The sequence below is a fragment of the Micromys minutus genome, assembly GCF_963924665.1.
Source record: "Micromys minutus genome assembly, chromosome: 23".
Taxonomy (NCBI): Eukaryota; Metazoa; Chordata; class Mammalia; order Rodentia; family Muridae; genus Micromys; species Micromys minutus.
Window position 1 is genome coordinate 11125026 of NC_137958.1, and position 144179 is coordinate 11269204.

Below are 144179 nucleotides of genomic sequence, written 5' to 3' on the forward strand. Positions count from 1 at the left end.
AAGTGTGTGGGTGTGTGTGTGAATGTATGTATGTGTGTGTGTGTGTGTGTGTGTGTGTGTGTGTGTGTGTGTAGAAATAGAGGTTGTCATATCTGGTGGCAAATAGCTTTACCTGATGGGCTACCTGGAACCTGTGTCTTTTGTTGAGACCACAATTTCTCTCCCTCCATCTGTTCTTCCTTTGACAGGGTCTTTCTGTGTAGCCTAGGCTGATCTGAAACTTCCCAAACTTTTTATTGAGATTCTAGACACATGCTTGCATACCCAGGTGACAGGACTGTTACCATGGAGATTAGGAGTGGGAAGAGGAGTTGGCCTTCCTTGTTTTATTGACTTGCTCTCCCCACACAGCTCCCTGCTGCCGGGCTATTGTTAAGGTAGTCACAACCATCCTCCTCGGAGTGTGGATTTAAAAGAAGTCATGTAGTTGGATGACAGGGGTTGGAGAAGGTGGGAAGAAGAAGTGTTTCTAGAGAAAGTGTGATCTGGGTCTCGAATCATAAGTTGAATTGGCTAAAGCCCATATGGAGAGAGCACAGCCAGGCTGGAGGTTCTGTACTAGAAGAGTGAGGATGGCCCTGAACTTCAGATCCTCCCTTCTCTGTCCTCCAAACACTGGGATTGCAGGCTTTCACCACAGTGCTAGGGATTGAACTCAGGGATTCCTGCACACTAGGTAAGCATGTACCAACTGAACCCCAAGAAAAAAAGTGCAAAAGAATAAAATATTAATAACATGCTACAAAAATAAATCTCAAAAACACTGTACCCTGTTGAGAGAAGTCGTACACAAAAGGTTATATAATTCCATTTGTATCAATACCCGAGATAGATAAATCCAAAGAAACAGAGAGTATGTTAATTGCCAAGGACTTTTTGGAAAGAGGTGCTAAGAACAGAGGGAGTGCAGCTTCCTACTCAAAAGAGAAGCTAGATAGGTTCTGGAAACAGTGTTACCAATGGGTGTGATGACTTGAATAGGTTTGGCCCCCATAGGCACTTGTGTTTGAGTACTTGGAGTGGCACTATTAGGAGGTGTGGCCTTATTGGAGTAGGTGTGGCCTTTTTGGAGGAAGTGTGTCATTGTAGGGAAGTCTTTACCATCTCCTATGCTCAAGCTACACTCAGAGTCCTTGGCTGCATTCGGATCAAGATGTAGAACTCTCGGCTCCTCCAGCACCATGTCTACCTGCAAGCTTCCATGCTTCCTGCCATGATGATAATGGACCGAACCTCTGAAATTTTAAGCCAGACCCAATTAAATCTTTTCCTGTATAAGACAGAACCTCGGCTGGCCATGGTGTCTCTTCGCAGCAATAAAACCCAAACTAAGAAATTGGTATCAGGAATTGGGTATTGCTGTGAGGCCTGACTATGCTTTTGTTTGAAGGAATATAAATTCTGGGATTGGGATTAGAGAAACAGTAGGGATTAGTGAGTCACACAAATAGAAACAAGGAAGAAGGTGGTGTTGAAGGTGATTTGAACTGTGGGGGCCTGGATCAAGAGGTTTCAGAGAAGAATTTTAGTGTTGGCTAGAGATCATCCTTATGAAATTTAGTGAAGAATGTGGTTGCTTTTTGTTCTTGTCCAAAAATTGTGCCTGAGGCTAAATGGAAGAGTTTTGAATTAATTACATTTGCAGAGAAGATTTAAAAACAGCCTAGTGTGGACTGTGTCATGTGTTACTAGTGACCATGCCAATGATGAGCTATAGCGAAAAGGAGCAAGCTGAGCAAGGGGATTGCAAAAGTGGACAGTTTGAGGAGAAAGGGGCGCCAGGAAGACCTGAGCGAAATCCTGTGTTCAAGGAGATAAACGGATTAAAGGTCAGATGTAAAACACAATAAAGGAAGTGGTGACCTCAGAGGAAGACTCCACCCAGCTAAACTTCCTATTTGTGAAAAGGAATTAAAGAAAAGCTTAGGTCCAGATGTGGTGGTGCTCACCTTTAATTCCAGCACTCAAGAGGCTGATTCTGGCAGAGCTGTGAGTTCAAGGACAGCCTGATCTGTAGATCCAGCTCCAGAACAACCAAACTTAGGCAATGAAGGAAACCACTGAAGACAGAGGCTGGTAAGATGTGATAGAATGAGGAAGCCAAGATCCAGCCCCAGAAGCAGCAGAGCTTGTGAGCTTCAGCCACACGATCCTGGCTGAAGAATCAAGGCTAGAAGAAAGGAGTTATGGAATCTCCTCTGTGACTAAGGAACATCTCTGAGGCCAGGTATATGTCAGGGCGGTCCCTACATGAAAGCCTAGGTGAGACCATTGTGTGAAGCTGTGAAGATAAAGCTAGATTGCCTCGAAGACCCTAAGAAGTTGGAGAAGCCACAGCCGTGGGATACCTGCCAAGGGAAGCTGCTAATGGAGCAGAACCAGCCTAAAAGAAAGAAGTGTGCTGCAGTCAACAAAGCAGAGAAGGGGGTGGGGATGTAAAGGTGTTTTGACACCAGACATGGAGATGCAGGGTTTGGAGTTTGCCCGGATGGTTTCAGTCTTGGTTTGGTCCAGCATTTCCTCACTGTGCTCCTTTCCCTGCGTTTTGGAATGGTAATGTATGTCCTGTGCCATTATATGTTGGAAGTATGTGATCTGCTTTTGATTTTGATTTTATAGGGGATTACAGTTAAGAGATTGCACGAATCTCAGAAGAGACTTTGTACTTGGGAGTTTTAAACATTGTTGAGATTAATAGACTATGGAGACTTGAAATTGGACTATTTTGCATTATGTTATGGCTACAAGCCCATGGGTGCCAGGGAGTGGAATGTGGTGGTTGGAGTAGGAATGGCCCTATAGACGTATGTGCATGATGCTTGGCCATAGGGGGTGGCCCTATTAGGAGGCGTGGCCTTGTTGGAGGTGTGTCACTGTGGAGGCGGCTTTGAGGTCTGCTGTGTTCTAGCTATGCTTAGTGTGGTATACAGTCTCCTGCTGCCTGTAGATCAAGATGTAGAACTTTCAGCTCCTTCTCCGGCTCCATGTCTGCCTGCATGCCGCCATGTTTCCTAACACGATGATAACGGACTGAACCTTAGAAACTGTAAGCCAGCCTCAGTGAAATGTTTACCTGTTTCGTGTTATTTTATAAGCATGCTCCCACCTTTGCTCAGGACCACAGCCCGTACTCCCAGCCCCACTCCCGGCTTGGCAAACGCCATCAGCGAGGCTACTATCTCCACCCACCTATGCTTCAAGGAATGAAAAACACTCAGACAGCTTTATTATCTTAGAACTTGCCAGATAGCACAACTGCTGGGCACAGAATCTCCTACCCTAAATGTATCAATTAACCTGTATCAGCCAGCTTATATCAACTGTCTCCACTGGTGGTCCAGGCCACTGGTTCTCGATACCCCAAGACCTTACGTGGTTGTAGCATGCTTCTCATTCTAAAACCTGGCCGAAAAGACCCTTCTCTCTCCTCCTAGGATCTGGAAGTCCCACCTTTACCCTGTGCCCAGCAATTAGCTCCTGTCTTCTTTATTAATCAAATCAAGAATCAATTAGGGAACCAGATTTTAGTATCAGCTCCCCTCCCCCCATTTGCCTTTATAAGAGTTGCCCTGGTCACAGTGACAATTTGCAGCAATAGAAACCCTAATAAAGACAGATGTCTTCATGCAGATCTGGTGCTTTTCCCTCTGACTTCTCCGGAGTAGATATTTAATAAGAGGTAGCCAGGGCCAAGTTCCTGTCACAAGTAATTGGTTTACTGGCCACTCCCACCCTCGGCTGTCTGACTCCAGCACTCCTTGGAGTGGAAATGAATCCTGCAGAACTCAAAGCTTTTGATCTGAACTAGTATCAGTGTCTTGCTCTAGATAATGCTTCACTGTCAACTGGAAAGTAATCCTCTCTCCAGCACGGAGCGGAGCGTTGGAGGTGCAGAGCCCAGCCTATCACCTCAACAATTTTCAACTCTGCTCCGAAACAACATCCGAGGCACAGAAGAGTTACAGAGGGAGCACAAGAACTTACGTACCCGTATTCAGACTTACTGACTTTACCGTCTCACCGTATTTGCACACACAGCATTTTTTAACTATAAGTCAAAGAGAGCATGCTTCTTTCTCTCATCCTCAGCTGCTGTTCCTGAGATGGAAGATGTTCTCCATGTTAGCAGAGTGGGGAACGTAACGTCAGGACAGTGATCAGTACAGCCAGCTGATATTGCCACTCAGTAACATATGGAGCAGTTTCTCCACACCCCTGTCCCAGCCAGGATCCGCTTCAGGGTCGTGGATTGTATTTGGTTATGTCATGTGTATCCCTTAATCCCGAACATTGTTACTGTAGCCCATGGTGTTTCATGACATCAGCATCAGTAAAGACAAGATTTTGTAGACTGCTCCTCACTTTGGAGTGGTCTGATGCTAATGTTTAGGTACATTTGGACCAGGAATGCCACACACATGAGTTTTGCTTCCTTTGTAGCACATTGCATATTTCAATAGCCTTTGTATTTTGTCCAATAAATTAAAGATCTATTTATTTATTTAACCCATGGGCTCATGTATCCTGGGCTGGTCTTGAAGTCACTCTGTAGCTGGAGGTGAGGTGTTTGCTATCTTTGCCAGGTTTTATTCAGTGCTGAAGATCATCCCCAGGGCTTCCTGTAAGCTAGGCACACATATGTAAACTGATAAACGTTATATGGTACAGGGCAAGACATAGAACCAGGGGCATCATTGTCACCTCATTACCTCTGGGAGACTCTGTCCATAAGGATGGCCACTCGAATTCTTTTTACACAATGTATTCACTTTTTGTGATCATAAAAATCAGCAAGCTTGTTCTGATTTCAGTATCTATAGGAACCCTGAAAAAATATTTAAAGTGTGATTTCATGGGGAGATGTTTACGAAGTGTAACCGAAATATACTTTAGTTCACATACAGAGTAACTCACCTTTGTGAGCAGAATTCTGGAAGAGGCATTGCACTTGGCTTTTACTCTGGGGTGATGGTCACTTAGCCTTGAGGTTTATGGGGTTGTTCTTCCTTCGGAATTTCAGAGTCTTAGCATACATCACCCCCTTTGTAAGATATTCCTGGCAAATCTGGAACTCTTATAATGACGGTGTTTGCTTAGGCAATGTTCCTTAAAACATCTAGATCTGATAAGAGATTTTGGTATTCGGGAATTGACTCGATAGGCCTTTTGTGTAACAATCAATAAAGAGAGTCTGTGAAGCTGCCAACCTCAGTTCTTGAGAGACTGGTCCCAGGGCTGCTGAGAAGCCTAAATTCATCCTGCGGTGTTTCTTTCTTCGATCAATTGTCTCACATACCCCAGAACACCAACACGCCCTTTCTTGTTAGAGCCGGCCAGTTCCTATAAAAGGGCACATTGTGGAAGTGTTCTGCCTGCCTCTGCCTTCCACATGCTCCAGTTCTCTGGGCTGGAACAACTGCCTTCTATATGTATTTACCTGCTTTGCAATACTCTTCTGTGCATAAATCTGACAGATCTTTAGAGCTAATTGATATATTTCCAGTGGTTCTTTACAGGGTGTAGGTAGGATGGGAGCTTTCTCATGCCTTTTAGGTTTTGGCTAAATATGGGCATGGAGGGCAAAGATGTCCACTTGGCTGGGGTGTGCCTGCTGTGTGGACTGAATCCAGGTGTGCTGAAAAGCAAAGACTTTCTGAGGAGAGTGGGTACCGGGGCCTGGCATCACCTGCCAACCTCAGATCCTGCCGGGTTTGCTTCATTTCCTTTCCTTTCCATCTCTCCTCCACAGGTGAAAATTCTAGTCAGATCCCTGTGTGTGTGTGTGTGTGTGTGTGTGTGTGTGTGTGTGTGTGTGTGTGAATTTATGTGCACATGCATGAGCACATGTGTAAATGCATACACTGTTCTTTTGGAGTGAATTCTGAGAACAACACAACTTGTTGACTGGAGTAGAAAAGACTGATTGTCCACTGCAGGATCTCTGGCCTCCAAAGGGCTTCTGGTTGTTCTCTCAGACGTTAGCTCACTTTGAGAACTATTAACTGAGCGGTGATCACAACACACTCAGGGCTAAGCTCTTAAAGGTGGACCCACTGGTGCATGGAAAACAAACAAAACAAAAGAAACTGAACAGAAAGCCTTTTCATCTGTAGAAGTGCTTTCTGTAACAACCCTTATAACTAATGTTTAGTATATTCTTTAAAACAATAATTCACTATCAAAATTTTCTAAGATTTGATCAGGGTCTAATATGGTGTAAATATGGCTTATAACAAAATGATAGACTTATAAGTTCAAAGCTAAATTTTTCAAGAGTAAGAGGGAAGACTTTGAAAGTCTCAGCAAAGGGCTTTTAGATTGCACTGAGGCTGGAATTATTAGCACAGAAGCTTGGACAATGCATACAGTATTGGCTCAATTCACAACTTTTAGCCTGAGACTCTTAGGAAAGACTCTGTGGTCAGCTGGTTGATACAGAAGTGGAGCATGCCAGCACCGGAAAGGTAGCAGACATGCTTGCCTGGCTGGCTATCAGCCCTTGGTTTTAAACCCTTGACATTCCTTCCTAAGATGCTGTGGTGCTTCTCAAGCCTGTTTTTATCCTTATGGCCAGACCATATCTTATGTCTGCATCTCAGACACTTGTGCAAGTCTGAAGTGGAAACTTAAGGGCTCTTTGGAGAGTCGGTTGAATGGTGTTTTGCTGGGCAAACACGGGAAGGAATGCTTAGCTGAAGTGGGCACAGGTGTAAGACTAAGGATGACTCATGAAGGAACATTTTGCTGAAGCAGACACAGGAGAGGGAATGTTCTGCTAAAACAAGAACACGAAAGGACACGTGATCTCGCCTTTTCCAGCTGAAACCATGGAGGCTGTTCCAGAGAATAAAAATAAGGTTGCTGTTGTGCCGGAAACCCTTAAGAAAAAGCGAAGGAATTTCGCAGAGTTGAAGGTGAAGCCCGAGGAAGAAGTTTGCCCTGAAGATACTGCAGAAGGCAAGGAGGAAGGCGAGGAGGAAGGCGAGGAGGAAGGCGAGGAGGAAGCTCATCTATGAGAAGGCAAAGCACTATCACAAGGAGAACAGGCAGATGCACCGGACTGAGATTCAGATGCTAGGATGGCAAGGAAGGCTGGAAACTTCTATGTGCCTGGAGAACGGAAATTGGCTGTTGTCATCAGAATCCGGGTATCAGTGGAGAAGCCCAAAGGTGCACAAGGTGTTTCAGCTTCTTTGTCTTCGACAGATCTTCAACGGCACATTTGTTAAGCTCAACCTTTGTTAATCCTCAGTTAACATGCTGAGGATTGTGGAACCAAACATTGCGTGGGGGTACCCCAACCTGAAGTCAGTAAATGAGCTCATTTCCAAGCGAGGCTATGGCAAAATTAATAAAAAGCAGATCACCTTGACAGATAATTCCTCGATTGCTCGATCTCTTGGTAAATTTGGCATCATCTGCACGGAGGATCTAATTCCTGAGATCTCTACAGTTGGGAAACGCTTCAAGGAAGCAAATAACTTCCTGTGGCCCTTCAAATTATCTTCCCCATGAGGTGGAATGAAGAAAAAGACAACTCACTTTGTAGAAGGTGGAGATGCTGGCAACAGGGAAGAGCAGATAGACAGGCTTATTAGACTAAGGTGTCGCCCATGGATTTTTATAATCTGGTCAGTTAATAAACAATCATAGCTTGGCAAAAAAAAAAAAAAAAAAAAAAAAAAAAAAAGAAGAAGAAGAAAGAAAGAAAGAAAGAAAAGAGAGAAAGGACACATGATGAAGGACTCTTTGCTAACAACACACATGTATTGGTCTGTCTTACACTCAGTAGTTGAGCTGCATTTGTCGGGACTCTATAGAGAGACAGACAGCAAAACCTCCTGGTGCTGTGCTACAGCTTCTCGTCATTTCTAAGGACTCAGATTGATTGACAGAGTGATGTCAGCTGAGACAGACAAACAGGCTGAAGCAAGACCCATGGAGAACACATGATGTTTGGAGGGTATAAAGAGGACATTTGTGACAGACTGTGACAGAGGCTGAGCTAGGTTTGTTGAAGAGCTAGCCGTGCATTTTTGTGTCTTTGCTGATCCTTGCTTCACTGAGAGGAACAGCCCAGAACTTCTGGCGTTCCTCTGCTGACTTGAGTGAAAGAGGCCTGGCGCTCTCTGCCGATTCGTGTTTGCTGTCCCAACACTCCCGAACTGGACTGCTGGTTACTCCATGAAGTGTCTATGAGTGGATTGAGCCACTGCTGCTGACCTGTGAACTGAACTGCTGATTTTCAAACAACACAGAACCATTTCTAAACAGGTCCACTTCCCCCCATATCCTTTCTTTCCCACTACCTCTGGTGGATGGAGGGATAAAGGGAGGTGAAAGTCTTTAAGAGCCATCATTAAAAATAGGTTTTGGAAAAAAATGAAAGTTATGAAAGTAAGCGTGGAATTTGCTCGCTCCATAGACATCAGAGACATCAGCCCCTTCCTTGTCCCAACTGTGGTTCACAGCTTTCTGAAACTTATCTTCCTACCTGCTGTTCATTTTAAAACATAGCCTGGCTATCTAACAAGCATTTCTACTCCATCCCCTTGCCGATGGTGAGTGCTCTTGAGACGCAAGGGTTAGACACTTACCTAGTGCTTAGTCCAGAAGATGCATCCACGGAGGGCCGTCCTCCCGCCCAGCCTGGCTGAGCTTCATCGGGGCTTGAGAGACCGTGCACACTCCGTGAGAGGACAGCTTTGGCCGGCATTCTGCTTCTCCCTCACTGCCACTATGATCTTGGGTAAGGGAGAAACTTCTGTGCCTCACTCTTCTCACCTGTGAAATGGGCTGCACAGGCATCCATGTACACAACATGTTCCAGTTTTATCCCGATAACTAAATGAGTTCATCTGTAAAGAAAAAAAAAAATCCAGCCTGTATTTAATCAGAAAGATTAAACACCATGTATTTTCTGGGAATTGAACTCAGGACCTCTGGAAGAGCAGTCAGTGCTTTTAGCCACGGAGCCACCTCTCTAGCCTAAGAGCACATTCTCAAAGTGGCTGCTATAAGAATACTGAAAGCTATTCCCATTGGCTCTAAGGTTTGCCGCAGTGGATTTTGGAAACTGGCTCTTGATGAAGTGACAGTGTCCAGCACAGGTCACTGGGGGAATTCCCTCCCTTATAATGCACCAAACATGAGATTAGCACGAGGCCAGCAAGCATGTCTTCCGTATGCAGTTTTACTTGTTTGAAGAGAAACCTTCCTGAACAGCAACAACGATGGAAGCAATTAGCTGGGACTCTGGGCTGGGCTGGGCGCTGCCTTCATCATGTGACAGTTTACTTATACTTTTCTGTGCAACCTGTATCACTGGCAACAAATTCACCATCGAACTGAAGCAGTGTGCCTATTCAATATTTTAATTTCTGGGAGATGTTTGTATAAACTAAGAGTTAATGGCAGGAACCAACGTTTAAAAATTCAACAATTTGGACTTATTTTGCTCACCATCTTTTGATCAGAGAGCACGTATGAAGTCAGGGCTATATATTTGACTAGTCAAGACAATTGCCTTTTCAAAATTCAAAGTTTTATTTGCTCTCTGAATGTGTGTCACCATTCGTGATGGTCATCATTGTATCTGGTTCCTGTTTAGGGGGATTGTATGGGTTGAACATTTACATCTGGGTCTTTAAGGCAGCGATGGTGGTGGTGGTGTTGGTGGTGGTGGTGGTGGTGTGTGTGTGTGTGTGTGTGTGTGTGTGTGTGTGTGTATGGTAATGATGGGGGTGTTGGTGGTGTTGGTGGTGTGTGTGTGTGTGTGTGTGGTGATGGTGGGGGTGTTGGTGGTATTGGTGGTGTGTGTGTGTGTGTGTGTGTGTGGTGATGGTGGGGGTGTTGGTGGTGTTGGTGGTGTGTGTGTGTGTGTGTGTGTGTGTGTGTGTGGTGATGGTGGGGGTGTTGGTGGTGTTGGTGGTGTGTGTGTGTGTGTGTGTGTGTGTGTGTGTGTGGTGATGGTGGGGGTGTTGGTGGTGTTGGTGGTGTGTGTGTGTGTGTGTGTGTGTGTGGTGATGGTGGGGGTGTTGGTGGTGTTGGTTGGTGGTGGTGGTGTGTGTGTGTGTGTGTGTGTGTGTGTGGTGATGGTGGGGGTGTTGGTGGTGTTGGTGGGGTGTGTGTGGGGGGATAATGGGGGTGGAGGTGGATGTGTGTATATGTTATAGGAACTTAGTCCACCAAAGTCACAGGTGGAAATGTACAGCCCCAGCAACACAATTTTTGAGGAATGTACAAAAACATCAAATCAAAACTCTATCCTTATGAAGCTGAGATTCTAAGTTTTGTAACTTTAGCAATCACTGCTTTTCTCCATAGTCTGTGTTCGAGCACGCCTTCCTGGGATCATCTGAGGCTGGCCTACACTGGTTCACAGAAAAGCCATGGAGCGAGTGAGTGTGGGGCATCAGTGGAGCTGTGTGTTGGTGCCATCTCGTGGGCTCTGACTCATGAGGGCCAGGGTCACTTACCCAGCTCTGGCTCTGGGATTTGCTGGAACCTGTGCACACACCCCAGCTGTGCACACACCCCAGCTGTGCACACACCCCAGCTGTGCACACACCCCAGCTTTTCTTTTATGTTCCCTGTGATGTTCAGCCACGAATCACTGCTGTAATCCCTGTGATTACTATGTAATTGGTGATCCCGACAAGCCCATGCTAGTAAGAGCTTTGGTTGTGCAAGGTTCATGTGATGCTGTCTGTTTGTGACAGGTGTCACCTGAGTCTGTCTGTCCATCTGGAGTCCTGACTGTGGAGCACTAGATGTCATCAGCAAAGGCCAAGCAGGGTGGACAGAAGCTCCTCAGCTGGTCTGTGTGTTTCAGGGTCTGAAAATTATCTGAAATTATTTGGAAAAGTTATTTTATTCGATTTAAAATAAGTTATTGATCTTAGAAGAGGCTGGAAATGATATGTTGGCTGCGTCCATCTTATCGAGCTGCTGGCTCTCCCTGATTTTAATGTTTTGTGTTTATTTTAAATGTTTTGTGTTTTTAAAAGTCAGAATCTTGCTCTGTGCCTAGAACTTATTGTGAGGTCCAGGCTGGACTTGAACCCATGGCAAATTCACCTGCCTTAGCCTTTTAGTTTGAATTATACTTCCAGGCCCAGTTTGATGTCGATTTTTCTTTTCTTTTCTCTCTCTCTTTTTTTTTTTCCTTCTGGACAGAGACTCACTCCATAGCCCAGACTGTAACCACAAACCGTAGCCTTCTGAGTTTTAGGATTACAGATATGAGGCCGGACCCAAAGATATTTTTCTAAAATCAAACTTAGTCTTTATGTTGAGTTCCAGACCAGCCAGGATTACTAGTCAGACTCTGTCTGAAATAAATAAAACTCATCATCATCATCAACACCAACAATAAAAACAAAAAACCCTAAAAATCGTGAGTAACCCATGAAGTCCAGAGTGAACTCGTGCTGCTGGCATGGGCAGGGCCATGTCAAGAACTCCGATGCCTCACCCTATGGGAGCGACAAAGCCTTCCCTGGGTGAGGCTTAGGCAGATGGCAAGCCTTCCTCTGGTCTGTACAAGTTGAGGACAGATGGTCCTTCAGCTGAAACCAATGTATGCATAAACCATCAGTCACAGTTCACTTCTCTCTTCTCTACAGAAACTTCCCACTGAGGAAAGGCAAACCTTGTCCTATACATAACATGTGAATGTCCTGATGCCCTCTACCAGAGCCAGACCCCTCTCCCTACCTGCCTTCTCTCTGTGTGCCTGTTGTCTTTTAAATGTCTGTCCCTTCGCCTCCTTCCTGCACTGCCTCGGTCAGGTTCCCAGAGCCAACCCCTGCAGGAATTGGCAAGCAGTAAATTGTATTTATAGTTGTGTGTGAACTGGCAAATGGTCCTCTATTACTGACGTTTATGTACTGTATGCAACTGACCCCGCATACCTGTGCCAGCAGCAGAGGAGTGTGCTTCCTTGGGAATGTCATGGCAACTACTGAATCTTTTTCTTTTTAAGATTTATTTATTTATTTTAAACATATTTTACTGTCCTCAGACAACTAGAAGAGGGCATAGGATCCCATTACATATGGTTGTGAGCTACCATGTGGGTGCTGGGATTTGAACTCAGGACCTCTGGAAGATCAGTCAGTGCTCTTAACCACTGAGCCATCTCTCCAGCCCAATTATGATTCTTTTATTATGCTGAGTGAGGGCCTTGCCCATGCTGACTTTATCACTCGGTTACATCCTCAGTCCGGCTCCATCGTAAAATGGGGCTACCTTATATGTGCAGTCTGCCATTGACCCAACGTCACTGAGCTCAGCAAGGATCACTAACGTCAGAAAGCACGCCTGCACACTATGCCAAGTTCTCTCCAAACGATTGAAAGAGGAAAGGATTGAAGGAGCTGTAGCAGCCATCCTGAAGCCATGAGGGCACAGGGGTTTGTGGTCAGTGATAGAACACAAGGTCCTGGATTCAATCCCCTGCACTGAAAAAAAAAAAGAAAGAAGAAAAGAAAAGAAGGTAATGAGTAAGCAAGACTTTATCTGTCATCACGGAGCTAAAATCATCTTGAAGCCTGTCCTGTGGGAATCCACAGTTCCCTGCAGAGGTGTTCTACTTGAGAGCATGAGCAGTATGGACAAACGGACCGGACCAAGGCAAGACAGGCAACCGTGCCACACAGACCTTAACGCCGAAGTTGTGTTCTATACAATGTCTGTGTCACACAGGAGTTTTAACTGTTTGAGTGCTTCTCGGCAATTAAGCAGAAGCCTTTCTTTGCAGGCTGCGTCACTACGCAGCTGGCTGGACTTGGTTTATGGCTGCTGTGGCGAAGGAGGAGCCTAGAAGACTAAACTAAACTCCCTCTTGCACGTACAGGAAGTAGAGCAAAGACAGGTTGTAACGCTTTCCCTTCCCTTACGTCCAGAGAAGCTGTGGCAGTTGAAAATGGCTAAGCAAGAGAGGAGAGAAGCCTGGGAACCAATTCCAGTGGAGAAAACGTGAGTGGTGGAAGTTTTATGTTTTCAAGTTCCACTCACCAACTTTCCCAGGTCACTCCGCAGCTGAAGCTAGCCCACGTCCTATGGACATGTAGGCTCAAAACATGCTAAAGAGGTACCTAGAAGCCTGGAGGGCTTAGCTAATAAGCTTCCCTTCCCAGACATTTCTTCCTGCAAAACGTATTTAATCTCTGGCCCACCCTGAGAAAGGGGTATGATTTTATGCACCTATTTTCTGCCACTACAATAAACTGTTTAGAACTATGGGCTGTCTCTTCTCACCAAAATCCTCCATGAATTTTGCCATGAAGAAGGCCCTCGCCTACAGAACCACAGCCTAATCTCTGTGCTTCCAGATACAATGGCCACCAAGCGTGCTAAGGACAATCATCCCCTTGAGACAAGCCAGAGATCCCCTTTCTCCCAGCCCTAGGCTAGACACTGTCCCCAGCCTGTGGGACCCTGACTCCATTCTCTGCTTTTCCTCGACTCTCAGAAGTGCCTGGATGTCCAAGAGTCTGAGAAGCCCATGGCTCTGACCTTGTTGAAGGCCTGTGGACCCCAGCTCTGGGTTTCCCATCCTTGGAGCAATGTCTTGGAGCTTCCTTAAAACCCAGCCCCCCCAGGTAAACCCCTTCCCACAGTTCACCTTCTGCCTCCCCAACCTACTGCGCCCTGTGGAGGAGCAGACTCGGGCCTACAACCCTACATGGACCCACTGGAGCAATGGTGGCTGGAATGTTTGTGGGTTAACCAGTTACATCCCAATAAATTTGAGATCCACCCCTGTTGGTGTGACATTGTTGTACACAGTGTAAAGATTATCTTTGTATTATTCCAATGCTGACTTCTTTACTCCCATAACTGGTTGCCGTCCAGACATGGCACTGTAATGCTTATTCTAAGAGTCTCCTGTCTCGGTGTTGTGTAAACTATCTCTGATTCAGTAATGCTTATTCTAAGAGTCTCCTGTCTCAGTGTTGTGTAAACTATCTCTGGTTCATCAATAAAACGCAGATCAGCCAGTGACTGGGTAGAGAAGAGAATAAGGCTAGACTTCCAATCCTAGCCAGGGAGGTAAAATCGAGAGAGGAAGAGATGATTTGCCACAAGAGGAAGGACCAGGAGCCACCACAAGGACGCACATGGATCATAGAGAGCCAGAGCAACGCTAACATGCAAGTATTTTGGGGATTTTGGCTAGGAGATAGCCAGATTCGTTTAGAGAATTAGGATAGGTTAATATCTGCTCAGTTGTTGTGCCTGAAAGTTTATTAAATAAATCTAATAGTTTCTGTCTCAATTATTTGGGAGTTAACCAGGTTAGAGAAAAAAATTGTCACTTGTAAATTTGCACTAACACACCTCACAGGAGTGATATATCCTGATGCTGTAAAACACCTATGACCTGGGAGGTCACAGGACCTAGAGGAGAAGGTTCTATTGATAGTTTGCTAAATGAACATGTGGGCAAACCACTTTTTTTTTTTTTTAAGATTTATGTGAATACACAGTAACTGTCTTCAACACACCAGAAAAGGGCATCGGATCCCATTACAGATGGTTGTGAGCCACCATGTGGCTGCTGGGATTTGAACTCAGGACCTCTGGAAGATCACTCAGTGCTCTTAACCATTGAGCCATCTCTCCAGCCCAGGCAAACCACTTTCTAAGCACTTATGTTTCTATCGGTGGACTAGTGCTACTCTTAGCATGGGTCAGAGAAGCTTCTTGCAGAGGGCAACGGTTAGTGTAGAATGTCACAGCTTTCAAATGTCACAACTGCCAGAGTGCTGAGAATAAGTGACAGTTCAGTCCTTGCCCCTCAGCAGGACATCTGTGTCACCCCCTTCCAAGACTCAGGGAACACTACAGAAAAAGGGGTGGAAAGACTGTAAGAGCCAGAGGGTGCAGAGGGGGTGCTATGCAACACTGGATTGGCCACCACAAAAGCAGACACGCGCAGCTGTGTCTGCCTGAACAACATCAGGAAGCATGGCGGGAGGGGGGCGGGGGCGGGGAGAGATGGGATAAAGGGAACTGGAGTGGGAGAGGAGGAAGAGGGGGTGATGATGAATGTGATCGCAGTCTACACACATACTCAATTATCAAAAATAAATAAAAAAGAAAATAGATGCCCCTGAAGCAGCACAAGTGGACTCGGGACCGTGTGGGGACTGCTCCACTTAAGTTCCCTTAGGTAGGGATTTTGCACTCAATAGCAAGCTCTTTCACATAGACACTCGGAACCAGAGTGGCGGGCCGTAGGGTACAGAAGGCAGGCAAGAGAATAAAGGAAGAGGGGAATGCGCTGCAAGGAGGAGGGCTGAGGGAGGGATGGCTGAGGGAGACATGTACCTGACATCGAGGATTCTGATGAGCCAAGGACGATGACACAGGACAAGAAAAGGCAAAAAACACCTTGAAAGCCAGCCCTGCTATCATGGTGGCCTGGGTTCCCTGCCCTTGCTGCCTTCCTGGTGGCTTCAAATGTCACACCGAGATAGCAGCAGCTTGATTTGGGGAGTAGCGGAGTCCTTGACCCCTTGATCAAACTAGAGCATCCTCAGACGCTGAGCAAGACGCTGCAGCAGTGGACAAGAGTGTGGGGACGGACTCGAGTAGTGTGGGACAAGTCACCCTGGCAGGGATGTCAGGGCTGGACAGAGGCTGACCATCATCCACCCAGAAGGACAACAGTGACACCCGCCATGAGGGCTGCTTTTCTTGAGCCAGACAGAAACGCAAGTGTGAGGTGTGAGACACGACTGGTGTTACAGAAGAGGAGACTTGTTCACAGAGAGAGGTTTTTACCCAGTACCACACTCAATGCTGGGACAGGGCTTTGAACCCCTGCCATCTGCCTCCAGAACTTGCTTTTGATCTCTCTTACCATATAGAGGCCTTGTGGCTTGGGTGTTAGCACACCTGGTGAAGCTGTTCCTCTCCTTTATCTCTTTTGTTGTTGGTAACTATTCAGTTCTACCGAGGACAAGATAGAGGCTTTTGGTCTTGAGTTCTTTTATTCCAGCATGTTCTCATGCATACTAGGCAAGGCTAGCTACATCTCCAGATATTAAGTCTTTTTAAGGAATTTCCCCACTTTGGTTTTAACCACACCAGTGATGAGTTTTAGCCAAATGGGGAGCCCATAGCCCTTGCTGGTGGCACTGAATGAACTGAGTGATTTCACAAACAAGCATCGAGTTAACAAGAACCCCCAAAACACAGTGACCGGCGTCCATTCTGACAAAGGCACAGGCACAAGTTAAAGTTTCCCAGGACTTTTTGTTGTTAAAAGATGACGTCGCAGGTTTTGGCACCAATATTAGAAAAAGGATGAAGGAGGGGGTATGGCTACTGGAAGTGCGGGAAGGCCTGGGGGTGAGGGAGATGCCTCTGTGGGATCCATATTGGGAATCTCTTCCCCCTGAGGGACCAGCCACATGATGGTATAGTGCAGAATAGAGTTTATTCAGGTCATGGGGGAGTTAAGAGGGTAGTAGAGGCAGAGAGAGAGAGAGAGAGAGAGAGAGAGAGAGAGAGAGAGAGAGAGAGAGAGAGAGGAGTAGAGGCCGGCCATGAGCACATGGAGAAAAAGGGGGGAAGGGAAGGGGAAGAGGAGGGTAAGGGCAGGAGAGCAAGAGAGAGAGAGAGAGAGAGCAAGAATTCGAGAGAACAAGAGAACAAGAGCAAGAGAGAGAGGAGGGGGCAAGCAGCCCCTTTTATAGTGTCAGGTCACTGGGGTGGAGCATACCTGGGAATTGCCAGGTAACTGAGGGGTGGGGGTATATCTAGCTGTTGCTAGGTAACTGAGGGGTGGGGTTTACAGAATCCCAACACTTTTCACCTCTATTCATGCTGTCTGTTAATTTGCATGCAAACAATCCTGGCACCTCTTTGTGAGTCTTGAACAGATTGTAATGTGCACCAAGCTGATCCAGTGATTCCAGAGAGCAGACCAACAGGAAGAGGAAGGAAAATGGTTAGAACAGTGTCAATGGACTGTGTCAAAAGGAAGGTAAAAGCCTCTCCAGTATCACACTGATCTTTCAGGCCAGCAGTTCAGAGTGTGTTCAAGTTAAGGAAAAGGGCCACATTCTTCATTAACTGTCAGTAGAGAGCACATTCTTAATGAGTTAATGCTGGCTGGAGACCACGCATTCAGCTGATTCACGCTGTTTACTGATGTCAACTGATTCATGCTGTTTAATGATGTTCAAAATTGATCCAGGTTCTCAGCCCGAGTCCTTTCATCAAGTGTGCAAGCCATTGGCAGGATATACAAGGCCCCAGAAAGGAAGACCGGAAAAGGATCATAAAGGAAGCAGACGTGGCTGGCAGGAACCCACTGGAACCTATGAAAGAAACACTGGGTGTCTGTGGGGTTGCACCGTGGGCCACAGCTGTCAGATGGGACCTGGTGAAACATAGCATGTGGCAAAGAAGCAGAGCTTCTGAGAAGGAATTAAGGGCAGGCCAATGTGGCAGAGAAAAGCAGGAATGGTAGAGAGTCAGCCAGACTTGGCACCAGGAGGGTACCGCAGGCACCAGAAAGGCATTCCTGCTTGAATAGAGGCCACTATGCTGCACCACCCCTCAACCCTAGGGCTCAGCCGGCATCCTGAGAGGATGCTGCTGCTGTTACAGCATCTCATGCTGTTCAAAGGCTTACTCAACTCTTAAATTATATATATTTATATAATTATATATAACTCATACCCACACACAAATAACACACACACACACACACACACACACACACACACACACACACACACACACATTAGTGCTGGAGAGATGGCTCAGCTGTTAAGAGCACCGGCTGCTCTTCCAGAGGTCCTGAGTAGCAATCACATGGTGACTCATGACTATCTATATTGGGATCTAATGCCCTCTTCAGACATGCAAGTGTATATGCAGATAAAAGCACTCATATACATTAAATAAATAAAATATTTTTAAAAAAAGAAATAAAAAATGCTTTATTAGACATGTCCTTTGGAAAGATGGCTTCTGGAAGAGACACTTGTAGATAAGCAATGTAGATGCTATGAAGGAAGAGGAGACAAGTTTTAAGACTCTGACTGGCTACCCCTACACACATACACACACACACACACACACACACACACACACAGAAAGAGACAGAAACACACACACATATGCTCACACACAGATACATACACACACACAGATACAGACATAAATATAGACACACATACATTTTATAATTACTAATATCTCTCTGCTTCTCTTTATTCTATTGACATAGCATATTTTCTCTTGAGCTCTGGTGGTGAAGGTCAGAGTGAGCAGGTGTGGTCATACTGGACAATTGGTCACTATGTTACTTTCAATTCTGACAATGTAGACATTGTTGCCATCAATGATCCCTTGAATTGTAACTGGCATTACATTTTTATGAAGACAGTCTGAAGAGACATTTGCATTTCTCAATCTACCAGAATATTGAAACAATGGACCCCAAAAGAAAGGGGAACTTTTCCAGGAGTCTCAGTTGGGAGAAAGATCTGCATCAGCCAGTGTGGTGTGTGTGTGTGTGTGTGTGTGTGTGTGTGTGTGTGTGTGTGTGTGCACATGTGCGCGTGCATGCGTGCGCACTTCTCTACCAAAAGAAAATTTCACATAGTTTTAACAACTTGTCAGACCACTGCCAAGAGCCATCTAGGAGAATCTAAAAACTAGCTGATGATATTTCTGAGATGGTTCTGCCAAGAACTGTCAATCTATAATGGATTTACTTTTCTAGGCAAGACCGAGAAGGTTTCATCGGAGGAAAGATTCCTTCTATTAATATGCTTCTCTTGTTATTATTAAATATATAACAACATACCTACAAATGTATACTATATTGTAGTGATGGTATATAGACAAATAGATTGTGATTCTAGGATTCCTAATTTGATTCAAATAATTTTAAGAAGAATGTTTTTAGGTACGGTCTTATTTGTTAGAAAGATGTAATAAAGTTAGACTCAAGAGTAGAATGTGCCCACTCCTTATAATAGTAAGAAAAGGCTGAATAATAAAAAAATACAGTGAGCTTTCATAGTTACCCTAAAAAGAGAAATAGACTTGGGACAAATTTGTATTCAAGGAAAAACATTTAGGTCCAAGAAAAAAGACACAAGTGTACACTATGATAAGGCAAGGCCATGTAAAGATTGTTGCTTTGAACTTATAATAAACTTATAGAATGAAATGCTATTTTATATAATTATATAAATTATATATATATATATATATATATATAATTAATATCAACATCCTTCTGTAACTCCTATTCCATGTAACATTTTATTTCTGAGGTAATTTTATAAAGAACTATTTGTCTAAGAAGGAATAAAAAGACCAGAGAAAATAAATAAATCCATCCATCCATCCATCCATCCAAATGTTTATGTCTGTTTGTCTATATGTTTGTGAATAGGTTATATGTGTATGCATGCAAGCATTCATGAGTACTCGTGAAGTTGATTGTGATAGAGTGTTGGGCCTGGCTAGAGTGTGGGTTTATGAATGTTTAACTGTATATGTATCTGTACATATTTGACTGTATAAAGCATCCTAATTAATTTCCTTTCCTTCCTCTCTGGTTTGCAAAGAGTTCACCAACTTAGCCAGAGAGGCTTCTGGATGATTCACCAGAGAAAGCATCAGCAATAAATCCTTTTACTTAATCCCCCACTGCTTTACTTTGAGTCGCTAAACTGCAGTTTCTGGTCTCAGAAGAACTCAGGCAGGACAGCTACTACTGCAAAGTAACTTAGACTTAAGACAGATAAACTGTTTCATTCTGGAAAAGGCAACCCTTAGTATCTCACAAGACCTAGTCTTGCCCCCTCCAATGCTCTTCCTCCTCAGCTTTTCTCAAGAGAGAACCAAGAAAGAAGAACAGGGAGGCCTGGCCCCCAGCAGACCACCTTCTATGACCATGGGTGTGACTACACCCTGACCAGTACTGCTCAGCTACAAAAATCCTGGTCTCCCTTCAGAATCAGAGATAGATAGCCTTGAGGGACTTGCTGGATCTGTTTGTCCCTCCTCCCCATGCGGCCACACTAATATTTGCTTATTTTTATTCTTTCCACTTTTAATTAGACTCTTTTTATTGGCTTATTGAAGGTGGTTATCTGCACCTGATTTGGTGATCACTGCTGACCCTGACCCTGGTAGAGAGAAGGGGACTTACCCAGCCATCGCCAGCCTCTCAGGTTAATTTAGTTATGGTCTCTTTTAGGGTTCTGTCTATCTTTTCTACCTGTCCTGAACTCTGAGTTCCATATCACAATAAAGTTTCCAGTCAACCTCCAGAATAATGGCTAGTCCCAGACTTCCCTGGAACACAAGTGCTGGTCCATTGTATGACCCTTTCGTCTGGGGAAACCCGCAGCTTGGCAGTGTGTCCTCTAAGAGCTTCTTTGTCATTTCGGATGTAGTTTCATGTTTGGTGGGGATAGCCTCAGCCCAACCTGAGTAAATAAGTAAGTATTTATATCTAAATTTTCCTGGTTTCACCTCAGTGAAGTCAATCTTCCAGTGGGCTCTGGGTCCTTTTCTATGGAGCCCTCTGTCAGAGTTCTTTTTATTGGTCACTGTGTTAGTGCACTGACAGGTCTTATAGTCTTTGACAATTTTAATGATTTTGGAGATGGCATCTCTTATCCTGACATTCGTCTGCCTGATTGGGTCTTGCATCCTTTGGATATGCCATGTGGGAGGAACTATGAATCTTTTCCAGCATGTGAGTACTCAGCTCTTTAGGAAGAATGAATTTTCTGCCCATCATTTTCTATCATTATTGAGGCGCTGGGCCAAGGCAATGGATGATGGGTATCTTTTTAGGCCCTTTTAATGGTTTTAGAAGGGTGAGAATCCATTCTTTGTTTTTGATAGTCTTTCCTTTAGCTGTCAAGAGGCCACTCCTCTGTAGATGGCCCCATGGATATGGGCTATAGCGAATGTGTATACTCTTAGTCTCTGCCCTTGCTTCTACTGCCCTTGTATACCTGTATTCTTCTTGGATGATGCTGCTGGCATTGGTGAATCATGTCACCTCAGCATCCATCAAGGGGGATCCGGAAGATCTGGTCCCATGGATGTGGACCAGAATGTCAGTGGGTCAGGCAGCAGGGTACTGGGCTCAGGGAAGTTGGTGCCTGGAAGGTTATCCTACGGGGGATTTAAGAGGAGAAACTGGTGATGAGTCATTCTCGTACTGGTGAACCAATGATGGGGGGAGTTGTTGAAGTATTCCTTCCATAGCATGAGGTGTGGTGGTGGTCAGACTTTGGCTCAATGACAATTTGTCAGCATTCTTGACCAGGAGTGTTGTCAGCATTCTTGACTTGGAGCGATGCTACACAAACAAGGGGCCAGCCTATGGCTACTCGGTCTAATTTCTTTGAGAGGTAGACCACCGGTGGATGATGCTCATGAGTCTGAGTAAATATCCCTTTCGCAATCCCAAGATCTCTTGTCCATGGAGAAATGGAAGGGCTTAGTCACTTCTGGCAACCTCAAAGCTGGTGTAGAAATTAAGGATTCCCTCCCTTTCTGGCCTTGAAGAGCCACCTCTGACCTTTTCTTAATATGTTGGCAGAGTTGGGCCTTCTTAGGGGAGGTGTGATAGCCCAATTTCCCCAGGGTCTCCAAAGAGGTCCTGGGTCTCTTCTAGGCATTTTTGTCTGGTTTTTGCTGCCACCAGGAAGTCATTTACAAACTCCAAGAGTCAGGTTAGGATGCTGAGTTCTGGGAGTCTTCACGAAGGGCCTCATCAAAGATGGTAGGTGAGTTTTTAAATCCTTAGGGCAGATGGGTCTATGTCAGCTGTCATTTCTGTTGTCCCTGAAGCCCAAGACCTTTGTGAAGAGACTTTATCTTCAGGTTTTAGCAAGACAGAATGTTGAGCTCTACTATTAGCAAGGAAGCTAGTGGGCTTCCTCTCCATATTTAGGGTTTTCTAAGTGGGGCACTCTTTATCTTTGGGGTTCCCTTCACCTCCTTTTCTGGAAGCCGTCTGTTTCAGGTGTCTCCTATAGTCCTCCAGTTCATCCGTGGCTGCCAACATGAGTCTTGCCAAATCATGAGTCTGTAGCTTTCACTCTTCTTTTACCCCCTTTCTCTGTCGCTATCATGAAATCTCTCAACCCTCTGGAGTTTTCTTTTAAAATCTGGTGCTGCCTAATTTATAAAGGCTAAAGCTACTGCTGCTTTCACTACTGGTGATTCAGAGTTCATGGGGTTGTATCTCTATAACTGCTGGGGACAGCATACCATCACAGGGACTGCAGCAGAGGCCGGGATGGAGACATCTCAGAAGCCTGAGGCAGTTCCTTGTTTTTTTTTTTTTTTTTAAAAAAAAAAGGATGGCATCTGAAATAAGAGACTGCCTGTAGTAGGCTGGGATGGAGATATCTCAGAATCCTGCAGCAGCTCTTTGTATAAAAAACAATTGTCCCCATTTCTCCTAACCTTAGCCCTGGACAATGAATGTATAGATTTCATTTGTGCGTGACTACTTTTCAGTTGGTCTTGGTGTGCATAATTCTATTATATCTGACTTTTCCTATTTTTTTTTCTCCTGCTCTGGTGAATTCTGTGAAACTAGATGTTCCTTGATGTAATGGTTCTTAAACAATTAAAAATTGAGGGGCACAGCACAGCACAGTCCTAGTGTCCCAGGCGCATGCTGTGTGTTCTCATCTTGGAAACAATGTAATAATTGCACAATAGTAGTTCCAGATTAATGCTTGACTTGCAAAGAAAGTTTAAAGAAATTATTAGAAAATTAATTAGAGCCAACATTGGCACCCCAAGAAAGGAAAAAGTTATTGAAGTTATGAAATAAGTTTTACATAACATTTGAGAATAGTTCCTGGATAAAAAAGTATAGAATACATGAAATGATATACTAGTAAAACTAAGTCAAAATACTGGGACTCTTAGGAGAGCCATTGTGTGCAATGTAAGAACAGAAAGCTGGAGGAACTGCTGAGTTAAGGGTTAACTTGACTCTTTCTGGCCACTGCCTGGCAGATTTGCCCATGTAATTTATCATTAGAGCTTCACAGGAAAATGCAAAACTCTGAGCTCAGAGCTCTGAAGTGTAACAAGTCAAAAGGTAAAGTTTAAATAATGATGAGTTTGCAATTATTATTATTATATTGGCCACAGGCCTGGGAATAGGGGAAGCTGGAGAACAATTATAATTCTTAATTCTTTGTGGAATATGGTTATTCTTTTGAATTTGATTTGGCAATGTTTATAAAGTGTTTTAGTTTTTACAGATTTATTTATTTTGTGTATATGAGTAGACTGTAGCTGTTTTCAGACACACCAGAAGAGGGCATCAGATCTCATTACAGATGGTTGTGAGCCACCATGTGGTTGCTGGGAATTGAACTCAGGACCTCTGGAAGAGCAGTCGGCGCTCTTAACCACTGAGCCATCTCTCCAGCCCATGCAGTGTCTTTTTTTCTACCTGCTTTTGGAATATAAATAAAAGACTGGGGCAAGAGAAAGGCTAGAGATCGAGTGTGAGAGCATGTGTGTGTGTGTGTGTGTGAGGGGGGAGAGAGAGCACATGAGAAGAGCATGTGAAGGGTGAAGAGTGAGTGAAGAGAGAATGTGAGGTGTGTATGGAGAGTGTGTGTGAGAGTGACAGGGGGATGAGTGTGGGAGTTTGAGAACAGCACAAAGGAGCAAAGCAGAATGTGCAAGAGAATGCAGAGTGTGCGGGGGGGGGGGGAGGGGATGGGGGAAAGGGGGGGGGAGAGAAACTTGAAGCCTTGAAAAATTGCCTGTCAGTTTGTACCCAAAAAGTAGTCTGTGTTTATTATACACCTTCCAGACGTCCCTGCTTCCAGTTGAGAACTCCGATCCTGTGTGGAGGCTGGACCCGGATACATAACCCTCTCTAAGACTGTAGGGCCCTATTGTCTCCCGGACGAACACAAACACCAGTAAATACCCCGGCCAAATTAGTGGGCTTCCTGTAGCCTCCTTAGACCTGCCAAGAGAGCTTGTTGGTAGACCGAGTCTCTCCTTCCCATTAGTGGTGATGAAGTCCCAATCCAGATGTCGTAAGAGATTCTCAGGACTTGCCTTTGGTGGCTCAGAATCCCTGTGGCAGGTCTGGCCCCTGCCTGTACTGGCTGCAGAGGCTGCTTTTCTGAGAAGAAGGATAAGGTGGGAGACAAAAAAATGACACCCCCCTCCGTTCCTTCCTGGAGAGATGGTGTTTTATCTTTTTTTTTTTTTTTTAAATCAAAGTCTTTCTAAATCACAAATGGACTGTCTAAGATCTTCTATTTTGCTCCAGGAGTTTTTTCTTGGAGCACTAAATATTTTAACAAATGAACCTCTTTGGTCCTAGTTTTTGAACCTGCAGAGGCCCTGGATTTGGGAGGCACAGGGTTTGCCCGCTGGAGATGGATAGGCAGAGCCGGGTCTGGGCTCCATTGGCTCGGGCTCACTTAGGTACCCCGTGGCTGCCATCAGCTGCGCCTCCAGCTGACCAGAGACATCTTGGTCCTTGCTTGGGGTGCCGTGGCAGGGGATGACTGCAGTGACTGAGAAATAATTCTAGAGGAGTGGAAGGTGCTGGTTTCACATTAAACTCCGTCAAAGTTGCCCGGTAACAGGAAACGCAAGAGTAGACAGTTCCAGCAGAAACAACAACGAACAGAAAAAGGTTCATCCTCTTCTCTCTGTCCGAAGAAAATGAAAATAGCCAGCCAGACAGCAGCTCCGCACAGCTCACGCCCAACCCCGATAGAGATGCCAAGGTCTCCTGATGGGGACATGGAATGTCTTCCAGCCCTGTGTGGCTGTGATTTTGCAGCATTTCTGCCTCATCACTTTGATGCATCAGGACTGGAGGGTTGAGTTTCAAACAAGCATTTATAGAGGCAAGTAAACAAACGAGGGGGTAGTCAGCCTGGCACACATCTGATGGGGGGGCTACTACGGAATTTGCTGCCCTTTAAAATGATTGGCTGGTGCTGGAAGCCAAACCATAAACTTCCACAAGTAAATATCTTTAGGTACAACTGTAACTTCTGCTTTCCTCCTGCTTTCTTCCTGCGTAATCTGGAGACTAGCGCTAGGTGCAGGCTTGTTGGTTAACTCAAGTTCAACCTTAGGTCAGGTTCTCTAAGATGGAGCCGGAACCCAAGATGGAATTGGTCTGGTCTCTCAGTAATAGCTGGTGATGTTGTTTTCAATGACTACCCTTGTTTCTGCCCGTTTTACTGGGCTTGGGGACCCCAGCACAGTCCTGATGCTCCTCACCTCTCTGGGCCCTACAACCCCTTTCCAGGCTGCAGGCACCAAACTCTATTCTCTCCACTGGCTGTCACATGCTTCTCTCTTTGCCCCAAGCAGTCACAAGCAAGAATCCCAAAGCTCTCACTGGTCAAAAGCTCTGCCAACGAATGCCACACAAGAATGTGGAGGTCAGAGGACAATTTTTGGAAGTCAGTTTAGTGTTTCCATGTAGGGGCGGTTCTGATGCTAAGGCTTTGTTCCCTAATTGGATCTTGATCTGTCAGTAAAGAAGCCACGGGCCAATTGCTGGGCAGAAGGACTAGGCAGGCTGCTTGGTCCCTGGGGGAAAAGAGATGCAAGGAAGGAGAGGTTCACCAAACTTTGGAGAGAAATGAACCAAACAGCCATTGAGGTTTTGGGAGGACGGGGTGGGCCCTGCGGCCGCCCCTATAGGCCGGTTGTCAGGGGTGTTTAGTAGGAGCTAGATGTATCTTAGCAACTAAAGTTTAGGGCAGACGGGAGGGTCAGAGATAAGAATATCAAGGGCACAGGTGGGAGATAGTATTGCCCAGCAATTATGTCCAAAGTAAAGCTGAAAAGGAACAACTACGTGTCTTTTATCTGTGGATTCAAGCTGGGTGGAGGCGGGTAGTGCGGCCCATTTCCCAGAATTCCGGCGGGGCAGCAAAAGCTACACTCGACATTTCCGCTATATAGGTCTTGAGGATCAAGCTCAGAGTGTGGGATCTGGCATCAAGCCTGTCCCACCAACCCCACCAACTATCTATCTATCTATCTATCTATCTATCTATCTATCTATCTATCTATCTATTTGCATTTTATCATTATTTTATGTGCATGGAGATTTTGCCTATGTGTATGTTTGTGCACTATGTGTGTGCCCAGTATCTGTGGATATCAGAAAAGGGACACAGATCCCTCAGAACTAAATTAACAGATGGCTGTGAGCTGCATGTGGGTGATGAGACTTGAACCCAGGTCTTCTGGAAGACCAACCACTGCCTTTAACGGCTGAGCCATCTCTCCAGCCCTCGTTGGCTATACTTTAAATGGATCCAAAGCAACATTATCCAGGAAATCAGGAATTTGATATGCTAGTTATGCTTTTCCTAATGTATTATAAAACATTTTGGTCTGCGTGCCTTCGAAGGCCTCCTGCAGTGCCTGTGGTAGATGCGCTCACCCAGACTGCTGGGCAGAAGCTCGATCCTGGGTCTCATGGCACTTCCCACAGAGCTGTTGGCTAGTGTAGGATTCAGAGAACTGAATAAACTGTTTGTTTTTGAAAAGTTTACACAGAGAGAGTCTATTATAGAGCAAGATATAACTGAATGGCATGAATGTTAAATGACAGAGATATAAATCCAATTAGTAAACATGTGTGCTGGCCCCTCTTCTTCAATAAGCATGGTTGTTCTTCTGCTTCCAACATTAGTACTTAGAAATTTTGGATTAAAGATTTTTAAAAAGATTTATTTATTATATATAAGTACACTGTTGCTGTCTTCAGACCCACCAGAAGAGGAGATGATTGTGAGCCACCATGTGGTTGCTGGGAATTGAACTCAGGACCTCTGAAAGAGCAGTCAGTTCTCTTAATCACTGAGCCATTTCACCCGCCCCAAGATTTTTTTTTTTTTTTTTTTTTTTATGGGCTGGAGAGATGACCCAGTGGTTAAGAGCACTGACTGCTCTTTCAGAGGTCCTGAGTTCAATTCCCAGCAACCACATGGTGGCTCACAACCATCTGTAATTAGATCTGATGCCCTTCTCTGGTGTGTCCAAAGACAGCTACAGTGTACTCACATACATAAAATAAATAAATCTTTAAAAAAAATAAAAGACAGTATATAATCATTGCCCAAAAGACCACTAAGGAGCCTATTCTGATGAAATTGTGCTAGGGACTTTATTCAAGCTTGAGCTTGGGCCACCCCACCATTCCTGATGCAGCAGGATGGGAGGGTGATGCTCAAAGCCCTGGGAGGGACAAGGTTTTATAGGTAATGGCAAGAGAGAGGGTGTCCAGCCTGGTAAGCATCAAATTGAATGACTATTGTAAGCCGACAGGTGGGTGCTTTGAAGTAAAACAATGAACAACCACAAACAGATTGAAAGTTCATCTGGAACTACCGGACTAATCCTGATTGGCTGTTGCAAAAGAGGAGCTAGGGAGTAACTGTGGGGTATGGCCAGAGATAAGCTATGTAGTTTGTCTTGGAACTTGGGTGTAGCTTGAGATTAGCTACAAGTCAGGCCCCTTTTCTTTTAAAAATGGAGGCCAGTCCCAAGATGGAGTAGGTTTGGCCTCTCACATGCGGAGGCAGAACAAATGAACTGGAATTAGAAACGTGTAACTTTGACACCATTCCCATTTCCCATGATACATCTCTTCAGATAAAACTGAACCTTTAAAACAAATGTGTCTGGGAATGCAGGCAATGTAGCGATTGTGAAGCCCACCAGAAACAATGTTGCCAGTTAAACTTGTTCCTTATTCCTGACTGACACTTGTTCGCTCAGTTTGCTATGTGAGAGTACAAGAAAGGTTTCAAAACAAACCCCAGCAAGTACGGCCTGAAGGAAATGGAATTTCACAGTCCCCTGGAAGCTTCCCTAGAACTTGAGGAGTTAAAGTTGCAGTGGGCAGTGTGGCAGGGAGGGGTGGGAATGGGAGCTGGGCAGGAAGGAACATTATGGTGGGGAACTTCTGCTGTAGAAAATGGACTTGATGACATGTGACATAAAACTGGGGATATGAAGGCAAAAGGAAGAGACAAATTGGAAACAGTTCATGTTCATCCCTCACTTTTCTGGAACAAAACAAGCCTTTTAGCAGCACTTAAGCAGAGATGGTTACAGTGAGTTACAGCCAAGCTTTTACTCACTGGGTTGTGTTCAAAGTCAGAAATGGGCTGGTTTAGACAGATGTGTAAGATGATGTTGGTGGCGGTGATGATCGGTTGATTATGATGATAATGATGGTCATGGTGGTGACGTTGATGAAATAGTCAGGTATCTGAAGCAGAGAGCAACTTCCAAAACCCAACTCTAGTAAATCAGCTCAGTTGGAAGCCATGGCTTCAGTGGTGGCTACAGATCAGAAAGCAGGAGTGGGGCACTATGGGACAGGCAGGACCATTCATCAGGAATGTAAGGTACTAGGACAACGCTGAGAAGCCAGACCCTGGGTTAGCTAGATCTAGGTGGGGGTTGGAGGGGGTTAGCTAGATCTTGGCTCTTTGCTCCCTGTCTGTCACAAATATGAGAGGCTATTTCGTGACAGGTCTATACAGTGGGATGGAACACTATGTAGTCCTTACAAGATTGAGTCAGGTCATTATACTGTAGTTAGTCTGGCCAGCAGAAAGGCACCAGCCTCTGCCAAGTGTGAGGGCTTCACCGAAGGGCTTCTTACAATACAGTGAAGAAAGCTACCATAGATGTCCAACACCGGAAGATCCAAACTGACTGGCTTCCACAAGGCTGCAATGGGCTTCTTTTTGACTGCCCCACCTTCTACGGAATCATATCCTATCTTTGACCATGTGAGAGTGGACAGGAAACACCAGAGGCCTGCCAGCCACCCTGTGGCGATGAGGGAAGTGGAGATGGGAGGGTAGAGAGGACCAGCCTGGTGTGATAGCCTACCACAGCTGAGGCTATGGTGACATACTGCTGCTGAGGGCCATCTCTGGGTCTGTGGTCATGCAGTGGTGGGCTCTGTGTCAATATTTGTGTCATATTGCCACCAAAGGCCATGCTGACATCTCTGGTCTGCTGCCTGGACCATGCTGATGTCCAAGGATTGTGCAGAATTGTCCCTGCTCCTCACCAACTAGAACACTCAAGAGAGTGGGCTCACCCCTCATCTACCTTGAGGTGTCGTGGGTGAGGGAGAGACCCTGCCAACACCACCTGCTGGGCCATGAGAGCCCAAGAGCTGGTCCTGCCCCTCACTGTCTGCAGCACTCTGGAGAGCAGCCCTGCAGCTTGCCTGGGCAGCACAGCAGAGCTGATCCTGGTGGTGTGAGAGCTTCCAGGCTTGCCCTGAGGGCATGAGAGAGCAGGAGAGTCAGCCCTGCTCCTCGCTGGTTGAGGCATTGGGTGAAACATCTGGGGCAGTGTTGGAGAGCTCCCCCTAGTGGTGTGGGTAAGGGAGAGCAGGTGGGTTGACCAACTCAGCTACCACCCAGGCTCAGATCCAGGGCTTTGAGTTGGCCCAGCCCAGCATCTACTCCATCTATAAACTGCTGGATAATGTAAATGGCCCTGCCCTGCAGAACCAAAGCTGCAGGATCTCTGTGACACAGGGCAACAAGAAGATACCTAAGAGAAGTCCTGGTGAGGCCCCAGTATTGATAGAGTAGCAGAAGCCAGAGCCCTTGAACCAGACTCATTGTAATGGACATTTGCAAGTGAAGCTATTTTGACAAAGGGTAACTGTGTGTTACACAGTTACATACTACAGCAGCTTCCGTGATGAGGTTTTATTTTGTTTTATTTTATTTTTAATTTTCTTTGCAGGGGGTAGGTGGGGTGAGGTTGCCAAGGCAGAAGGTGGATATGAAGGAATGGGGAGATGAATAGAATTGGGGTGCATGATCAGAAATTCACAAAGAATCAATAAAAAATGTACATAATTGCCAGAGAAAATGCAGGACAGGCAGTTAAATGCAAATTTCGGATAAAAGATAAAATGCTTTGTTAGGGTAAAAATGCCTTAAATATTGCATGAAATTAAACCACAAACTATCCGTCATTGTTCCAGATGCACATTGAACTGTCTTGGTTTTGGTTTTGCTCAGTGATGCAACTTAAGCATAAGGGTTTGGGGGGGCAGTGGTTGAATTTGATGGGCACGTGCCACATGGAGACATCACAGTGAACCCCCTTTACTTGATACAATTAATGGGCGCTGGTTGAAAATCTTCTCACAACAGCCATGAACACCGTCTTGCTATGGTCATCCCACTTCTAAGAGCTTCCTGGGGAGAAGAGGAAACATTCCTAGCAGACCCCCACACAAATGTTCACAGCAAGCCTAGAGGCTCTCTGCTCCTCAGCCTAACTGGGGAGCTTCAGGCCAATGAGAGACTTTGTTGCCAAAATCCCTTCCGGTGGGAAAGGTCTTTAACAATGCTTACCCCGCCTCCTAAGGTCCAGACACTTAGGATTTACAGGGAGAGGGAAAGAGTTTGCACGTGAGGTTTACTTACAGAGCAGTGTGTGAGGGCAGAACAGGTGACTTAGTTACTCTGGAAAGTCTCTGCCCAGCCGAGATGATGGCTTCCTCATAGATGCCTAAGTGGAACTCCCTCCCCTCTCCTTTCTACCTAGTCCTCTAGCCCCTTCCTCTCTTTCCCTACCCCTACCTTTTCTCTCCTCCCAGAGACCTGCAATTTAGGGAAGATTTGCATCCACCTGGTTGGGAGGAATGGTTCTCAGAGGAGGTAGACAGGCTTACCAAGGTCAACACTTGAGATGGTCCTCTGGTCTCCACCCACCCACCCACCCACCCATGCACACATGTACACCAGCACAATCATAAGCATTCATTTCCCATTACACACTCCAAAAACAGGAGAGAATCAACAAATGGATACAAAGACAGTGCTACCCAAGCATAGGGACGCTACTTGGCAACCAAACTGCTGGCTGCTGCTGCTCATCACTGCTGTGAATCTCAGAAGTGTTACACGGGGGCGGGGCAGACAGAAAAATATGGCTTCTCAATCAGCAGCCAGTCTACCTACATGGGGTGAGGCAGTTTGGGGAACACTGGCAAAGGGGTGAAAATACTTTCTGAAGTGAAGGCACTGAACTTTTGGGCTATGTTTGTCAGAACCCACTAGAAAGAGGTGCTGCTGACTGCATGTGAATTAAATGCTGCACCAATAGCAATTCAAGAGAGAAAGCATGTGTACGCTGGTAGCAGTGATCTCACAGCCTGGGTTTGGGCCACAGTGGCCCATTCTTGTTTGGTGTGGAGCTGGCTCTCACCAAGGCTGTTTATTTTTATTCTCTTATGGTGCTAGCATTTGGGTTATTTCTTCTAATAAAGATGTTTCTTTTCCCCATCCCCATCATGTTTGTCTAAGGCCAAGAAGCCCAGAAAATCTGACTGACAGGTATTCCCTAAGAACGAGGGAAGGCCCACTTTCAGTGAGGACTCTTTTCAGCCATCAGATTATCAATTGTCCTATCTGTGCCACACTTCATGCCAGACTGTGGTCAGAGGTAATGGGGATGCTGAGGCTGATCCCCGAGCATTGAGGGGTGGGGATAGATCAGATATTCCATAAATGCTCAAGGGAATGTCACCGCCATGATCGAAAAGACATGACATGTGCAAGGAGACCTGGACTGTCTCTCTTGGTCTCTTGCCCACTGAGAAGGCCACTCCTACTCAAACAAGGCCACACTTTCTAATAGTGCCATGCCCCATGGGCCAAACATTTAAACACATGAGTCTGTGGGGCCAAACTTACTCAAACTCTCAGTTACTAATATGGGAAGTTCTTCAAGATGTTTTGTAAATAGAATACAAATAGATTCCTCATAATAATACCATTCCTCATTGTCGTTATCAGGATGTGCATAAAGCAACACTGGAGCGATGTGCATATGGTGGTTTGAATGAGAATGCCCCGCCCCCACGTCCCCTGTTCAGTGTTGTAATGCTCAGTTTCTAGTTAGTGGAATTGTTTGAAAATTTAGGATTAAGAGGTATGGTAAAGATATCCATTAACTCTCATGGCCATCCAACCATTCCCCCTGGGGAGGTATGAGGACCCAGGATAGGGAAGGCACCCAAGAACCAATGAAGGTGTCCTTAGTCTGTGTCTACCCCACGGCAGGGCACGGCTGCAGGGGAGGCAAACGTGGAAAGTGCTTGGCTGTGGTTTTCCATGCAGCACTCAGCGCACGTGCTTCAGGGAAACACCTGCGACGAGGCTGGGGCAATGGGTTCTGACTCTTGGACATCCAGGTACTACTGGAAGTCACAGAAGAGCCGAGAATGGAGCGGATGTGGGGGTACAGGCTAGGGATAGCATCTAGCCCCAGGCTGGGGGGTTTGGGGAAAGGCAGCTTGTCCCAGGGGTGATTGTCTTTAGCTAGGTGGAGGCAGGCTGGAAGTGCAGAGATTTAGTTGTGGCTCTGTAGGTGAAGACCTTCTGCGTGTTCCTCATGGTAGTGGCAGATGAAAGACACAGTCCATGTTTATTAGTGGGTGGAGCTTGGGGGCTCTTATGGCAGAATAGGAGGAAGGATTGCAGTCCCTGAAGGAGACAGGAACTCCATAAGACAAACTGAGTCAAGCAACCTGGACCACTGGGGCTCTCTGTGACTGGACCAATCAACGAACATACTTGGGCTGGCCTAGGCCTCCCCACACATATGTAGCAGATGTGCAGCTTGGTCTTCATGTGGGTCCCAAACAACTGGGATGTGGGCCGTCTCCAAAGCTGTTGTCTGTCCACGGAACATGTTCTTCTGCTGGGCTGCCTTGTCTGACCTCAGTGGGAGAAGCAGCGCCTCCTAGCCTTACAGAGATTTGAAAGGGGTACCCAGGGGGTCCCACATGCTCAGAGAAAGGGAGAGGGGATGAGTGATTGTGGGAGGGGGCGACTGTGTGAAGTGAATAAAATAATGTAATGATAAGCACAATATTAAGAGGTATGATATGGCCATGAGCTTTTCTACTCCTCTTTGTTCCCAGAATAATGACTCTGAGACTTATTTATGAATAAATGCCTTGGCCATAGGTTTGGATTGTTCCCTAACTAGCTCATAACTTATATACTCTAGTCTGTCTGCTGTATGGTTGATGACCTCTCTTCAGTTTCATCCATCTCCTTGGAGTCTGGGGCAAAATTTCCTGTGTCTAACTCTCCAATCCCAGCCTACTGGATTTCCCATCTAGTTCCTGCCTCAGTTAATAGGCCATCCGCTTTTCATTGACAGGTGGTGCTTCCACAGTATGGCCTTGTTGAAGGAAACGTGTCTGGGAGGTGGGCTGTGAGGTGTCAAAAGCCCAGGTTGGCTCAGTGTCTCTACTTAAGGATCAGGATGGACGCAGCTCACAGCTACCTCCAGCAGCCCCGCCCCCTGCCTGCGGCACGTTCCCTGCCACAGTCAAGTATAGATCCTCTGAAACAGTAAGTCCCCAACTAAATACTTTCTTCTAAGAGTTGCCTGGGTCAAGGTCCTTCACGGTAATAGAACAGTGATCGAGACCAGTATTAGGCCGGTTAGGCTGGCTGGGCATTGTGGGTAGCGCTTGCCTGAGTCCCAACCGCTTGGGAGGTAGAAGTGGCAGGATTTCAGGTCCAAAGCCAGAACAAAAATGAAACACTGAAGACAGTGCCATCCAGGAGATAGGAGACATCACTTTCCTGCAAGTTTTTACCAGTTTCTCTAAGAAGACCCAGTGCTATGCTCCTCAATAACGGAACTTGGAGCATACATTTCTGTGCTATAAGCACCTTACAGTCTTACAATCATGGCCGTGGAGGTTATTGGCTCTATGGATGAGACTTAAAGGTTAGCACCTTCTGTCTTATCCAGCTGGTAAAAGACAAAACAAAATTGACTCACCTCAAAGCCAGTCTTCAAAGGTTGTCTGTTTACAAGCTTGGAGTCGGTAAGTGGTCCAGCACTGGCTGGTAGCTTACTATTCTAAAGCTCCACAAGTAGACTCGGCTGGAGGGCAAGTGCCTCTCTAGTCCTAGGATTACAAACAAGCACCACTATGCCCAGGTGGGTGATTATTACAATCCAGCATACTTGAGACTAACAGGACCATCTGTGTGTATCTTTAGAGCCTTAAAGATGCTGAGTTCAAATGCGACCTAAGGGAGCCTGTAATCAATCGTTAGTCAGAATGTACCTCCCTTTTCCTACACTGAAACTTAGTCACCAATGCGACAGTAACAAGCTGGTCCCTTAGGTGACTAAGTCATTAGGCTGGACCACTTGATGGACTGGGAACCCTTAGAAAGGCCTTGAGAGAACAGGTTCACTCTCACGTAAGGACACAGCCTTTCTCATTTGCCGTTTCTCCCTCTACCACACTGAGGATGTAACGAGCCACCTCTGAAGGACAGGCTTTGGACTTGTAGAATATGGAGCTCGTGAGGAACCAACTTTTGTCCTCTATAAACATCTCAGGCAACAGGAATGGCTAAGCATTCCACTATAGGCAGGTCTCATTTGGGGCCCTAGGGCTCATGGGGCAGAATTCTACGACTCTATTCTGTTGGAACACGCAGACCAAAGCAGGAACAATTGTTGTTCTACTTACCAAGAATCATTCTAAACATCAAACATAAAAACAAATCCCGAGAATGGGTTGCTTTCACATGCTGAGGCCTCTGAAGTTAGATGGGAATCACACTGTTTAAAAGGATCAGAACATGGATCCTTGGGGGACTGAATACTTGGCACGTGTGCATAAACATTTGGAGTACCCGTCTTTTTCAATAGGTAAGCCACTTGTTCTTGGCTTGCTATATGCGTGTCTGTGCACAGCTGTGTGTGGTGACCAAAGTTGGTGTTGGGTGTCTTCCCCTGTTGTTTCTCCATCCTGAGATTTTGACAGGGTTTCTGGAAATGGCTGGTCAGCAGGTTCTGGGCATCTACCTGTCTCTAACTTTTCAGTGCTGGGGAAACAGATCCCCACTGCTGTGCCTAAGTGCTGAGTACCAGCTAAGGTCCTCACATATGCGTATGCAGTAATGCTTTATCCACTCAGCTGGCCCCTCAGCACCTTCCATGTTCGTTTTATTTTCCCCCATATAAAAAGCCCAGGCCTGGGACTGGAGAGATGGCTCAGAGGTTAGGAGGACTGCTGTTTCAGAGGACTAGAGTTTAAATCCTAGCACCTCTAAACGGTGGATTACAACAATGGGTAACCTCAGCTCCACAGTATTTGACCTCCATAGTCACCAGGCATACACGTGGTGCACAGACACACATGCAGAGTTGGGGGATGCAGTTCAGTGACAAAGAATTGCCTATAATACACAAGACACTGCCTGGGTTTGATCTCCAGCAGCCACTGTTCACATCCCTATTTAAAGCTGTGGACAGTGAATTGGAATAGAATGTGAAAATTACTTTATCCACTACACTGTACTTTTTAGTTCTACTCACAATTACAGAACAAAAGATTTTCCTTGCTTATTGACTTTTTTGGCTGTTTTTTATTTAGCTAGATGTTTATAAAAGTTAAAACTTTAAAATCCCATAAATTACTGAAAACTTATGTTCCATATATATATAAATTCATTCAAGATAATCTCAGAAGCCAGTTAGAGATGGAGTATGGGTCAGGTATAACTCGCCTTGCTTAGGTGAGGCCCCAGTGTGATTCCCAGCACCGTAAGAACATTACTTTAAAAGATCTTTCTCTTGGAGGGTCCCACACAGAGCTGCTGCTCTCCTATTCACTCTGTGCTGTCCACACTGGCCTGGATTTATGGTGCTCTGGCTGCTCAGCTTCCCAGACCGCAGGCATGAACGGCATGCCTGGGTAAAAACATTCTTTCTGTATTTAAACCTGATCTTTATACAGTCAGAAGCTCGGCCGGTGGTGGCTTCAGTGGAATTTTTCCCAGGGTAAATTTCTGGGATTGAAACTGTTCCAGTTCTTCCTTCGTCAGCTGATCCCTGGGTGTGAACAGTGTGTTATCCGTGGCACTGGAGGCTGGGACAGAGGTAGGTACGCTACCACCTCCAAACACGTCAGTGGAAGGTTTGGCAAATACAGACTGAGAATGTGGGCTAGGACTGCCAAAACCAGCCACAGAACTGCCACTTCCAAAGGCAGGGGCTGCCGCAGGGCCAAAGGGACTCACTGCCGTGGGAGCTGGAAATCCTGAAAACCCAGGTGATCCAAAGCTGGAAGTTTCGGGGCTCTTGAATGAAAATGACGAAGCAGATGTAGCTTCAGGTTTCCCAAGTCCGAAGGCTGGAGTGGAGGAAGAGATGGCAGAGCCAGCAGAGGGCCCAGCCCCAAAGGCTGGGTGACTTCCAAACACTGATGTGCTTCCAGAAGGAGCAGCGGCAAGTCCAGGGCTTGTTTTAAAACTGAAGTTCTGAACAGTATTGCTGCTGCTGTTGTTCACTGGAAAACCACAAACATAGAGCACAGTCAGAAAATGTAGCCACGCCACTCCTTTCTCTTATTTCAGCCATGTGTAAATATTGAAGGGTTTAGGGGACACCTGAAACAAAGTTCAAACCAGCCCTCCAGGCCCCACTGCCCTGTCATGACTGCTACCATGACTCACTGCGCCCATGAGCAGTCAGAGTGGGGTGTGCACTGCGGCCTTATGTGCTGGTGCTGACAAAGGTCTCAAAGGTACGGTGCCACAGTGGTGTGTGCCAGTCATTTCCTGAGAGCCTTGCTGTGAAGGCCAAGCTTGCCCTGGACTTTTGATTCTTTACTTCAGCCTTTGAAGGCTAGAATTACATGTCTTTCATCATGCCTAGTTTCCTGAGGATGAGAGACATTCCTAAGAGGTTCTTCTGGAGCTGGGCATGGTGGTTCCCAACTGTAATCCCACTGCATGGCAGAGGCAGAAGGATCAAAAGTCCTGGTTCACACAGTGAGTTCCAGGCCAGGGCAGTAATACTGTCTCAGAGACAGAAGGACTGGAAGCTGAGCCACAGCACCCTCCCCTCCCCCTCCACCAGCCTGCCTTTCCAAAGCACCATGGAGCTAAGTTCTTTCAGGCTCCATAATGGAGGAGTTTGTGAGAATTATTTAAAATGGTGTCTCGGGCTTTCTAAAGTTGAAATCTACAGAATCCCACTTTTCTGATCCACACTCTTGTCTCTTACCTGGTGACCCAAACGTCCCTGCTTGCGTACTTCCAAATCCAAACGCAGGTGCTGCTTGGCTGACCCCATCCTTTACATCAGAGAGCTTAAAAAACCAAACAAACACAATACTTCATGAATGATTATCATAGACTGTTGCTATACAATAAAAAATTTAAATGTATTATTTAAATATGCACTTTTAACATACAAAATGTCCATAATGTGATCATGAAAAGGAAAGGATATAATACTTCTTAAAGTATAAAACCAACGAATAGGAACATCTATATAAAACTCACTAGAAATGAACAATGGTTATCTCTGGCTGGGGAACAACTTTGATTTTCCACTTATTAAATTCAATTTGTTAAATTGAAGTTGTTAGAATTCAACTTGTTAAAAACATCAGAAAAGCATTTTTTTATCAAGATACATTGCATCCATATATAAAAGCTTCAAAAATAAGTGAAATTGCATTCTAAAATAACAGACACATCAGTGATTATAAAGTTAAACGTACATTTGTTAGTCACTCCAGATACAGGTGAAGAGACTGTCAGAGTATGCCCGTCTACCTACTCAAATGCATCAATTCAAGTGTAGTCACAGTTTATAAAAAGCTTACGACTCAAACCCGTCAGACTGTCCTACTCTGCTGACTGACGCCCTTTCAAGGAACCTTTCACCAGCTCCTTCCCTCCAAGACATTATTCTTTCTTTCTTCTCTTCCTTTTCTTTTTCTTTCTTTCCTCTCTGCGAGACACTATGTACCCTTGGCTGTACAGGAACTTGCTACATAGACTAGGCTGCCACTACCTAAGTGCTGGGACTACAGTCGCCTCCCACTGCAACCAGCTTGAAACCCTTCAGGCTGAGCGTTCTTTCCTTGGGCGTATCTTAGACAATTTTATCTAGTTCACATAGAGCTAGTTTTTAACCTTCCTAATGCTGTGACCCTTTAATACAATTTCCTCATGTTGCAGTGACACCCCCCCAACATAAAATTATTTTAGTTGTTATTTCAAAAGTGTAATTTTGCTATTGTTGTGAATTGTAACATAAATATCTGTTATATAGATATGTGGCCCGTGAAAGGGTTATCATTCTTAGGTTGAGCAGAGATGATTTGTTTTGACATATTTCAGTGACTCCTAACACACTTATAACCACCACAAACAAATTTCTACTACCCTTAAGAGTACCTGAGTTTGTAATATTTTCCAACTAGTCCCACCCTAGTTAAAACCTTATGTTAAAAGTCTTAAAATTTATTTACTTATTTAGAAACAATGTCTAAGCATCCCAGGCTGTCTTGGATTCCAGTATGTAGATCAGGTCATTCCAAACTCAGATCTGTTTGTCTGTCTCCCCAGTGCTGGAACTGAAGGAGTCTACCATGTCTAACAAAAAATTGGTTTTAAGAAGCACAACTGTCCCTACTTTTCTGAGAAACAGGAATAAGTTCTTCAGCTATAGATGAGCACTTGGTGCATGAGCACTCGGTGATAGGATGAGTAACCATGTGGTGAGGGTGTGGGAGCACAGGGTGAGGTGGGGGTGTGAGCACAGGGTGAGGTGGGGGTGGCTGTGTGGGCACAGGGTGAGGTAGGTGTGTGGGCACAGGGTGAGGTAGGTGTGTGGGCACAGGGTGAGGTGGGGGTGTGAGCACAGGGTGAGGTGGGGGTGGCTGTGTGGGCACAGGGTGAGGAAGAGAGCCATAATCTTTTACAGAGCCTTTGCTTTGCCCTTCAAATTCAAAACGAAACATCCTCTACGAAAAAGCAGTAGAGGGGCTAGAAAGATGGTTCACGGGTTAAGAACACTGACTGTTCTTCAAGAGGACCTGATTTTGATCCCCCGCAGCCCATGGCAGTTCTTAACTGTAACTCAGATTCCAGGGGACTGGACACCCTCCTCTGACCTCTACTACAGCAGGGACATACTCATGTACAGACATACATGCAAGCATACTTCTCATACGCATAGAATAATGAAAAATGAAAAAATAAAAGCACTCATTTCATCCTGGCACTCAAGGTGGGCACAGGGGTCTCTGAGTTCCAGGCTGGTCAAGGCCATTTCAGACGAGACCGTGTCTCAAGAAACACACAAAAAGCAATAAAAAGCTAGGCATGGCAGAGCATGTCTATAATCCAGCATGGAGGAGGCTGAGACAGACGGCTGTGAGTTCAAGAGCAACCTAGGCTACACAACAAGTTGCAGGACATCCTGGTCTACTCACCTGGTCCTAAAAACCAGCACAAAACAAAACAGAATAGATAGGACACTTCTTTGAAGAAAAACCTCCAGTACTCACCAGAGTTCCTTTGGTTGACATATTTAGATTTTTCAGTTCATTTATCCTATTCCTCCACTGACTTACTAGCTGTTGAACAGAGTTCAGCTGGAGAGAGAAAACAAAAAAGTAACTCAGGATCGACTGTTTAAGCCCTGCTCCTCTTTGCCAGAGATACCCCAGCTCTAGCTGCCTCTCTCTGTTCTCACTTCCTGTATCTCGAGGCTGATCACTGAGAAGTGCAGAGCTGTATTATTCAAACAGGAGGGAAATCTGTGTAGCTGGAGCACACAGTGCTGACTGTAGACAACACAAATTATTTCCTTCAGGCACCCAGCCTACACCCTCTCAGTCAGACTGGTTTCTTCTGGAGTCTGATCTGTGAGTGTTAATCTGTTGGGTAGAACTGCTGTTTATATGACTCTACTTTCCTGGTCTTCATTGTAGATCAGCACCAACGGAAGCAGTAATGTCTTTCAGATGACAGATGGTCTGAGTTGTAGGACTGGTTGATGGGTAACTTATAATAATAAAAACAATATCCCTTATCACCATAGTACATCATTATTAATTTAGACAACAAAACAATTTTAGAAAGGCATTGCACTGACCTACAAAAAATTAACAGTTCTCACTGTGGTGGTTTGAATATGTTTGGCCCAGAGGGAGTGGTACTGTTAGGAGGCGTGGCCTTGTTGAAGGAAGCGTATCACCAACCAATAGCCTCTCATAGGCTCTCTTCATGATGCCAAACCTCAAATCCTTTGCGTGACCTCTTCAGGCCTGGGCCTTCAACTGACACTGAGGCTGTACCTTCACCAATGGCTTTCCATGGCCTCTCACAGTGCCGAGCCTCACAGTGCTCTTTATGACCCCTTCATGCCTCCAAAACCAGTACCACAAGGGTGACTCTTACATACTAGCAAGTCTAGCTGCAGCACAAGGTACAACCTTGGCTACGTCTAGAACACAGTTTCTTTGTGATCTTGGAAAACGCTTTCCAGATTTCACCTCAGTGGTGCTGGTCTCTTCTTAAGCACTGCTAATTTCTTACCTCCAGCTGACCAAGCATCAATTGTCCCAGTAGTCCCTTCTACTCTTTATTTTAGAGCCAGAGCCACATGACCAAATTCTGCTGCTTGCTGGGGCTCTATTATGCCCCCTTGTTCTACTACATTATTATCAGCCTTTTGTTTTCAACTCCTTCAGTGCCTAGTGTTGGCTGTCCTGAAACTTCTGTAGATTGACCTAGAACTCAGAGATCTGCATGGCTCCATCTCCTTAATGCTGGGATTAAAGGTGAGTACCACCATCCCTGGCCTTCAACTTTTCTTTACCTGGAATTTGCTCTGTACCAAGCTGGCCCTGAATTCAGAGATCTGTCTGCCTCCGTTTCCTGAATTAAAGGCATGCACCACCATGTCTGGACCTAAGCTTTTCATTATTGATTTTAATCAACTTGAAAACCAAGAATAGCCATCATGACCCATCCCTTACCAATTTGACACATAATGGTATCTCCTTATGTCCAAATGAAAACAATAACCAGGTCATAGTAATACCTAACATGATATATTATGAAATGCATAAGCTTAGCCTCAAGGTCACTACTCCCTCAATTCCACTACTCTCCTTGAACACAGGCTTTAGCTTCATCCCACTTCCTGGTGACCCTTTATTCTTTGAACCATACATTTTCTATTTTTCCTAAGCTAGCTACACTTGATCAAAACACTCTTGACATTAAACCAGAGGACCAAGTCTATGCTGGGCTTTTTAAAAACTTCCTTTGTCAATGCAATTAATATAAATCTCTTTACCTTAGCCTCAAGCAGACTCTTGGGACAAGGGAAAAAGCAGCAACATTCTTCACCAAAACATTAGAACAACAATCTCCTGAGTTGAAACCACACTTAGCATTAATGTTTTCCACATTCCTACTAGGTGGCTCATTAAGCCCCCACTTAAAGCATTCCACGGCTTTCCAAATCAAAGTACCCAAATCCACATTCCTCCAAAGAAAAACATGGTTGGGCCTATTACAGCAATACCCTAGTCCTGGTACCGACTCCTGCTTTAGTTAGAATCTCCATTGCTATGAAGAGATGCCATGACCAAGACAACTCTATAGGCAAACATTTAATTGGGGCTATCATCATTCCAAGAAGCATGGCAGCAGACAGGCAGACATGGTGCTGGAAGAGGAGCTATGAGTTCTACATCTTGGTCTAAAGGCACCCAGGAGAGGACTCCCTTCTGCAGGAAGCTAGGAAGAAGCTCTTTTCCATACTAGGTGGAGCCTGATAATAGGAGACTTTCAAAGCCCAGCCCCTCAATGACACACTTTTCCTTCAACAAGGCCACACCTAACAGTGCCACACCCTATGTGTCAAGCATATTCAAACCACCACTCTCACCAAACATGCCAAAACACAAGCAAGCCAGTACAAACACAGAAAGCAGTTTGTTGGCAGTCAATTGCTACTGAGGTAGAGGAACAGAAAACAAACTTACATAGCTCTGTAAGTTATTGCTGGTTAAGAAGTTATGGTATTCAAGCCTCAACTCTTCTGGTGAAATGTCTGTGAAACCTGAAGTGAGGAATCAGTTGGAATTTAAACAGTAAGTACTGTTGATTCTGGTAGTAAAGCTAGAGTTTGAGACAAAATGTAATAATGCCAATTATCAGAAAAATTTGAAGGTCACAGGAAAAAAAAATCAAAGCCTACACACTAACGTTTAAATTATTAAATTGGAAGAAAATACAATTATTTCATCCTTGAATGAAGAATTCTGTAAAGATAAAGAGTGAAACACAAGAGTGGACTACAAACACATTCAAACCAATGCCGTCACATCTGTAATAAACAAATTGAAAAGGCAAACGAGAAGCCAGGGAAACCACAACTGCATAAGTAACATTTTTAATACAGAAGCACTGTTCCTAAGTCAGTACAGTCAAAGACAGGAAGTTCAAGCTCACTACAATTTCAAAAGTGAGTAAATAAAAGAAAACTTAAAAATTCAACTCAGTGCTCTCCTCACAGACTGGAGGACACTGAGAACAGGAGCTCACTGTCACTCAGGTGTGGGGACTGTTCTGCACACACTAAGGAATTTCCTGGGCAAACTGTCCATAAACAAGCACAAGTGCTAAATGCTCAGACTCTGACCTACATTTCTAGGATTTAACTTCAGACAGTTGTATTATGAAAAAGGATGCTTAGTCTAGTACTTTCATTGATGAATTAAATGCAGAACTCTGGGGCTTAGGAATGCAGCTCTGTGGTAGAATGTTTGCCTGGCAGGCATGGGGTCTGGGACCCCGATGAAAAAAAAGCAAGCATGCAGAACAGAACTACATGACCACTTTAAATGGATATGAACATATACATTCATAAATAATGTGGTGCATGGATGCTATGTCTGCATGAATGCATGTGCACTACATGTGTGCCTAGTGTCAGGTCGATCCCCTGGAACTGGAGTTAGTCAGTCTGAGCTGCCATGGAGAAGCTAAAATTGATTACAGGTCCTCTCCAAGAGCAGCTGTATCCTTAAAATGCATATATTTTAAAGGAAATACCAAAACTGTTTCAGCTTATCTATACCACCAAGTCTATACCAATGGCTGTACTTTTAGCACTGAGGACACTAAGAAAGGCAATGTTCTTATTTTCAACACAGATGTCCTTGGAACCTGTGTACCATTTAGTTTACTCCAGTGCAGAAAGCATGTGCAATTCATACTGGGTTTGTTTGTTTTTCTGTATCTAAAATATTTGCTCCCTGTGGTTCAAAACAGAACTTAACTTTGACCAAGTCTGTGCCCCCTGCCAACAGCTCCACCTTGGTCGTCAGCAATCACTGCCTAACTCGTCTCTCTGCCTCCTGTCTTGTCCCCACTCCCAAATGCTCCTTCTCTCTCCTTCCTGCTGCATCAGATTACCTTCTGCTGAAGCTCTTCAATAGCTGCACATGCAATGTAACTAGACCCGGTGTCAGACACTTTGGCTGCTGCTTGGGCTTTATGCTGTGTCATTTGTTTTTTTTTTTTTTCTTCTGTCATTTGAGCTCACTGCTCTCATTCCAAGACCTCCGCACTAGCTATCATATTGCTAGGAATGCCTTCCCCAAGCTTCTAATAACGGGTACCTTCTCTTCATTCAAGGCTTAGCTCTTGACAGGGTTTCATGCAAATGTAACAACTATTCGTCAAAAACTCTGTTCTCAATCTCTTTTCTTTCAAGCTGTAACCAACTAGTTTTTTATCTGAATCACAGAATACAGAAACTACAATACAGAATTATTTGAGTAGCTATTTCAGAGGTTCTAAATAGATGGCATGTAATGACTAATCCTGGTTGTCAATGACACTCTTGGGAAGAACCTCAGTTGAGGAACCACCTGTTAGACTGGCCTGTGAGCATGTCTGTGGGATATTCTCTTAATTACTAATTGATGCATGAGGGCTGAGGACCCAGCTCACCGTGGTTAAAACCATCCCTAGGCAGTTGGACTGGGCTGTGTGAGAAAGCTAGCTGAACACGCCTAGGGAAGCAAGCCAGTGTGCAGTGCTTCTCCGTTCTGCTTCAAGCTCTTCTTCTTGCCTTTGGTTCCTATAGGGGCTTCCCTCAATGATGGGCCGTTAGCCTGTAAGCCAAATAAAGCCTTTCTTCCCCAAGTTGCTTCTGGGTCATGGTGTTTATCCAAGCAGCAGAAAAGCAAACTAGGACATGGCACAAAAAAAAAATATTCTAGCTACAAAGTTTGCTCTTATTTATTTATTTATTTATTTTGGTTTTTTGTTTTGAGACAGGGTTTCCATGTGTAGCCCAGGCTTTCCTAGAACTAGGTCTGTAGTCCAGGCTTTCCTGGAACTCACAGATAGCCACCTACCTTTACCTCCTAAGTGCTGGAATTAAAGTTGTACTCCAACACCACACAGAAAAGTTAGGTCTTTATAATGAAAATGTATTCACATACATTTTCCAAAACAAAAGACAGATTAGTGAGGTGGACAGCACCCCTATGTGCATAGAGCTCATTAACATTTGGCTTCACAGCTAGGTTAGTTTTTTTTTTTTGGAAAATATCATCTTTAAGTATATGTCCGTGTGTCTGATCTGGAGTACTGGCACGCTAAGTGCAGATGTCTGTAGAGGTCAGAATGCAGCGCTGGCCCCGCTGGCACTAGCTGCAGCAGTGAGACAGCAACATGAGTGCTGGACACTGACCTCACCTGCTCTGCAACAGCTCTGGCTACTAGTTCCTGTGTGCGCTTCTCTGTGTGCTTTTGCATTCACCCTCTATAATGTGCCTGTTGTATACAAACTACACCAAAGCCATGTCACTGGGAAGACAAGTCTCAACGGCTTCTGAGATAAATGTGGCATTTTTTCTTTGACAATGCATCAATACTAGAAAAGTAGAGTGGAAGGTTTTTATTTCGCTCATTTTTCAAGGCAGGGTCTCACTCTGTAGACCAGGCTGGTCTTTAACTACAGAGATCAGCCCACCTCTGCCTTCTGGGTGCTAGGATTAAAGGTCTGTGCCATTGTGCCCAGACAAGGCGAGTTTTTAAAGGCCAGTTATAAAGCAGATGGAAAAGCCATTAAACTTTTTGTGTAGTTATATTACAATTGTTCGTTTACTTTGGACTTAGAATGGGTTTCAGCCAGCATGATTCTGTAACAAGACACTTTGGTCTTGAACACTAGTTAACATGCCTACAGAACTTCCATACATGACACAGGGCCCTCTAGAACGCACAAGCAAAACCACAAACTAAGTTGTCACATAGTAATGCAGTCACTAGTCTTATTAGAAGAGATTTTTAAAGACAGAAACTATTGTCCTCATGTGACAGAAAAGTTTTCTGTGATTCTAACTTTTTCTAGGAAATTTTAGTTTTATTATTGGAAGTAACCCTGTCATTTTCCGCCACTCTTGCTTCTTGAGGTGACAGGTTTATCTCACTATTCAGAAAATATCTGCCAAAGCCAAGTGTGAATAACCACAGCTGTTCCAGTACAATGTGTCTGTGACAAAACTCCCTCAGAGTTAGGGCCATACATGAATATAAGGCAGAAGCACAGGGTATATATACTTCCCACTTTAAGATTTTTTAAATGAATATTCAATGGCTAAGACATTTTAAAAATCAGTGATTTTTATTTCATTAAGAACAGGGATAACTTTACTTCCTCAGGTTAGAATGACACTCCAATTCTTCTTTCCATGACTATTACAGTCTCCCAGCAGCTGTGACTCTACCTCTGTTATGTTAAGTCCACCAGTTTTACTCAACAACACTTTCATATCATACTACACATTTCAACACTCGAAGTGGCCATTAGTGTCTTAGTGTTACTAAGAAAACTTTTATGAATGTATCCAGTTCCTAGCAATATCTCGGGGATAGGCTGCTAGATTTAACTCATGACAACAACAAAAGCAAAACCTAAGAAACAAAAACCAGATGTCTATGTAAATTAAAATTTCAAATATAAAACAAATTTAAGTATGTCCCAGATATTATACAGGATACATATATTGAAAATATTTCCTTATCTAAAATTTAAATTTAACTAAATGTCCTCTATTTTACATGTTAACCTATGCAAAGCTCTTTATATTTCATATTTTGAGAGCCAAAGATGTAAGACATTATAGGCTTTAGGTCCACTTATGAATTAAGATTTAATATTTAGCAGTACTTAATTACTAACATTTACACCAATCTAGGGCTTACTAAGTTTAGTATCTGCTTACAGAAATTACCACTATCTTAAATGATCTGTTTTCATGGTTTCTTGTTTTCTTTCCTTCCGAACACAAGGTTCTGGGAATAACCCCAACCACTCAGAGTTTACTTAAATGCAGATCAGGGAGCAGGACAAATCAAAGCCATTTTTACCTGACTAAGAGAGTGACGGTGGTGAGCCGGAGTCGAGGGGTGAGGCCCAGCGACGCTCCTGGAATTCTGACCCTGACTTCAGGGCTCTGCTTGGCTATGCCTGTTGTCTCAACAGGAGAGACTTGGGCTCTCCATGAGAGGCTTGGAAAAACTTGGTAGCCATAGGGATATGGGAAAAAAAACATGGAAAGAAAGGAATCCTCTAAAGAAATGCTCTCCCTGTGGCTTCTTGAGAGTCTCAACAGGCTTTATGAAGAGGCAGTATTTTGGGGAGGGGAAGGCAACATAAGCGAGGACTGTAATGGTGGGCTGCGTGGGACCCTACTGTGAATGAGGTAACTAACAAGGGTGGCCTGAGGTTTTACAAAGGGGACAATAAAGCAGAGCCTCTCCTTAGGTTGACTGAATTAGAAATGTGGTAGGCCTGATTTTTCTATTCTTTCCTGGAAATAATACAACTTAAAAGAATTATATTATTGGTTCTCAGTCTCTGAATCATGAAGTTTAGCTAGAATACTTGGATACTTTAAAAAATACTAGCTAAGCCTAAGTTTGGAATAAATTTATTTAGCATCGCCTAGTTCTAGATAGTAGAAATTTTATATTTTAAAAGCACAAGTACTAGGCTGTGTCCATAGCTTAGTGGCAGGGCTTTTGCTTAGCATGTATGCAGGTCTGGGTTTGATCCTCACCAAAAACCAACCAACCAACAATTCAGCCATGTTTCCCAGTTACCTGAAATGTTGGGTTTCTTTCTCACTGGTGAGTAAACAGAAAACATCCACTGCCCTGACGACTCCCAAACCTCTATATCCTTAACAATTCCTTCCCTGGAAAAGAAAGGAAAGAAATAAAAATGAGAAAAATGAATATTTTTACTTGCTTGTCAAAATGTTACTTATGAAGTTGAATGACTGAAACTTTAAATTCTAATAAATACATAAATTTACATATTTTTCATTTTCTTTCTTTTTAAAAAATTATTATTATTATTATTATTATTTGAGATGGGGTTTCTTTCTGTGGCCATGGCTGTCTTGGAACTCACTCTGTAGAGCAGTCTGGCCTCAAACTCAAGAGATCCACCTGCCTCTGCTTCCTGAGTGCCAGGATTAAAGGCGTGCACCACCACCATCTTATTTTCTGAAGACTTTTCTACCTCAGAGGTTTACAGGGCTGAGTTACAGCCTGAGCACAGTGGTCCACAGCCGTAACAGCAGCACCTAGGTGGCTGAGAATTTTGAGGCCAGGCAGGGTAACAGAATGAGTTTAAGGTCAATCTGGGCTGCACATCAATAACTTGTTTCCAAAACAACAAACACCTTGTATTTTATAGTTACAAATAATATAAAATAATTAATAGTGTTATCTTTCTAATTCAGAGAAAAACTAATCGATATACTAAAGAATTATTGAAAATATATTTTTTAAATAACTAAATACAATGCACAGTATTTTTAACTGGAAACAATAAAAAGTACTACTATTAGTTATAGAGAATCATTAAAATTTAAGAGTGGGTTAAAGGACTTCAGATATAGTTTACTTAAAATTTCTACTCTGTGATACAGGCAACAGGTCCATGTACTTAAGACATATATTTTTAAATAATTTATTTTTAGTTTTATGTGCCTTGGTGTTTTATCTGGATGTACATCTGTGCAAGGGTGTTGAACCCCTTGGAACCAGAGTTACAAATGGTTGTGAGCTGCTGTGTAGGTGCTGGGAATTGAACCCAGGTTCCCTGGAAGAATAGCCAGCGTTTTAACTGCTAAGCCACCTCTCCAGCCTTCAGGTCTGTGCATTTAACAGCTAATCTGAACAAGTTATAGATACATTTGGCTCTAAATTAATGTTTCTTTCATATCAAATGTGACCATTAACTAGTAAAGTGATAGGTATCACAAAGAGTATGTTATTCCACTTAGAATCACAATAGAACTTTGCCTTGTTACACACACACACACACACACACACACACACACACACCAATTGATGCTTGCCCAATACAGTTGAAGATTTAGGTTCAGTCCTCAGCATTTCAGAAACACACAGCTGGTAAAGCGACACACACCTTTAGTCCCAGCACTCTGGAGGCAGAGGCAGTGAGACCTGAGTCACAAGCCAGCCTGGGCTACATAGGGAGACCCTGCCTTAAAATAAAACAAAGCCCACCTGCCTCCTCAAAAAAAAATGCCCCAAACAAACCAAAAAACCCACTCTTTATGGAACTTCAAATAGGGTAACTGAAATAAAGGTTTTACAAAGAAAAACGTGTGATATTATCAGTAACCTTGAGGATAGCGGTTGTTCTGAGTTATCCAATACTGTCACGAGTGCAGAGCACACTGACCGTTTAAGCGTGACTAACCTTTGAAATGTTAGTAGGAAGTGGACCAGGGCAGGCAGTCCTAAGAACACACACTGTTAAGTGACGTGGCCTGAGATGCTCACAGTGTGAACAGGCTGGCTAAGCCACAAGACCATGGGCGACTTCTTTTTCTTGTTTGCTTATTCTGATTTTCAAAACCATTCTTTTTAAAAAAGAAAACCCTGTAAGTGCTTCTGGAAAAACCAAGGAATTAGGTGGTGATTTTCTACAACACTTTAACTCACAGGAGTTTCTTTTCATCTTTTTGCTCATCAGAGAGAGGTGAAGCAAACGGGTTTTGAGATGACGAGAAACCTCTGCTGGTGGAAGCGCCAGAATCAAAAGAGCCGAATGGTGGTTTGTCCTGATCTCTGCTGCCACCCCATGGTGTGGCCTTGGAGAAGCTGGACGGCTGAATGACACTGGAGTACCTCTGGCTGCTGGCATTCCACCCTCGACGGTTATTCCCTAAAATAAGAAAACAACCAGAAAATTGGTAACTTTTTCAAATCCTGAAAATCTCTATTACATTTTACCTTATTATGTCTTGAAATTATACAAAGGCCAATAAAGTGCTATTTTCTATGTTTTAAATGGCAATCCCTTTCTGATTTACAGTTTGTTATATGTTATAACAAATTACATGTTCTATTTACATTAAAAAAATGAGATCAAGGCCAGACATGTTGGTGTACAAATTTAATCACATCCCTGTGGAGGGAGAGACAGGCAGATCTCTACGTTCCAGATCAGCCAGGGCTACATAGTAAGACCCCATCTCAAAAGCAAATAAAAACCCCAAAACACAAACAGACAAAAAGCCACAACAAAACGAGATCCTAGAAATATAAAGATATATTGCTGAGTTCAGTGTCAAGCCTATTAAATTGACCATGGGGGAATTAATATTCTAAACATCTCTAAGAGCTCTGGGGTGAGCCTGGCATGCTCAAGGCCTGTTTGACCTAGCACTGGATGTATGTGTGCGCTTCTGCACAGGGCCATAGAGAGACAAAGAATGAGAGACGATGAGTGAAAGAGAACAACGAATAAACTGGGGTTACATTTTACTTTCTGTCCTTAAATAGGTATTTACAAAGTGATTGCCTCAGTCTTTACTCCGTGGACCAATGTCCACACACCTATCCTTCATATGGAGAGTACAAAGCTTACTAATAGGTGGATTAAGTACAGTGTAGATTTCTTCGTTTTTCTAAAGATTTCATTCATTTCATGTAAGTGAGTACACTGCTGCTGTCTTCAGACAACACTAGAAGAGGGCATCAGATTTCGTAACAAATGATTGTGAACCACCATGTGGTTGCTGAGAATTGAACTCAGGTCCTCTGGAAGAACAGTCAGTGCTCTTTAACTGCTGAGCCATCTCTCCAGCCTAGTGTAGATTTCTAACAACTCATAAATATAGAAAAAAGTTAGCCAATTGGACTTGTTTCTGGTTTTGACATTGTTTTTAATCTTATCGCTTCCTAGTTGACCCTATGATAATTTATCTTAGGATTTAGAAAATATGTTATCTAACACATACTAGAAACACTGATAGGTATAACCATAGTCTAAACTACTCAATAAATCCAAAGAGAAAGAAGACAGCCAAACAGCATCTCTGAAGCAGGAATTAGTAGCATTTTGTTTTGAAGTTCCAAACCCTCTGTTGGGGGATTACACAGCATAGAAATAAAACTTCCTTTATGCTGCACTAAGTGGCCTAATTTTGGCTTTAAAATTCCAAAGCATTCTTTTTCTTTCTTTTCATCCTGAAGTTTTATTTATATTTTTTTACCTAATTAGGTAGCTACCTAACATTTACTTGCAAATTAGTACGTTTAAAGTAGGTTTCCAGAGGCCAAACGACAAACATTACTCTCAGCAGTCCCTGGGAGTACACCAGTATCCACTGGAACCAGAGTCCTAACTTGGAGTTCATCACTACTGATTGTAAATGATACAATCTGTCTCCTCCCGAAAAGAGTTGAAACATGAAACCACCATGCAACCAGTAGCTGGAGGAGCCTTAAAGAAAGGGGAAAGAGACACACCCACTGATAAATCGTCAAGAACTAGGTTCCAATTCGACAAGAACTGGGCAATGGTGGCACATGATTTTAATTCAGCACTCAGGAGGCAGAGGCAAGTAGATCTCTGTGAGTTCAAGGACAGCCTGGGCTGTTACTGAGAAACCCCATCTCTAAAAACCTAAAAACCAAAAACAAACCAAGAAACACAAATAAAAAATTAGGTTCCAAAATTAAGAGAATCAAACGGATTTATCTGACTTTTAAAACCTTGTGCTGTGCTGGTTTAATGTCTGGCCCCTGAGTACCCTTTCCACAAAACCTGTAAGGTTCTTGGCCCAGTGTCCGAAGCTACCAACTGAAGCCCAAATTTTAAGAGCTTGTGATCAAGGACAAGGAAGGGGAGAGAGTTGGGTAAAGGTCTGAATGGACCCGTGCGAATTCTCCCAACCACTGCCATTCACCAATAAAGGAGGTTTTGATAGTTACTTGTTATTTAAAAACACAGTGTTTGGCAGTAGCACCCAGGCCCAAACACCCGTCCACCTCTGACCACGTCGCCCATCTACTGGGCCAACGCAAGCCAGGGCAGGGGTCGGGGTCAAGGTGTGCGTCTGCATCACGTGACCCTGGCTCAGGGCACCGGGACCATTACCAGAGGGCGGCTGCTGCTGTGGCGGCGGCTGCCGGGCTCCGGCCGCACCTCGGGCGCCAGGATGCTCGTTCCAGCAGCGGTCTCCGAAGCGGCACCGGCCTTGAAGGAAAAACTGGCAAACGGTCATCGTAGCGCCGTCCCAGCTCGTTCGTACCCGCCGTCAGCGGCGAGGGCCCAGGCTCCAGCGACCGAGGCCCGGGCAGTGTGACGTCATCGCCCCGCGCCCAGAGGTTCTGTGACCGGCCTGTGCCACCGCAGAGGCGCGGGCTTTAGCCAATGGCGTTTGAGAAGAGCAGAGAGGTCCTGAGAAAGCGGGGTGTTGAAAAGGAACGCGGGCGTTGGATCCCGGAACCCGGCCCTAGTCCAGAGAGTACCAGAAATAGCAGACAACCGGCAGCCTTCCAGTTGGCTGTAGATTGCGAGATTCATTTAATCGTTCTTTACGTTCACTTAGAAAACAAAAAAAGGTAAAAACAGGCTCGAAAAAAAGAAAAGAAAATAGCCTGGCCGGTTATCAAGAGGGAAGACTTACAGAAAGCCAGCTATAACCAGGAAACAGGACTCAATGCAGCCGAAAAGCATCTATTAGTTCCTTAGTTGATACTGTCTTACAATTTCACGTAAATGTTGCCTTTTGAAATTTTATCAGGAAGAATGAAAAAAGGTAAAAAACGACACAGCAGCAGCCTGCTTTTCCCCAAGATAAGGGCTTTCTGAAAATATTCGATATACTGTTTTGTTTTTGGGGGTTTTTGTTTGTTTGTTTTTTGAGATACAGTCTTACTATATAGCCCTGGCTGGTCTCGAACCCACAGAAATTCTTTCTGCTTCCCAAGTGCTAGGATCAAAACCACACACCTTAACACATTCATGTATTAATTTTACAGTTATCATAAAGACCCTGTATCAGTATAAAACAAGTACACTACGTAAAACCTGAAATGAAAACGCTCTTGGAAATTAAAATTGGATAATGAGGACAAACTAAGACACTCTCGGGACTCCTCAGACTCAAAGTGTACTTTGAATACCATTTTAATTTTGGTTATTCCAGAAGATGGAGAGATCAAAAGCAAAATTCTAATTAGTAAGCCTAACACTTGTGATGGTTAGTGTTGTCAACTTGACTACTTTTAGAATCACCATAGACACGTATATCTGGACTTTGAGGTGTTACTTATAATAATCCCCATAGATACGCACCTCTGAGCATGTCTATGAAGATGCTTCCAGAAAGGTTGAGCTGGAAAGATGCTGTACCCTGAATGTGGGCTGCACCCTCAAAGGAGTGTGCACGCACTGAATAAAATGGCAAATTCGAGTTGAGCATCCATTGCTGTTGCTAGACTGCAATTGCAGTGTGAGCAGCTGTTTCATGCTCCAATTGAAATCCCTTCCAAGCTGTGATGTGGACTATACCCTTCATCCGTGAGCCAGAATCAACGCGTACTTCCTGAGGTTGCTTTTGTCAGGTTTTGTCACAGTAATAGGAGGTGTACAAACACATTCTAGATAGCTCTGCATGTAGGTGTAACCCAGCCTGGTCTCAAAGTTAGTCATCCTCCTGCCTCAGTTTACCAAAGTGTGAACTGCCACTATTTTTAATCCTTATACTCCCCACCAGAAATTGAGTTATATTAAAAAGGAGTAAAACTAGTAAGATGAGAGTGAAACTTTCTCTGGAGGAAAATTAAGGTATTCCAAAAGATCAATCAGGGCTGAATGCTGCAACTCACAAAATGCCCTTTCATATCACCAGTTTACTAAAGTTTAATGAGAACTGGTTTGGTGCCATACTGGATGGAGTTAAGTTGGATTTTTCCTAATGTAAACAAGTCAAACAAAGAATGTATACTAGTTGAATAACTATTAAATGGCACATTTTTGCTATTGGTATATTAAGAGACTTCATGACTCAAAAGTTTTCATGAGACTATAATGAAGAGTTTTAAAAACTAGATCACAAAGCCACAATTACTGTTTATAATATGTAACAATCTTTTGGCTACTAAATGTTCATACTCAAAATCGTGATTCTCAAGAGTAAAAAACATGTACTATCAAAATAGACCACTTTAAAGGACGGAACACTGACAAACCCGGTATCTACTGAAATGAAAGCAGAGTACATTATAGGAACTTTTTGAAGAAGAAATGAAATGTACTTTGTATACAAAGTAATTTACTTTGAATAGTTCACTTTTACCCATTAACCTTTAGAATTGTGAGAGTAGGTCTGGGGTTAGAGGAATACACATTCTTATTAGGAACATGATACACGCTATTAGGGATAAAGGAACTTTATTGATTAGCAGCCTAAAAAGAACAGCTGATATATATACAATATTTTAACAGTGCTGTGTATTCTATGGGGTAACTGCTCTATCAGTTTAACTATATTATCATGTGATAAATGAGTATTTTGTCACCAGAAAATTTATCCGCATTGTTTTTTGTGTTTGCCTGCATGTATGCATGTCCTTCACTGTATGGGTCTGATATGCAAGGCAGCTAGAGAGAGGACACTGAATCCCCTGAAACTGGAATTGATGATTGTGAGCCACTGAGTGGATGCAAAGGACCACACCTAGGTCCTTCTGCAAAAACAAATGCCACCTCTCCAGCTTCAACTAGCCACATTTAAAAATGTCAAAGTTCAACATTCTATATAAAAATATTTGCAACAGTCTGATTATGCTGTGAACCCCCAAGATTGTGTTATTTACTGGAAAAAACAAAACAAAACACTTACTAGTTGTGGTGTATTTCAGTCCTTAGCACATATCTCTAATTCCTCTGGCTGGAATATAGACATACCCTTAGTACACAGCTTTAATCCCAAATAATGAAGGTAAAACTAGTTTGTAGAAGGAAGCTGCTATGTTTGAAAGTGGTGTCTAATTGAGTAGCAGACAAAGTGATGGGTTAGAGAGAGAGATTCGACAGAAGAGGATACGTCCAACTCTCACAAGAGGAGGAACAGGAAGCTACATAAGAGGAAGCAGAACAGTTTTACCGGGAGAGTTGGAAAGAACAAGCCAGAGAATGAGAAGCAGCTAGATGATTAGAACAGATTGCCAGACTTAGTATGAGGCCAAGCAAAGCAATTATTTGAGGCAGAGAAGCCAAATTCAATCAGCTTGGAGAGGAGTTTGAGCCAGAACAGCTGAGTTGAACCAACTAGTATACAGAAAGAGCTAGAAAGAATGAGTTTATTCAGCAGTAAATCTCAGAGGCTGAAAATGTTCTGGGTCTAGATTAGATTGTATGGAGGCTGGAAGCTTCCAGGACTAAGCCTACACTAGCACACAGAGGAGTACTGCCTCCGAGATGACAATTACATCAAGCAAATAAAAGATTTTACAGTCTAGAGGTGGAGGCTGCCTAAGGCTGGAGTTTATAAGCATGTACCGGGCTAAATAGTGTTTCTCACAAAATTTCTATCTAGAACTCCAGAATGCATTTTCACTTATGAACAGGATCTTTGCAGATTTAAGACAAAGTACTAGAATCCTTCTGATATGGTGGTGCATACCTTTAGTCCCAGCATTTAGAAAGCAGAGGTAGGTGGATATCTTAAATTCCAGGCCAGATGGGGATGGCTCCAAGGTTAAGGACACTAGCTGTTCTTCTTAAGGACCTGGGTTTATTTTCCAGTACCCATGTAGTGCTTCACAACCAGATTGAAGGGATCTGACCCCATTTTCTGACTTCTGTGGGCACCAGGCACACAGATAGTATACATTCATTCATATAAGTAAAAAAGATTAACGGTCCAAATCTGTGTTTACAAAAGAATTGTGAAGATAGTAACACATATGAAAAAATGGCCAAGAAAAGACCAAGGTGTAAGACTGCAATGTAGCTCTAGGTATAAGCTAAGAAGGAAATGCCAAGGACTACTGGCAACCAGCAGCAGGGGTGGGAATGGGGTATGTGATGGTTTTGCCCAATCCTCTGAAAGCCAGATTTGATTGTTATCCATTAAAAAAGCTAACACATGGGAAACGCAGGAAGCCATTAAAATGGTACAGTTTAAATGGGTGAATTGTATGCCTATGGATTATATCTCAAAACAGTTGTCTATACATAAGAATTTGACAGATAAACTTGTCATTTTTCAACTTCACTTTTAATTTAAACATTTATGAGTCTGTTATAACCTCTATAAAGAAAATTTTAAATGAAAATTTTAACAAATTTTAAAAATTATTGAACACACTTAAGACAATAACAAAGCAAATCTATTTAAGTTAAAAATATTTAATATCAGATAAAAACATCGATTGACAGTTTAACATGGCACATTTCATACATAGTCAAGGGGTAAAATATTACTGGGAAAAATTAATAGGCCATTTGTAATTTGTTGTCCACATAAAAGCAATGAATAGTGATATATTTAATACCAATTATTTAATGCCAATTATACAAAACATTTAGAGAATACTCACTTATCTCTACCATGTTCTGCTAGGAGAAAAGAAAACTGTATCTTTTAAAATTCATATGATACTGGGCTACAATTATCAGTGCTTTTCTAGTAATCTAGAAATTTCTTCAAACAGCTTTTCTTCTATTGGTTAACCATTCTCACTGATTGGCTCTCACAGTACAGAATGAGGACATAGAACACTTTTTACACTGCTGAGAAAAACCATATAAATTAACGATGGCTGCTAAGCTTTTTGGAACTAAGATGTGTAGGTTGACGTCAAGGCGATACATGATTGGACAGTATAAAGTTGGGAGGGGACAAAGTTTTTGTAAGGCAAGAGGGAGGAAGGAAAGGGAAGGAGGAAAATCAACATGGAAGACAAAGATGACCCATCTCTGTCCGTGTGGCTCTGAGTAGCCATCGGTAGTTAAGTATACTTTCTAAGGGATGGATTTCTATAGGTCAATTTATCTTATCTAAGTGGGAAGTTTATATCTTTGTCAACTGGTTGCAAGCTTATTGTGTGGATTGTGGATTGAGAATTTAACATATAAATCTGATTGATTGATTAATTATTGATTATTGAGTCTTGATTTTACTGGGCTGTGGGGAATTTGAGCCAAGTTTCTTGCGGGCAGGGAGGGAGATGGGAGAGGGCAACCCATGGACAGAGTGGCAGAGAAGCATCTGGGGTGCAGAGATCCGGCTCTGTGGCCCGAGGAGTGAGAAGTGTGGAAACTGGTAGATGCTTTCTTTAATATTTACCACAACAATTTCACTTAATTGGACTGAATATATTTTGTGAGTAATTGGGTACAGTGTTAAGTCCCAAATATCAGTGAAGTTTTGTGAGAAAATATGTATGTTTGAACTGTTCTGTTTACTTTAAAATGGAATAATTTGGCACTAAATGAAATAAATGAAAACAAGCAAAATACATAACACTATTATAGTTACTCTATCAGAGATTACCATCTCAGATTGTAATTCATACTACTACTTGGTTCTTGACCAAACATAAATAAAAAGACCTAACTACACAGCACTGACACAATTATCAAAATAGAATCTAGAGCTAAGTGGAGGCTACTTCTCTGATGAGCATGCCCCACTCTGCTACTATCAGTTACATATTTGCAATTCCTGTTTTCAAGAAGTGCTTGTAACTTTTCATGTTTTCTGGTTGATAGGTTCTTGGTTATATGGCCAACTGAAATACCATCTTTGAATTAAGTAAGAAGGTCCAGATAATATGAACTGGTATCTTATTGGAATCTTACTTTATCAAAATACCAGATCAGAACTTCATAACCGAACTCTTGGAATAAACTACTGGCGGCCATATCTCTAAGTTTCAGATCCATCAGAGTCCATCTACTGTTCATGTTTCGAGGGTCTCTTCATTTGCTCCACAAGTATCAACAACACAAATTAGACAACTTGTGACTGGGAAAGCACGGACTTTGGAGTTGGCGATCCACTTGTCTGTTTCAGTATTATATTCAAGAATGTGCCCTAATCTGCCTACACCCTGAAAACCTGCCAGGACGTAGATTACAGAGCCAACTGCTGCACACTTGACTGTCACACCCCTCCATGGCATCGGCGACACCATCTTCCATTCATTTAACTTGATATCGTAGTATTCCACATTGTCCAGACCACCTTTTAAAAGAACAAAATATGAGAACTGTATCAATTATTCTTGTATCTTTTCATAGTTTTTAAAAATTTTATATTTTTTCAAAATAAAATTGTTAAACACGTGGGATATAAGAACTTTATAATCATTACCCACATATCTACTATCTAAATACTTATTTTTAAACATAAAAGAAATTGAGAAATTTTTAGATATTTTTTCTTTCTACAAAGTTAAGAAAAACAACAAAAAATAAACCCCACACATTTCCTACAAATGTTCTATCCTGGAAGAGAAAATTAATTAAGTACCAGTGATTTGCTTTGCTTATAAAATATTTCAAGTATTTTTCTTTCTATCTTTTAGCAATTTATGGAAAATACCAGTGGATAAGAATATCAGAAAAAAAGTTATTGTTTTACTTAAAACTTTAAAAGCTTGAAAAAACAAAGTACTATTTCTATATTCAATTCCTATTTCTCATTATTTAAACTAATTATTTAAGATCATTATTAGCATTACATGAGAAAAATGAAAAGGTCAATCTTAAAGAGTAAAGATACTTCCAAGCAGTATTTAAAGTGTTGAAAGCTAAGATATTTTAACACTTAAATATCTCAACTGCCCAGTATTTCTCAGGCAGATGTGATAGCACAAGCTTGTCTGAAGTAGTCACAATCACAGTTGACATTTCCTAAAGTTTGTTAGTGCTGTGTGGACTCAATTTTAAGAAATGTTCTGGTAATTTAAAAACTTATCAGCAAACCCAGAGGAACTGAAAAGTTAACATCATGTACCTAAACCATTCTGACCACCGACAGCAAATATCTTGTCCTTCACAAACACCAGCCCATGATTCTTCCTGGGCTCAATCATTGAACACAGCTCAGTCCATCTGGAAAAACAACCAGGTTTTAGTGTGCTCATTTACAAGAAATGAAAGTCTTCATCCTAACAGGACAGTTTTGCTATCCCAAAGAAACACTCATTTACTACCATGTTTCATACATCTACCCATGTAGGTTGAATCAGGGCACCACATGATTGGACAGTGGAGAGTGGGCTGGGAAAGAGTCTGGAGGAGTAGAGAAGGAGGGAGGTAGAGATTCAGAAGGAAGCACGATGAAAGCAGATGTGGATGTTTCTCTCAGCATATCTCTAGATTGATAAGGTTGTTATGATTATTTCTAAGGGTTTCTATGGGTCTATTTATCTCATCCAGATGGGCAGCTTATACGTTTGTCCACTGGTTTTAAGTTTATCATGCAGATGGTTTATGGATTGAGAATTTAACATATAAACCTGTTTGATAAGTTAATGATTGTGGGAGTCATGTTTTTACCAGGCAGTAGAGGAAAGTGAGTAAAAACAAAATGCGGAGGCAGCCGTAGGCCACCCGGGACGGAAGCAGCAGGGGTGGGTGAAGTGAACTGTGCCTGAGCTCTTAGAGGCAGCATGGAGCCGCTAAGATAGAGATACCCCGAAGTGCCATGTGGCCCTATGGGAGCTGGCACTAGAGTGGAATAAAAGGTTATCACTTTTTTATATTTACCACAACATACACACTTGTATATACATACACGTATACAAAAAAAAATCAACGGATTTTAGATAACAGTTTTATAGGTAAGGTAAATTGGTGACTTTAATAGGATATAAAAATAGGAGGAAATGACATGTCTTTTGAATAAATCCACTTTCCACAGTTTCCAATAATTCTTGAAATGGCAACAGAGTGAAGAGGAAGAATGTAAAGCATCAATCACATCCTTTTCCCTCTTCTGAGACAGGGCCTCGCTGTAACTAGACAACTAGAACTTGTCATGTGGACGCCACTGGCCTTGATTTGTGATGATCCTCCTACCTCTGCCTCTCAAGTGACAGGATTACATAATATACCCATAGAATGAATACATACAGGTTTTGAGTATTGTTTTTTAAATAGCCACTACTATAGAAGCCACTAGGGCCCTGTTTTTCAAGAAACACATTTATATGTGTTGTTATCCAGGTAAAATGACAATCTTGGAGCCTAGAAATAGGAGCAGTAAGTACGGGTTCCTTCACTGCTTCTATACAGTAAGCTGCCACTGCATAATACAAAAATATTTGGCTTGGAAAATTCTGTTTACATTCTTTTCTAAATATGTCAATAATATAAAGTCCATGTTTTCATGTACATACATCCCGAAATCTGACAGTTTAAAAGTGGATAAAATTCATGTTTCAATGTATATACATTCTGAAATCTGACCACTTAAAAGTGGCCTGGTGTCACTTGCTCTTCCTACTGCCTGCCAATCTCTATGCAGGACTCTCAGGTACCTCTCCAGCACCATGTCTGCTTGTATGCCACCATTCTTCCTGCCATGATGATAATGGACTAATCCTCTGAACCTAAAGCCCAACCCCAGTTAAATAAATATTTCCTTGTAAGAGCTGCCATGGTCATGGAATCTCTTCACAGCAATAGAAATCCTATGAAGACATTTCAAAATCTTGTTTTTTAGAATTGAAAGCAATAGTGAGGAGGAGGAAGAGAAGGGGGAGACCACAGTTTCCCAATTAAAATGCTAGTGCTTATTTTGAGCACAGGACTTATTGGGAGATATGATTCCCAAGACACAACTAGGGGAATATAATGACAAGAACCAGTTTGTAATATTGCTCATTAAGGACAAAATTATTTAATTCTAAGTTTTCTCTCCTCTCCTATATTTCTTGGTCTCACAAACACTATTTTATGAGTCTAATGGACCAACTGAGTGTATCTCATTCATATTTAGTGCACAAGCAGGGCCAGAAAGAGATGGGCTCCCATGTGTGACAAGGTCAAGTTATTTCCTAAGACTTCAGGCTGGTCAAGTGTATGGATATTCTGAAAGCGAGAATTACCTTTCTGTGGGGTTCCTTCTACCTTTGTGCACCTTCATCTAGTGAGCTTATGGAATATAATAGCACTGACAGAATCATTTTAAATAGATACATACGTTTCTGTGGCAGGATCATACACTTCACAGGAACTAAGCACTCTCCCAGAAACATTGTTTCCTAAGCTTCCACCACAAACATAGATGAGGCCATTGGCCTCCACCATGCCATGGCTGCAGCGCTGAGTTAGCATGCTGGGCTTCGTGTGCCAACTCTCAGTTCTTGTATCATAGCACTCAAACAAATACAGGGCCGAGTTTCCTGTAAAAGAAAAGGACTCAAAGTAAGGGGCTGAGGCATGAGGACTGTGAGAATGAGTCCAGTCTGGGGTACATAGTGGGACCCTGTTTCAAGAGCCACCCTTGAAAAGAAAGGGTCCTTCCTGCCACTCATCAAACTTCGTTTGGAGTGTTCTGAACTGAAATCACTATAGAGCTAAATGAAAAGAGGGAAGAAATGATGTTTGTAAAGATCATTTTTCTACTTACCACACTAGCTTTTTTTTTTTTTTTAAGCTAGTAATCTTGGAAGGCATTATGAAAGGATCTTTTGGGCAAATTTATTTTATACCCTGTATTATGATTGCAACTGTTATATTAACAAGACAATGTGCAGATGAGCCCTACAGTCATCTTGGTCCTTACTTGAATAAAACATCAAAGTATCAAGGTGTATTTCTGTCTGCTACACTAATTATGCATTTGAAGAACAAACACATATTAACTATATTTTGCAACGTGTGTAAACTGTAGGAGCTTGGTGAACATTTACAAACAATCCCATTGAAGAGTAATTATCTCTTTTCTTTTTGAGGCAGGGTCCCACTGTGTAACTGTGGCTGTCCTGGACCTTAATATGCAGGTGCCAACTTTCAGTCCTTGTATCATAGCACTCAAATAGAGGGCTGAATTCAGCCTGGAATTTACAGAAATATGTCTGCCTCTGCCTCAAGGCTGGGATGGAAGATGTATTTCACTATGCACAGTTATTAACCCAGAAAATATATAATAATTCTTGGGTTTTCTTTTGCTATTGTTGTTTCTGGTTTTTGACACAGTTTCTCTGTGTAGCACTGGCTGTCCTGGATCTCACTCTGTACATCAGGCTTGAACTCAGAGATCGGCCTGCTTCTGCCGCCCACGTGCTAGGACTCACTGTGTGTGCCATCATGCCTGGCTCAGAAATTTCTTCTTTGGTTTGATTCTTACTTAGAGAAAGACTTAAACTGACTTTATGTTAGCTTACTACTATAGGACAGGAAGTGAAGCCTGGAAGTAAGCTGCTGCCTGTCTTCCTAAAGGAGAAGTAAAAATTCCTTATCTCCCTTGTTTTGATATAATGGCAAATGATTAAAAACATGATATATGGGTCTTCCTAAATATTTAATAAAATTCCATGGATTTTAAAGATTGTCTAGAAGATTCAAGTTTATTTATCTGACTTCCAAATCCATAACAAAAATTTCTAACTTAGTTCTCTTGTAAGGCAAAATGGAAAAAATGTTAATTTAAAATAATGTTAGTGATTTTTCTTTATCTAGTTTTACATAGTTTTCACTTACAAATCAGAACTTATTGTACAAAGTTCACTTCATTTTTTTACATGACAAAATGGAGTATATGGTAACTATACTTCAAACCTAAGACCCTGAAACATCAAAGCATCCCATTTTGTTACATTTTAAATCCATGTATTAGCAATGGTAGGCTGAATGAGAGCCCAGAAGTAACTCCACTGCCAGCTCCTCATTGTGAAGCTGAAGGCAGCTTGGATGGATGGCTTTCTCTTTTCTGCCTGTTTGCTTCTTTGATCCTCTTTCATTGAGTTCATATGAAAGTACCACAGACAGGTTTCTGCACCTGGTGCTCAGCTACAGTTGAGAGAGGTTAAACATAATTATACCTCAGCGTGACTGCAGTTTCCTTCTAGAAAACTGCATTATTTCAGACCCAGGTTATACCTCGTTGGGCAACAGCTACAGTTACTCAGACCATAGACTACAGATGCATGAGACAACAATAACTCTGTTCAAAAGATCCTTTGTCTGGAAGAGCCTTTCCCAAGCAGTGAGATGTGAGGAAAAGGTGGGGCCCGAATCATTCTCACCTAAAACAGTACCAGCCTATGGAGCTCTCAATACACTAATATGCATTCACTTCGATATTTTATACTTTAAAAAATGCAGGATATGATTTTTACATATAAGAAGGATTGAGCAGAAAACACAGGCTTTATATACTTGGGGACCACAAATACACACAAAATTTACATCTGAGAAAATTAGTACAACAAAGGAGCTAAAATACTTGTATTTCCAATGCAAGATCCTTAATTTGAAATTAGAAATTCCAGGCTCAAATATGATATACAAGTAACTAGTAAATATGGTATGGTAAATAGGAATAGCCCCCACAAATTTATGTATTTGAATATGTGGGCATAGGAAATGGTACTACCAGGAGGTCTGGCCTCGTTGGAGGAAGTGTGTTACTGTGGGAGTGTGCTTTAAAGTCTCCTATGTCAAAGCTACACCCGATGTGACAGTCTCCTGCTGCCTGAGGATCATGATGTAGAACTCTCAGCACCATGTCTGCCTGCACACCTCCATGCTTCCTGCCATGATGACAATGGACTAAACCTCGGAAACTGTAAGCCAGCCAATTAAATGTTTCTTTTAAAAGAAAAAAAAAACCGATGTAACACTTTCACCTAATCATTTCAAACTGAGAGGTGAAGATCATGGAGAATAACAAGGAAAAGAAGCATTAGTCATGACTAGCGATAACTTTCAGCAAGCTGGTTTGTTGAGAAAAAGGACTTCACTATATAGCCCTGACTGGCTTGGAACTTGCTCTGTAGACCAGGCTGGCTTCAGACTCAGAGATCCGCCTACTTCTGCCTCCCACGTGCTGAGGCTAAAGATGTGCATCATCATGCCTGGCTGCTACTTTTAAACATTTCCAATTTTGAAAATTTAGTGAAAAATAATATTTAGCAGATATTACAAATATACTATGTTAAGGGGCTGGAGAAATGGTTTAACAGCTATGAGCACATTCTACTGTTGCAGAAGACCTGGATTCAGTTCCCAGCACCCACATGGCAGTTCATAACCATCTGTAATTCTAGTACTAGGAGATCTGACACCATCTCTGGCCTCTGCAGGTACTAGGCATGCATATGGTACACCTACATATAGGCAAAACACTCACACACACAATAAAGTAATAAATAAATCTAAAGAGAAAACAAAACAACAAACTCAAAAAAATACCAAACCAAAATATCCTGTTTTAGGTTAAAAACCTAACTCAGTAAGTGTTAAAGAAATGAAGTTATCAAGAACAGTTGCTTCTATTGGCTTTAGGTGTATTTGAAATATACTATATATTATAAGGATGCTTTTAAAACTAGTAAAAGATTGTCTTTTTTAACGTTACATTTAGAAAAATCCTGTTTTTTCTTATCCTTATTTCATATGTAGCAGGAGATAAGAACTTAGAGAACAACAACAAAAAATGTACAACAGATAAGTACATGTTTCTAAGTAAAAATTCTCGGGGCTAATATAAGCTACAAAGGAAAGTAAACACTTAATCCCATGCCTTAGTTTTACTTGGTCTCCATACTTTTTTGTTTACTTTCTTTTAAAGTTCACTATGTAATAAAGAAATTACTTGAAAAGAGGAAAGCATAAAAAACTATTATATGCTAGTCTATTAATCTTTAAACTCTATTAACCCTAGGCTGTACCTAGGGAGAAAAATACTGAGTCTAAAAAATTATTAAACAGGCATTTATACTTATACCCACACCCCACATTGATTTGATAAAAACAAAATTTGAGGCAGGGACCAGGGGTGCATCTTAGTTGGTAGAGTACTTGTTTACTAGGCACAAAGTCCTAGGTTTGACACACAGTGCAAAGCAGTGATTATGGGAGCACAGTGATTATAGTCACAGCACTGTGGAGACCAGATGTTCAAGATCAGCCATAGGTACAATGTGAGTGGGAAGATAGCCTGGGCTACATGAGATCCAATCTCTAAAGCCAGCCAGCCAGCCAGCCAGCCAGCCAGCCAGCCAGCCAGCCAGCCAGCCAGCCAGCTCCTTTTGTTTTTTCTTTTTCTTTTTTAAAGCAAATGAAAACCAACGTCCTTGAACTGGGAGTATTGTGGCTCATAGTCATGACTGTAGCACTCAGAAGGCTGAGGCAGGCAAATGTTGAGTTCAAGACCACCCTGGTCTATGAAGTAAGACTCCAACTTAAAAAAAAGTAGAAAGAAGAGAAAAAGAGCATTTGTTCCTTTATTATCATCATTCTCTATGTATTATATCCTGACTGTAGTTCCCCCTTCTTCTCCTTCCCCCAGTGGTGGTCTGAATAAGTTTGGCCTCCACAGATACATGTGTTTGAATGCTTGGCCTTAGGGAATGGCACTATTAGAAGGTGTGGCCTTGTAGGAGAAACTGTGTCACTGTGGAGGTGGGCTTTGAGGTATTAAATACTCAAGCACAGTCTCCTACTTGCTGCCTACAGATTAAGATGTAGAACTCTTTGGGGCTGGAGAGATGGCTCAACAGTTAAGAGCACTGACTGCTGCTCTTTCAGAGGTTGTGAGTTCAATTCTTGGCAACCACATGGTGGTTCAAAACCATCCGTAACAAGATATGATTGAAGAGAATGACAGTGTACTCCCATATAGAAAATAAAACAATAAATCTTTTAAAAAATTTAGAAAGTATATTTTTTAAAATAAGGATGTAGAACTCTCAGCTCCTTCTCCAGCACCATGTCTGCCTGCATGCCGCCATGCTTCTCACCATGACAATAATAATGGATTAAACCTCTGAACCTGTAAGTCAGCCTCAATTAAATGTTGTCCTTTGTAAGAGTTGCCTTGATTATGGTGTCTGCTCACAGCAAGCGAAACCCTAACTAAGACACCCTCCAAATAACATGTTTTAATGGGTCAGTGAATAAATAAAACTCTAAAACCTTCAAAGGAAATAACATTACCTACTCAAAAACAAGTAATCTACAAGGAAAATTCAAGCACTGTCAACCAGTAGTTTACCAAAGGTAAGTAGTCTAGAAAGATGACATTACAATTTCTTGTTATTTTAGGAATATACGTGTCTGGGCATGTGAATAGACATGCAGATGTCCAGAGGCAGTGACTGCCTTTCAGAGCTGGAGTTACGGGTGGCTGTAAGGCCATCTGATAGTCTGCAGCAGTATATGCTCTTAATCACTGAGTCATCTCCCCAGCCCCAATGCCATAATTCTTGTCAATTAATACCTTGAAGGACAAAGGTAAGCTTGCTTATTAGGAAACAGGTTCTAAAATGTTAACAGATATACGCTTAAATTAATGAAATATCAGGACAAAATTTCCCAATTTTTGAAAACTATGAATGCCAAGAAACTTGGATTAAAATACTTGTGTTAAACAAAAATATTAATAGGGTCTTACCGACTTCTGAACCTCCAGATGTATAAATCTTGCCCTCTGCAGCGCAGGCAGCAAGGCTGTCTCGAGGTGTTGGAGGGCCCAGTTTGGAATACCAGCTATCCTTTACAACATTGTAGCAATCCATTCGTTTTATGGGGAAAAGCTGAGAACCTCCCAAAATGTATACTACATTGTCCCAAAATACACATGCTGCGTCTCTTCGCTTTTCAAAGGGGCAGCGAATGTCTGTCCAGCTGTAATCCTGGAAGGAAGGGCAGGAAGCTTTCAGAAACAGAAACCATTCATGACAAAGCACAGATAAAGATATTACATAGAGAATGGATATTTGCTTACTAGACTGAACACATAAAATGTTTGATTCAAGACTATCACCCAGTTTCAACTGAGTGATTTCTTCAGAATGTTGTTTAGCTATGGTGGAAATAACATGGCTAGATGTCCCATGGCTTTGAAATAAACATATCTGGATAGACTACTACTACCCTGTCTTCTCTGTCATTGAAGCTTGAAAATAATAACTCTAAAATAAATAAAATCATTGTTATTTTTAAAGTACTTATTTTTATTATTTTAATTATGTGTTTGGGTCTGCATGTGGTTATGTGCATGTGAGTGCAGACTAAACAATATTATGTGCTTTAAGTAGCTGTTTTCTGCAATGATTACAAGTACCAACCAGTTCCTTAAAGTCTGCTTCCTATATTTTCTTTCGCTTCCTTCCTTCTTTCCTTCATTCCTTCCTTCCTTCCTTCCTTCCTTCCTTCATTCATTCATTCACTTTCTTTTTTCCCCAAGATAGGATTTCTCTGTGTAGCCCTGACTTTCCTAGAACCAAGCGGACCTTGAACTCAGAGAAGCACCTGCCTCACATGCATCACCACTGCTCAACAAGATGCCTTTATTTATTTGTTTCATTTTGTATGTGCTTTTAGCTGGTTATTATGTCTAATTATAACAAGAGCAATCAGCTTGAAACATATTTAATCATATATAAAACAAATTTACCCACCAATTAGTAGGCTAGACATAAACAATAATTGTTGAATGGAAATTTAACTTACACTCAAAGCTCCATGATTTCAAAACAATTGAACCAATATCAAATAAGATGTAGGAAGAACAAGAATGAGAGATGCTAACAAGTTACTTAGGTGTAATAAGTAACCATCTATTTACAGTGGAACTACATGTTATGATTTTTACGTGAGAAAAGATTGAAGGTTGTGTCCTGAATAAAATCTGTATCATTTTTACTCTAAATTCTCAATTTCATTGTAATAAAATCTTACTGGAAGATGATGGCATGTTCCAGTGTGTACTGGATAAATCTGCTTTCACTCAACTGGCAGCTGCAAAACAAACTAGACCTAAACACCTCATGTGTCTATTTGTCCCTTTATTAGCTCGGTTCCTGGCCCAGGTACCTAAGTGATCTCTAGCCAATACTCACCCTTTCTTATCTAGTGATAGTGTTGCAGGCTGTTTAGTTTTTCCTTTTTAGCATGTATCAAATGTTGAAAACAATGCGTTTCATTGTGTCATTTTCTCATGTGCCTATGAATGTCCCCCATTACTCTTCTTTTTCCACTTCCTTTGGGTCCTTTTCTCTTCCAATTTCATGTCATTAAAAAGAGAGGAGTCTATACATGAGAAAACACACGGTACTTGTCTAAGTCTGGTTTATCATTTTCTCTGTTTTGTGGCATCCAAGGATGCTTCGATCCACCTACCATGTATATGCATGGAAAGTCCTTAAAGAGTTACCATACTGAAACTGTGTTCCTACTGCTTTCCAAAAATCGCTGAAAATGATCAGGATCGGGCAGCAGATCCAGTGATTCCCAGTCTCACTGAGTAAGGCACTTTGTGTGAATGTTACTGTTGAGGTCCACATAAGAATATCAAATCAGGGCTGGAGAGATGGCTCACTGGATAAAAGCACTGACTGCTCTTCTAGAGGTCCTGAGATTTGAACTCAGCACTGACTGCTCTTCTAGAGGTCCTGAGATTTGAACTCAGCACTGACTGCTCTTCTAGAGGTCCTGAGATTTGAACTCAGGACCTCATGGTGGCTCACAACCATGTGTAATGAGATCTGATGCCCTCTTCTGGTGTGTCTGAAGACAGCTACATTGTACTTATATATAATAAGTAAGTCTTTTAAAAAAAGAATATCAAATTGGTATTTATATCTTGTAAGCATCTGTTGTGTCAGCTGTTCATTAGATTAGAATACATCCTAAGAATGTCTATTCTCTTCTGAACTCCTAGGAAAGCATTTGCAGAAACTTTAAACTCTTTAATGGTACACTTAAAAAAAGAAAAAAAAGGAAAACAGAACATTAATTACTCAGGACTTTGGCCTTCAATCTTTGTCCCCTTGGATGACTCAGTGGCACACCCACTGGTCTGCAAGCACAATTACAAGATAGACATAACCTCATTTTGAAGATTAAGTCTCATCCAATGGACACTGAAAGCCTAGGGATAAATACTTCCACTTACACACCTGAGAAAAACTACATACTACAGGATAAAGGTAAGTATCATATATTCTACAGGGAGTATTCTTTAAAGGTAATCTACACGATTCGCGTCTATTGTACAAATCCACCACAGAGCAGAGAAATACAACTTACTGAACAACATTAACTCAGCCACAGGCCTCACCACTCTTCACATAACTTACTGAAAGCTATGTGGGAAACACGCTGTAGCTTTAAGGTATCACTATCCTATGAGCTTCAATTCAATTCAAGCTGAAAAGATTGGTCACTCGTTCTTTTAATGATCTCCAACACCTGCTATTCTTCACATTGAAAATAGTCACCCAGGGGCCGGGGAAATTGGCATTAGTGGTTAAGAGCACACACTTCTCAAATTAGCTTCCCAGCACTAATGCTGGGTGGCTCACAGCTGCTTATAACTTCAGATGCAGGGTATCTGTCATGGCTGTTCTTGGTTATCAACTTGACTACATTTGGGAGTATAAAACCGAGTGGCTGGGCACACCCATGAGGAATTTTTTCTTAAATAATATGAAGTAGGAAAACCCACTTTTAATCCAGATCTTATGATGTTGGAAGATCCATCTTTTATCTGGGCCACACCTTCTTCAGGCAGCCTATAAAAAGGACATGGAACAAGGACACTTGGTCTCCTTGCCTTCTTGCTGGCTTTTCCATTCTTTTGCTGGCTGTAGAACCTACTTTTTCAGGATTCTGGTACATATTGAAGACCAGCTGAGATATCCAGCCTCATGGACTGAAAAACTCCTAGATTCTTGGATCTTCCATTGTTAAACAGTCACTGTTGGACTGTTGGGATAGCTGGAGTGCAGCTTATAAACCATTCTAATATATTAATATACCCCCTTCTCTCCCTCCCTCAACCCCCATCCTCTCAGTTCTGTTCTTCTAGAGCAGCAGTTCTCAACCTATGGGCCAATACTTCTTTTGGGGTGTCTGTCAAATGGCCCTTTCATAGGGGTCACCTAAGACCATCAGAAAACACAGGTATTTATATTATAATTTATAACAGAAAAATTATAGTTATGAAGTAGCAATGAAAAATTATTTTCATGGTTGGGGGTCACCACAACATAAGAAACTGTGAATAAAGGGTTGCAGCATTAGGAAGGTTGAGAACCATTGCTTTAGAGAACCCTGAACAATACAGCTTTTGGTATCAGGAGTGGGGCAACCTTAAAACAGTATCTGATACCACCTTTTGACCACCATGAGCAACTAGACTCGTGAACCCTTACTCCCACACAGACAAATGCTCATACTTATAATTAAAAATAAATCTTAATACGTTTTGTGGGGTCTTCCTACATTCCAAATTTAAGACTGAAAATAACTTTAGAGGTAGAAACATAATTCAGAGATAAAGGTGTCAAAGTGAATGGCCTACAGAACTATCATTTATGCTATTTCTCAAACATCCAATTTTTTTTTCTAGTTTTGAATTAAGATCTTGCAATGTTGTAGAGTCACACTCAAACTCTTGATCTCAAGTGATTCTGCACCTCAGCCTCCTGAGCAATGGACCCACAGGCACATACTATTATACCCAGCTCTCATCCTCATTAACATATTTTAGGAGAGTTAATTTTAAACTGAATTGTTATTGTACATGCCAGACACTATGTTTAATAACTATAGCTACATATAATATTGTAATGGTTTCCATTGTTTGGAAAGAAATTGAAATGTCCTTTTTAAGCATTTCTTCTACAAGTGCAAAAATATTCATCTCAGCTACCATTTTGTGCCTTACAATTCAGCCATTTTAAAAAGACCCGTTTCAATGTCCTTGGCTAAGCTCATGTATATAAGTGGAGAAATGGTAGAAATGATCTTTATTTTTTTAAAAATATGCACACGGTTCAGCATCCTTGGGAAGTCGGTCACATTCCTATAATCTGCCACCCCAAGTAGTGTACCGAGAAAGTGATCTAATGATCACTCTTGATAAATGGAGATAATACAGTTGAAAAAAAATGTTTTGGGCTTGTCAGCTTATAAAAATGTATGTTGGGCATACCTTAGCAAAGGAACCAATTCTAACTTAGGCCATGCAGGGGAAAGGAGAGTTATTTACAGTTCTCTCAAAGTTAGAGGAACATGTAGCTTTCATGTAATCAATAAGATGAACAAATGCACTAAAGTCACACTTAGGGGGGGTGACTATGGTCCCAAAAAATAATTCAGTGTATTTAATGAGTATTTCATTGCAAAGTTATGTGCTTAGGTGCTAAGAAAACAGAAAAACTAGAAAGGGAGTGAACAGCATGTGTAAGTTTTCACACACCATCTACATATGTGTACACAACTGAAGCATCATGCATGTATAAGCATGACATCCTTCCTTCCTTGGTCCCAGTCAGCCTTTCTTGTTACAGACTACAGCTTTTTAATAGCAAACCTCCTTTCCTTTGGCAGGCTTTACTGATTTCCTTCTTCTGACTCATGACCATGCAGAAGTCCAGATGGAAAACCGAGCACTCATTCTACCCTGTGTAACTGTCCAGCTGCAGGGAACAGAACTGCACCCATTTGTTTATGGCTACACTGTTTATGGCTATTTACTTTCTATAGCAACACAACTGAGTAGCTGGGGCAACAAAGAGAACAATCTACAAAGATGAAATTAATTTTCTATGGTCTTTTTATAGAAGACTGCTAAGCCCCTGTCCTACAGCATGCTGGTGTATGCAGGACATATTAATGCTTCAGCTCTTCTTATATGGCAGACATAAGATATATCTAAATGTTTCCTTTAAACTCCAGAGCATGAGAACCCTCTAACATGGAACAAGTTATGGTAGTATGGCCCAGCAGATGCTTCCTTCGAATGGCTTCAGAAATGTCCCAATATGACCACAGTGCACAGCCAGAATTCTGCAGCACATTAAAGCCAACTACCTTTAAGCAGGTATCAGTTTTCTGGTTCTACAATTTGTTCAAACAGAGAATAAACGTTTGACACCAGGTAACCAACCCTATCATTAACCCATACCTAATAGTTGTATGATCTAACCACAAAACAAAGACGGTACCAAACAATTATGTTGTATTTATGGAGGTTTCAAGTATATAAGCTATCCAAACAGGCTAAGCACAAACCTTACCCAGCAGCCCTTTGTCTGATGTATTACTTCTTCCATCAACTAGAACCATATACGGAGGTATTCCCTATCAGCTAATAGACTTGACTTTGCCAAGGGTGAGAAGCTAAAGCGGTATACAGCCCTTCTAGAAATTGTCCAAGTTTTCTTATTTGTTAGAATTTTAAAATAGTTTTAGTGTTCTTTGACCTTTAAAAAGAGTGTGGCTGGGTGTGGTGACTCATACCTTTGATCCCAACCCACTGGAGGCAGGATGATCTCTGTGAGTTTGAGGCCAGTCTGGTCTAGAGTGAGGTCCATGAGAGCCAAAGCTACAGGCAAAAACCCTGACTTCAAAACCAAAACTGTGTATGTGTATGTACACACGTGTATTATAATATACTTATGTGGTGAGTTCATGTGTTACCCGTGTGTCATGACTGTGGAGGGTGGCAGACAACCTTGGGCTGTCATTTTTAGGAACACCATCCACCTGCTTTGAGACAGGGTTTCTCACGGTCTGAAGTGCATCACTTAGGCTGGCTATCCTCCTGTCTAAGTCTCCACAACACCGAGATTATAAATGTATACTACCATTTTTGTGAAGGACTGGGGTGTTAAGTGCTCACAACAACATGTTAGTGATTGAACCATTCACCCATTTTAGGTATTGGGGGAGAGAGGTCAAAGATCAAGGGTTTTTTGTTTCCTTGTTTTGTTTCTGTCATTTTTGGGTTTGTTTGTTTGTTTGTTTGAAATCAATTTTGGGGCATTGTTAATGATTTACTATGATGAACAGAAACTCAAAAATAAAAACAAACAAACCCCCCCCCCAAAAAAATAAAGACTCCAAAACTGCTGACAAAGACAGGTGGTGCTCACATAAAATATTATCAGAATATTCACAACTACAAAAGCAGTCCCTTGTGTACAAAATTGCATCGATGTCTTCCCATTCCAGTCAACGTGATGCATGCCCAAAAAGTGTGAGCACTACTGAGAGGCTGCCTAAGCCAGTAGTCATAGTTATGACTACTTAAGGCCAATGTGGCTGATTGGTGCTGACCTATGAGCAACAGTGACCAATTCTAAATTCTCATTTGTTACCAGAATTTGAGAGAACCAGTTGGATACCCAATAATATTGGAATCCGTCCACTCACAAAGAGACAATGCTTGCCTTCTGGTAATTGGTACTTAGTACAGATTTGAACTGTCGTTTCTGTCTGATTTCTTCATGCTTTTATAAATACCTTGACTATCAACACTACATTATTTTATGTATGTCTTAGAGAACATATTTTCCATAGGAAAAAAGTATCAGACAAGTATCCTAATGTCAACAAGATGCTTTGGTCTCAAGTACTAATCATCAATTTAAAGGCTTAAATTGATTAAATTTAAGCAATTAAAAAGGGCTTAAAAATAGAGATATCATGTTATGCTTGGACTGAGGATGAGTCATGGATACCATCTTTCAAGTTTTAGGTGTGATCTTTTAGGACTTTGGTACATTCTCTGCCCCAGCGATGCATGTAGTAACAGAAAAACATGACATTTTCCCACATCATACCCCTATACAGGACTAAGACACAAGAAAATATATGAGTGGGCTCTCTCAAGGCTATAACTAAATATCTACATAGTTTAAAAATTGTGTCCCTAGACCTGTAACTTACACTATGTTCCTCCAATTGGCATTAAGTGTACTGGAAAACAAACTAAAAATGTTTGTTGTTTCTAGATAGTTGGATAAGGGTATTTATCTTTGTTTCTTTGTGACTATATTTTAAAAGATTTTCTAGAATGACAACATGTCATTATGATGACAATGTTTATATAATTAGAATTATTCAAGAAAAAATATATCTAGTCTAAGAAGCTGATTTTTCCTGAGATAATCATCTTATGAACGCAAGGACATCAGAGTGAGTGAACTCTGTTGTCTTCTGCAGTGGTTCTTTGTAAAGCACTCCAGAGCAGTTATAGGGACATTTGAAATCCAGTTCTCAACTTCCTTCCCCTATAAAACAACAATAACTAGGCAACCAATTACTACTTACTATGTGGAAGATGTTAGTGTCTATGTGTTCAGTCCCTTCAAAATGAAAATTGGAATCAACTCAGTTACCTTTGGGTTAAAGTATCTACAGGACTGTGGTTGGGAGCCTCCAAACAGAGCTATGCGGTAATCATGCTTCTTTCTTCTAGGCCGTGTGCCACCTGCAAGTTCTTCTCGATCCTCAGGAGACAGTAGATGGTACCTCATTCCACCTGTACAAAAATACATAGTTACTTTTCAAGTAAAGGAATGCCGTCCCCTTCTTTTCCCCCTGCCCTGTAATTTAAAATTATTTTTTGATCTCAATAGTAGTGTTCTAGGAAGAAAAGGGAAAGAGGCGGGATAAATGTCTAAGAATCCTCATCTTAATAAATTTATGACCCTCAGCAATCAAAATTACTGTGTTACCCACCTACTACATACCAATGAATTCTCTGGTTCTTAATAGTAGTTGTCAAAATAATAATTACTGAAATCTAGATCTCTTAAACTCAGTGATTTTAATTTTTTTTTCATGAAATAAGAGTCACTATATAACCGAGGAAGCTGTCGTTTAACTAGCAAGCCTCGACTCAGTCCCTCAATTCTGAGATTACAAGCGTAAGCCACTATCATCAGCTCTGCTTTAAGTGCACATTATTAGAATCACATAAGAAATCTCTATTTATACCTGGTTCATATCACAGACCAATTAAAATTTCTAGTGGAGGCACTGGGTATTTGCTGTGTTAAAGGGAGCCATCTTTCCATTCAAATGAGGTATAAATAAGAGCATCTTCAGAACCTGGACCTCTGTTAGAAATGCTGTCTTCCACAGCCTAAAACTAACACGTGCTTAACAAAATCCTAAGTTAATGCAGATGTGCAGAATACTTTGAGGACTATCTTAGATGAAATACAACAAGGACTAACAACTGTTGTGGATCTTTCCTACTGTGGTCAAAAGTCACATAATCAAGAACTGCTTAAGCAGTGGGGGGAAAATGCATTACCTATCAATACAGGGAAAACTGTATCATCTACCTCATATATTCTTCTCAACACAACCTGAAATGAATTAAAAAAAAAAACTCATAAAAGCAGCAAAGGAAAAGTGGTAAGTTATGAAAACATATAAAACAAAATTACAAATCTATCCTATTAGTAAGACTGAGTTCAGCAACTTTACAAAAGAACAGGCTAAGTGCCTAGATACTGATTGCTAAAAACAATTCTTCAACATATAAGATGCCTGACCACTCTTTACTACTTTTATTCATCAGATTTGCTGAGTGTAAACAACTGAACATAGGGCTATAGATCCCCAAATTAAGGTGTCAGCCCCCTCCACACACACTTCTGTTTGCTGGACTTGTAAGGACTTGCTCTTAACCAACTCACTGGCAAAACTACATACTCAAGAAGAGCTAATAATAAAATAGGCAAGAACACTCAAAGAAAATACAGACAACACAGGCAACACAGGTATGTTCAAAGGCATTAAAATGACTACACAAGACAATCATGTACTGCTTTCATTAAGTAAGAAGTCAAAGTACATATAGACTCACAAAAATTAAAAATAGCTGGAATATAAGGCTTAAAAAAAAGAAGAAGTAAGGTTAAACTCTCAGAAGGGGACCAAAATATAGAACAACTAGGAAAGACAAAGAAAGATGAGATAGATATTCAATAGCTAAAGAACCACAGTTTTAGTAATAAAGAACTTAGAAGTCAAAGGCTGAAAAAGAAAAAAAAATGCTCAACCAGATTTTAAAAAGTATATACGTATATTACTGTAAAATTTCAAAATACCAAGAGTAAATAAAATATACCAATCTAACACAATTAAAAGAAAAACAAAACAAACAAAAAACTCAAGAAACCAAGTAGCACTAGGATTCTCAAAAGGACACTACTACAGCCTGCAGACAATGGAGCAGTGTCTTCAGAAGTCTAATCAAACCACAAGACTGTTCTGAGCATGTGTGGTTTAACTAGCCTCAATGTTTTATAGTGACATAAACATGTGACTTATCAAATTTCCAAATACTTAATCATTTTCAGGAACCCTTTAGAAGATGTGCTCTATCATCAAAAGAACTAAGAAAGGGGGAGTCAAGATAGGCACACCAGTAAGCCCAGTGCTCAGGGAAGGCAGGAGGATCTGGAGTTTCAGGCTAGCCTGGACTTCACACTGAGAAAGCTTGTCTCAAACAACAAAACAGAGAAAGAGGAAAACCTTCTACTCAGACGAGAACAGGTTTGTAAGATATTCCAGGAAAGGAAAGTCCCAGGACAAGAACTGTACATCAGGCTCGGCCTAGAGGACAAGCAACACCAGAAGGAAGAGGCAGAAAGAACACACTGGAGGGGATGCTTTAAAGAAATAAAAGCAATGCATTAACTGTGGCATTTTATGAAAGCATATATGGCTTCTAGATTAAAAAAAAGAAGACATGAACATATTATTGGCTCCAGGCAAATAAAGAAAACCAGTTTAAGAAAAAGAAATGTCAAGATGTGAGGGTACCAGGTTAACTAAGACAAACACTGAACAAAGTACAGGAAAGCTACTGTGTACAAATTTACAAATTAAGACTAATCTTCACTCTGTTTCACTGTAAGAAAAGGGCTGAGGCTAACCCTTCCCAGGGACTAAAATCCCTAAGGGATTACACAATAAGAAGACAAAATTTTGAATGTTTTTCCAGGCTAGTGAGTCTGAACCACTGGAATGGGTTTTTAGTCCATGGAAAATAGCCATGTGATCTATACAAAAATGGGTATGACAGAAACTTACTTATCACCATCTTAAGGCATTCAGGATTATCTTGAATAAGTGGTTCAGCTTGTACCGTTTTACTTAGAAAATTCTTCGATATTAGCGGAAACCTGACTTTGGCAAGGATATCGACCATAAATGGCTGGCGGTTAGGCTCATCATATTTTAGCCACCTCACTGCAGCGTCATAAACCTAAAGGGGACAAAGAAAACCATAAAGGTCTGAGGTGGAGGCAACATTCCATACATCTATTTTCATGTTCACACTGAAAAGGGACAATTACTTATTTTCAGAATTTGGTCCAAATACTGTTGGCATTCCTCAGTACCTTAGTATATCAAACACTTTATACGCTGCTTTGGGTTTGCTATAACTGCCTACCAACACATACAGTGATGGGAAGAATCTTAAAATTGTGATTTTAAAAAAAGATTTATAGGGTTGGAGAGATGGTTCAGCTGTTAAGAGCACATATTACTCTTCCGGGCCTGAGTCTGGTTCCTGGTGCCTATGTCCCACAAGTCTCAATGGTCTCTAACTCTAGCCCTAGAGGATCCAATGCTTCTGACTTCTAAGGACACTTGTACACAAGTGCACATATCTACACACATATACATGTAATTAAAATAATAAGATTAAATTCTTAGAAAGATTTATTCTTATTTATGTCTATGTATGTATGTGTCTCCATGTATTTGTTGGTGGGTACCTACAGAGGCCAGAAGAGGCCATATCATATTGTAGCTGGGATTACAGGCAGTTGTGACCCATGTGACACAGCTGATTGGAACTGAACTCAGGTCCCTGGCAGAGCAGCAAGAGCTTTAACCACTGAGCCAGCCATCACTCCAGTGACAACATTTATGTGTGGGTGTTTTTAAAACAACAAGCCATTGCTTCCTCTTCAAAGCATACACATGACATTTAAAGAAGTCTACTGGCTAGTGATAGTCCCAACACATGCTCAGGACCAGGGACACAGGCTTCCCAAGATGGCTTCCATTCCAGGAGACTTATCTTAACCTTGTACCTCTACACTGTGAACCAACAAACTTACCTGCTTTAGAAAATGTAAGATACACAATTCTATAGTGACATAGGATATGTATAATAATTGCTATATCATCCATTTAGCTGCACTGAACAAGTTCCAGCTCATTAATTTATAAATCATAAAACAGCATCAACAACTTACTTCATATACATACTTATCTACTATACTATATGTACCCAGACTACTCATTAAACATGTTTGAGCTTATTAATAAATTATGGGAAATAAAATTTTAAAGAAAGGTTTTTTTATTTTATAATAGGTTTAGATTGGTTTTTGGTCTTTTAGTTAAGATCAAGTACAGAACAGATTTAAATTTAGTATTCTCTGTACTCAGTCACTATGGAATGAAGCATCTACATAACCAAAAAGTTAATACTCCTAAATGAATACCATAGTATTTTTATAGTTCTTTGGTGTTTATCTAGCATTATTTTCCTTCCTGTTACCCCATAAAAAAGACTACATTATATTCAGTTAAGAAGTCATCTACAGAATGTTTTTAGAATGTGGCAGCTTCTCAGCCTTTCCTTCTTTCTGACAACCTTAACAGTTCTGAATTCTGGTCAGGTAAATTGTCCAATTTCAGGTGACTTGATGCCTTGTCCATTAACCTAGTATTATGTTTCTGGGGAGGGCGACCACAGTGATTGGCTAGGGTTTCTAGTGCTGTGATAAGACACGTGACAAAAAGCAACTTGAGGAGAAAAGGGTTTAACTCTTTCTCTCAGGTCACACTCTATCACTAAGGGAAGTCAGAGTAGGAATTCAAGGCAGGAACCTGGAAGCAGGAACTGAAGCAGAGGCCATGAAGTACTCTGCTTGCTGGCCTGCTTAATATATACCAGGACCACCCGCCCACAAGTTGTGCTTGGGCTGGACCTTCCAAATCAGTCATTAAACAAAACAAATGGCCCAAAGACTTGCCTACTGGCCAGTCTTATAGAAACATTTTCTCAAATAAAATTCCCTCTTTCCAGATATGTCTAGGTTTGTGTCAAGTTGACAAAACTTAAGCAGAACAGTGATGCTTTGTTGTTTTATTCCATCCAGTGGGCACGCACTCACTATGACCTCACTGATGACCAACAGCAGACCCTGTCAGGTTTTCAGTATAAAACTTGTGCTTCATCTGCATACAAGCCAGTTAACTGAAGAGAGAACTGATATTTTTATCTTTGTTTTGTTTCCTTTAACACAGAGTCACATTACATTGTAACTCGTTTTAACATCTTGGGCTCAAGTAACTCTTCTTCTTTAGGTAACTGAACATTAGGTACACTCCTGTGCCTGACATACAGAACTGAGCTTCTTTTTTCTAATTATGTGATCAAGTTTTCCAACTGGAAAATCTATGTCATAAACAGGATAGAGCAAGATAACACGGGTTAAAGAAAAATAGCAACTCAAAACCTGAGATCTGATCTCAGTATACTCATTTTCTACCGAAGCTGTAACAAGTCACTATAGACTTAATGACCTAAAATAGACAAGGATGTGAAGCTAAATATAAGACTGAATGAGTCTATATATTAAAGTTACACAACCTGCTCCTAAATATTTTTGGCCAATTACATACCTCACACTTAAACTGATGGTTCTAAAGAGAATGTAAATCAAGAGATACTGGGCTAAAAAATCAAGGTGCCAGAAGGTCTATCTGGAGGCTACATAGTACAAATTACTTAGATTTCAAGTCTCTTATGACCTATCTACACGTGGGGTCTACTACCCCTCTCACCCTCATCCTCATCAACATGTAAGCTAACATAAATTCAGGAAATCTTTTGAGGGAGGCTAACATGGCACCCAGTAAGTTTCATCTCTACCATGTAATCTGTCTTTCCAATAGTCTTGACTCTTCCAATAAAAAAGGCTTTGTGATGATATATTTATTATAAAGAACACATTCTCTCTAATTTCAAGACTTTTTGTCATATATTACAATATCAGGCACAAGGAACTGATAAGAAACTTACTAAGAAAGATCTAAGAAAACAATTCAGTCACCTGGTCCTCCGCTCTCACAGTCAGGGTGTCCTGGCTGAGAAGATGTGTCACTCGCTTGACATCAAGTTGTAGAAATTCATCCGTTTTGTAAACTTCAGTGAAATGCTGATAAATAAAGTCGTCAGCTGTTGATTTCAGTTCAGGACAGTCCAGACACTCTGCAAGCACACTTATACCTAAACACAGAGAAAAGAAAAGACACTGCTTTCAGATAAAACATATTCCCAGAACAAGAAGATAATGCTGGAAAAAATCTCAAACTGAGGCCAGTCTGAACTACAGAGTAACACCCTGATTTTAAAAATCAAAACAGTACTATGCGCTTTATGGGGTGCAGGGGAGGAGAGAAAGGAAGGCTTAGTGAAAACCTAAATGGATCTCAAAAACTTTTTGTTCCAGTAATTTGTCTATTTTTGTGGCAACTTGGTGTTGTCTTATGTTTGATAAAAAGAGTATCAGTTTTTTTCCAAACTCTTCTTAGGTATTGTTAAACATCTTTCACAAATAAATTTAAAACTCAACTATCACGTTTTACTTAAAAATGAGATGCTAGATGACGAGAGGGGTCCCAACATGAAGAAGAGGAAAAGAAAAAAGAGGAAGAGAAAGAAGAAGAGGAGGAGGAGGAAGAAGAGGAGGAAGAAGAAGAAGAGGAAGAAGAAGAAGGTGGTGGTGATGATGATGACGACAAATGTTAGAACGAAAGCAAAAAGTGGAAGACACTTGTTAACTGCTGGTGAAAGTATATACTAGAAGCACAACTGTGAAAATCAGTGTGATAATTGCTCAAAAAGCTACAAACATGTACTATCTGATCCATCTATATCACTCAGACATATACCCAAAAACTTATCTTACTCTAGAAATATATCTTACTCTAGAAATACCCTAGTGATCCATGTTCTCTTCTGCTCTTTTTACAACAGCCAGAAAATTGAAACAGCCCAGATGTCCATCAACTGATGAATGGATAATGAAAAGAACTTAGTGCATTTACATAATGAAATATTATTCAGCTAATAAGAAAACAAACTATAAACCTTGAGGGTTAATGGGTAGGGCTAGAAACAACCATTCTGAGTTAGGTAAGTCACACCCAGACAAATGTTGAATGTGTTCTCTCATTTATAGATATTAGTTTGAAATCTTCATATTCTTGTGTTTCACTTAGAATACCCATAGAATTCAGAACAGTAGCAAAGGACCATGGGATTAGACAGCTTTCAAAGGAGGGGAGACAGAACGAAAGAGTGAATTTTAAGTGTAGCACTTGTGACTTGTAGTGCTCCACAGTTGATGACTTCAGGCAGGGGTGTGGACCAGGCACAACTCAGTTCTATTTAAGGGGCAGATGCTGAGAGTTTGACCATGCTCCAGTGAGTATACAGATAACAGAAGTTAAACTTTTTCCAAGGGGGAATGTCACAATCTTTGGGGGAGATGGGACACGAAAGGACTAGGAAGTTAGTGTGATTGGGGTACATAATGTAAAATTGCCAAATAATCAATAAAAATGTTTTAAAATTTTAAAAAAGTGAGATGCTTTTTTTTAGGATTGCACTAAACTCTTGGATTGTTTTGGGGGACAGATGACTTCTGCAACATAGGTGAAAAGTTCCATGTGACAACTTGACATTGGGCTGGAGACAGCTCATAAGGTAAAGGTGCTTGCCTCAGAGTCTGATATCCCTGATACCCACAAGCTGTCTCCTGATGATGTGCACACTAATCCACAACACATCCATTAACAAAGGAACCTGACAGTTCAATTTTACCCCCAGCAAATTATTTATGACATTCAGCTTTTCTTACAATCTCCAATATAAATATATTTTTCTCCCTTATAAGCATATATGCACACACACATAAACTTTAAAAAAAGAAATGCTTGTACTTATATTAAATATTGGGAACTTTCCCTATCTCTTTGCACAGAATGCTTATGTCAAGAAAGACTAAAAGCAAATTTCTTTCTAAAAAAAAAAAAAATCCTTTAGTTACATTCCAGAGCGTCTGATTTACTGTGTTATTATGCTTTTCAATAAGCCTGTAAGTTAATTTTTAATAGTTCTTTAATTTTCTTTTATTCAGTTAACTTTCCAAGTGCTGAAAACGGTGCTGGAAAAAAAAAAAAAAAAAAAAAAAAAAAAAAAAAACCAAAACAAAACCAAAGAAACCCAGATACCCCTTTGAAGCCATTTCCTGTCTTCCTGTGCTGCTGTTAGGGGTCGGGCCCTGTGCACTTTTTGTTTTAGGAGCCTAATGTTTTCTGTTGCTAATGATCAGTCTACATAAACACTTAACTGGATTCACTCCTCTGAACACAGTAGAAACATTCTGTGATACCTATGGAAAGGTTTTTTGTTAGTCAATTTTACTTTTTCTAAGCCTGATTTTTTTCTTTGAGGTACCTGGGCAATTATGAGTTATCTATCATAGCCTCTCAAATTCCGTTTCTGCTTAGAACAACAAAAGTCATCTTATTTTACTAGGCACTTTAGCCTATGCCTTTAATCCCAGCCCTCAGTGGCTGTGGGCAGGGGCAGGTAAATTCGAGACTAGCGCTGGTTACATATTGAGTCCCAGCCAGCCAAGGACACAGACTCTGTCAGTTTATTTTGCAATCATTAAAAAACCTAACCAGGATATTCGAATTGATGAATCTGGTACTCTTATGACATAATCATCCCTGGATAGTTGGAAATCAAATTTGTAAACATAGAAGTTAATTATGTGGGACACTTCATATCCAACCATACTGGGACAGAATACTTTGGTTTTTGTAACCTAACACATCACTTATCTCTAAAACCATACATTTTAATGAGAAATACACATACCAATCCTATCACCAATCACAATTCAGCACACTCCTGCCGTCCAGCATGATCGTTATCTGGCTCCAAAACATTTTCATCACCTCAGATCCAAGCTCTCAATTTTTAGAGATCATGGCTCACAAGGCAGACTGTGTACCCAGTCTTGAGTTTGTTGGTTTTCTTGCTTCTCTTGCCTGCTCCCTGGCTCCTGTCTCACACCAGTGCCCTGCTTCTCCTTTAACAGCTCTTTCATCCTTCAGTAATGGGTTTCTTTTATTTACAGTATTGTATCATGAGACAGTTTCCCAATTGATCTTTAGTTTGATTTTAGGGGAATTCTACTATACTGTTCAAATTTGATTAAATGTCAAGACTGAAAAAGCATGGGGCTCATGCCCCTTCAAATATCTTTTCTATTTTTAGTTTTATTCCTATTTCTTACATTAAATTTTCTCTCAGGAGCTATTCATTTTGACTACTAAATGTTATTTTCTGTCTCTCAAACTACCAGGCTTCCTTGAACTTTGTATGATTTTTTTTTTTTTTTTTTTTTTTGGTTATTTAGAGACCAGGACTCACTATACAGCCTTGGCTAACCTGTATCAGATATATAAACCAAGCTGGTCTTGAATCTGCCTCTGCTCTCTCAGTAAGGGATTACAGACATGTCTGACTAAATTTTGCCCAATTCAATCAGTTTACATGGTTTCCCTTAGCACTGTGGAAGTTAGATTGTGTTCTCTAACTGGCTGGCACACATGCTCAGATCCACAGAGAAAGAGACAGATGCAGGTCTTCTCATCCCACCTCTACCAACTTACTGAGGACTCATACTGTAACCCAGGCTGGCCTTGAACTAGGCCATCCTCCCAACTCAATCATCATGCCTACTTGAAGTCTCTGTCTTTGTCACAGGCTTAGCCCAGAATCAGGCTCTTTTCTAGGTCACTGGAATATTCTTTCTCTCTTAGCTTTGTTAACAGTGATGACATCTTAGCAGCAGAATGCTTACCTAGCTAGTATGCACAAGGCCCTGGGTTTAATCTTAAGTACCACAAAACCACACAAAATGGTAGCAGGAAATAGGCAAATGCCAGTATGCTCCCTTTAGAAGCACATGACACATATTTAGCAAAAACTCACCTTTGGTTCTATATACTGTATTTCGTACCACTATCTCTACTGACTTTTTAAAAACAGATATTTTGTTTATAGTTGATTCATACCAATAAATTTCCAGTGCTAACAAGTTACTCCAAAAAATTTTTTGGAAAATTTTATTTATCTTTTTATGTATTTGTACGTCTGCTTGAACATACATGTATGTGTAACTCTGAGTATGTGTGAAGGGTACCCTGAAACTAGAGTTATAGACATGCTGAGTGCTGGGAACCAAACCAGAGTCCTCTGCAACAGCAGGAAATACTCTTAAAACTGATGAGACAGCTCTTCAGCTTCCTCAGCCCCAAGCTAGTTTAAAGTGAATCCCTTCTGTAAACACAAGGTGTCAGATTACTTACTTATACAAGCAGAATAACTTTAAACATTAGGAATAAAAGCTAGAACAGGGGCTGTAAACTAGAGTAGAGAATGGGATCTCAGGCAGAGCGTGCCCAATACGCAGGTGAGCAGCAGGCATGTGTTCCATGCAGACTATGGCTAACACAGAAACGCCAGCATTATGCTCATCTCTAGGTACTTCATCAACTACAGCTCCTTTTTTGGATACTGCACCAGTCTCATTTTTATTCCTTTAGGTTGACATTTATTCTTTTCTGCGACTATCCTGTTTCCTTTTTGACTGCCTTCCACATTCCCCCACCCCCACCCTGCTCACAATGTGCATGCTGTAACAGGCAAAGTCCCCTGAGGACACAAAGTGTAGAAGTGGGACAGAAGAGCTCCAAGCTTCTCAAGAAGGCTGCTCGCTGCCCAGCGTTCACCTTCCTGTCGCATCCCCCATGTTTCCCTTGAGTCAAAACTCAGTGTTGACTCAGTTCCAGGCCCCTCTATTTCCTCAATTCTACTTTGTTCTGTCCTGGATCTCCAGCCTGCTCTTTTCCTGAAGCCCTCAAATTACAGTAGAGTAGGAAATGCAGTCTCAGAGAATGAGTGTTCACTGGCACTAAGGATCATCTCACAGTAAAATGCACTCTAAACTTAGAAAACTCTGAATTACTTTCTCTGCTTCTTTCAAGGACAACTATTTACTGGAGGCCATAGCTTCAAATGAGGAGCTGAAGCAGCTCTTCAATTAGCACTTCAGTTTATGATTTCTGTTTCCTAGTGCAAAACATTGACAACAGAAAGACAGCATGGTGCTCCAAGCAAGCAACAGATGACTACAGCCTTGGGTAAGGGAAATTAGAAACAATCTTCTCGGGATTCTATGAGACATGCTCATGTTTTTCATATGATGCTACCACAAACAGATGGCATTCTTGTTCCCTGTCTTTAGTTAAGTGAAAACTCATTATAAAAGCCATATTAATTTTAGAAAATAGTGATACTATACTAATTGAACTTATTGCTGTCTCTTTATAAGTTCCTTTTAAATTTTGTTTAAAATTTAAATATGTTTCATTGGACAGTATTTTTAAAGTTAAATGAAGAGTCTTAGCAATATTTTTTTTATTTAAATACACAATGTGAGTTTAAAAAAAAAAAAGCCAGGAATCTTACCAAGACAATTTGAAGCATCAACTTGTTCTTTCAAAAAATCAACACACATTTTCTTCACAGGTTCAATCTGGTACTGATTTGCTGCGTCTAACAAAGACTGGACATTGTTGCTATTCACAGAAATTCTGTAAGTTAAAGGGAATGTTAATTTCACACACTTTAATTGCTTAAATGATATTACTGTGAAGTATACTCTCCTATAACATTACGATCCCTCTAACTCCTCCATTACATTTTTTTTTTTTTTTTTGTTCTAAGAAATCAGGAGCAAACCAGTTTCTTACAATGTTTTTCTGTGTCAGACCCCAATTTTACTCCCTGCAAAAGAATGATTCTTTTTAACTCACCTAGCAGTATAAGCAAATTCCACCAGCTGTTCAATAATATCAGGTTCAGCATCTTTGAGTTCTACTTCAAAGGACTTAGATTCAAGCATGTTAGCTGAAAGACCAGAAGAGACAGGAATGTTACCAGCACCACCACAGGTTTACCTGAGGAACCAGCAACTACAGGCTATAGCATATACAGTGAACACTAGGACAGTTATCTCTGAAGGGAAATAAATGCCAAACCTCTTCATGTTAGTAGCACCCTTTGACTTAATCCAAGAGCTTCCTCAAGTGTAAACGAGAAAGACATAAAATTAGATTTTTTTTCCTTCCAAGTCCTAAAATAAATCAGCCTCACTCTTCTCTAACATCCCTCCAAATTCTCAGAGTTAGGTAGCACATCAAAGACAAAACTTGAGGCACACACATTATTTGACGAGATGGGTGTCATGACGCACACCTGCAATCTTAGCACCTGGAAGGCAGAGGTAAGGGACCTACTGAAGCTCCAAGCCCTGCCTTGGCCACACAGCAAGTTCCTGTCTCGAATCAACAAAACAAACCTCGTAAGATAATACTGAAGAGTGCAATCAGGTTCTAAGTCTCAGCTCTTTGCACTACAGTGTGTCTCATGTCCTCTGTCCTCCACTTGAGGCTAATAGAGGAAGGAACACTTACTGTGTGACCGACATCACAACTGACCACTCTTTCTCTTTACCGCCTGAAGCCTTAAGTTCTAAAGAGCTTTAAAATCTAGAAAAAAATTGTTTACTTAGATGTTACCAAATTCTCATAGAAATAATGAAAATACTCACTTGTGAACATTAAGTTGAAAAAGTGACTGGCTGCAGCCAGGACAACACGGTGAGCAGGTATCTTCCTTTCCTGAACCATGAGGATCACATCACATAATGTTCTCTAGTAAAAAGGAAAAAAGCATATAAAAACGAGCTCACTGGTTGTAGCTCAGCAATATTAAGTATAACAAAGTAGGAACCTACCAAATGCTGTAATGCATTATTCTCTACTTACATCCTTTCCACACACTTTAGAATACATTTGCCAGACTTAAAGAGTATCTGTTGATAGTATCAAAATCTAGCAATATACTTCCTAATAGTCAGGAGAAACATAGGTTAGTGCATTAAAAACACTATATATAGTGTTTTTATATCTCCTGATATATGAAGGAAATTCCAAACAGTCAAGACTACAGGGAGGGACCCTATCTTGAAAACCAAACAAAAAAAGCAAGTCTGCAGAGCCACATGTGATGATGGTGCACAGCTGCTGAGGGCTGGGGATAATCACTTTGAGGCCAGTCTGGGCTGTATAAGGACATCCTATCTCAATTTGTCAAAAGAAAAGAAAATCCTTCAGGGAACCCAAAACTTTTTCCTGTCATAAATTCTAAGGCCTTTATTGTTAGCTTTCAATAGGGAGTAACATGATAGAATAGCATATGCAAATTATAATCTTTCAAACACTGCAGTCTATCTATATTTGATGTTTCTAATTTATCAATGCTTGGTAAAATCCAGAGTATATGGCACATTACCCCAAAAAGTGGCTGTCGTAGCCATAATTAGAACCAGAAAGGGTTCAGAACACACAGAATAAATGAACTGACTCTTCAACAACCTTTCCTTAAATAGCTTGCCTCACAAACACCCTTCTGATAGAAGCTGGACAGCAGCCATTTCTAAACTAATTTCTGACCAAGACAACAAACAGCACTGACACTCTAGGTGGAGGAAGAGAAGATAGGAATACAATAACTTAATCTTCAAGATGGGGGGAGGGAGTACTGAAAATACATCAAGGGTTAATACCTTACGAATGACTTTAAAGAAAAAAAGATGTCTTTGGGAGCACATCAAAAAATACATTGACAATGAACTTAAGGTATTTATAGAGCTCAATGAAAATTTGGTGCCTACCATTTGCAACCATATTCTAACCACTGGGAGTTAACATATTTTGTTCTTTTTTTTTTAACATTTAAACTTTATGTGTATGGGTGTTTTGATTGTAACCACATGGCACCTGAGGGGGTCAGATGAGGATGTCAATCCCCAGGGATTGGGATGGTTTTAAAATGCCATGTGGGTGATGGGAATTGAACCTGAGTCCTTTGCTGAGCCATCTTTCTAGCCCCATACTGAGTGGTTGTAAATCTTGTTGTAAATCAGTAATATTTTAGTAGTTTAGCAGATACCACTTTTGCAAATTTTGAGTGTTTTCCTAAATGAGTATTGTACTAATACAGTTTTTGAGAACTTGACATTTCCTACTTTTTAGTTAGCTATTTTGTGCTTATGTGAGTACACATACATGCAGGTATGTGGGCCCATGCCTGTGCATATAGTGGCCAAAGAAAATACCAATTGTATCCCTCCTCCCCTCTCCACCTACCTCCACTCACTGACAGACTCTCTCAGTAAGCTTGCTGCTTTGGTGAGGCTGGCTAACCAGAGAGCTCTCGGGACCTGATTCTCTCCACCCTGTTAGGTTACAAACATATGTGGCTGTGTGTGGCATTTCTGTGGGCACTGGGAATCTGAATCCAGCTCCTCTGGCTTTCACAGCAAGTGCTCTTACTCATTAAAGCCACTCCACCAAACTTACTTTATTTTGTTAATGAAAATCCAAGTAAGATGAAGGAGCCACCCAAAGCAGACTAAAAGAGAAACAAAACTTCAAATTTACAGTTTATTTCAACATTTGTTAAGTCTTGTGGGCCAGTACTTAGAATCTTAGGCAGACTGATAGCTCCTAAAGCTATTGTCTCCATAAACTGCCGTATGCCATACCAAAATGTGCAAAATAGTGTAGAGAATCTCTTATGTACTGACTGTGTGGACACATCACTTGTCAATTAAAAAAAGCCCTATGGCCTATAGGAAGGGCTAGAATAGAAGGTGGGCCATCTGGTAGGCAAAAAGGATTCCTGGAGAGAGATGGGTAAGAAATTCACCCAGGAACATGGGGGACAGGAGCCTGGGGGCTGGGCAAAGACAACCAGCCATGTGGCAGAACTTAGCTTAGAATGAATGGAATATTAGCTTAGAATGAACAAAATATTAAGTTATGATCTAATCAGGGAACCAGCCAAAGCATAAGGCCAAGGTGTTTATAAATATATTTTGACTCTCACAGTTGTTATTGGGGGATGGGTGAGGGCAGGGCTTGGTGCCATTATCTTACTGTAAGAACTCAAAAACTTTTTACAGATGACTCGCAAAATGGAAGCCATGTGATCCAAGCTTCAGCAAGCCAAAGGTGAACCCAAATTCAGTACAGTTAGGGTAGCTGGGCTAGGAGGACAGGGAGAGAGAGAGCCTGAGGGTTCAGTCCTCCAGTGAACACAAACTAGAAACAGAAGTTCAAAGAACAGCTCTCAGTTAAACACAAGAGCATAGGGCTGAACTGGAGCCACCCTCCCAGAGTGGGGATAAGTCACAGGAGGTACTTGTGAGCATATGCTGCACATACAAGAGCCCAGGACTACAGCGGCATAAAGATAAAACTTCCAGTTTTTCTGTGACTCACCCTTCCCTATAAACCATAACCAGAGGGCCAAGAACCACTGCAGTGTCCCAAGCTAAGCAATTAAGGAAGACAAAGAACACACAAAAAGAATCCAAAGAAACCAAAATTTCAAAGAAGGTAAAAAATTGTTTTAAGGCTAAAAAGGAAAAACTGGATTTAAATTTCACATATACATATAAATAATTCAAAATTGATAACTATAAAGATAAAAGGAACAATGACAGAGGTTGTCTAATTTATTGGATCTTTTTTAAATGGTTCAAAGATGCAAATAAAAGAGAAACAGACACATCTAAACTGGAATTGGCATATTACTGATTATGACTATTAATTAATCACATTAATAATTCTCATTTTCACTTCTCAGAGATAAAGCCTTTAGACAAAAATTTTGAAAATGTTATAAATCAGACTAAGAAAAATGCTAAATTATCAGCAATGAAGCAAAATGGGAAAAGTAAAATTTGGTAACTAGATTTAACTTTTTTTTAAAATTTATAATCAGACTGCTAAGATATCAGAGACAAAACATAGGGAGAGAAAAAAAATTAAGAAGCTGAAAAATTAGATGCTATATTGGAGATCACAGTACAGAGAGGTTGAAGAATTCTTTGAATCAAAATAAGGAACGTTCAGAGAAATCCAATCTAGAATTTACAATAACATCAAAAGAGACAGTTCCAGATGAGTAAATGCTACAAAAGTTTAAAGAATTAAAATGGCAGCCCATAAAAAGACAATATATTGAGGTCAGAATCTAGATTCTACTTATGGGAACAATGCCATACAATAGATTATGTTTCATTTTATGGAATTTAGACAATTAAGACATACACGGGTTGAAACATCCTACTATCAATGCACATTCAGAATCCCAATAGGTTTCTGCCTTGAATTTTGAAAAAGAGGATTCTGAGATTGCACATTTAGTAGAAATTACAACAACTACAGAAACACCTGCACAAATTGAGACTGACAACGTTCCAGCATACATCTCTAATAAAACCAAACAGTTTTTTACATATTACAACTTGAAGCATGTTGTGAATATACCACACAGTCCTACAGGACAAGCACTTGTAGAAAGATCAATCATGTTTTGAAGGAAATACATTTACAGATAAAAGCTAATGCTGCTTCCTTCGGCTTATACATCCATATCCATTGGAATACAACTTTAGATATCAAAGCATGAAACCTGTTACAGATACAATTTATGATCCTACATGTCAAGCAATTATGGAGAGGTCTAAAAAAATGGAGATACTCATAGAGCAGGATGATAAAAGTCTTCCAGAGATAAATGATGTATTGACTTTGAATTTTTTAATAGTCAATGAAATAGGTAGCAAATATGTTAAAAAGCTCTGAACTTTAGAAAGGCCTGCTGAATTTGATCAGCCTACTGGAGTCCTAATTGCAGAACAGAAAAAAAATAAGTATGTTACATTGGGGAGGAGATTTTGCATTTGTTTCAACAAGAAAAGCAAAGCTATGCTTTTTATCCTGTGGTGGTTTGAATATGCTTGATCCAGGGAGTGGCACTATTTGGAGGTGTGACCTTGTTGGAAGAAGTGAGGGCTTTAGCTTTAAAACCCTATCCCAGCAGCCTGAAGGCCAGTCTTCTCCAGTTTGCCTTTGGAACAAAATGTAGAACTCTCAGCTCCTCCTGCACCACACCTGCCTGAACATTACCAGGGTCCCACCTTCATTCTGGACTGAACCTCTGAACCTGTAAGCCAGCCCCAATTAAATGTTGTCCTTATAAGAGTTGCCTTGGTCATGGTGTCTATTCACAGCAGTAAAACCCTAAAATACAAATTGTTAAAAATCAAATTTGACAGAGAGACACACCCTGAAAATCTTGGCTGCAGACAGGAAGAAAGAAATCAGCAAAACCAACAAGGCATGTAATTTAAAATGCTGATCCCTCTGCATGGGAACAGCTCTGAACCTGGCCGAGACCTAAATGTTCATATGTTGCCTTAAATCTTACTGGCTACAGCATCTTCACCACTTATTATTACATGCTATCCTTTCATGTGTATGTGCCTTGAAAAAAAAGCAGAACCAGTGGCTGATCCCTCCTTGACTTACACTGACTTGCTGATGGCTTCTGGGTTACAAGATTAACTGGGTGCATCCATTTGGTAAATTTCTAATATTCTGCACAAGGAAAAAATGAACATATGCTAGAGAAACAGCAGTGTACACAGACAGAAATCTCTGCTTTAAGAGATAAATGGCTCCCCTGGAGGGATAATTCCTCAGCTGGGTTTAGTCTGACACCCTAAAAACCAAAGATTAGAGGTGGGGTGGGGATGCACACAACCCGTTACAGCCAAAGATGAGGTTTTCTTTTGCTTTGAAAATTATCTGTGCTGAGCATGTGTGGCAGCACACATTTTTAATCCCACAGGCAGGGGATCTTTGTGTTTGAGGTCAGCCTGGTTTACAAATCAATAAAGACAGCCAGGGAGGGCTACACAGAGAAACAGAGAAACCTTGTCTTGAAAAACAAAAAATTATCTGTTCTATCAAGCAATGTTTTACATTTTATTTTGTATTTATCCTCTCATATTGTGCAAATTTAGGGTGTGATGAATTTGAAATGCCCCCTTTTCTTTTGAATGAAGTGAAAACCAAAATACATTCTCTTTCAATTCCCTCAGACCTTTTACCTCTGCTCCCAATATCACATACACTCATGCACAAAGAGAAAGAGAGAAAACATTCCAGTAGTTTCATAGTTTCTTTTTAAAGCTGCCAAATCTATTTTCAAAGGGTCTTAATCTCATTTGGGAAGAGGAAGGGACCAGTGATGGATGGAGGGAGGCAAAGGGGGATAATGTATAGGGACAGGAGTAGGTGAATGCAACCAAAGAACATCATATTCATGGAGAAGAATGTAGGAATAAAATCCACTATTTTATACAGTATAACTAATGTTGATTTCCTAGAAGAAACAAAGATCTAATTTCATAGAATTTTGTCTTGCTTTTTAGATAGTCTCTCTACCTAGCCCTGGCTCTCTAGGAGAGGAAGCATACAACATGTAAAAATCAGTTGACTAAGTTGACCTGGAACTCAGAGATTTGCTTGCCTCTAGCTCCAGAATGCTGGGATTAAAGAAAGGTGTGTGCCACCACAACCAGGTCATATAACTTACATGGAATGGTTCTCTGTTGCCAGAATTAATAGCATTAGGTTGTAGGACAGTGAGGCAGACTACTTTTAGCCAAGTTTACAATTAAATTGAAGCAGAAAGATTTGCAATTTGGCCAGAAAAACCTGTGTAAAGTTGGGGACCAAGAAGACATGGTTTCTGAAATGTCAGAGCTACTGTTAAGATGCAACTAAGAACCTAACATCAGGTCAACAGGAAAGATGCCTTGAGACCTTCAAGAACTGGCCAAACTCCGGCCCACTCCAGGCTCAAAGATACGGATTATTAAATGCACTTGAATGACTTCTTAAAAGAGAACCTCCAAAACACTCTGCTCCCAAAGGGCTGCCTAAGAAGTTGGTTTCCCCGAGCTTCATTTCACCGTGCTCAATCACTCCAAAATTATGGCAGCTTTAGTCTACAGATGTCTGGTTACTGCTACAAGCTGCAGCTGGTGGAAGAACCTAGTGCTGTGGTGGTGCTGGTTTTACATGCATCCACAACAGATCTGTGGAACCCATGAGGACAATAATGCAAAGATTAAGGTTTGGTGGATTAGTCTGGCAGGTCTCCTCTCTATCTCCATGCTGCTCTTACCAAGACTTAATCCCTGGCAGAGCAACACTTGGGCTCCTTTTACTCTCTAAGTAAGGGCTCTATTACTTATTAAGTCCCCATAGATCCTCCATCCATCCCCAGTGAACTGTTCCCTGCACTCAGTGTAAGTGTTTCTGCTCCGATGGAAGGGTATCCTGAGACAAGGGGGACTGGGAACCACACACTGCTCTGAGATGGGACAGTATCCCAGTGGAAGGGCATGCTGAGACATGGGAGCTCAGGAACCAAACAACTCTGAGAGGAAGCCTCCTCAGCAGAGGTGTTGCAGCTCCCAGGAGAGGGGATCCCCAGCTGAGCTCAGGAGTCTTGACCCTACTTCTCTTTGCTACTTCTCCTCTTCATTGCTTCTTCTTGGCTTCTTCCTACAAGAGAGTCATACCAGGCAGGAAACCGCATGAAAGAGATTTATTGAAGGGTCCAGGTTGTGGAGGGATGAACCCAGGGATGGCTGCCCTCTGCTCCCAGGAGTAAACAGCTGGAAATTGGACAAAGGGGCAGTGGTTATATAGGATTTCTGAGGGGTGGAGCTTCTCAGGGCAGAGATTTCCAGAATGAAGATTGGTAGGATTTCAAGTTGTGAACTTGTGGGGATTGGTGAAGTTTTTTGGGAAGCTTGGGGATCAGAGGGTTTTTATGCTCAGTGATTTTTTTTCACCCCCCTTTCCCCTGCATCAGGCCTTGGTCATTCCTGGCTACAGCTGGCTTCTGCAGAGGCGCCATCTCTGGTGGGGACACTGTGGGCTAAGGAGGAGGGCTGGAAACCTGCCACTGTGGACAACTCCTGTGAGACAGATCCTGCAGTGGTGTTTCACAAAAGCTGAAGCAGGAAAGGTATCACCACTGTGGACAGCTACTCATGCTGGAAGTAGGCAGAGGCAATAAAGGCAGCACACCACCGTGGGCAGTTCCTGCAGCTCCTGTGAAGGCTGAAGGCTGAGATGTGGTATTCTGGACAGCTCCTGTGGGACACTGTACTGCTGTAGCATAGGTTGGGACAGCAAGAAGGGACCAGCCACACTTTGATGGCTTTCGTGGTGTGTCACTCAGTCCCAGCATTAAGCCTCACCCATGCCACCTGCACCAGTACCTCCATCCCCTTGGGATGACCATTATAGTATTGGTCCCTTCCTGCCATCCATCCAGAGATCTCACCTCTAAGCACGTACATAGCCACCTTGCTCCCAATAATTCTCAATAGCCAGGGAGTTAGAAACACCCCAGCCTCCCCACTCACAAATCAACACCAAGTATTTTAGGGTGCTGAGCAGCCTTGTAATTCCTACCTAATCTGAAACCTGCCATAATGGAACAGAAATAACTCCCACTCAATACAACTGGACCAAAAGTATCAAACATATAATCAACAACCCAACTCCAGATGCCCAAGATCATCAATCCTACAGTAATATTCCCAAAAGAGAACAGCCCAAATGAATCTCACTGAAAAGAATAAGTATAAACATGACCTATGAGCGTAACAGGGAAAACAACTGAATGAACTTAAAGAGGACAGGAATAAACTTCTCATTTAGCCTGAAGCAATACAAACTGACTGAAATAATGACATAAATATAAATATAATTGAGATTAAACTTATAATGTGAATATAAATATATTGGGACATATAAATATAGTTGGGATATAAAAGTGAATTCAACAAAGAATCTGAAATACTGAAGAAAACCAAGACTGAAGATGGAAAAAAAAAAATTCAACAGCCTGTCAGAAAATTCAGTGAAAAGCCATACCAAACTGTAGCTCACATAGATGGCAGGCTGACTGGACATGAACACAAGGTGGACTATACCCACTAAACTAAGGAAAATAAGTAAAAAACCAAAACAACAACAAAACCCCTCAAGAAATAAATATGAAGAAACTTTGGGACATCATGAAAGATTAAATATATGAATCATGGACACAGACAAATGAGAACAACTCCAGATCACAGATGCAGAACAGATAAAGACACAAGAGCTACAGCCTACCCCAGCTTCCTGTTCTCCTTTCCTTCCTCAGTATAGCTGAAACTATAATTGGCCATGCCTGCTCCCTGTGGCCACACCTTTCCTACCATGATGGACTCTATTCCTCTGGAACCATAGGCTTAAGTAAACCATTTCTTCAAATTGCTTTTATCAGGGTATTTAAAGTCTGCTTCAACAACAGGAAACTGATGGCCATACTACAAATTTGCCAAGAACCTGTAGCTAGAAAAAAAATCTACTACTATTCTTTTGTTTAACTGATATGTCTAACTGCCTCCTAAATACTTGTCTCTAACCCACAGACTAGTCCAGCTTACCCCTCCTCAGAGAAGCTTCTTTTGGCAGTGGGTGGAAGTTAATACAGAAAACCGAAAACAACCAAAGTTTATTTCATGCAGAGATGACGTCACTGTGGAGTACTCATCCCCAAATGGAACCCCCAACCCCCTACCCACCCCCACACAGTGTCCTCTCAATACAGCAGGCAGTTGTACTCATGAACTCTCAACTATGGATGTTACACAAAGCTGCAGTCCTACATGAAATGCCTCAGGGGTGCTGGGGGACAGGTTAGTTAACCACGCTTCACTGGAAGCCCCGCAGCAAGAAGCATGACAACACTGGTCTGACTCAGCAAGTTTTATGATGGTGGGAAGCTGATATGGGGAAGAGAGACATGAGAATCGGGAGTTGGAGAGAAAAGTAAAGAACTGATTTGATCAAAATAAAATTTGCTCATGTAAAAAACTAAATTGAAAAAGATCTTTATAAAACACAACACAGCAATCTATGCTCAAACAGAAAACTCCAGAATCAGCCATTTTTGTAATCCCTGAGCGGTGCGCCTCAAAAGCAGTCAAATCAGCAGCTGGCCCCCCTTTCCTACCCAGCCTACCCCACAGCTGCAGGAAGAAGTTCTTCAGGAGCTGTTGAAATGGTGATTCCTGTCAATGTGAAGGCATTTCAATACCTTCAGCCTACAGCTGTTAGGAGCTGTCCACGGTGGCGGATCTCCTCTCCCACCTCAACAGAACTGATCTCACAGGAGTTGTCCAGAGTGGCGCATCTCTTCTCCTGCCTCAGCAGGAGCTGTCCCTCAGGAGCTGTCTTTCCTGCCTCAGCCTACAGCCTTCATAAAAAAGTACCGCAGGAGCTGTCCCACAGAACTATCCACAGTTGCATCACCTCCTTTCCAGCCTCCCCAAACAGTTCCACAAATATGGTGCCTCAGCCAAAGGCACCTGCAGCCAGGACTTCCCATCCTAACCCATGGGCCCAACGCAGGGAAAAGGGGGTGAAAAATAGCCACCAATCTGAGCTTCCTACAGAAATCCCACCAATCCCTGAGTTCCCCAAACTCAGGACCTGAAATCCCACCAATCCTCCATCTGGAAATCTCTGCCCTGAAAAGCTCCAACTCCTATGAAATCCTATATAAGTCCTGCCCCTTTGTTCAGTTCCCTGCTGTCCACTCCTGAGAGCAAAGGGCAGCCATCCCTGGATTTGTCCCTCCCTCCATTGTTGTTTTAAAAAACTAAATTCCAGCCGTTAGATTTTTACCAAATGAAGCCTCAGGAGCCAGATGCCATGGTGAAAGCTGCTAGCTCAGAGAGGCAGAGAAAGCACCCAGCCGACCTTCCTACTCCACCTTCTCCACTGCTGTAAATACCCTCTGACTCAATGTCCCTCCGTTACTTATGTTCACTTCCTCTCAGCTGGTTGCTTGCTCTGTCTCTTGGATTAAAGATGTGTACTAGGGAGGAGCCACACCAGTACTTGTTTACAATAAACAGAAAGCTCTTGAGTTAAAGGTGTGTCCTGGGGCTGAACCATACCACAAGGTTTTTTCCAGTTAATAATCTCGGGGTTTACAATGTGACCAAATATCCTGCAACACCCCAGTAAGTGTCTTTTATGAGACTTGCTGCCTGGTGTAATTGTCTCATTGGAGGAAGCCAAGAAGCAGTGAAGAAAAGGGAAGGATGGCTGAATTGGAGTGGGGCTGAAGCTCCTCAGCTCTGCTGGAGATCCCCTTCCCAAGAGCTGCAAGCCCTCTGCCGAGGCTTCCTCTCAGAGCTGTGTGGTTCCTAGGCTCCTGTGTCTCAGCATCCCCCTCCACTGGGACACTGTCCCACCTCAGAGCTGTTTGGTTCCTGGACTTCCAAGTCTCGGATCCATTTCCATTCAAGCAGAAACATTTACAATTTTAGCTAGCAAGCCTATCTAAGTGTTAAATAGGCTTTATGTTTCTCTCACAGAACTCCCAATAAGAGGTTTAACATAAGGTTTAAATGGTAATTATATTTTAACTCATTTCATGGTGAAAAATGCAAACTATAATTATACTCTAAAGACATGCCCCTCAATATATCAAGAAACACATAGACATTATTAACATAAAAGGGTACATTATATACGAATAACAGTGATTACGATCCAGCCTTGTAGAGACTTCTCATTATATTGGTTAATGAAATTAATCAAAACAAAAGGTTAGGGAAATCAAATGGCCACTGTTCACTCTCTGGAAGATCTAAAGTAACAAATCCCATCAATACTAAGATGTTAGAAGCATGCACTTGGCACAATTGTGTTAGAAAACTTGAGAGCTGTGTGGTATCCTCTCTGTAATAACTCAGTAACTTCCCTCTTTGGCATTTACCAATAAAAGCATAAACATACACACTATAAGACATTTAAAAAAGTTCAAAGCAGTATTCTTTTTCTATTTAATTGAATATTCTCTACATTTCAAATGTTATACCCTTCCCCTCCCCACACTCCGCTCCCTCCTCCCCCTCAACTTGCTCCCTCTCCCAGTCACCCTCTCCACATCAGTGCCTTAGCTGGTTGATGATGTTCTTCCCATGAGGTTGCAAGCAAACCTTTCAGCTCCTTCAGTCCTTTCTCTAGCTCTTCCATTGGGGTCCCCGTGTTCAGTCTGATGGCTAGCTACAAGCATCTGTATCTATATGACTCTGGCAGAGCCTCTGAGGAGACACATCCATATCTGGTTCCTGCCAGTAAACATTTCTTGGTATTAGCAATAGTGCTTGGGTTTGGTGGCTCCATATGGAGTGGTTCTCCAGTTGAGGCAGCCTCTGTAGATCTTTTCTTCAATACCTGATCCTCTATTTGACCTTGTATTTCCTCCTCGTTTTGTTCTCCCTTCTAAGGACTGAGGCATCCACATTCTGGTCTTCCTTCTTTTTGAGCTTCATAAGTTCTGTGGATAGTTTCTTGGGTATTCCAAGCGTTTTGGGTTAGTATCCACTTATGAGTACATACCAAGAGTGCTCTTTTGTGACTGGGTTACATCACTCTTAGGATGACAGCTTCAAGTTCCATCCACTTGCCTAGGAATTTCATGAACTCGTTTTTAATAGCTGAGTAGTACTCCTTTGTGTATATGTACCACAATTTCTGTATCCATTCCTCTGTTAAAGGACATCTGGGTTGTTTTCAGCTTCTGGCTATTATGAATAAGGCTGCTATGAACACTGTTGAGCATGTGTCCTTGTTAGATGTTGGAGCTACTTTTGGGTATATGGTCAAGAGTGGTATAGCTGGGTCCTCATAGTACTATGTCCAATTTTCTGAGGAACCACCAGACTGATTTCCACAGTGGTCATACCAGCTTACAACCCCACCAACAGTGGAGCAGTGTTCTTCTTTCTCCACATCCTGGCCAGCATCAGCACCTGTTTTTTATTTTAGCCATTCTGACTGGTGTGAGGTGGAATCTTAGGGTTGTTCTGATTTGCATTTTCCTGATGACTAGGGATATTGAGCATTTCTTTAGGTGCTTCTCAGTTACTCGATATTCCTCAATTGAGAAGTCTTCATTTAGCTCTGTACCCCATTTTTTTAATAGAATTGATTCTCTAGAGTCTAACTTCTTGAGTTCTTTGTATATATAGGATACTAGCCCTCTATCAGATGTAGGATTGGCAAAAATCTTTCCCCAATCTGTTAGTTGCTGTTTTGTCCTTTTAACAATGTCCTTGGCCTTATAGAATATTTCAGTGCAAAAGAAATTTTGGAGGCAGCCTGTAGCTCTGGCATCTGAGAGAAACTGGAGCTTCCAGTGGTGCATGTGAGCTGGAACGACAGTGGTGCTTACTGCACGTGGCAGGAGGAACGCTTGCCCACAAATGAGGAGTGCGGGTTTGCAGCCCAGGGGCTTGAAGGGGTTTCACTGTGTAGGCTTGGCTGTCCTAAAACTCACTCTGTAGACCAGGCTGGCCATTTGACAAGGAGATCTGCCTGTCTCTGCCTCCTGAGCACTGAAATAAAGCAACCACCACCCAACTACAATAGTCATTTTTAACATGGGTGACAGTATAGAATAAAAGGACAAAAACAAAAAACAAAACAAAAAACAAACAAACAAACAAAACCCCACCAATCCCCGAGCTCACCCAAGCTCAGGAATTGAAAGCTTACCAATCCTCGCCCTGGAAATTTCCACTCTGGACAGGCCCCTCCCCCAAGAGATGATACATAAAGCCTTCCTGCTACTTCTTGCCGCCTACCCCCAGCAGAGGCAGCAATGTCCCCAGGCATTCCCTCCTAATCTCTCCTGTGAGGTTTGTTGTGCAGTGTGATTTTGTAGTATTCCTTGCCTCCTGATTGCCAGGATACCTCTGGGAGCAGAGCTATATAACTTGGGTAGCTTGACTGTGTTTCCCCAATGCTGCTGCTAGTCAGATGCTGGGCTACAGGAAGCACCAAGACACCTCTCCAGGGGTGGGAAAATGTAGTCTGAATGTGGGAGAACCACAGCTGAGATTTTCAGACCCCCAGGGCACCCAGTCGTCCCTAGGGTACCACACAAAGGAGTCAGGAAAGAAAGACTGGGGGTCCACAGGCCTGCAAGGAGGCTGGGACTGGAGATTCCCAAAACCCTGGACATCTAGGTATGGTTGAGTCAAGAGGAGTTGGGAGGACTAGAAAGATGGCTTAGTGGTTGGGAGCACTGACTGTTCTTCCAGAGGTCCTGAGTTCAATTCCCAGCAACCACATGGTTCAATTCCCACAACCTTCTGTGATGAGATCTGATGCCCTCTTCTGGTGTGTCTGATGACAGCTATAGTATACTTATATAAAATAAATAAATCTTAAAAAAAGAAACTGAAGCATGATGCCAGGGCACACTTCAGTGAGGTATAGTGCTTACTCAGCATGTACAGGCCCTAGATTTAGTCTCCAGTGGGGAGGAGGAGAGAACAAAATAAACCCAAGTAAGTATACACTGCATGATTCTATATTTATTTATAAAAATAAATTCATAATACAATGGTAGTTATCATGGGGGAAAGCAATTGAGAAGGCCCAAAAACCATTTTTTGTGCTGGCCACATTTTAGTCCTATTATTAGGGATGTATTAACTTTATAATTACTGAGTTTTAGATTTGTAAAACTTACACTTTATCAGAAAGTTCACTTTAAAAACAAAAGGACAGAAATGACCAGGCTGATGAAGGAAAAAGCACAAAACCTAAAAAGCAGAATGTCTCTGCAGAATGTCACTTCTCTATACCAAAAACTAGTGTTGAAACTTACATACAATGGTAATTAAACAACAGGACAAAGGCGGGCCCTTTCAGAACTCAGGTATTAAGGGAACCATCCTCAGGAACACAATATGGTTCCTATAAGAGTGACTCAGGGGCTGGAGAGATGGCTCAGTTGTTAAGAGCATACACTGCTCTTTCAGAGGATCCGGGAGTTTGGTTCTAGCACCATGTTGGATATTTCACAAATACCTGTAGCTTCAGGTTCATAGGACCTGATACCCTCTCAAGGGACCTGCAGTCACATGTACTATCATGTACTACATGTATACAACACTCTTTAAAAACAAGTGAGCAGCTTCGTATATGAGTGAATTCGTATATGAATGCCTGTCACTTCCCCCCAGTCTCAGTTGCTCTCTAATAAACATGCCTTGCTTACACAAAGCAGACTCCTTTCCAATTTTCACGGTGCACTATATGGTCCCCATCAGATGTTGAACAGATATATTGGTAATGTCTTGAACCTCCAAAATTGAAAACTAAATAATTGTTTTCTTCATAATTGCTAATCTTTGATTATTTTGTTATAGCAACAAAATAATGACTCATAGCAGAACATAAAAGAAGTGACCTAAACTGTGCTACCTAAATCCATTGATCAAATTAGCAGGTAGGGTAGGAATTAGAATTGGGGTATGCTAATTTCAGTCTGTTCTGAAACCCTAAAAGAATGTTTCAGGATAAATGCAGGGAGCTCTTGTCATCCAAGCACTCATCGCCTTCACTGGCAATGCAATGAGGTCTAAAATAAAAAAAATATATACAACACAACTGGCAATACAAAGTATTTACCAAAGAACAAGAACACTTCTAAAATTCAAGTCTTTTCTTGGCTTCTGCTTCAACGATCCCCATCAATTGCCTTTGTCACTCATTCTTAGTTAAATATTTCCTGCGCTATGAGCAACACTATATAAATAATAATCAACTATAACGTCAAACTATATATCTTTAAAAAATATGATTTGAATGAAAAATGGCCACCACAGGCTCACACGTGGTAGCATTATTAGGAGGTGTGGCCTTCCTGGAGGAAGTGTGTCACTTCCTGGGGGTGGGCTTCTAAGTTTCAAATGCTCAAGCCAGGCCCAGTGTCTTTTTCTGTTGCCTGCTGAACCGGATGCAAATTCTCAGCTACCTCTTTCAGCACCATGTCTGCCTGGATGATGCTATGCTTCCCACCATGATGACAATGAACTAAACCTCTGAATCTGTAAGTCAGCCCCAATTAATGTTTTTGTTTGTTTGTTTTTTTAAATAAGAGTTGCCTTGGCCATGGTGTTTTGGGACTTTGGGTTAAGAAAGCAGTTGAATGCCTTAAGGTCTTAATGAGCCATACCAGTAGAAGCATGGAAAACTAGGTTAATGGGGGTTGGGGGTGGCTGGCTCAAATGGTTGCAGAGAATATTAGTATGTGGGCTAGAAACTATACTTTTGATATTTTGGTGAAGATTGTAGCTACTTTCTACCCTTGTCCAAAAATCTGCCTGAGGCTAAATTGAAAAATTATCAATTAACAGCTTTGGCAGAGGTTTCAAAAATAGCCTACTATTACTGTGTGGTTATCAGCAGCCAGTTTCATACAGATCTATAATAAAAAGGGAAAAGATGAGCAAGAAAAATATACAAAATGAACAATTTGAGGAGAAAAGGGGGCATCAGGAAGTGTAATGGTCCTTGTGCTCAAGGAGATGAAAAGTTTAAATGCCTGATTCTAAATGTGATTTAGGGAGCAGTGACCTCAGAGCATGATTCCATCCAATTAAGCTTTCAACTTGTAAAAAGTTTAGGGCCAGGCATAAGGTACACAACTTAATCCCAGCACTCAGGAGGCAGAGGCAGGCAAATTTCTGAATTCAAGGCCATCCTCATCTATAGAGACCAAGTTCCAGGACAGACAAGATTAAGCAGTAAAGGAAACCATGACAAAAATTTGGTGAAAATGTTTTTGAATAAGGGCCCGTGTTCCAGCCCCAGCAAGCAGTAATAATTTGGCAATAAAACCCTGTCATAGCTCAACAAAACCAAACAATGTAAACCAATACAAATAGTATTAGGCATCTTTTTAAAATGCAGAAATTCAGTAGCATGACCTTGATTTTCAGTAACTCTCATAACTGTATTTCTATTTTAACAACAAAAAGATGTCCCAATATTCTAAAGCTAAGTCTAAGAAATATGAATCAATTTTAAAATCAAAGCACTAAACCTACAGGTTCAAAACACCTGATGCTGTGATTTTGCTCGAAACACCTGATGCTGTGATTTTGTTGTGATTATTTAAGGAATGAGGTAATGCTTTACAAAGCTCCAGTCCACAGATGACAAGGTTTGGGGGTAGTGGGAGTATACTAGAATGTGCTCAAACAAATTTAAGCACCAGTGAGCTCGATTTAATTACCACTGCAGATACACATCAAAGACACCTGCAATCTCAAACCATCCATTCTGTAGACCACAAAAAGGTTACACAAAAAGAACACGAATATGAAGAGAGATACATTTTAATAAAGAAGCCAGCCATTCACAGCTGTTTCAGCATAAAAGCCAGGAAAGATCTAGGCTTCTAGAACATAGTATCCACTGCAACCAGAGCAGTGTGCCAGTTTGTGAACAAAGACTGCTGCGACCAGTGCTTGCGTGAAGAAATCAGGAGTTGGTATCTTCCGAAATAAATCTTAGATTCTTCTGCTGCCCCACTCACAGCAAAAGTGCCATAAAGGCGAATTAGGCTTTTCAATCGCTCAAGCTTATGTAGTGCTTTGTCCTCTTGAAAAACAGACTTCAGAGTCAACAAACGGACAAACATCCCCAGAATCCATAATATGTTCTCTACCAAGTAAAGCTCACGGAACCAAAAATAACCAAGCAGCGTCCGTTCGTTCCCCTGCTTACCGGTCTGAGGTTATAATCTAGTCAATTAAAACACCTATCTACCGCCTCCATCATCGAACCGTGCCTTTCATAACCCACCTTTCGAGCAAATGCTGCAATTTCCCCGAATACACAACAAAATCAAAGGACAGCACAAAGAGATCCTTTTGGTAACCGTGGCACCAGAGCCCTTAGAAAACGCTTATTTACTGGTGGCTGGTGTCGCCCTAAATGAGCAGGTATGGGATGATTTGTCAATTAATGCCCCTTGGGTGACAGGGCGGCGGGGCGGGAAGCCTCCCTCCGAGAGCTCCAGGGGACACCACACGGTAACGGAAGGCTCCAGGCCTCGCGGAGAACAGGAGGAGGCCGGTTACACAACCAACCGCCCCGGAGGTCCCCCCGCCCGCCCTACGAGTCCCCGCCGAGCGTGCCTCGGAAGCCCCGTGGCGGAGCAGGCTGGCAGCCAAGGCTCCGGGCCCCGCCGCCAGCCCCGGTAGCACCGGTGCCCCGGCCCTGCGCCCCGCACCGCCCGCACCTGTTTCCTCATGTTGTTCATGACGCCCATGAACCCCGCCAGCAGCTTGGCTTCTTCGCGAGCCGCAAGTTTCTTCTCGGTTTTCTTCTTGCTACTCTTCTCCACGCCGGAGGTGGCCATCCTCCCCTTGCCCTCTGCGGGTTCGCGGCGACGGTTTGCCCGCCACACGCGGCAGTTGAGAGCACGGCTTCTTCGGCGGCGGAGCGCGGGGAGCTGCGAGAGCGCCGAGGGACGACGAGGCGAAGCCAACTCGGCCACAGTTGCAAGCGAAGGGAGTCCCAAGCATGCGCACTGGGGCCCGGCGGGGCTGGGGCGCTCTAAGGAGGAGGGGGCGGGGCATGCGTCACAGCCACGCGACGTCCTAGCGACCCGCTGCGTCGCGCGGCTGCTCCGGTCTGGGATGTTGGTACCCGCGCCTGATCCAAGCTCGCTTGTCCCTTTCTTCTAGCAAAGGCCGAGTTCCCAGGCTTAGATTTCGTGGTGATCTGTTCTGAATAGTTGTATGATAGAACAAACTAAGACGTCTCCCCAGGGCGTAAGCTCCCTGAGAACAGGGTCAGCCCTTCACTGCCTTGTAAGACTGGGGCTCATTGTAGGAGCTCAGTCACTAATAAGTGCAAGAAAATCGCGTACTGTAAGGCAAAAGGTTATTTAGGAGGAGCACAAGAACTACTTGTTTGGAATTCAGGAAGCGAAACCATTGTCCTATCGATTTCTCCTTAGCGTAACGTGCCTGCCTGTTTAGTAGGCTGTCTTACTCATTTAAACAGATGAGGTGGTGGTGGAGGCAGAGGGAGGTCGACCTCTGAGAAATCCTGTCTGGAAAAAAAACAGCAACAAACCCAACTAGAGATCAGGTGTCAGTTCCAGCCCACTTCAGTGAGGCTTCCCAGGGAGTTCTACTGGAATTCAGAACTCAATCCTAGAACTCACAGAAACATGTTTCATAACTAGAATGGGGTTCTTTTGTTGTTTTTTGGTTTTTGGCCCTTGTGTGTGTGTGTGTGTGTGTGTGTGTGTGTGTGTGTGTGTGTGTGTGTGTGTGTGTTTAGGAATAGACAGGACTGCCTGAAATCGTTGTTTCTAATAATGAAAACTTTCTACATAGCCTTAATTTTCTACCTAGATGTACGAAGGACTAGACAAGAGAAGCTTTAGTAAAATGATCTAGCCTGCTGTTGATCTAAAACAACTGTTTTAGATTATTTAGAAAATTCAATTATTCTAAGCCGCATAGGAACAGCAATGGCCTAAAACGGGATTTAATGTATCCTGGACCATATGTTTCTTTCATAAAGAGATTAGATAAATATTTATAGTCGCCAAGAAAAAAAAAGAAAGAAAGAAAGAAAAGAAAAAGAAAAGTTTTTAAAAATCAAGGCGTTTACCAAACATACTGATAGGAGCATCCGGTTGGTGGGCCACAGCACAGTGGGAAAATCCTTGTGGAGGTTTTAGACTTACTTTTAAAATATATAACATATGCCCCCTTTCAACATTTTTTATTTAAAATAGCTTTTAAATTGAAATGTATTCTGATCACACATTTTTCCTCTCCCTCAAATCTCCACATCCTCTGCCCATCCCTACTCACCCAGTGTTAAGCTCTTTCTTAAACAAAGAAACAAATCCAGTACTATTGCAAAACCAAGAAAACATATAAAACACCCTAAAAGAAAAACAAACACCAAATTGTAACTAAAGTATGAAAAAAGGTGTAAAGAAAACATGGTGTGTGTGTGGGCGCTCGTGTGCACACACACACAAAAGTGGAGTCTATTGTATGCTGGTCAACTACCCCGGAAAATGAGACCTGCACTGAAGTGATTGGTATACTAAGTGTCACTCCATTGAACAAAACTGGTTTTCCCTCTCCCAGCAGGTATAAATGACAGTCCAGTTCTTACCTTTACCCTAGTGGCTTGGTTTTCATGCATTTATGCATTCGTTTTTTTTTTTTTTTTTTTAGTACAACAAAATAAATATAAGATAAAATAAAAATCACGTTGAGATTGGACAAGGCAACCCAAAAGAAGGAAGAAAATTTATGAGAATACGTAAGAGTAAGAGACCCACTTGTTACAGACAGGAATTCATTAAAACACTGTTGGAATAATTATATTAACCCCCATCCACTTAAGGTTAGCTAGACTGCCCTCTTGCATATTAAAAAATTAGTTGAACTTTAAATTTATATACTGATAACCTATATATATATATATATATATATATATATATATATATATATAGAGAGAGAGAGAGAGAGAGAGAGAGAGAGAGCTAAAGGTCTGCACCAATATATATAGTTAATGGTTTATAATTGCTTAAAATTGTTCCATTTTTAGATATTGCTAATTCTTGAGTTTTGCAATTGTTTATTCAAATACAACTTAACTTGAGAGAACTTATTGTTTCATCGTTTATAGGGTATTTAAGAGATACTGGGTTGCCTAGGTCCCTTAGAAAAGGCAGTGCAGATTTGTATACCAAGCAGATTATAATCTCATTTTTTTTCAATAAAAATAGTAATGGCCAGAGACAGCAATTTGAAATTTCTAGAGAATGTGCATGTCAAATTGTAAAGATCTGTTCCTGAATGTTCTCAGTTTTTTATACTACATGATGGTGTTAACCCTTGAGGACTTGTACCTAACCCATTATGGCAAATAGATATTCCTCATATTTCTGGTTTTAGAGAATTAAAATATTTATTTGAATATTAACACCTTTTAGGCTGTTTAGTTGCAACTGCTTTAACTTGAGAAGCAACTAAAACTTGTGTTCTTAAGAGTAACTCAAATCCCATCTCCGACAGACAGCTTGCAGCTGAAGCCAGAGATTGTTTACAAAATGTCCAAGAAGCATTGGAAGGTGCTCATTTAAATTGTATAGATTGTTCAGTGCCTTTACAATCACTAGTATTTCCATTTGATCATGCTCCAACAAGTGTATTTTGACAGCAAGAACCTGTTTTATGGGTACATTTACTAGCCTCACCTTCAAAAATTGTTGTTTCTTATCCCAAGCTGCTATTAGTTTAATAATTTTAAGCACAAAAGTAGCACTGCAGACCTTTGGAAAGAAGCCAGAAATTATCATTACACCTTGTACTAAAGAGTAAGTATGTTTTTTAACATAAACCCATACAGATTGGGCTGTATTTTTTATGCAGCACTATTAGTGAACTTGATAACCACTATCCTGCTAATAAATTGGCTCGGTTTTTAAGGAGCATCCCGCTGTGTTTCCTAAGGTAGTTTTCTCTATTCCTTTTCCCCATGCCAGGTTAGTTTTTACAGATGGATCTTCTAATGGCTTTGCTTTTGTAGTATCTGGAGAGATACATGAAACCTATCAAGTAGCAGTTAAATCTGTTCAAATGGCTGAAATTATGACTATACAATTTGCTTTGCAGAGGTTTACTGAATGAACCCATACTGCCCTTCCAGGACCTCTGTCGAGGGGAAATCAGCTTGGAGATGTGTACACTTGCCCTCTTGCATTGGTTATAGAAGAATCCAATGTGGATAAAGCTAGTTGGATGCATACTAAATTTCATTTGAATGCAGGATCCTTAAGATTTCATTGTAAAATTACGAAGGAGCAAGCTCTACAGATAGTCACTCAATGCCCCATGTGTGCAGAATTCATATCTGCTCCTAATTTAGGAGTCAATCCTAGAGGACTGACTCCCAATGATATTTGGCAAATGGATGTTACACATGTCCCTTCTTTTGGGAAATTATAATTTGTACGTGTTTCAATTGATACTTATTCAGAGATGATATACACATCTGCACATAGTGGTGAGAAATTAAAAGATGTCAAAAATCACTGCTTGCAAGCCCTTGAATATATGAAAGTTCCCAAGAAAATTAAAACAGATAATGGTCCTGCCTATTCCAGTAAAGGGTTTGAACAATTTTGTTCAGATTATGCTATAATTTATAAGACTGGAATTCCTTATAGTCCTCAAGGACAAGCAATCATTGAACGTGCTCATTGCACCATAAAGATGTATTTGTCTAAAACAAAAAAGGGGGAGCATATCTCCCCTCATGTGCATCTATCCTTGATTTTATATATTTTAAACATTTTAACTGTAAATACTGAAGGCTGCTCTGCTACTGATTGACACTGGAGAGCGTGCCCAACTCAGCAGGGAAGGGTGTGATGGAAAGTTTATGGTGAAGACCGGACCTCATTTTGACTAGAGCTTGAGGCTCTGTTTGCATTTTCCCTCAGGATTCTGGGTCTCTGAGTGCTGTATCCACCCTGTGAAAACTGCAGATTAGTATTATTGTTATTAACAAGGGGGATAGTTTCAATTGTTCTCAACAGGAATATCGTCCGAGAAGCTGCTGGGGGAGGTGACAAGGACTCCAGAATCTGCACCTGTGCCCCGTGGAGCGTACTGGAGAGAATCAACTGATTCTTGCCTGCATCAGGAGGATTTTGGCTGCGATCTTTTGAGATTGCCCCTCCCCACCTTATTGCCATAGCTGCTCCGTAGAATTGTCAGGAGAAGTGGCAGAGGCCTCCTCCACTTAAGTTAATCTGAAGTCTTTCATTCAATTGGATATGCATTCAATTAGGAATGTTAAATTTGTATTAATTCAGTACTATTACAGGAACAACTCTTTGTGGCTCATGAGGCTATTAAAACTGAGATAGTATTAGCTTTGAGTGTGTAGCTCATAAAGCAGTTTTGGTGTGTACCCTCCCTTATGTCCCTCAGGCTAAAGACAAGCCCAGAGCCAAGCTGTCAGCTGACAGACTAGCAGTAAGCAACCCTATAGCTCGAGCTTGGTGGAGTATGTATAAATTAGGTGACCACAGACGGGGAAAAACACACAGGGGCGGGGGGGGGGTGCTGCTTGACCTAAGACCTACAGGGGCCCAAGTGGATTATTCCAAGACGGGTAAGAGCAAGCACTGAGGTCTATGCATGCCTAAACTAAGTCCCTATTAAAAAAATTTGGGGGGGGGGACTGTTGGGATAATCATACTAACCCCCATCTACTTAGGGTTAGCTAGACTGCCCACCTGCATGCCTCTGGGAGAGATACACGCCCCCTTTTGTTATGCTAATTGACCCAGTCACAAGCCTATTCCACACCTGATCTTCCTGTTTCCAGTTGCCCCAGGTTATAGACTTCACTCTAGGGGCTAGGGAATTTGCAAACCTCCTCTGTAATTACCTGAATGTATATACTGAGACTGGAGTCAGTCCTGACAGACTGCAGTTGGAGATGGAGTAAAGCATTTTTGGTAACACAAATAATGCAGTTGTGTCTTTCTTTCAAACCTTTAGGTCTTCACCCGGTTCAGAGTAGCTGTCCGTGGTGCAGGCACCACAAAACACTAAACTGAAAAACCACACTATATAAGCAGAGGCTGTGGTGCAGACCCATGCAGGCCCATGCAGGCCCATGCAGGCCTTGTGCATGCTATGTCCATCTCTGTGAGTTCATGTGAGCTTTGTTCATACTGACTTAGTGGTCCTTGTTTCCTCGTTGTCCTCTATCCCCTCTGGCTCTTATACTCTTTCTACCTCCTCTTTTTGCAGAATTCCCTGAGCTCTGATGGAAGAGATTTGATGGCGACATTTTATTTAGAGATGAGTATCCCACGGTCTCTCACTCTCGTTGTAAGGTCTGGCTGTGGGTCCCTATATTTGTTTCCATCTGCTTCAGGGGGAAGCCTCTCTGATGATTGCCAAACGAGGCACTAATCCATAAGTATAACAAGATATTTTTAGAATAATAAATACTATTTGTATTTTATCACTACACTGTTTTCTTTCTTTCTCTTTTTAGACTAGTATTATTTGATTTTATCCTAGGTCCCTGTGCTATCTAGTCTTTGGTTCTTGGCCATCCAGGCAGTGTGGGCTATGAGTTGGTTGGTTACTCCAGGAGCTCTGTGCCACCACTGCCCTAGCATATCTAGTTCACCATTTTAGATAGAGTTCGTTGTTGGTTTGGTGTTTATGTTTCTCCGTTGGTAGTGTGAAGAGTACCTTCCTGAACACTCACACACAGGGGTGAAAGCTCTATGTAGGCACCAGCTTGACATTCCCATGTTCAATGAGTTACACAGGTGTTGTCCCACCTACCCCCCGGTGATTGGTCCCCTGAAATCTTAATTCATCAGGAGAGGTTCTGCCACAATTTTCTGCACTCTCAGCCTTAGGAAGGTGGAAGCCAGAGGTCTGTTAAGCTTACGTTCTGAGAAGTGTATCTACTAATTATGAGAATGTTAGATCAGATACAGACATTGGTGTACATGGGTAAACTGAGCTCAGGATTATGTTGGCTCCTTTTACATCACTCTGTCTCTCCACAGTCACAGCACTCAGGCCATCCGCAGCATCTTTAATGGAGATGCTGCTTCTTCAGGGAACTTTGGTACACAATATGAACAAGCAAGGACTGTCTCAGAGAGCTGCTTCATTAAGGATCACCACGTGGAAGGCCTTTGATTAAAGAGCCTTGCCTAAGACTCCCAAGGGAGACTTTCTCCCCTCCAGACCCTCTGGTACTCTCAGCTCTTGTTCTCAATCATAGTGAATTTTCTAGGCCCAGGCTCCACCTTCCCCCTCCTGCCTGGAGCATAGATGCCCCAGGGGAAAAGGTAGACCACAGACCCCATTCCTGACTCCTCTCTCAGTTGTACACAGGGGTGGAGGGAGGTACCCAGAGAGGAGACTTGGAACTACTGTGACCCACATTTTAGAGTTTTTCCTCTCAGAGGTGTGTCAGAGGTTTCCAGGCACCCAGGGAGAGACAGACTCAAGTACAACCTTCTATGTCTCTTTTAGGTCCGATTAATTCCCTCTGCAGCTCTGGCTGACCTAAATGAAACACACAGCCTGCAATCCAGAAGACTTTATTGAGGAAAGGCTTTAAAAATACAAAAACAAGCTGGACAGAGATGGCGCATGCCTTTAGCCCCAGCACTTGGGAGGCAGAGACAAGCTGATCTCTGAGTTCAAGGCCAGCCTGCTCTACAGAGTGAGTTTCAGGACAGCTAGAGCTGCATAGAGAAACCATGTCTTGAAAAACTTAAACAATAAAAAAAAAAAAAAAAAAAAAAACCCACCTAAAACAAAAACATTGAACGACCAACATTCATTTGTCAGGTCACCCCATATCCCTTAAAAAAATATAAAAATACTGTCTCTAAAGGGATTAAAGTGATCATTGTAGGTTATAACGTGCCATCTTCCAACTCACCAGCTTGAAACGAAGCCCTTTTTCCTTTTCTTTTCAACTCATTGCGGCTAAGCACTTGATGTTAGAACAGCCTTTCCAACCTCAGAATTTAAAACACTGAAATTCGTGAAAGGACCATAGAACGTAGCGTTCATAGACAATATGGAGATTATATTGCATGGACATTAAGTGTTGCCTGGATATAAAATTAAACACCCTAAGACATCTTGTCTTGTTCTCCTTGTCTGTTAAAGTAGAATTTGATATCAGAGTAGCAAGAGGATTTTCAAAATGCTCAAGATGCCATGTGGCCCTGGAAAAGGAGGACACCAGAGGCCCACCTTCAGCTATGCCATGTGACTCCTGCATAGGGAAACACCCAAGGGTCCACCAGCCATGTGACCTACAGAAGCTGCTGCAATGTGCAAGTATGTGGTGGACAGATGGGAGAGACAAAGAGGTGAAACTTTATGAAGGTAGAACTGGAGACTGGAGGGTGAAGAGGAGTAATATGATGTGAGTGGCCTGCAGTGCCACCTGAGGCCATGTTGAAATCCCAGCCCATGCTACCACTGAGGGTCAGGTCTGCTTCATGGCCATGCAGCAGCGGGAGAGCTGGGCCATGCACGGTGTGAGTATGGGAGAGCTGGCGGGCTGACCAACTCAGCTACCACCCAGGCTTTGAGTTGGCCCACTCTGACATTTACTTCATCCATGAACTGCTGGAGTATATAAAAGGGCTGTTCCTGCAGACCCAAAGCTGCAACAACAGGATATTCGTGAGGAGTCCTGGTGAAGATTCAGGATTGATAGTTTGACAGGATCTAGAGGCCTCAAACCAGACCAATGTTCATTGCAATGGATATTTGCAAGTTAAGATGCGTGGACAAAGGGGTATACTGTGTGACAGACTACAGCCTCCAAGATGAGATCTTTTTTATGCTTTAAGTATTTTTTTTAATTTTGTTTTTTTGAAGGGGAGGTTACATGAGCAGAGGGTGGATAGAAAGGAGATGAGTGCTCACAAAGAATCAATAAAGAGTTTAAAAAATAAAAATGCTTAGTATTATATTACAAAGTATTAGTGTTACAAAGTGCTCAGTATTACTTTTCTGGGTTAATACTAGAATTATTTAAGTAATAATTTCCCTAAATGTGTCCAACAGAATTCTAATTTCATTTCCTTCCCCTATCCATTTATAGTTGGCTTCATGGGACTATACCTGAAGAACAGATGGGCTTGGCCAACCCTGCCTTGCCCCCTCCTGCTTTTAGTTCTCAGAGTAATGGTATAATGCAACATCTTGACATGGGTAAGTAATGTTTATAACAAGCCTGGTTATGCCCTTACCTCATTTCTTTAGAATGGGGTGTGCTATGGATTTGATCATCATGATTCCAGCAATATCTAGGGAAGAAACCCCAGAGCAGAGTGTTTTCATGGTCTCTCCACTATAATAACATATGGGACATGGACAGATGAGATGCCATCTGCTCGAGCTACTTTTCTGAGCTGTGGAGAAGCCATGGTTCTTAGGCTGCTGTTTTCACTGCCTAACTGTGAGTAATAAATCTTTGTCTGACCTCTTGTATGAATGTTCTGTCTAATTGAATTTATGAAAATGATAGCCTTTGCCAGCAACTCTGAGAAGTATCTAAAACAATAACCTTGGAGAAAATCCTTCTTATACCTATATTTCAGGTTTGGAGATTGGTGGCACCTACTGTGTGAACCTATTTGACTTGGTTGCAGTCTATTGCCTTTTGAAATAGCTCAGCTGGTCTCCATTTTTCCAATAATTACCCACTCCTGTATCCACTTGTGGTGTGGCTTGCTAAAGCTGCACTTGATCTGTGGATCTGTGGAGCTTGACCTCTAACTGCCTCAGCTGTTGGGTCAAAGTGAAACACGCACACAAAAAGCCAACTGGTAAACCTTGGTATGTGACATCAAGTGTTCTCTGGACCTTGAATAGAGAGATGTTGGTATTTTGCTGTTTTGAAATTCATCTAGGAGTGGGTGCAAGGGACTGAGCCACTCATGGTCTTGGCCATTTATATAAATAGGCACAAAAAGGCAATCTGTGGAGACTGCAGTTAGGAAAACAAAGCAAAGCTGAAACCCAAACCCCAGGAGACTCAGAGGATTCATTAAACAGTGGGTGAAATTTGCTGAGGTTAACCAAGTTCAAAATTCATTGTCTCTAGCTTGAGAAAAATCTACTTGCAAGGTTGTGGGGCAGTAATGTGTTCATATTATCAAGTTTGCACATTGTCTCAATCTTCCTCTCTAGCACACTTCTTACTTTCAGGGTGAGTTGAAGTAGCCATAGGTATTTTGGGAACTTAAGAACCAATAAAGTTGAAAGTACATTTTATTGTTGCCTAGTGGACTATGTATTTGCAGATCACACTGAGGTCTGCATAATAAACACTTTTCAGCCCTTCACATGTAGGAATCTCACTGGGACTATCCTTATGACAACTGCCAAGCTGTTTTATAATCCAAAGGTTCGGGACCAGAGATATTACCATAATGTCTTACAGTATTCACTAGAGGAAGTTTGAAATAAGTTTAGAAGCTGTTCTACGGTAAATTACTCTAATTATGAGATTTGTAGAAATCACAAGGCAGAAATTTGGCAATATAGTCAAGAGTGGAAGAAATAAAGTCATGATTACGTTTTAAAGCATAGCACATGCATCATAAGAATGAGCACAACTTTCAAAATGGCAGAACAAGACCTCTGCAAACTCCTTCCTTTATGATACTGTACTGGCTGGTTTTGTGTCAACTTGATACAAGCTAGAGTTATCACAGAGAAAGGAACCTCAGTTGAGAAAATGCCTCCATAAGATCCGGCTGTAAGGCATTTTCTCAACTAGTAATCAATGGGAAAGACCCCAGCCCATTGTGGGTGGTACCATCCCTGGGCTGATAGACATGGGTTCTATAAGAAAGCAGGCTGAGAAAGCCAGGGAAAGCAAGCCAGTAAATAACATCTGCCCGACCCTTGGGACAGTCAACGGGAACCCAGGATCACCTAGGAGAGAATGGGGAAACAAGAGGCATGAAGAAGACCAGCAAGTCAAGTGGTCTGATCAAGCTGACAAATTTTTATTTTTTCACATGCTAGCTTTATACAAGTAGAAGAAGGAAATAAGGCATGGGAAAGTAAGGCATGGAACTAAGGGAACTTTCCAGCTAAAGGACTTTTCACAATACCCTTTGTGGAGAATTACATGGGGAGAGGATGATCCAGGTGCTGGAGAGAATGTTCTGCCAAGCAGGATCTGTTTCCTGGGTGACCGTTCTACTCGGTTAGCTACCTGACCAAAGTGAGATCACCTAATTTCTGGGAAAAGGCCTTTACTGTGGGAAACAGAAACCTAGGCTGAGATCTATGTAAAATGCCGTTACTCAGGCTAAGAAAATTTCTTAATTCTGTGAGCTCCCGGCAAACATCCCTCCATGGCCTCTGCACCAGCTCCTGCTTCCTGACCTGCTTGAGTTCCAGTCCTGACTTCCTCTGGTGATGAACAGCGATATGGAAGTGTAAGCTGAATAAACCCTTTCCTCCCCAACTTGCTTCTTGGTCATGATGTTTTGTGCAGGAATAGAGACCCTGACTAAGACAGAGACCAACAAGAACATCAGGAAATTGTTAAAATTAACTTTTTTAGGATGCTGAAATTCAACTGAAGGCTAATAGCCACCAGGGAGAATGTATTCAATAAAAATGGTTTAATCTCTGTAAAAACAATGAAACATGACATTTCGAATTTCAGTAATTTCTTTGCCTGCCCCCAGATTGCCTGGAAATCAGTAACCCAACAACTGTGGTGGCAATGCCTAGAAGCCAGTGGAAGAGCAGGGCAGGATAAGACCCTGTTCCTCAAGCCCCACCAAAGCCAGTCAGCCCCAAAATATGCATTCTGGGATTTGTCTTCAACTGACCCGATTTACAGCTTGCTTTGTACAAATAACCCTGTCAGCAAGACATTTCATAAAAACACATAGCATTGCTGGTGCCCTTAGTTACTCCTCCCCTCCAAGGTGTAAGGTAAGTCCCTACTGCTGAAGCACCATGTACTTAGAATACAAGGCACAGAGGCCCTCAAGCTGAGACTTACATGAGTGGCCCCTCCCCAAGGACTAGCATTCGTAGAAACAGAAGGCATCATGCAAGCTTGCAAAAGAGGGAGGAAACCAACAGCCTGCCAAGCTATGATATCTCTGAACCATGTCAGTTACCTGCATGGCACAAAAGTCCTATGGGTGCAGTAGTGACAGATAATTGTTGATAGTGAACAGCTGCTCTCTAATTAAATATAAGACTTGCCCAAAAGTCTTAAGAGGGAGACCATGCTTGGTACTGGATACCTACTTAACTACTAATCTATGCTAGTAAAAACATGGTTACTGGAGGAGAGTCTGCAACTCTTAACTACTTAACTAAACCAGCAAAATCCCTAACAATCTATAAGCATTTGTTCTTATCCACAAGTAAGTGTAGTCTTAACCCTCATCAATCAATTCTCTTTGCCACAAAGAAAAGAAAACCACAACCAATCAATCTGCAGAGTTGTGGATATGTATCCCCATATTCAGAGTACCCATCTACAAAACATTCTTGCACCGAAAGCTCAGAGAACATTATAGTAGAGGGGGTTGAAAATTGTATAAGCTAGGGCTAGAGAGATGGCTTAGAAGTCAAGAGCACTTGACTGCTCTTCCAGCGGCCCTGAGTTCAAATCCCAGCAACCACATGGTGGATCACACCATCTGTAATGGGATCTGATGCCCTCTTCTGGTGTGTCTGAAGATGGCTACAGTGTATTCATATGCATAAAATAAACAAATCTTTTTTAAACATTGTACAAGCTACAGAATCAGAAACTTTCCTGAGAGATGGAATCTCCTAGTAACATTAGAAACTCTACCTATACAGTCTTACCCAAATATGAGCTGAACAAGAATTGCACTAATGAACATGTCCAAGGACCTTAACCCTACAAAAAGAACCCCAAGAAACCTAGAAAGCTGGGGGTGGGAAAGATAGTCCTCCCTAGGAAAGAGCATACCAATGTTTTGTCCAGTGTCAAGTGGTCAGTCCTGAAAACGCATATACAAGTAACATTATACGGAATCAACAGGTTATATTCAGGACTATATATGTGTATGCAAATACATATTCACATGCATCAGAGAAACAAAAGAATAAAAACATAGTAAAATACCACCTCATACCCTCAAATAATCCTATCTTTGAAAGACTGACCACATCAGGTGTTTGTGAAGCTGTGGAAGAACTCAACATGTACACTGACTGCAAGGAAGATGTGAAATAAATAACGACCTTGGAAAACAGATTGTCCACTGCTTAAAGCTGACTAACCTGCTGTATGAACTGGCCATTCTGCCTCTAGATGCTTACCCCAAGGAAATGAAGATGTCTGCTCTAATGAAGACAAAACTCATCAAACTTTTATTTAAAATAGCCTAAAATTGAAAGCAGTTCAATGTTTACTGGGTGAATAATTTAAGAAAAATGAAACATCCATACCCTGGAAGGCACGTTGAATATTCTTAATCTGGAAATCTGAATCCCCAACAGCTGCAAAATCCACAACTCTTTGAGCACTGACTTGATTCTATGAGGCCCAACTTCTGGCTTCTCTGGCCCAAGTTGAGTGAAAAAGAAATACCTTTTGGCCATACCTTGAAATAAAATACATTGAAACCTGTGTTTGAGTGTGCGTGTAAAGATTTAAAATACTTAGGCTTTAAAATATTTAAAAGATGGTATAAATTGCCTTCAGGTTATGTGTACAAGGTATACAAAATATAAATTAACTTTGTATTTAAACTTGGGTCTTGTACCCTGTACATACACGTGAATATACCACAGATATTCCCAAATCTGAAATGTTTCAAGTCCCAGGCCTTTCAGACAGGGGAGACTCAACTTGTACCATGAAGTAATAGAAAGGAATTAGCTATGGATACTTACAAACAAACAAAGACAGACAAAGACAGTACCCAAAGCATAATTCTATAAATAAAGGTTTAAACAATGCAACCTTATCTTTAATGACAGAAAACTAATCACTGGACTATTGGGACACAGGTGGTACACACGACAGACAGGGAGGAAGGACAGAGAAGGAACACAGTTCCCTGTGGGTTCTGAGTGATGGATATTCATTATCTTGACCGTAATGATGGTTTTGCCAAGTCATGGCAAAATTAATCAAACCACACATCTCAAGTATATGGAGTTTATTGTATGAACATTTTTATACTTCAATTGAATTGATGGCTTTTGCATACATGACACATGACACTTCATTATCTGAACAACTTGGTAATTGGCTTTAACTAATACATTTAAGCTGATTAAGAAAAACATGAGGACATTGTAGTTAACATTAAACTAAACTGGGTTTTTCTTTTTTGCTTGTTTTATTTATGTATTTATTTTGCAATAGGATTTTAATATGTAGCCCAGGCTCACCTCAAACTTAAAATTCTCCTGTGTAACTTCTTAATTGCTAGGATGATATGTGGTACAGTTAACTTTTTAAAAAAGTTTTAATTTTCTTTTTTTATTCTCTTTTTCAAATTTTTAGTGATTTATTTCTTTTATATATGTGAGTACACTGTCACTGTCTTCAGACACACCAGAAGAGGGCATCGGATCCCATTACAGATGGTTGTGAACCACCGTGTGGTTGCTGGGATTTGAACTCAGGACCTCTGGAAGAGCAGTCAGTGCTCTCAGCCACTGAGCCATCTCTCCAGCCCCAGTTTGAATTCTTAACTTAATTTTATGTTTATGTGTATTTTGCTTGTATGTATTTCTGTGTGCTACTTGTGTGACTGGTGCCTAAAAAGGCCTGAAGAGGTTGTTGTATGTCCTGGAACTAGAATGATGGAGATCAGTGATCTGCCATGTGAATTCCAGGAATCAAACTCTGGTCCTCTGAAAAAGAAGCTCCAGCCCACGATTAACTTTTTAAATGGTGTTTTGTTTTGTTTATTTGTTTGTTGGTTTTTGTTGTTGTTTTTCAAATCTGTATTGACCATGGAATAAATGGGCATTGGGAAATTATCAATATGAATAAGCAGATTTTTTTTTAAAGTATTACTTTCAAAGGTAGAACATCTTTCTGTGTGTTTACTGGTACCTATGGTTTTCCTTGGTAAGGTGCCTATTTGTCTTGGTTCATCTTCTCTTGGGGCCTTTTCTTTCTTGGTTTGTGTGTAGTCTTTGTTGAGGCCGCTTTTAGCCAAATTGAACGTGAGGTCATTTGCATGTAAAAATGTTCAGTAAGTCACTGCAGATGTAGGATTGGGTCTCCAAGGAAAAGAAAACAAAGGAACAAAAGCAAATTAAAGTTAAAGGAATGAAAAGGATCCAGTAGAGGCAAAATCCAGTGGAGGATTGAGTGACCTGGAAAAAACGTCCTCGTGTAATCCTAGCCAGACAGACTTCCTTTAAAAACCAATTGAGTGTGGCATACATGCCTGCAAGATGTCCCCAGGTCACTGGTGTTTATCAAAGTGTCTGCCCTACTCTGTTGGGTTTTTTTTTCTTTATTTGTTTTTGGGGGGTGTTCTTGCAAACTCCACTTCGGTGTGCCCTCCTAAGACTACAGGATTCCGCAGAGTCGCCTCTGCACTGGAGATCTGGAATGTACTGCTTCTGCCTAGATGTCTGGCACGGTGCCTCTGAAACCCAAGCTGGCTGAAGACAGCCATGGTCAGCCTTGTGCAGTTGCCACTGCTGTTGAAGCTGAGCCTCAGGGCTGCTGTCACAGAAGATGGAGACAAACAGCTGTGGCCTGTGTATGCAGGTCACCTGCCCTAATTACTGCTGTCATAGATATCAAGGAACGTAGGCCAGGCTGTAGCTTTTTCCATTGTCCTCAAGTGGCATTCACGTACTCTCAGACTTTTTATGTGATCTGCAAAATAAGGTATTTTAATATTTTCCTCTTGAACAAGTTTCCTTTCCTTCACTCAATTCTGTTAACTTAGGCTCCACAAAACCTGAAGCCACTCCCGGTTCCAGGAAAACTCCAAGAGAGTGTTTCTGTTGGGGCTGTGGTCTGCATCGTTTTTTAAACTGTAAGTGGCAGGATGGTGGAACAGAATCAAAGTGGTCTGATTTTATTCTTACTTCTACTTCCTAGTATCTTCAATGGAAGGCTGGTGCTGGCTAGTTTCACAAGCTAGAGTCATTTGGGAAGGGAGACTCTCAACTGAGAAAATTCACCCATATGATTGGTCTGGAGTGTATTTTCTGCTTTCTTCCCTTTCTTTCTTTCTTCCTTCCTTCCTTCTTTTTTTCCTTCCTTCCTTTCTGTATTAGTCAGGGTTCTCTAGAGTCACAGAACTTACAGGTAGTCTCTATATAGTAAGGGAATTTGTTGGTGACTTGCAGTCTGTAGTCCAACTCCCCAACAATGGTCAGGCAAGAAGAGTGTCTTCCTTCTTCCAATGCCCTTATGTAGGTCTCTAGCAGAAGGTGTGGTCCAGACTAAAGGTGTGTACCACTTCCTTCCTTCCTTCTTTCCTTCTTTCTCTCTTTAAAGTTTATTTAAGACAACGCAATCACCAGCTTCACTGATATGGCTGCCCACATCCACTTCCAAACCTGTCTCTAAACTGAAATTCATTGACCAGCCAGCCCCAGTCTTTCTTGTCAGTTCCAGGGAGCACAGCACTTCTTCTGTAGGTGTCTCTGTCTGCCTCCCCTCTTGTGTATCTCTCAAGTCGCTCACCCTCTAGACCTTAGCGCAGAAGCTTGCCAGTCCCGGGCCAGCTGCTGCTCAGAGTAGGTGAAAGAAATCTTGGAGATACTGGATGCCCCCATTCATTAGGTACCAACAGAAATGTCCGCAGGCAAATTGCTCCTTCACATAGCTTTGGGAGACTGTGTGGCCTTCATTACATGAAGGCTGGGTACATTCTTGTCTGCCAGCTCCAGTGTTTGGACATGTGGACATCTTTCTTGGCAACCATCACTTCTTCCTTAAAAAGAGGTCGATAGGTGGCAATCCAGTTCTTAGGCTTTAACACCATGGCAGCTGCAGGGTCCAAGGTGGAAGCTGGAAAGGAAGGCTCAGTGTCTCTTCTTGGAGTATATTTTTTTAATTAGTGATTGACTAGAATGGTCAAAATTCTGTTATGGGTCTTATTGTCTTGTTAATTATGAAGATAGTATCTTGGAGGTATTCCCTTATCTCCCATGGTTCACACTTATCTATTCACTATCCCTCTGAACTAAGCTTAATCAAACACAACCCTGATTTGAAAGAAGAGGAAGCCAGAAGTGAACTTGGCTCTGAACTATTGATTCAGTCAATCACTAAGCTCTGTTTCTTTTCTTGCATATCTTAAATTTAAGGTTTTCTGGGGGAGAGGATTGCTTTGCTTTTCCTGCCTCTAGAACTTCAGTGTAGGTAAAAATCAGTGTAGATCATGAGCCTTCACCATACATTTCCCTACAACACTGAAAGAGGAATGTAAGAGGACAGCATTCTTTCTTTCAACAAGATGGTAAGCCATTCCACTGGCATGTCCCTACAATCCCAGCACACGGGAGGTGCAGACAGGAGAATCAGGAATTCAAGGTCATCCTTGGCTACATAGTGAATCTGAGGTCAATCTAGGCTAGCTACAGGAGACCTTGTCTCAAAAACAAAACCCAAAAGTCAACATAGCAGTGTTTAGACTGTTCAGATACATCTGTTTTCACAATTGCATCTAAGAATATGGTAGTTCTTCCCCCTCTAATTAACATACAAACAAATGTATTTACTCTTCCACTGCCAGCTGATTCTTAAACTAAAAAAAAAGTACAATTTAGTTATAACCTCATCCTCATCTAAAAAGACTGCTGTGTGCGAGCTCGAGTGTATATGAGTTCCAAAGAAAGAGTCAGGAGTGAAAGCAGGCTCTCAAATCTAGTCAAAAAATTGAAATCCAGTGAAGTTGATGTATTTCTTATAATTTCATGATTGGCTGATTGCCTGTGGGTCATACACCAATTTGTTTCAACCATAACTTGTGAAATTGAAATGCCATTTTTAGTTTAAAAAGACACCATGACAATAAATCATGCTACAAATGGATTCCAGCTGAAGGCATGTCTCACATTTGCTAAATGAAAGTCAACAGACAGAGTATCTCACAGTCACCTAGATCCAAGCCTATAAATATTTATGTGAAGCCTAGTTGGGGCGGTGTGAAAGATTGTAAACACATCTTTTCTCTTTATATAAATTATCAAACTCTGCTGATTATTTTGCTTCTTTCAAAGTCATTAACTAGCAACACACATAAAGACTAGAGCAAGTGCCTACTGCCTTACACTACGTAGCGCAGGCATCCCTGGAAGTGGGTTACAGAGAGTAGCTCAGTACCCGAGGGAATTCTGAATGTACAAGACCTACTTCTTGCTCCTGGGTACTTTCCAGTGTTGCTTTCAGAAGCCCAGCCGGAGAGTGCTCTGAGATACTCAATTGAAGGGCATAGATTATTTCCTGAGGAAGACTGAACCCAGTGAACAGAGTAGGAAAAAATATTGCATCGGCTGAATGCTCACCGTGTGCCACCATGAATAACATCTACATTCACTGTCTCCGTTAATGAGAACCACGGTACCTGGCATAGGGATTATTAGCTTCATTTTGCAGGTAAAGAAACAGGTTTTGAGTGACTAGGCAATTTGCCTCAGGCCACAGATAGTGGCAGGCAAGGCTGGGGATATAGCTCTCTTGATATGTTGTTTACCTATCATTGGCAAAGCTCTGGCTTGGATCCCAGCACCACACAGACTGAGTGTAGCATGAATGCTTGTAATTCCAGCATTTGGGGGGTGGTTAAATATGTGCAGAATCCGAGGCTAGCCCTTCATTAGTATAGTTTTTATACACTTAGTAATGGGTGGGCTACAACGATGGTGATTAAGTATACAAGCATTGGTGGGTTTAGTTGATTTTTAAGTTGATTGGCTCCTGCCAGTGTGGGTTGTATCTCAGGACCTATGCCCTACATTCCAGGGCTGCCCGGATAAGGATGAAGAATTTCTTTCTGGAGGGTGCAAGACCACAAAAGCCCTCAGTGGAAGAGGTGAGCTATAAGACCCTCAGTGGGAGGAGGAAGCTGTAAGAAGGGTGTGGGACTGTAATAGCTCTTAGAGTCCCTCAGAACCAGAGACAATTGGAACTGCATCTGAGTGACTTCACATATTGCCCGAATGAGCATGTGTCAATTTATCAAGAATTGAGGACCATGGAGCAAACATGTCCCTGATCAGCCTTGAAGAAACAGAAATTGTTTAAGACTCTCTGGGAGATGACGATAAGGAGAGGCTCAGCAAGCTTGTAAGACTTATCGCTTCTGTCCATAGGAGACATCCGTGAGAGTTCTGATCACAGGCTGAAGCAAGGGGGCTGCAGGGACTGGTGGTTCCCAGAACACCCCTCTAAGAGGCTGTATTATCTTCTCACTGTTGATACAGAACACTTGACAAAAGCATCCTAGAGAAGGTCTTATTTTGGGTCTCGGCTTGAGTGTAGACAGAAAGGTGTGGTGGCAGGAGCGTGCTCAGCTTGTGACAACTCATCCGCTGACAAGATGCAGAGGGTAACGAATGTTGGTTCTCAGCATGCTTTCTTGTTTGTTTTCAGTCGAGAACCCAAACCAAAATAGTGTCACCCATATTTAAAACCTTTCTAGAAACACTTTCATAGTCTCACCTAGCGCTATGTTTCTATGGTGATTCTACATCCAGTGAAATCAACAATGAAGATTAACAGTCGCACAGGCTTCATCCTTCTCACTTTCATTCCTTAACTACCCTGCCACTCCACCTCCTCTTCTCTGCCTCGAGGAAGCACCAACTTGAAAGGGCTGAGAATCAGCTACCCCCAAGGCAGCTTTCACCTCCTCGAGGCAGCTTCTCCTGGCATCTTGTGTACCTGGCAATGAGAGTCACTATACCAGTCTCTTTCTTCCACATTCTAGGAGAGCAAGATAAACTTCTCAATTTGCTTCTTTCTCAAGCCAAGACTGGGGCATACTGTGAATCCAGCTTGCGCTTACCCTAGCATCTGCTACCCTGCCAGCCAACCACTGGAAACAGTGAATGAAGAATCCACTTTCTTCTCCTACCATTTCATTCCTGCTCTCTGGCTCTCCAGAGAGACAGCAACACTTCAGACGCTAAACCATCACTACTAGGCGTAAACTGGGTTTTCAGCTTCTGGCAAGTGCTCTACATGGCAACAAAACTATAGTGTCTCCGGGGAGAACTTCTCCACAGACTGTTCAGCATCGCCTTAAATGCTTGAGGGTGAACTCCAGCTTAACAGCCATAGCTCCACACAGACTTCTATCAGTTATGGATTGGCAGTCAAGTATACTTTGGAAGCCTAGTTACAATATGCCTGAAGAGAGTTGGATAAACCATGACTTCCAGGATTCATCATGTCCCCTACTCTACGCTCTTTCTAGAACTGACTTCTCCATACTCCTCTTTGAAAAGAAGCTAGTATCTCACATACCACAACTACTAAAACTACACACAAAGTTGTAACAGATGTGTTCCACAGTCTGACTTTTAAGACCTGGAATGGGTGAAATCTATTTGAGTATTTGGCAGCACCCTTGGCTTACCAGATAACTCTGGATTATGTTTTGTTCAGATAGAATGACCATTCCCTCTTTAGATGTCTTTGCAACCAGTGGGAGTCAGAATTGTTCATTTTTCCAAGATTAGTAGCAACTGTGGTGGCAGGGCCATGGGGACTCTGTCTGTGTGGCAAATAGTAGGTATGATCTCTGAGTTCAGGGGCAGCTTGGTCTACAGATTGAGTTCCAGGGCAGCCAGAGCTACACAGAGAAACTGTCTCCATCAAGCAAGCAAACAAACAAACAACAACTGATCATGACCCAAGAAATGGCTTTAGGCTGTTGTGCTTGACATGTTCCACCACAGAAGTGGTGATGTGACTTTTGTTGTTGTTGCTGTCACAGAAGAAATTGTAAGGCATTTGCTTAGTGCATTGATGAGAGTCCTAGAAAAGGCAGGCTAAGGCAAAGCGAAGAAAACCCTGCTCTAGGTCTTAGATGCTGTTTGATGGCATTGCAGACGCTGAGATTGATGGGACCCAGTGGTTTTCAAACAATACATTTCTGAGATTTTTACCTAAGATCCAAAGGATGTCAGATCAGACGCTGGGTGGGCAGTGAAGAACCCAAGACTATCTGTCTCTGGACCACTGACATTCTCACTTTTCCCAGGCTGCTCAGCCTTTTGGAAGAATGCTTTCTCTCTCTTTAGAGGTGGCACTGACTCTTTAGTGATAAGCAATGACTAGAGGACACCACTGCTCAGGACTCAGTGGACACTGACGGCTACTTGCTTTCAACTGGTGCAGAGGAAGCCATTCCTTAAGGCTGAAATAAAAAGTTCTCAGTTATGGGGATCTGAGTATTCCTATGGCCAGTGGTGTGTGTCTAGACTGAGTGTTTCCAGGGGCTTGGTGTCTTGCTCAAAGTGTTGAAGGAGCACACATAAACTGTGGATGACACGTCAAAGCTGAAGTGTGAAGCCCTCAACTACCGGAGTTAGAGTGTTTGAGAACACCTGCTTATTGCTAGGGGTTTCCCTTTGTGAATCTCCAAGGAGTGGAGGTGGAGCATGGGTAGTTTTCTGTTTTCATTGATAGACTTGGGTACATAATTTTTTGTTCACTGTGCAATGTCCTTTGCCATGATGCATCTGATTTTAGCCATACGCATACTGAATCCCGAAAAGGCCTAAGATAGTAAGTCGATGAATTTCTCTGGATTTTCACACAAAGGACATGGTTTCCTTTACAGTGCAGACTGGATTGATATACTGCCCCTCCTTCCTAGATATGTTTCAGGATGCATTTAGCCACAAATGAGAAGTTACCAAGGGGTTGCTAGGAAGCTCTAAGAATGACCAGATTGCTTTGTTTGAAGAGCAGCGTGCATGCAGCTCCATGTAAGTGCAACTCTCAGGTTGCTAAGTGCTGTTAGGAGAGATGTGTTTGTGTGTATGTGTGCCTCAAGCCAAACGGAGTCCTGGGTTGCTAAGTTAGCACTATGCTTGCCTGCCTCAGTCTCCTAAAGTATGAATGGTAAGTATATTTTTATTAATAATCTGTGGCATTGTTTGATTATAACATGATTTTATCAGAATACCTATCATCCGTGTGTATGTGAGTACATACACAGGCATGTGTATACGCACGTGTGAAAGAGAGCAGTATCTTAAGTATTTTGTGCCTGTTTGAGAAACAGTCTAGGGATTTTAGGGATCGTGTGAGTTCTGCACCCAGGCCAGTGGCCGCCGTGAGAGGAATTCCTCTTCCGTGCCCTCTAGCTGTCTTACAGGAGAACTGGGAGCATGCCTGAGCCCTCTAAGATGCCTCTGTCTGTGTTCATGCTAATCAGAACCTGCAGATCCAAAGATGAGTATTAGTCATCGGTTTTTTAGCTCCTTGGGTAGCACAGGATGCAATCTGTGTCTGCCAAAACTGCAGCTAGGGAGAGGGGGTAAAAAGCAATTTTAGAATCAAGTGATACCTGATTTCCATCAGAAGGAAAAACTCAGAGTGGGAAAATTTTGACTCTTGCTGTAGAGAAAGCCCTGGGGACTGTAATGAGGATTCCAGTATCCTTAGAGACCACGGAAGTCTCTGTTACTGCCAAATGGAAGGTTAAAGTTAATATTTTATGTCTCACATCAAACCAAAAATCTAGTTCAAACCCAGAGGACTGGATATTATTTGAGATGGAGCTCGGTTCTTCCTGCTTATGGTCCATGTCCTGCTCCTGCACTGTGTCTTCCGACATTTCCCCTTCCCGTTTATACAAAAACATACACAGGAGTAGAGTAAGAAAACAAATTAGAATTCAAACAGAAACCGTGTTTATAGCTTTCCCCAAACTCGATCTCTCTGTGTTAAGGTGCCTATTTAACTAACCTATTTGCTAAAACGGACCTGGTCTCACGGTTCTCCCAGCATCCCTCAGTCCGTACCTGTTACAGGGCATGGCTGACTTTTCCCTGCCCTCTGTTCTCCTGTTCTTCCATTCTCTCTGTCTCATATTCTCCTTCCCTCTCTCTCTCCCTCCCTCCCTCCCTCTCCCTCCCTTTCTCTCCCCCTCTCATTTCGCCAGCGGAGGAGAATGCCTTTTGTTTAAACAATAAGCACATAAAGAGGTGAGTGGAACCGCAGATTACTCGTAATGGAAGGCACCGCTACTTAACATGCTTGAGAAAAATCAACATTTGTCAAGAGGCCCTACACACACACACACACACACACACACACACACACACACACACACACACACACACACACAAACACACACACACACCCCGCTTACTGGCTTCTGGCACTCACACCCAGTCCCAAGGCTGTGACGCTTTTCTCCACTAGAAGGAGCTTTAAGACTTAGATAAGACAATTTTCTAGACAGGACAGAACAAATAATGGGCTATAAAATAGCCTTTGCCTTCTACTACTGGAAAACGAGGATCCCATGTGCGTGCAGGCCCCCCTCCCCCCCGCCACCACACAACCGGCCAATTTTTCCACCTCCTATCTCCCAGGAGAAGCTCTTGGATTGCAGATACACACGACTTTAAGTAGGGTCTGGGAATCAACCTCAGGTCCTCATGTTGTAAACCCCTTGTCCATTGAAGGAATGAATCCTAGACAACAAGCATTCTTTAATGTACGTGAGGATAAGTGCTGAAAGATCTGTGGGACCAGACGAAAGGAGCTCCTATGGCAAGGTTTTGACAGTTAATAGTGAAGTGACTGGGTTGTTTGTTTGTTTGTTTTCTGAGACAGGGTTTCTCTGTGTAGCCCTGGATGTACTGGAACTAGGTCTGTAGACCCGGCTGGCCGCAAACACAGAGATCCGCTGCCTCTACCTCCTGAGAGTGGCCACAAACACAGAGATCCGCTGCCTCTACCTCCTGAGAGCAGAGATCAAAGGCATGGGGGCCACCACACCCAGCGGTGACTTCCTTATTAAGTTCATAAGGTTAGTGAAGAGAAAAAAGTTATGCATAATAATGTCAGTGTAAGACAAGAGGAGGAAGAGCAATAGATATATTAAATTACCGGTATAAGCAGTTAGTAAATAAATTTCTTTCCAATTAATTGTTTGTCTAAGTAAAGAGTAATTTAAAAGAGATTATTATAACCATATGATTTTCTTATGTAGGTATAAAATCAATGTGAAAGATTTTATTTAACTAATTACTGAAAAAATAATAGTTCATTAGAATTGTATCAGAGAGAAATGTTGAAATGAATTTATAAATAGGTGCAAAATACATCTTTTCAAAAGACAATAATCAATTGCATTCCACTGGCAACTTGTATTTCTACACAGGAGGATCATTTGTAATATTATTAGTTCATTAAAATGTAACCAAGTTGTAAAATATTTCAAATAAAATCTTGAAAAGTGTGCCAGACAAGACTTCCAATAATCTTAAGAATTTCATTTTCACCTTTTCCTTCCTGCCTTCTTTCCTTGTGTGTGTGTGTGTGTGTGTGTGTGTATGTGTGTGTGTGTGCACACGCACGCTCACATGCATACAAGCACACACAAGCTCATTATATATAGACAACTTGCGAGAATAAATTCTCTCCTTCTATCATGTGTGTTCTGGGGATCAAAGTCAAGTTGTCATCTATATGAAGTGGCGAGTGCCCTTAGCTGCTGAGCCATCTCTCTGGCCAACCTTTCCCTTGAGTTCATATCCCTGTTTGGTAGACATCCTTTGGCAGAGCAACCCCGATGAGAGATGAAGTGAGTCACCTTCGTGCCTCTACAGCCAAGCAGCTGTTCTGGTACACCCAAGCTTGTGTTGGAATCTTGGAGGCCAGTCAGTGTCCAATTGAGCAACTAGAGCTGACTGCTAATGAGGGAAACCCAGATGCCTGTTAGATCTGAATCGCAGTCCCTTGGGTTACATTGGTTGCAGTTTCTGGCTGTGTTACCAGTGCTGGCTGTGGTTTCTTGGCTGTGCTGGGTGCAGGGTAGCTGTTCAGTGTTGGCTGATCTGGGATCTTGAGTGGCAAAGACTGGTAGACTAGACTCCCAGACTCCAAGGCTTATGTCTCCAAGTTTCTCCCTCTCCCTCCCCCATGCCTCATATTAGACATCATTTTTGCGTTTAGGAACAAAGTGTTTGAGTGATTCTCTACAGCTCCGACATTTCTTTTCCTTTTTGTGACTTACATGTCCCTTTGTCTACTCCCTCTCTTCCTCATCCTCTGTTTTACCGCTTCTTACTCTTGTTAGTCTCTTCTATAGTTTTTTAGGCTTTACCCACAGTTACAGCCATTTATACATACCTGTGGTGTGTGTGTGTGTGTGTGTATACATGCTCATGCCTGCTTTACAGTCTAGTATCCACACACAAGACGGAGTATGTGGTTTTTTTTGTCTTTCTGAATGTGGGTCATCTTACTTAACATTATAATTTCCAGATCCAACAATGATTTTTATTTTTTTGTAGCTGAATAAAATTTCCATTAAAAAAAAAGAACCATGTTTTTTTTTCCCCCTGTCCATTCCTGTGTTGATGGACATGTAGACTGGTTTCATTTCCTTGTTATTTTATTTTATTTTAGGTACATGTTTGTGGGCACATATATGGAAGTCAGAGTATAATTCTCAGAAATGGGTTTTCTCTTTCTACAGTGTGGGTCCCGGGAATTGAACTCAGGTTAATCAGGCTTGGTGGCAAGTAACTTTATTGACTAGCCAACTAGCCTCTAGACTTGAATTTTTGATATATTGTTTTTCTGAACAAAGGAATTTATACTTTCATGTTTTCCATGTCGAACAGTACCAAACTTTTCTGGTAGAATATTCTGGTCTATGGATATGATTAGAGGCAAGCAGCTCATAAATAGTCTCTTTATATGAAATAGAGAACGTAGATTAAGGGTTTTTCAGAAATTTAAGGTACATTCAAATTACCTGAAAGTCTTAGCAAGCTACGGATGCTGTTTTAGTTGAACTGGAGCAGGGCCTGAGATTCCACATGTCTAACAAGCGAATGATGTCAACCATATGGATGTAAGTAGAGCAGCAGTGAACATGGATGAGCAAGGGTCTCCACTGTAGGATATGGGACCATTAGTTATACACGAGGAAAGGAGGGTGGCTGTGCTAGCCTTAAAAAGCACCCTTCCTGAGATTTACTTTTGCCAGCACCATCCTGGCCTCTAAAGTGTCTCTAAGTTCCTAGAATATTGCCACCATCTGGAGATGGAGTATTCACTACAAGCCCCCATGCCATCTCATAATAAATAAATAGATAAATAAATAAATAAATAAATTTAACTTTAGGAGTCTCCAAATTATTTTTATTTCTTAAGGTCCTGTTGGATGTGGACATGGAAAACATGAAAGTGTAAATCCTTTTGTTCAGAAAAACAAAATGAAAGTTACATGTTTCCAAGATACATGGCAGAGAGTAAATGATTCCACCCAAAAGGGGAAGGATAGAAAAAAATGACTGGACTAAAGTGAGACCAAAACCTAACAAGGCAAACATTAAATCCTCTAATTCTGTGGGTAGCATCTGGAGTGTGTGGCGAGTTGGAAGCTCCAGCCGCCTTGGGCAGCCCTGCTTCATAGCCTTCCTAGCTACAGTCCACAAGGCCTGTCTTTCATCTTGGACTGGTTTTGTTGTTGCCTGTGGCCTTTCTCAACAGAAGCTCCCTGTTGTTGGCATATCTGCCCCACCTGGACTTGCTATTGAAGCCTAGGTTTTACACTCACACACATCTTTGTCTTGTCCCCTTAGGGACTTCCCAGAGGCAACCTGACTGTCACACACTGCTCTGCCTCCCAGGCTTTCCTTTGATGTGTGGTTCTGGAGAAGTCCTCATAGCTCTATAACTCCTGCATGATTGCAAAACCATAACGTCAAGGTCAGCTCAAGCAGTAGGCAGGCCTTTGCAGCACAGCTGGATTGTCCTGAGTCCTGCTCGACTGGATCAGCAGAACACTGGGGGGGGGGGGGCGCGCTCAAGGGGAGGCCTTGTTCCTTCAAGCCTATGATGGTTGGGTTCTGGCTGATTCTGCTGTGCCCTCAGGGCAGCTTTCTTCCCAGAGTGAAGTGCTTAGCTTGTGTTTACAGAACTAATCTTTTCAGAAAGCCTAGCTTTGTTAGGCCCAACATTACATCAGTTTGGTTCTTTTTAAAAAACTTTTTGCTCCTATTCTCACTGTAAACCAGGCTAAAAACATCAATGCCATAGCTTGTATGCTGGACTGCTTAAGATTTTCCTTTAGGATAAAGTCTCAGGACAGAAGCACAATGTAGACAGTCTTTCCCACAGTGCAGCATGCACAGTGTCTGAAACCACTGAGCAGGCCTCCAAGGTCTTCATTCCTGTTGCTCTTCTTATCCTGTGAGCTCACACTGGAATGTCCCATTAAGTGAAGCTCACAGGCAGCATGCTAGCACAACCCTAGGCTCTTCCAAATTCCTCCCCGCCAAAAATTCCAAGCCCCGCCCCCAGTCACAGCCCAGATCACATTTCTTGGGTAGCCAAATATCTGACACAAACATGTTGAAAGAGAAAAAGGCTTATTTTGGCTCGTATTTTAGATGGTTCAGATTGTAGTTGCTTGGTTCTCTGAGCTTGGACTGTAAGACTCCCCTCCCCCACGGGGAGCCTCACTCAAATCCTAGGAATCAATGTTCACCCCACAAACCCCTGAAGTCGAGTCTTGATGCAATAAAGCAGGAGGTTTTATTCTCGAACCAGCTAGCTGGGGCTCAACTCATTACTCCATTTGGAGAGACTTGAGAAGAGCCCCGAGCCTCAAATTATACAAGCTTATAAAGGCACAAACACAATACCTGGGTGGGGAGTGGGAGTAGGGACCTTCCAAGGGGAGCGCTTCCCACTGGACCATCTCCAGATGGCCAGGATGTGGCCCACAATAGCCAGGAGGGGAGGGGGCATAGGAGCTTTCCAGGGAGAGCACTTTTCATGGACCATATCCTGGTGGCCAGGATGTGGTCCACAGTAGCTAAAGTAATGTCCTTTATCTGGCAAGTAGAGGCCGCACTTCTCAGGGATTTCTTGCAGGTTTCCGCCCTGATGGTATTCCCTTGGGGTCCGTAAGTTCAGGTTCTCAAGCCCTGAGTGGAGCAGGGCTAGCTTAAAGTTTTTATCTTTATAGGACCAAACATCACAGGATGGGATGCCTTTGCTTCTGGTGTTCAGGAAGCAGGAGAGGGAAAGGTGAGATTTGACGTTCAGAACATGCCCCTGAGCCCTATTTCCCCAGGCAGGCCCCTCTTTCCAAAATTTTTACAATCTCCCCAAATAGTGCCACCAGTTGGGGACCAAGTGTTCAACAGGTGAGCCTGTGAGGGACATTTCATAATTGGACACTAATAATTGTTTGGGAATTGCCACACAAGCCACTTACACTCAGATCTCAGTCAAAAAGGGCTGGTTTATGAAACACACACCCCAAGACTGATGATCAGAGACGTAGTCCACATTCCGGAGCTGAACTTCAATGCCCAGCTAGAATCCTATAGAGCTTCTAAAGCATAAGATCCACGAACATCTGTGACAAGTTATTCTATTAGTCAGGATTTAGGGATAAGGGACTTCCTTAGGAACATGTCTTTGTTGTACACTTATCCTGTTCTCATTGGTTGGGGTGTTCAGATGTGGCAAGGGACTTGCCTTGTCTAACATTCAAGTCTAAACTTGACAACCAGGATATCAGTTACCCATGTACATGTCTCTATCTGACAAGTAGGATGTCACTTCCCAAGGAGGTCTTGGGAACTTAAGCTTTATTCAAACCCTACTCAAAATGGAAGTTATATTCCACTTGGCTTCCTGTATTGGTGCAGGTGTCTCTCTTATGTTGGGGTCCATCCCAGGGGTGGCTTATAAAGGCAAATACCATAAAAACTCATATACAGGTGCAAGAAGTGCTGCTGGGTGGTTGGTTTGGGTCCAAGTTTGTTGTGGCTAACTACACAAAGCCGTTCTAACTGACTTCTGTTGTGATTGGTTTCCAAGAACGCCAAAGCACAGAACATAGTAGAATATGCAATCAACTCCCACATGAAAAGTTTCCCATCTAACACTAGTAATGGCACAAAACGGCTGGCTAGACAGGTAACAGTTGTCTAGGCCTTAAGAATAATAATCAACCTTTTTCACCCAGAAGACTGAGGCAGGAAGACCGCTGAGTGATTTTCTAAAATACTCCTTCATTTCAGCTTCGGCAAATGTAATTTGTCAGTGTAACATCAGTGGTGGTTTTTTAAAATTCAAGTGTTTTCTTCTTCTTCTTCTTCTTCTTCTTCTTCTTCTTCTTCTTCTTCTTCTTCTTCTTCTTCTTCTTCTTCTTCTTCTTCTTCTTCTTCTTCTTCTTCATCTTCTTCTTCTTCTTCTCCTTCTCCTCCTTCTCCTTCTCCTTCTCCTTCTTCCCCTTCCTCTTCCTCTTCTTCTTTTTCTTCTTCTTTTTCTGAGACACCTTTTAAAAACAGAACTCAAAAGGGGCCTATGGAGATGCTGCTGTGGGTATAAGTTCAACCAGCACTCGAGGGAATGTGGAAGGCTCAGATAAGACCTTGGCTTAAACAAACAAAGGACAGCAAAAGATAGCAACTGTAGGAGCAGAAGCAACTTAAAGTGGATGTGCTGCGCTTGCTCTTTGGGGCTTCTAAGACCTTGGAAGCTCCTAGATTCCTACCCAGCATAGAGTATGGAAAGGTTTCCTTCAAGGGGAGCTGTTAAACTGACCTGAAATCCCATCAGCACTTTGCTAAAATCTGGGAGATGAGCAGACCTCGGTGATGAGAAAGCAGGGCAGTGCTTGCGGCTTCTGTTCTTTGACTGGTGACCCTTCGACGGGCCTGTGCATTGAGCAATACCTTGTACTGATGCAGACCTTAGTGGGCAGTTTAGACTGTCCTCTCTGAGTGCTCATCCAGACTGCAGGAGCACAGCACAGATTTTCAAGCTTGCTTAAGGAGAGAGAACATTCTGTGAACCATGTCATCTGCTCCCTGCAGACTTAATCTCACTGGCCAGTACCCGCATGGGGCTGAGATTTTGTATCCAGATCCCTAGTGCAGACATATTGATGCTCATTCTCAACCCTAACAAGTGGCTCTTGGTTACAAGGGAAGCATGTGACTGACAAACATGAAATCGGCACAGCTCGGGTCCAGCTGGTGTGTTGGATCCTTTCTGGGCCTATGAACTTAGGAGATGCTAATGCTATCATGCCCTTCCAGGTTCAACTCTCAGTTTTGTTTGCTCATTTGTTTTGCTATAAGCCATAGTTGACCATCATTCCCAGTTCATACCTCAGCGGCTGGGAGCTCTGCCTTCTCTTCCGGAGGGTTGGAATTCCACTCTCTGTACTCGAGTGGTGGCTCACAGCCATCTGTGACTCCAGTTCCAGGGGCTCTGATTCCCTCTTCAAAGTTTCATAGGCATCAGACACACACATGGTGCACAGACCCACATGCAGGCAAAGCACTCATACACATGACATGGAAAATAAAGATAAATTTTACAAAGGAAATGCCATGGGTGGTTTTCATATTTTTTAGGTAAGGGAGCTACAGTGATTGAATGGGTGGAGTCTATCAGTGAATATACCGCCCTTGAGGGTAGACATAGCATTTTCATGATGTAATAACAGCCGTGGCCTCAGTGCTTGGTATAGAGTGGGTCCTCAATAGAGGCTTGTTGAGTGATCTTTGGAGATGTACAAAATAGGGCAGAGAGGATTCTGGGAGCCAGACCAACTTGCTTCTAGTCCCATAGCCTTCCAAGTCATCCGTGTCTCGAAACACAGTGTCTTACTGCATAGCTCTGACTGCGGCCTTCAACATCCCTGTCCACTGCAGACGACAGCGGGACCTATGAGCCTGCATTACTCATGGCTGCATTACTGTGGATAGGGACTCAACCAGGCTCCTCTCATTACTTGATACGTTTCTTCACTTGGTAAAATTATATTGATGATGTAATACATACTTAAAAGGAGAAGCTTCCTCAAGTAGCATGTGCTACCTCCCTGAAAACCCAGTCACTCTACCAGCCCTAATGTCCCCAACCTATCCTTGATCAGATGATATGAGGCTAAAGTAAAAGGTATTGAGTTCAGCGCCATTTTGGTTCCCAGCTCGCTGTGAAGTTTTCGAGAAACATGGGCTAGACTTCTTTGAAGGGTCTGGCAGAAGTACTTCCTGTCTACTTCTGCCTCGCTCTGTCCTGGAAGGCCACCAGGGTGAGGACTTCAGGGGCCCCAGAGGAAGCAGGGCACTGAGAGAAGACAGGAGGATGGCGACATTGGTATGATTACCTCCCCCCTGCTCTGCTCCATCCCATGTGACCATGGACCGTCAGCCCCTTTACGAAGTCCTTGCTTTCTTTTTCAAAACTGCTTGCTTTCTCTCCTCTTAGGTCTGGAGTGGTGAGCCTTCCCCATTAATCCTGATCTATTCTTTTTCCTACACTCTAGTTACACCCTCATCACCACCTAAGTTCTAGTCACTAAATGTCCTGGGCTCCCAGTTCTAAATTTGTATATTACATTATTGATAAGTTCTTCTTCTTCTTTTCTTCTTCTTCTTCTTCTTCTTCTTCTTCTTCTTCTTCTTCTTCTTCTTCTTATTATTATTATTATTATTATTATTATTATTATTATTATTATTATAGTATCACAACACATTTTTAGGTGTTTTTGTCATTGTTTCTTTTTCTTTTGGAGAAAAAAATGTTCTTGCTTGGCAAAAAAAATCTTTCTAGATAAACAAAAAGTATATTATTGAGCTGTTATTGCATTAAAAATCACCACAAACTTAGCAACTTAAAGCAACACACACTTACTGTCTTGCACTTTCTGTGGATCAGGAGTCAGGCACAGCTTGGTTGATCTCCCCTAATGGCAAATGAAGGGTTGGTTTCATCTGAAAGTTTCACCAGAGAAGACCTTTCCAAATTCATAAAGATTGTTGGCCGGATGTGTTTCCTTGTGTGATAAGACTGAAGACCCCGGCTTCCTGCTGCATGTAAACTAGCTTCGGTTCCTGGTACCCAGCCAGTTCCTAGCAGATACATCCAGTTTCCCAGCGTGTGGGTCTCCCGTGGCTGATTACTTCATTAGACCAGCAAGGAGAGTCTCCTAGGAGAGTCCGCTAGCAAGACAGTCTTGTATAATCCAATATAACCACACAAAGTGCATTTCATTATCTCTTCTCTCTTTTACTCACTAGAAGCAAGCTTCAGATCTTGCTCACAGGGGTGAGAAAAGGCACAGATACGAGGAGATGTGGCCCCTAAGAGCATCTTACAAACTGTCAGTCACACATGGGAGAGGAAGAAGAGCTCCTCCGAGAGTCTGAGGGTTGGATATAATCCCAGAGGGGCTGAGAGGAACAGACACAGCATGCTTGAAAAAAGTGAAGGAAAGAGGGGGAAGGGAGGGAGGGAGGAGGGAGGGTCACTACCTGAGTTCCATTCCCAGGACCCACATGGTAGAAAAAAGCAGGCTCCTACAAGTTGTCGTCTGACCTCAAAATGTGTGCACACACACGCTTGCCACTTGTGCACGTGCACACACACATAATAAAATTTAAAATAAATACAATATCACACAGACAAAGGTTACAACAAGGCTGTAATTAAGCAAAGTCAGTGGAAAACCCACAGTTCAGTCAGTGGGTCTTCTGGGAATGACAATGCCTGCCTACTGAACATAAGCCCTCTTGTCCCACCGGAGGCCCTACGGAGAATCTAGTATACTCAGGAATGGTAGGTGTAGGGGCTTTGCTTTTGATTCTGTGGACATTCACTTGAAAGTCCAAAATTTGACCTAAAAGAAGAGGTGTGGGGCAGAAGCAGCGTCCAAGGACACCAGAGCTGAGGGGACCTAGTGGTCACAATTCACCACGATCTTAGGCTCTTGAATTTTCCTTACTCATGGAAGTAGACAGAGATCCGGGGGCTGGGAGCTTCCCCCAGGTGAGCTGCAGAACTCGTAAAGTAGATTTGAACAGGATCATGTCTTAAGTGGGAAGGGAAGAAGACGGGAAGGAGAGAGGGAGGAGGAGCACACAAGGAGGCAGCATGAGGCCGTGAATGGAATTAAACATTCCAGCTAGTCTGTATAAAGACACGGAATCCAGGTGCTGTAGTTACAAGCTGTCAGCCTATTTTAACCTACATATGACCCTTGTGACTTGCTGTTTCTCCTTGCCACCTGATCACGGTCCATCTCCTCTCCTGGCAGCTTCCTCCTCCCTTCTCCTTTCTCCTCCCTTGTTTCCTCCTACCAGAGACCCTGAGACAGGTAACTGAAAGCCCACGCACTTTCAACTACTGCCCAATCACAGGCTTTTTAGCCTCTACTGACCAACTAACTACCTTGGGGAGTATGGTTTACACAAGAGCTGGGGTAAGTGAGAACTCAGGGATAGTGTTTAGAATTTGAATATGTAGCAGCACCAGACTAACCCTAACATAAAGCAACCTTTGTCCTGCAGCTCAACCTCACTTATGTAATACAAGGTATATAGTCACTAAACCTTTTCTATGTGCTCTGGACCTACATAACTGAAAGGAAATTAATTAAGAAAGAGGATGTATTTTATGTATATATTTGCTCTCTGCCACAAATGCTACTAAGTAATATTACTCATACCATTTCAAAAATAGAGGCATAGCGATAACATAATTTGCATAAGGTCGCACTGCTGGTTAAGAAGCAGATCTTCCGGTTTAAATTCCATCTTGGCTTGAAGCTCTTTTTCTTTGTGTTTAGCGATGCTGGAACTAACTCCAGGGCTTCATGACAGGCTGAACACATGCTGTACCACAAAGCTGTGGGGAGAAACCCATATGCCTTTCTCCCTGGTGAAGCTTTGGCCGTGTGATCACACCAGGCAAATGCGGCCAGCTAAGATTCATTCCGACAAGCAGACTCTTCCTTCCCTATGCAAATTGCTGGCTGCTCATTGAGCAAGTTTGGCATTGCAATGGTATTGGCAAATGGTGGAGCTGTAGCCACAGTGTCTACAGCAGGAGCCTGACCCCAAGGAGGCCTACAGTAGCCTGTGTGGGCCGGTCCAGACACTGAGTCACCCGGCTCGAAGAGAATTTGCCTTAGTCACCAATGGCCCAGTCATCCTGCCCCAAGGCTCATGAAGAAGGGTTAGGTTCAAAAGACTCTGACTCCAGACTTGTGAGAAATCACCACCATTCTGTGGTTCTTGGTGTTTTAACACAAAATGTGCTATTGTCCCAAATTCTTACTATTCAGTTTCAAAAGATTTCAAAGGCAGAATAAGAAGTCTTCTTACACAGGACTGGAATTGTACCTTCCCACATATGAATACAACATAAAATAGCAACGATTCTTATGACCATGCCGTGTTTCCAGTGTATCCCAGCCATATGGTAACAGCAATGACAGTAACAGCAGTCCTGCACATCACCATGCTTCCCACCACGGCTATACCGGACTAAACCTCTGAAGCTGTAAGCTAGCCACAGTCAAATGTTTTCCGTTATAAGAGTTGTGATTATGGAGTTTCTTCACAGCACGAGAAACCCTAACTAAGACATGGGTATGACCACTTAGGAGGTCATACCTTAGACGCAAACCCATTTTCCTTCCCACAGAGCCTGTCAAGTCTCAGCAGCTGCTCAGCTAGGGGTGAAGGGTTAAGTAAGTATTGTCTCCCACATGCTACAATGGTGACTAGCTTGATCATGTGTAGACAGTCACAGCTGCTGTGAGTTCAGGAGTGCAGAGGTCCTATCATGTCCTGTTTGTGACTAGCCCTTCCCAACTCGTGGCTTTTGCAATCTCTCTGCTCTTTCTTCCCTGGTGGCTCCTGCACCTGCCAGGATAGGGTGTGTGATGCATGTATGACCCATTTATGGAGTAGAATGCTATTCCATACATCCATTTACACTTATTCTCTGAAATTTGACCAGTTGTGAGTTTCTGAATTAACTAGCACAAAGAAACTTCTTTGATGAGGGTTGAGAACTATGCTAATCTCTCGATGCAAATGTAAGAAGTTAGATGTACAACATATAGATGTATGCAGTTAGATACTATTTCCATTTAGAAAATAGAAGTAGGTTCTCCCGTAGGGCCTGTAAGTTCCCCAGCCACTGGGTCTTGGTATATTTATAGTAATAGGCAGTTTTTTCTCTTGTGGATTGGGCTTTAAATGTCAGAAGAAAGCACATAGTATCCCAATCACATCCATGTGACTACTGCATCCATAGGCTTGTCTTGTCACAGAGTCATTATTGTAGCACACAGGGTTCACATCAGTACAACTAGTGATGATTTTCTCCTTCAGCTGCCTGAGTAGCACCTTCTGCTACTGTGAAAACTAGTGAGGGAGGCAGCGTCCCATGCAATAGCAACTTGATCTTTCCATGCCCTGTGACCAAAATGTATGGTGTCTTTAGGGACTTACCATCGAGTTCTGATGGGTAACCAAGAGCCATGGCAATAGTCTTTATTGTTTTGAGGGTCTCTGAAACACCTCAGACCAACAACTCAAAGGGAGAGATTCAACACTGACCACCAGGCTTTTAATTTGGCTACCAATGGCTTCTGGGTTCAATGCTTGAAAAAAAATTGACATATTTATTTATTTGTGTGTGTGTGTGTGTGTGTGTGTGTGTGTGTGTGTGTGTGTGTAGGTCAGAGGACCACTTGTCAGTACTCTCATTCTACCATGTGGTTCCTGATGACAAGTTCGTGGACTAAGCTATTTTGTAAGCCTCCTGGGTCTTTGTTTTTGAGATGGAGTCTTTATGTTGTCCCACTTTACCTCTTACTTCTGAACTATAATGATCCTTCTGCTTCAGCTGTTTAAGTAGCTGGGACTAGAAGCATATGCTACTGACTTCTCTAGGGCCCTCTTCTTAACCAGATATCACAGAAGAAGAAACTCTGAAAATGGGTTCTCCCAAATTATTAGTAATCTCCATAACTGCCTTTTATAGTGAATATCTATAAATGTTTGAAAATTCCAAACTAAGATGAAGAAATGCACTTATTATAAGAATTATAGAGACTTTTGGTTAGAAGAGTTGCCTTAGGCCTCTCCAGCTTGCAGTTTTTGCTCTTTGGGTTGAGGGTTTTCAGATGTTCTGGTGGGAGGAGCTAAGCAAGCCAAATGCAGGGTAACACTTCTATAGAGATATCAAGATTCACCTCCTATAATTTCGTGTTTATAATCTTACCTTACAATGATTTTTTTCTCCTGATAACTAAGATTAGACTTTTTCACGAGTGCTCAGGAGTGAAGGTATAAAGTTGTTACTCTGAAATTGTTGTCATGACAATAGCTTGGTCAGAACAATGGTTGCCCTGAGATGGCATGAAATGTCTGCTTCCTTTGGGGTTTACTAAGACAGCCTGACAACATTTCAACATTAGTAGTTGAAATAAAGACACTCCCCAATCCCCACAGGCTCATATATTTGAACACTTAGTCCCTTGGGAGTGGAACTATTTTAAAGGATTAGAAAGATAAAGGGGTGTGGCCTTGTTGGAATTCTGTCACCTTCAGTCTAGCTCTCAATGACAGCTCCAGTGTCACATCTGTCTGCCTTGATGATGACGGATTAAACCTCTGAAACTCTAATCAAGTCCCCAGTGAAATGTTTCCTTTGTAGGAGTTAACGTGGTCATGTTATCTTTTCACAGCAGTAGAAAGTAAGAAAGTAGGCACCCAGGCCTCCCACAGAGACCCACAGGGACCAGGACTTGCTAAGCTGCTGCTCTTCCCTTGGGTGAAATGATAATCAATTTCAAAGCCTGAGACCTTTTACTATTGAATTGAATTGACAGTTCAGTAACAAGTTTTAGTTTTCACCAGTATCTGGGGGAGTAGAACTCCCCACAATACCATTAAGCATTTCTTGGCAGTGTCTTGCTGGCTGCTCCTGACAGCTCTTGGCAGGAGCTGTAAGGGAATAGTCTTCCTCTAACATGCTAGCAATTCACAGTTGACTTGTAGCACTCTCTGGGGATGGCAGGTTCAGTCCTAAGGGATGCCACAATGAAAGCTCAACAAATCAAATGTTTCATTTTATCAACATAAATACAAAGATTTTCCTCCTTTCGGTTCCTTCAGGCAAAACAGCCTTTTGTTAGAGGCTAGACTACAGGAGCACTCCCAAGATCCGTCCCTGTGATAGATGATTAACCATGTAAGTTGTTATAGGGGAAACCATTTGACTTAATGTAAATCTGTTGAGTTTACTATTCCTGGGCTGACAGGAGTTTTTAAAAATATCTAACAAATAAACCGTAAAATAAATCCAGTGCAACAGGAATTAATTTCTTTTATTTATAAGTTCATAGACTAATTTAGATACAGAAAGGTTGAGGGAAAAGGGGTTTTTTCCCCCCATAGATCCCTGGATCTCTCCCACCTCAGTTCTCCTCACTGCTACCATCTTGAGTTAGAACAGTACATTTGTTTCAGTTGATGAACAGATATGAATACCTCTGTGTTGTGGTTAACAGTGCCACCTTAGGGCTCAGACTGTGTTGCAGGTGTTCTGAGCTGTGGCCGACGTGTGAGAACATGCATCCACATTAGGGTACCACGCAGTGCGGCTTTGCTGCCTTACACTTTCCTATGCTTCTGTATCCATCCCCCTCTTTGTAAGCTATTGTCTTTATGCAAGGAGGGATGGCACAGGGCCTGTGATAGGGCAGTTTGTCTTATCAAGGCGGGGACAGAGTTTTGGAAAGGAGGGAGAGGCAAGGGGAGGAGAGGCAAGATGGAGAAAGTTGACAATGCACCGTCTCTGTGTGGCTCTGCATAGCTAGAGGTTGTTAAGAATATTTTATTAGGGATGGACTTGTATAGATAATTTATCTTGTCTGGGTGGGCAAATTATATCATATCATTTGGCTCTGAGTCTACGGTGTGGACGTTTTGTGGAGTGTAAAATTTACTGAGAAAATCTGAGATAAAACCATTGCTAATTTACAAGTTTATGGAGTTTTAAATTTATCGGGCTGGTTGGAGTGTGGGTAGAGTTCAAAGATGGCCCTCTGCCAGGAGAGAGGCTAACCAGGGGGTGGCCACCAGTGAGATGAATATAATGTTAGCTCTATATGGCCCACTGGTACTGGAACTACGTGGGAGAGAGCACCCGAGTCAGAGGGTACTTAGGAGCAGCATGGCATGCCATCACTGAAATAACATACCCACTGATGCCATATGGCTCTAACAACGCTGGCCATAGCGAGGGTTGATGGATCATTTTAATGTTTACTGAAACACCTCTTCTCTAGCTCCTGGCAGCTCCCGACTTTCCCTTTGTCTCCAGAGTGTTGTCTTTTTCAGAATGTGCCATATCCAGAATCATACAATACACACCTTTTCAGACCAGCTCTTTCACTGAGCAACATGCATTTCAGGTTCATCCAACACTCTGTGGTTTCTCCTCACTGTTCAGCTACACTTGAGATGCATATTCTCATCTTTGCTTTCATTTACCTACTTGAAGGCATATTGGTTGTTTCAGATATTGGTGATTATCAATAGAGCAGATAGAGATATTTGTGTATATTTTGGTGGGGAGTGAATGTACTTTAAATGTAACACCATTAGCATGGTCGTTTGATCATTTTGTGAGATGCTAGCAGACTGTCTTCCCAAGGTGTGTCACACCACCTTCCTTTCTGTGAGTGCTGAGTGAGCTTCTGACTGCTCAGCTTCTGCCCCAGACATTTGTTATTGTTTGTGCTCAGGACTTGAGCATCCTGAAGAGCATCCACTGGGTTCTTAGCTGTATTACTTCTCAGATACATTCCAGAGCATCTTAAAACACACTGCTTTCTTCTGCCCTCAGCAACTTATAACTTTGTATTTGAGAGATAAGATTTAGGACCTTCATAAAACTGTAAGGTCAAATGATGGGAGTTATTTTTTATTATTATTAGAAAAAATGTTTTGAGACAGAGCTTCATATAGCTAAGTATTCTGCTGCAGTAAATGTTACAAATAATAATTGGTCTATCTCTTTACCGGCCCTGAGGTCTCACTCCTCAGGCCCAACCCTGATACAGAGCCATGCGTACCTCCATCACTCGGCCTGAGTCACCAGGTCTAAGTCACCCCCACAGCCCAACCCTGACTGCACAACTCCCTTCCCTTGTCGGTCTTCCTCCATCTGCCTTTCACCTCTGTCCTGGGTGTTCCTTTATCCCAAAACTCAACACAAACACAACTCTATATCTACTCTAAACAACAAGATTGCATCAAATAGACAAAGATACAAACTGCCCTTCTATATAAGTTATTAGACCTATAAAATTCCTAATGCTCATAGCTTTCTAACACCACTCAATCTCACCTGGGTCTAGCTGGTCCTTGGGAAACTCCATATTGCCACGATCTCTAATCTCTGTCCTCTGACCTCTTAGACCTCCCTTTTTTCCACCTCCCTCACCTCGCCCAGTCACTGGCTTTCCTTTATTTTACTAATTAAACTAGGAAGATTCAGTTGGAGTCATACGACTAGGCAACCCTTCTTGGGGAAGTGGAATTAACATTAAAACACAAACAGCTTTAGGACAATCTACAGTATTCTACTTTGCTTTCTGTTGCTGTGATTAAAATACTCTGACCAAGGCAGTTTAGGGGAAGAAACAAGCCCATGTCTAGCTCAAAGGTTAAGAGCACTAATTGATTCCCAGCACCCACATGATGGCTTACAACAGTCTCTAACTCCAGTTCCAGAGAATCTGACGCCTTCTTCTGGCCTCCTTGGGCAGTGCATGCACATGGTGCACACCCATGTACATGCAGGCAAAACACCCATACACATAAAATAAAAATAAATACTTAAATAAAAGTGCACATCTTCAGTAACTTCTACAATTGTGACAGCAGTTACTGAATGGCTATGTCAAACCAGAAGGTTTTGAGGAGAAAGACCAAATCCCCAATTTTCTAATTAGAGCAAGCTTTATTTTAGAGGTACACCTGGGGCTGTCTCACCTTAAGTTGGGACTTACATTCCCAGATGTAAGAAAAATAAAATTTTTATATAGCTCAGGGGTAGGGGCTTTCCAAATGGAGGATTTGGTGGGCAAAATAGTTGGGTTTGCAGGAACAGAACATATTCATAACACATTAGTTAGAATGACCTCCTAAAACAAATCACAGTCGCCATTCCTGGAACAGGCAGTACAGAAGCATTGTAGTTAGGTTACAAATGTGCTATAGCCCAGTCCTTGAGAAATAGAGGTTTAATCATAAACAGGCGTGGTCCTAGCTTATCTTTACTATTAGATGGCTTTTAAGCCTAAGATGGGGACAGGTTGGTTCCTTGTCTGCTCTACAGGAGGTCATATGCAATTTCTTCTCATTTCCATGATACCTATGAGGCATCATAGTTGAGGTTTGTCAATCTTAAGAAATTCCACAGGGTTTATGTAGGACCCATCAAATTAAAGGTCAGTATAAACTGTTATGACTAAAATGTCTAGAGTCAGAGCTGACCCCCAGGCAGTACTTCCTGCATCTGCATACAAACTCATTGTGGTTTTCATGGGTTTTTCCTTTATAAGCTGACAGAGAAAGATATTCCATGCCATGGTTCAGCCTCTGTCTGAGCTATGGTCCTAATCAATGAGTCTTAGGATGTGAGTTCAAGAAACCATCCCTGTCTGACTGAGATCAGTGTTCATGTGGCTTGTGGGGTGATTTTTGCACCCCCACAATCACTACCTTAATGATGAAGTAGGACTTCTATAAGCATAAGAATCTCTCCTCAGGTCAGACTTTTATTAACAATTTGTGAAAAGAGCAAGTTATTGTCGTTGTTTTTACCTGACTCCAAACCCTTTGAAATTTCCATTCATCACACTGGCTAAAGACACACCTAGAAAAATAAAGAAAAATTACTGGAAAATTTAAACATAAATAAAGGGGGAAGCAACATGATATAATGAAGCCTGTATATCCCTCATTTATCTTCAATGACTAATTCATTCATTCTTATTCCCTTTTTATTGACTTACTGTTTTTTTAATGTCACCTCTTTCTTTTCATTATTTTGCAGTAGAACATAGATAGGAGGTTATTTCATTTGAAAAATACATATAGTTTCAAAGTAAGTATTCTAGACAAACAAAAACAATTTGTCATAGTTAGCATCCTAGTTTCATTGATTTTATTGTTATAAAATACCCTGATCAAAAGAAGGGCACGTGTAATGACTTATCTGTTTAGGGTACTTCCTTTTCCTCTGAAGGGCTTGGGTTCAATTCCAAGCAC

The 144179-nt window shown here is 42.1% G+C and overlaps 2 protein-coding genes and 1 pseudogene across 5 annotated transcripts; 1 reads left to right on the top strand and 2 right to left on the bottom strand.

The window, feature by feature from the left end:
- Window positions 1-6818: 6818 nt before the first annotated feature.
- LOC308435635 (large ribosomal subunit protein uL30-like) lies at window positions 6819-7653 on the top strand (annotated as a pseudogene). Its single transcript has one exon. The product of its transcript is annotated as a large ribosomal subunit protein uL30-like (transcript).
- Window positions 7654-35591: 27938 nt separating this feature from the next.
- Window positions 35592-51568, bottom strand: NUP42 (nucleoporin 42). Of its 2 annotated transcripts, XM_080936166.1 has the most exons (7): window positions 51403-51568; window positions 48960-49182; window positions 47079-47173; window positions 41939-42015; window positions 39446-39532; window positions 37147-37231; window positions 35592-36427 (listed from the first exon to the last, which is right to left on the bottom strand). In XM_080936166.1, the coding sequence occupies exons 1-7, from the start codon at window positions 51527-51529 to the stop codon at window positions 35868-35870; spliced, it is 1254 nt and encodes a 417-aa protein (XP_080792292.1). In that variant the 5' UTR covers window positions 51530-51568; the 3' UTR covers window positions 35592-35867. The 2 variants fall into 2 exon arrangements, with proteins under 2 accessions (XP_080792292.1, XP_080792293.1); XM_080936167.1 differs by lacking the exons at window positions 41939-42015; window positions 48960-49182; window positions 51403-51568 and having other exon boundaries at window positions 47079-47120.
- Window positions 51569-55563: 3995 nt separating this feature from the next.
- On the bottom strand, window positions 55564-103786 carry KLHL7 (kelch like family member 7). Of its 2 annotated transcripts, none has more exons than XM_080936259.1 (11): window positions 103538-103786; window positions 86037-86139; window positions 85240-85333; window positions 84893-85017; window positions 79392-79567; window positions 74555-74609; window positions 73632-73774; window positions 65891-66131; window positions 60473-60674; window positions 58280-58377; window positions 55564-57505 (listed from the first exon to the last, which is right to left on the bottom strand). In XM_080936259.1, the coding sequence occupies exons 1-11, from the start codon at window positions 103655-103657 to the stop codon at window positions 57222-57224; spliced, it is 1641 nt and encodes a 546-aa protein (XP_080792385.1). In that variant the 5' UTR covers window positions 103658-103786; the 3' UTR covers window positions 55564-57221. The 2 variants fall into 2 exon arrangements, with proteins under 2 accessions (XP_080792385.1, XP_080792384.1); XM_080936258.1 differs by lacking the exon at window positions 74555-74609 and adding an exon at window positions 76345-76519.
- Between the last annotated feature and the right edge of the window lie 40393 nt (window positions 103787-144179).

Coding starts and splice junctions, on each gene's coding strand:
- NUP42 (XM_080936166.1), bottom strand. CDS start 51,529: ATGACCGTTTGCCAGTTTTTCCTTCAAGGCCGGTGCCGCTTCGGAGAC. Junction 49,183..51,402: donor ACAGCAGCAGCCGCCCTCTG/GTAATGGTCCCG, acceptor TTCTTATTTTAG/GGAATAACCGTCGAGGGTGG. Junction 42,016..47,078: donor AAAGAAACCCAACATTTCAG/GTAACTGGGAAA, acceptor TCCTCACTTCAG/GTTTCACAGACATTTCACCA.
- KLHL7 (XM_080936258.1), bottom strand. CDS start 103,657: ATGGCCACCTCCGGCGTGGAGAAGAGTAGCAAGAAGAAAACCGAGAAG. Junction 86,140..103,537: donor TGAACAACATGAGGAAACAG/GTGCGGGCGGTG, acceptor CCTTTTTACTAG/AGAACATTATGTGATGTGAT. Junction 79,568..84,892: donor TGATGCTTCAAATTGTCTTG/GTAAGATTCCTG, acceptor CTCTGTGTTTAG/GTATAAGTGTGCTTGCAGAG.